The sequence below is a fragment of the Rhinolophus ferrumequinum genome, chromosome 14 (genome assembly GCF_004115265.2).
Source record: "Rhinolophus ferrumequinum isolate MPI-CBG mRhiFer1 chromosome 14, mRhiFer1_v1.p, whole genome shotgun sequence".
In the NCBI taxonomy this organism is placed as follows: Eukaryota; Metazoa; Chordata; class Mammalia; order Chiroptera; family Rhinolophidae; genus Rhinolophus; species Rhinolophus ferrumequinum.
Genome location: NC_046297.1, coordinates 44,467,363 through 44,611,541, shown reverse-complemented (window position 1 = coordinate 44,611,541; position 144,179 = coordinate 44,467,363). Strand labels below are relative to the sequence as shown.

Here is a 144,179-nt window from a genome sequence, read left to right as displayed (position 1 = left end):
TCATTTGTCACTACTTTTTATACACCATTAATGAAAGGAGGTGCCAAAATTCTGAGCTGAATGACTTTCGAGAGTGAGACTGAGAAAGCATGTGCTGCAGATAAATTTTCACAAGTCATCCATTCAGTTATACCAAAACATAATTTTTCTTTGGTATAACTGAACTCAACTTTAATTTCAAGCCCCCATTCTGCCTGGTAGCATAACGTAATCCTAAACATTTTATCAAAAACTCAGTCAAATCAGAGTTTTCTCATTCAAATCAGGATTATTTTTTTCAGTCAATTCAGTTTTTTCACACACCACCACCACCACAACCACCACCACCACCATTCCCTGGATTATGTCTAACTTCCAGGGAATTTTCACAAAGCTGCAGTGTTGGAGGAGGGGGAGGTTTGTGGAGATGTACATCATCCCCACAGGAAATTTCTAAGACATCTGGCTTTTCCATATGGTCTCTGGAAGTTGGTCTGGGAAGGTCACTCTGCATCCCTCCCATCTCAATCTCAAAGCATCTTCAGGCCTGCTGACCTCTACTTTTGACCTCTACTTTTTCCCTCAAAATGGAGTGGGAAGGGTTTGGGGACATCCAGTTTTGGATGTTCTTCCACACTGCTCTAGAGTCATAGGTCATCTCATACAGTTGTCTAAGCCTCTGCCAGCCTAGACATGTCAGGCTGCCACTTCTATTACAGCTATATCACCACACAGGTCCGGGGCAATTCCACGAGGCTTGTCACCTCCCAGGTCTTCATCAAGGAGCAAGGCACAGACCTCTGATTTTTGGATTCCTCCAGTCTATCTGAGTTTTCTCTGGAAGATCTGATGGTGAATCTTAGGGCACAGAAACTTGCTCAGGGACCCACAATATCCATTTGCGCCTCGCTTCCTTACAATTGCTCCTCTCATAACTCAGTTGAAAAGATGTTTATCTCACCTGGGGTGAGAAAACTTGCTGTTACATAATCAAGGACTATTCTCAGTTTATATTTACGGTATCAACATTACACCTTGAATTCGTCAGGGATGTGGCAGTGACTGCTATTTGGCACCCAGTATCCATTCTCCCTTTCTATTTTAGTAACCAAGTGCTGCTTTTCTTTAGGTTAGCTGTGTGCCCTACAAAGGTTATATTTTCTGGGCTCCCTTGCAGCATAGCCATGTGACTAAATTCTGGCAAATGAAATATAAACATAAGTGTTGTGTGGGACTTCTGTGATGGCTACGTAAGTGATCTGACGCAGCAGAAAGGATACTTTTTGCCCTTTCACAGTTCCTATTGCCTCAGATGTGGATACAATGGTCGGAGCTCTAACAGCCATTTGTACCAGGAGGTAATCTTGCGGCTGCAAGCTAGTACTAGGAGGGAGCTGATATGCAGATGGAGTCTGACTACCTGATGACAATACCAGCTCTATACTACCAGACTTCGTTTACACAAAGGAGAAATAAATTTCTACATGTAAGCCTATTTCATTTTCTGTTTTATGCAGCCTAACTAACAAGTATGACAAGAATGGGTTGTTGGTGTTTTTTTTTTTTTAATTTTTTATTGGGGAACACTGAGGAACAGTGTGTCTTTCCAGGGCCCATCAGCTCCAAGTCTCCAAGTCATTGTTCTTCAATCCAGCCATGGAGGCCGCAGCCCAGCTCCAAGTCCAGTCGCTGTTTACAGTCTTAGTTGCAGGGGATGCAGCCCACCATCCCATGTGGGAATTGAACTGGCAACCTTGTTGTTAAGAGCTCATGCACTAACCAACTGAGCCATCTAGCCACTTGACAAGGATGATTTTGAAAACCATTTTCTCTCAAGCTATTTTCTCTGCCATGCATTTCAAAGGTCTACATCGAAACCCAAAAGCTAAAAATCTGACTCCTTTTGTTTCTTTGCATTTATATTGTATCAGACCTTTTCTAAGAGCCACAAGGAGGACATGTTGCTGCCTGAAAAAGTAGAGAGAAAGAAGCAAATGTTAAGATTTCAAAATGTTACCTTCACACATGAAATTTATCCAAGCAGTCACTATGTTCTTGGATTAAAGCCTAGAATTTAGAGCTTTAAAGATCTAAGAGAAGCCATACAGAGACATGAAAAGTTACTGATAAATTTGACGATATCTGAAAGCAGCTCTGCAGGAGTTTGTCTGATACAGTGGCTGCAAATAACATACTCTGAACTGCCTCTCCCAGCTGCTACTCAACACGTGAGCATCCCCCCCTTCACTGCTGGGGAGTCAACATCTGTATCATATTTCTTTGTATCTCCTACTGAATTTCACAGTATGCCCTTAGTTAACATTTGCTTATTGATCTGGGGATTGTCAGGTTGCCCCTTTAGTGAATGGCACAAGTCATCAACTTCATGAATAACTTACTGCTTCTCTGTGTTGACAATTATAGCAAATTCTTCCTTCTTAAGGATTGAATGGTTATTCAATCTCAGTTAAGTAAATTAAGTTTCTGAAATAGGTATGTATCACAGGGTATGTCTGTCTTAATTTTATTTTTCCTGCAAGATTGTGATTAATTTGGTTACCTGATTTGGTGATATGGACTGATTTAGCTCAGTAATCTAGAGAAATAGAATTACTTCCAATAAAAGTTCAATTTATATTAAAATATATTCAAATAAAGATAAAGGCATGTATGGTTCACCTCCAAGAATATATCCCCCCTTTGAAGATTTAATTCCCTCCTTTTATTAAACATTCATAAGACATAATTTCAAGTTTTACAGTATCAATTTAAATAAATTAACTTGATTCTTTGATCAGATACCACAGGCATAACCATGTTGATAAGGAGGCCATGTGGCTTCTATTTTTTCAGGATAGTGTTGGTTTTTGCTGAATTAGTATGTTTATACTCCACCCATTCCACAAAGAATATAATATCACTCACAAGAACATACACAATAATACCAATAAAATTAAAATACAATATCAGGACCAGGAAAAATAAAGAGGAAAACCAAGATCAGATAAAAGAAAATATAAATACATAAAACCCAGGAACATGAGCCAGCAATTGTTGTTTCCCATTTGTCTCTGAGCTTCCAGAAAGCCAAAGCAAAAGATAAAGCACAGTAAGTCACGTAATTCTCATTATTAGAAAAAAGGAAGCAGACAACTTCCTTAGGATGTGCATATTTCGTACTGGTACCAAATTCCCAAAGAAATTTATCAGCTGGGACTTTATAGGGGGTCCTGAGTTGCACGGTAGAAAAAACCCTCAACAATATTCACAAAGTAGCAAATTGTTTGTGACTCACTTTCTTTTACTTTAAACCAAACCTGAGGAAATAACTCTTGATCAAAATTCAGTGAATGACCTCCCAAATTCTAGGGAACAATGTTTTGAAGGAAATTACTAGGAGTGTCACTTTAAAAAAAAAGTATTCCATATTTAAATAAGTTTGAGAATCACTGAGTTAATCAAAGTCAAGCAGGGTTTTTTTGTTGCAGGATTTCTTGGAAATTCTGATATAGTGTTAATGTAAATTGTGTGGGAAACGCTTTTCTTCTGAGGTTCACCTATGCATAATCTCTGCATTCTCTGACACACAATCTGGAAAAGATGAGCTGTGATAAACTGATGGCCATACAATGACGAGGGGCAGTGCAGCTGCTTTTGTGGTTAAGAGCACGTGCATTGGTGTTGAGCAGATTTGGGTACAAATCCTGTCTCTGACACTTACCAGTTGCATGACTTGGAAAAAAATGACACAAACTCATTGAGCTTTAGTTTCCTCATTCATAAAATGAGGTGCATTTATTAGAAATGTCTTTGGCTCAAGGAACAAAAAAAATCTGTCAGTTACCAAGAGACTTATTTTTCTGATACAATAACAAGTTCAGGGTTCGGCCATGCAGGACCAATGTAGTTGTTTGTGAAAGTTGTCTGGGTCCGGGCTCTCTCTGTCTTTCTACTTTGACATTTTAGCACAGAGACCTCTGTCTTCATGCTTGTTGCCTTATGGTTGCAAAATGGCTGCTGTACCCTCGTCCTCACATAAGCATTTCAGTCATGAAGAAGGAGGAAAGGAATATAAATTACTTTGAGTAGCCAATTGACAGCGTCAGCCATAGGGGGATAATAAGAGACTCTCCTTCAAAGAATTATTTGATAATTAAGTGAGCTAATAGAGTATTTACATAGTGCCTGGTACTAGTTATTGCTCAATAAACATCAGTTATAGTATTCATACGTAGTCTTGGATTCAGTGAGATACAACTCTAACATTTACAGTACTTAGAAGAGTGAAGAACACAGTCTTCAGCCAATGACCAGGAAATATCCTTTTTCTCAGTGGGGCTTAATAGAAGCAAAAGATCACACTCTTATAAGGCTCTGGAATACTGACAGGTAGAGACACTGTTTGAAAGCAGATGCTCTAGGAAGCAGATACACAGGAGGAAAACTGGCACCCTATTGCACCAGTGAGGAATCTAGCAGGACTGTCCCTAAAGAGAGACCCAATTCATCTGCAAATGGAGTCATGTTATGGGGTTCCTAGGCCAGAATTTAAGAAGTAATTTTGATGACAAAGCTTGGTAAATTCCGATAAATTTCTACAGAATGTAGACAAGATGATTTTGGAAAGTCTGAATTCTAAATGTTCTGTCCCATTGTCAGACCATGAATATAATGAGTAACTGTATATAGAGGTAACATTTTGAAATATTAAATAACAACCATATATACTGAATTTTTACCATGAATCCAGTATTGTCTCGTGGTTGTGTAGAGTTGATGAATACTTTTTTGAGTCATTTTGGGAAATATTGGAATAAATATCACATATATTAGGAGAAATTCACTGGAAATTGGAGGGAAAAGAAAAAAAGCATCACAAAAATAAAATGGGACTAAACATCATCACAAGTAACGAAATGCTACTACGTTGGTGATAAAGAGGAGGGCAATGACATTCATGATAATGGCTGAGGCTTAACCTGCACCTACTGTGTGCCGTACACTGTTCTAGGTGCTTTGCAGACCATATGTCATCAACTCTAAATAGGTAATTTTCCCCACATTTTAAACATCAATAGCTCACTTGGAGTGACTCTTTGTGTCCAGCACCAGCACTCTGTCCTCACATCAAATCTATGATATCGATTTGCACTGTTATTTTCATTCCATAGATGAGGAAACCAAGGCTTAGTGTGATAGCTACATACTGTGTTTTCCCGAAAATAAGACCAGGTCTTATATTAATTTTTGCTCCAAAAGACGCATTAGGGCTTATGTACATGGGATGTCATCCTGAAAAATCATGTTAGGGCTTGTTTTCCGGTTAGGTCTTATTTTTGGGGAACCATGGTGGATAACAACTGAGGAGCTGGCATTTGGATACACATCCATCCTCCCCAAGCCCAAGCCCTTAGAGCATACTTGATGATGTAAAATATGTACTTGTATGAAGTAGCTTTTGTAAGAAAATTTTAACCTCTTTTCTTTTAAAAAAATATGAATTGGGGATTTATTTCTTATGAGCTGAGCATTGCTCTGCTGAGAGACAAAGTCTGAACTACATGACCCAGGTTGTCTTCTAGCTACAAGGTTTTTATTTTCACTCTATTGCCTAATATCTATACCTTTTAACAAGGGGGAGGGAAAGCAAGGCAACAATGAGTCATTCCCTGTGCCAGGCGAGCTCTTCATCCTTTGGTGCTAAGGAGGAAAACATCTGACCCAGAATCATCAAACTGTTTGACTCTCTGCTCAACTAATTTTCAACAAAACAATCGGCTGGGACGTGTTCCATATTACCTGATTTATCTCACGCATCGGATCATTCAGTTTCTTTCCACTTTTCTCCCCAAACTTGCTCTTACTCACTCCTCTGCCCTTTGAATTCTTTGTTCCTACCTCCCTCAGCCTGTCCAAGGTTTTTTTTGGCATCTCGAGTTCATTGACAGAGAAGGTTACACTGAGCCCTCAAAGACATAACACAGAGCGTGAGTCATGTTCTTGCTTGCAGGGCTCCTGTCGTTTAATGATGACCAGGCTCCTGTCGTTTAATGATGACCAGGGTGGCATCATCTCCCTTCACAGCTTTCATTTCAAGATATTTAGAGAGCAATCTCAGAGCTATTTCCACTTAAGAGGACAAAACAGGAGTTTAGAAGAATACGCGGAGTATCTTGGGTAAATTACCTTTGCCAAAATAAAAGAATGAAAGTTATCTTGTTCTACTTGGTATTTCCAAATATTGTTTTGTTCCGTCAAGTTAAACACTTCCTACTGTAGGGGGTCCAGGGCAGCCTACCCCAACATAGCCCACAATGCATATTGATTATTTCAGACTGAAAATCACCTGAGAAGGTGAAGGGATTAGAAAGTACAAATTGGAAGCCACAACACAGTCACAGGGATGTGAAATACAGTACAGGGAATATAGCCAATAATGTTGTAAAAACTACGTATGGTGTCAGATGGGTACTATAGGGGGGATCAATTCATAAATTCTGTAAGTGCCTAACCACTGCGCTGTACACTTGAAACTCATATAAAATAATATTGAATGTCAACTATAATTTAAAAAAAAAAAAAATATATATATATATATATATATTCATGGGATGTAAAGTACAGCATAGGGAATATAGTTAATGGTATTGTAATAGCTGTGTACAATGTCAGAAGGGTAGTAGACTTGTTGGGGTTATCACTTTGTGAGGGGTGTAAATGTCTAATAGTTATGTTGTTTTGTACACCTGAAACTAAAAAAAAAAAAAAAAAAAAAAAAAAAAAAAAAAAATCTGAGAAGGAGCAGAAGTGAGACGAGCTCTCTGACTCTCCTCTGTCTCCCTAAAGCAGGAAATAAATCTCCATGCTAGGTCCCCTCCTCACTTTTGAAGGATTGAGAATCAACTCTCATCACAAGAGTTATAAAATCCAGAGTCAAAAAAGCCCGTGTAATAACAAACCTTGTAGCACCTTTACTGATTTACCACCTAAGGCTGAACCTTGTTTACATGCCTTTCTAATGCGCACTAACTTTTTTGTCCCCTCAATTTCTCAAAAATGTGCTGTTTCTTTGTCTGAAAAGTATAAAATGTTGCCTAGTTCAATCATTTGTTTGAGCCTCATTTTATGATCTGAGTATCATATTGGAATTCTCCCATGCTCATATATTAAACTGGTTTTTTCTCCTATTAATCTAGTCTTCTGTCAATTTTATTATTTTATTATTAGTCCAGCTGTAAGAACTAAAGTGGGCGGGGGGGGTGAGGAGGGTGTGGAACGTTCTCCCTCTCCCTGATACCACTGATAGCCACCATCGGAGAACCAGCAAATAAAAAGTACGTGGAGAGTAAAATCCAAATAATTTATGATATCTAAAAACATCTCAGAAGAAGTTTGATGTTTAATTTAAAATATAGATTCTATAGTATGGGGTTACAAAATTGAAAAAAAAAAAAAGCCCAGAATGTTCTGAGAGCTGTGATTATGGAGCTGTGATTTTCAACCCTTATATGATTATCCATCACAGAGCAAACTGAGATTTGAGGTCATCCTCCCTTCCTGCCTACCCTAATCATTTCAAATCTGCCTTCATTTCCAGTCTAAACAGAGGTCTACAGGGCGTGTCCCTTTCTCTAAAGCACTGTAACTTAAAAAATGATCAAATATAAAAGGGTGAAAGAGAGCACAAATATTTATAATACAATTATTCTGTGTCAGGCAATTTCATATTTTACGTATGTTAGTCACCTCACTTAATCTTTAATACAAGCCCATTAAAGTCTACCTCATCTTCCTTTTGACAGAAGAGGAAGTTTAGGCCTAAAATCTTTAAGCAATTCACCCCAAGTCAACTAGTAAGTAGTAGAGCCAGGATTTGAACCAAAGCCTATGTTCTGTCTTCTCCATTAGTGGTTCTCAGTCCCAGCTTCAGACCACTGTCACCTGGGCAGCTTTTAGAAAATACTGACCCTTTGGCCCCACTCCAATCCAACTACGTCAGAATCTCTGAGACTGGGCCTGGTTTCAGTATTTTTTAAAGATCCCCAGATTATTCTATTGTGTAGCGAAGTTTGAAAACCTCAGCTCTATACTAAAAATGTTAAATGTCAAGGTTGGAGAATGAACAAACTATTACAAAGCCAAAAGTATGTATGACTAATGTGTGACAACCCACGAATTCTGATAAAAAATGATTTTGACACTTATACCAAAAAGAGCTTTACTTCCAGTTTCATTTGCTGCTGCTAGACATGCAATCAGCATTGTTTTCTCCAACTTGAATCCAGAGTAGGAAACTCAGCACAAAGACTCAAACTATTTTCTCCAGCTTGCCTCTGTATTAAATGGAGAACTTGGCAGGAGAATAAGAGAATTTTCAGCCTTTTGTGTAACCCCGGGAGCCCCACTGCTTCTATCGACCCTTTTGCAGTGTGGCCCCGCAGCTTGGTTCCAAAGCACCAGGGGCAAATGCATGTTAAAACTGGGGCAAGTCAGAAATAGCTTCCCAGTGAAATGTAGAAAACATCTCCAGCCCTTTGTTTCAACACCCATGTTTCTGAAACACTTAATAAAGCTAAGGAAATTATGCTGCAGCTTATAAAAAAATTATCAAGAAATAAGGCAGAGTTAACTAGTTCTACCAAGTTTAGATGCATAGAGTTGAAGAGTGGTTGCAAAAAACCACCACCAACATCAACAATAAAAAAAAAATCATACTGTGCATGAATCGTCAGGGGCAGGCAGGCATTGAAGTTCCTCAAATGTCATCTTTCTTTCTCAGGACCTTCCAAGGTATCAGAATATAGAAGTCAAAGATCCTTGTGGTGGGACAGCTCTGCAGCACAGAGGCATTGGGCAATGATGGTTAGAAGAGGAATTATTATGGGGAAAAAGAAGAGAGACAAGGAGACTCTTCGTGAAGGACCAGAGAACACTCTGCCAACATCCGAATTCCTTTGCTTGCCCGTCAGTCTGCAGGTGCCAAGAAGAGACAAAAAGCATTTGGAAGAGCTTTCTCTCCAGGTGGAGTAAAGGCAAGCTCCTCCAACTCATGTCTTCTAAATCAAAGAAATAAGTCTGAGGAAACAAAGTTTCCCTGGAGGAAGAGGAGAGCCAGACAGCTGTAGACTGGTGAGGAAGATGTCCGGAGCAGGGAGGTTGCCCTCACACCATCTAAGTGGGATCACCTGCTTTGCTTCCTTGCAAAGCCAGGTGTATTATCAGATTAAGGTCACAAGGGAGGGGGTGGGAGGGCGGGTGGCTGCTGTCTTCCCTTCTCTCAAGAGGCATCATGCCAGAGCCCGGGGCAAGAAAGGACTGACATCCAGGTGTGCAACCCCTGTTATAGCCGTTTGCCTTGTCTTAGCATGCAAGGAAAATGTGTGTTCCCACATGATAAGTGGTCCCCCTCCCAATATCTCAACATAAAACATCCCAACAACTCAAAACTATCTTGATTTCCCAGAGAGAAATCACTTGTAGCTGTCAGAAATATGATAGATCATAAAAGTTAAATAAATTGGGCTATAAACATTTAAAATATATTTCTGTAATTAAAAAAACCAGTTTTTTGTTTGTTTGTTTTTAGAAGGGGAGTCATTTAGACTCAACCACAAAACAAAACTCTGAGACCATTTTGGGGTCGAACTTACCTCATCTTTTCCCTTAGTATTTTCCGATAGCCTATAACCTCCCCCACCCCTTCAGTCACACAGCATCTTCCTGGCTTTGGAGTTTTAAAGGTGTGGTCCTGAGGGGGGAGTCAAGAGAACCCTAAGACAGATTTGTAGGATTGGAGTGAGACGTGAGGGGACTAGAGAGGCTCTTTCTCAGTGAGCCCCAGGAGGGAGGGAAGACAGTGACGGAGAAGGGGCAGCCTGGTCTGTCCGGGCAGGAGAACCGGAAGAGCCCACCCAGGCTACTGAGCCCAGCAGAGCACAGAGCAATGGAATCACCCCACAGGCCCCCGAGCTGCACAGGAACACATAGGTCTTAGCAGCAGAGCTGCTTTCCTGTGCCCAGTGTGGCTTAGCGGCCACAAAATGTTTCCTGTGCACCCAACAGCGTGTACGAGAGCCAGCGAGTAGGAAGGGACCTTGCAGACTGGAATGAGGAATCGTGCATCCCAAACTCAACACGCTTTTTCACATACACCCCCACGTCAGCGTTTTGGCATTCCTGGTATGCAGCTACAACTCCTAGGAAAGGTGAGAACCCTGAATAGACTGAGATTACACTTCTTTCACCTGCACGCATGAAGACTAAACTGTAGTAGAAAGCAGAACTCGAAAAAAAAATTTGTTCCATTTCTTGAATGCCTAAGTTTGCAGACTGATGTTGGTACCAGCTGCAGGAACAGGCACAGTCCTCGCCTTTTCCAGGGGAACTCAGAATGAGCCTGTTCAGCCACTGTCTGCCCCTCCCTTTCATGAAAAGCTTACCTTTAGTGGAATTGAGAGATCTTTGGATAAAGACAGAAAGATACAAAGTCTGCTCTTTACCTCCTCACTTCTTTGTACACAAATGTGAAAACATTTTCACATCATAAAATTTGTTTCTGTTGGGCCGTCCCGGTGGCTCAGGTGGTTGGAACTCCGTGCTCCCCAAGCCGAAGGCTGCCGGTTCAATTCCCACATGGGCCAGTGCCAGATGGCTCAGTTGGTGGGAGCGCGGGCTCTCAACCACAAGGTTGTCGGTTCTACTCCTCAACTCCTGCAAGGGATGGTGGGCTGTGCCCCCTGCAACTAACAACGGCAACTGGATCTGGAGCTGAGCTGCGCCCTCCACAACTAAAATTGAAAGGACAACAACTTGACTTGGAAAAAGTCCTGGAAGTACACACTGTTCCCCAATAAAGTCCTGTACCCCTACCCCCACACCCCCAAAAAGTTTGTTTCTGTCAATTTTATGGTAAAAACATCTGTTTTAGGAATTTTTACATTTTATTTCCATAAAACCATCTTCATAATCTTTCCACAAAGTCTTGAGAATGTTTTGCTTCTTTTCCTCTTTCTAAATTCTTTAAAATAACAGCATGGTGTTCCTCTTACCAGGACCCAAAATGCATCATCTCAGGCTGACAGACTTCCTACATTGCCTTGTTTTAACAGTTGGATGGAAGCAGAGGTTAGTGGATAAAGACAAAGAACCGGGAATGAGCCTGCACTCCTTTTTGATAGGCTGAGAAGAGTGGGGCAGGGGAGTGGGGGTGGGGAGCTTTAAAAGAGATGGAGTTTTCAAGGCAGGACTTCAGGGAGGGCACTTTGTGGTCAGGCTTCAAAATGGCCATTCTTTCCTGAGTAGTCACCTGGAATATTTTACTGTCCTGGTTGAATGATTCCTCTAGGTCTTATCATCCCCAGGCCAAATATCCCCGCTTCCTTTGATGTCTAGGTCTTCTGGCCATGAGGTAAATTCCCACAGCTCTGTATCAATACTTTAAGTTCCTAGAATAGATAGATACCTGTGCAAAGTACAGGCTATCCACAGGCCCTCAGGTACCTGTCTGTCGCCCGGAAAATTGAGATCACGGGCCAGTTGATATCAGAATCCTAGGTTTAAAAATTGGCTAAGAACTTCTAATTATATGAACTGCTGTATGCAACAACTCTTAATGTAAATTTCCTCATCTATAAAATGGGGATAATAATAGTTCCCCATGATGTCTCTGACAATGAGATAATGTATATACATTGTCTGGACCTTAGTAGGCATTCAACAACTAATAATTCCGCGTTCCTTTTTCTAAGCTAATATGGCTGGGTTTATGTATCCAAACGTTGGGATTTTACAAAGACTAAAATGGACTCTTTTAAGGCATTTTACTACAGTCAGTGATAATAAAGTATTTATACTCATGTTAATCTATCTGTTGATTTCCTGTTATGTGTTTATCATATTATATTTTAGCTGTCTCATTATTCTATGAGATCATTCAGAGTTGGAAATCTGTCTAAAATTCTCTCTATGTCCCCAGGAATTAAAAAGCACGCAATATATGCTTGATAAATGAACAAATAAATTAATGGATTCCCAATTAAATATTTAAGTCGTGGACTTTGTTAATGCCTTGTGGCCCATGAGTGCTTTCAATCTAAGAAACATTTGCTGAGCATATAGAATGCTCAACATTGTAGGTTCCATAAAGCCAAGAATCTTGCAATAAAGTGAAGTATCCTAATCACTTTATAGACAATCGCGAGAACATCTATAACATGGATATAATTATAACATGGATAGACGGTTGCCAGCAACTAGCAAGAGAGAGAGAGCTGAGGCATGCTTGGGAGGGAGAGATTACATTTGGTTAAGGGGATTAAGAAATTTTCATTGAGGACTGAGGTAGCACTGGAACTGACCCTCAGAATAAGAGTAAGATTCCAACAGTGGTGGAGAGGGGATGCTCTCCAGTGGAGATTCGTGCCAAAGGTAGAAAGTGTGATGGGTATTCAGAGGGCTGTAATTAGTCTGGTTTGAAGCACAAAATATGTGCAAGTTGGTTAGAACTGCAAAGACAGACAGGGCTTTGAGAACCCGCCAGACTGAGACATTGATTCTTTCTTTATTCTTTTTTAAAAATATATTTTAAATTATAATTGACATACAATATTATATTACTTTCAGGTGTACAACCTAGTGATTCAAAATTTACATACCTCACAAAATGATCACCACAATAAGTCTAGTAACCATCTATCACTGTACATATTTATTATGATGTTATTGACTCTGTTCTCTATGCTGTACATTACACCCCTGTGATTTATTTTATAACTGGAAGTTTGTACGTCTTTATCCCTTTCCCCTTTTCCACCCAGAAATGGATTCTTAAGTCAGGCAATGAGAGCTACTGAAAATTTAGAACAGGGAAGGTTCAGAGTTAATTAATGTTTATGAAGTGCCCTCATTTTACAGATTATGCAAATGAGGCTCAAACAGATTAAATGAATTGTCTGGATTGAAGGCAGCAGAGATGGAATTCTACTGAGGTCTCTGATACTCCCATCATGCAGCAGCCTCTCTTTTAGAAGGTTTGCTGTGCAGCTGCACTGGAGGGAGACCAGCTGAAGCTAGGGACACCAGCGGAGAGAAGATGAGGGATGTCTCCTTAAATTCATCCAGTGAATCACTGCCACAAATAAAGCAATCTCAAACATAAGGTGACCTCCCATTTTCCCAGTGAGAAGACACAAAAAGATTTTCTGATCTGAATATAGAAACTGACTAAAGGAGCCAGATTTTGAAGCAGCAATTTAGTAAGCCAGTCTTGTTGGAGCCTAGATTTTGAGAGCAGCAAGCGCTATGATCAGATTTACCTTTTAGAAAGGCAATTTTGTCAGCCGTGTGAGTCTGGATTAGCGGCAAATCAGGAAGCAGGGAGGTAATGAGACTTCTGCAGAAATCCAGGAGGTGTCTGGCCGAAGGTGGTGGTTGTGAGACATGAGCAGAAAAGATTGATGTGACAGACAGTTGGAAAGTGTATGAGACAGTATTTGATAATAGAGGGAGAGGGAATAGTCAAAGGTAATGCCAGAGTTTCTGTTTTGAGCAGTCTGGTGAAGAATAGGCCATTGACTATGAAATGCAAGGCTCATTGACGACGACAAATTTATAGAGCTAGGAAGTGGTGTTAGGAAGAGAGAGATAAAGGCAAAGGATGGGAGAGAAAGGATGTGATACAGTAGCAATATAAGCAGAAGAGTCAAGAGGAATAGCCAGTCAGGAGGAGTCGCTGGCTGGGAAGAGTAACTGAGGTGGGGAGAGGCTGAGCTCTGTTTGTGGAACTTGACTCTCTCTTGCCCCTCTACTACTAGCTTAGATTTCAACATTTTCCTGAGGGTTAATTATGTGGTACCATCAGAATGATTCTCTTTTCTGCTCTGATTATTCCAGGAGGAAGAGGAAAACATCGTAATTACCGCTACTTAAGTTCCTCTCAGGAAAAGCTAAATCTCCTTCAAAACCAACGCAATATTTCATTGACAGAAAAAAAAATGAACAGAGTGAAAACAGTCCTCCTCTGAAGACAAGAATAAACAAAGTCACTGAGGGTAATCACTTCTGTCTCAGCTGCCATCACCAAAGGAAAAAATGGCTATAAGATCATTGGTCCAAGAAAAAGTTGATCAACTTGTCCTGGTTGCCTGGGACTTTCATGGTTTTAGCACTGAAAGTCCCACGTCTCACAATCCTTCAGTGGTCACCCTATTCAGGAATTAGACTTGGATTCTAATCCTGATTTTATCGCTGATTGGCTGTGAACATTTGGGACACAATTTCTCTGAGCGTAGTTTTTTTCATCCATAAAATGAGAGAAAGAACTCTTTGAACAGTCTCTTCTGACATGAGCTCATGCAGCCCTACGAATTCAAGTATCATGTATTGACAATGTTGTGATATTGTGAATCATAATAAGATATATTTTGGTCTTCATAAGTTTCTTGGCACAGAGCTCCTAAAACCCTTGGAATTTCCTAAGAGATGAGAGCAGAGATGAAAGGTGTTTTTTATTATGCTACTAAGGTAACTTTTAGAAAGCCCCTAGATAACCTAAAGTTGGGGGCTGGTTGCCAGGGAAACTGACCCTGTGAATAGAGGGTTAGGATTTTAGGTTCAATCTACTGACCTTCTGGGAGAGGAGAGGGGTTGGAGATTGAGTTCAATCACCAATGGCCAATGATTTAATCCATCATATCTGTGTAATGAAGCCTCTATAAAAACCCAAAAGGACAGGGTTCAGAGAGCTTCCAGGTTGGTGAGCATGTGGCGAAGTGGGGACAGTGGTGTCCCTGGAGAGGGCATGGAAGCTCCACGCCCTTTCCCACATGCCTTATGTATATCTTCTCTCTGGCTGTTCCTGAGCTATATCTTTTTACGATTAACTAGTAACCTAGTAAGTAAAATGTTTCTCTGAGTTCTGTGAGCAGCTCTAGCAAACTAATGGAACCCAAGGAGGAGGTGTTGGGAACCTCTGATCTTATCCCCACGTCGATCATGTCAGAATTGAGTTGAATTGCAGGACAGCCAATTGGTGTCGAAGAACTGTTTGGTAGTGTGGAAACAAAACCCCACATTTTGGAGCCAAAGACTTCAAAATTAGTATTTCCAGGCATAACCATCCTCTCCCACTCCACAAACTACAGACTTGAATTTCCAACTGCTTATTCAATATCTCCACTCGAGGTCTAATAAGCATCAGATACTTCAAGGCCCAAACAAAACTCTTGATTTCTGTCCCAAACCTGGTCTTCCTATCTTTTCTTTCTCAGTAAAGGACAACATTAACTAGCCAATTGCTCCAATGAAAACACTAGGAATCATTTTGGATATCCTCATTTGTTCAACTCCCACCCTTGCCAAAAAAAAAAAAAAAAAGAAGAAGGCTCTGTCCGCTCAACCTCTAAAATGTATCCAAATCCATCTACTTTTCCAAACAGTAGCCAGAGAGACCTTTTAAAAGTAAACACCCTTAATCCTGGCTACCATAGCACATGAAGCCCTCCCGATCTGGTCTCTGGCTTGTTCTCACCTCCCACACTTCGTCTCCTCTCTCCCTCTGTTCCAGGCACACGGGCCTTTCCCGATCCTTAGCCACACTCCCAGTCTTTTCACTTGTCCTTCACTTGTACAAATGTTTGTGCAGCTGGCTTCTTCCGGTAGCACAGGTCTCCTCTGCAGAGAGGCCCGCTCTGCCCACCTGCCTTGTGCCAGGACAGATGCCGCTGGGCTGAAGCTTTGGGACTCTGCTCAGGAGGACAGCGTGAGAGGGTGATGAGTTTCCATAGAGAAGTCTGTAAGGGATGGGCCTCTGGAACCAGGGGCAGAAGGGAGAACAGCAGCCACGTGGTAGGATAGAAGGGGCAGTTGGCGAAGCCCAGCGAGGGAGTTTATGAGCACACGGAAAAGTGCCCAGGCAACAACAACAACAAAAAACCCAAATAAGTCAGAATTTTAGGTTTCGGAAGACCCTGAGCACTGGAAACAAGCTACTAACTGTCAAGGAAAAACTTGATTCCCTTTCTTCTCATCCTTTGGCAAAGGCTCTAATGAGGGGCAAGGGACGGGATAAACGTGGATCAAAAAGGAAGTCTTGATAAAGTCCTAAGCCTTGCCATTCCAATTTTTATCACTTCTAATCATTGAGATGTCTGCAACTGACTGCAGGGCTTCCTGTGATATAAGAATGCCCAGGAAAGTCTTAGGAATGCTGGAGATGGCAGGACAAAACCTTCCCCTTTAGGGTACATTTTAAAGGGACAGAGACAAAAATAAAGCCACATTGAGATCATGTCCCAGGAGTCCTGCTACCCCTGTGCTGCTTAAACTGACCAGTAGCCCAGCTCGCAGCTGAGCCCAGCTCTGTCGGCATCCCAGGCCTTTGGCCTGAGGCTGTAAACTGTGACCAAGCTTTCAATAGTAAGTGTAGGGTTATCAGAGTCTCATCCACTCTGTCTATTTTGTCCAGAGGCTTTTCTGAGTCTCAAAAATTAGCCTTGATTTTGCTCAGAAATTAGTAGGTGGGCTGTCCCTATTCGTCCTCTTTCAAGGATCCCAAATAAAACTATTTTAGAGGGCGTTCCTCTTTAAAAGAATTTAATTTTCCATGCCCGCTTGAGTGATGTATTTGAACGTACATATTTACTTGGGTCTTTCCTGGTTGTGACAGCCAGACAGAACACTGAAATGGCTTCAACAGACCGAAAAACCAACAGACAGGCCTGCACTGGCTTTGCAGGGGGTGTGGCCAGTTTTGTCAAACATGCTGGGACTGAACGTTCTCCCTTCCTAGAGAACAGCTTTGTATATTTCATAGAGTTTCTGGACAATTTATCGGTGCAAAAGAAAAATCTGGAAACCCCAAATCCATTGCCGTGCAACTTCTCACATGGGACTCCTTTACTGCTCAAATTGTGGCTCATTTGCTAGTTGAGTTACCAGTATGGGGAAAACCACCCTCCAGAGAGCTTGCAAATGAAAACTCAGACAAATTTAAAGGGACAACATCAAGTCTTTAGAGCCCCAAACCAACTGAGCAAGTTTTCTTCCACTGCATTATCCTGAGTCAATGCATCTGCCCAGAGCCAAGCACAAACTCAGTAGGAAGGTTCTTGAAGACGGTTGCTCCCCTCATCCCAGGGTGCCCAAGGTACATTTTGTGTTGGGTAAGACATGCTTACCTTGAAAAAATGTACACTGTGGTGTGTGAAAAGAAACAATGTACTTAAATAAGGTGCCAGCTCTCTGGTACATTTACCTTTAAGAACTGAATTTTATATTCCAGACCTTGCCTGTATCCTGAAAATTTCAGGGCTAGAAATAGTTCAACAATAATAAACAACCTCGTGTTTATCTTCATATGCTTGACACTGTGCTAAGTGCTTTACATATATATCTTTACTGAATCCTCCCACTACCATGAGATACCATTAGCCTCATTTTATAAGTGAGCAAACAGGAGCATGAAGAGGTTAAATGACCTGCCCAAGGTCACAAAGCTAGTAAGTGGTGAATCTGGGATTCAACCCAGGGAGTCTGATTTAAGAGCCCCTCGTAGAGTTTTGGAGACACTGATTCTGTCTGTGATCTCCTAAGTCAGTGGTTCTCAACCCTGGGTGCACATTAGAATCCTCTGGGGAGTTTTGAAACATCTTGATGTCCAGGTTTCACCCTAGACCAATGAAACCAGAACCTCTGGGGCTGGGACCCGGGCATGAATAGCTTTTAAAGCTCCCCAGGTTGTTCCAATGTGCAGCCGTATTGCAAACCATTGTGTTTAGCAATGATAATTCTTTCCACCAGCTATTGTTTTTTTAAACTAGAAAACAATTCTATTCCATTTTGTTCCTTTCTACAAGCAGTGGTTGAGGGACTGTGTACAAGGCACGGTGCTGCCCTCTGCCCTGGCATATCCTTTCTCTTCGGGGACCCATCTAGCCTAAAACTTCGTTGTCTCATTCTGGAACAAAGAGGAAGGAGTGATTACTATGGGAATCAGTATTTAATCACTTAGATACAATTACTAACATAAGTAATACTTCGGTTTGCAATACCTTTTAAAAAGACTCAAAAATTGATTCGTGTTCCCTTCAAGAGAATTTTAATATTGTGGCACAACACAAAAGACAGCTACTGCTTTTGTTGCTGTAAAGAAAAAAAGTTAAAAGAAGCAAAGGTGAAATTTCTTAGATTTGTATCTAGGGTGATGTCATTGATCCTGACGTTAGACAACTTGGAAGTGCTGAGACACTGGGGCTATAAAAAGGGCTGTGAAATCACTTACCATACATTGTGACAGGAAGCAAATTAACATTTATGGAGCGCTTATTCATAGTGCAATGGACAGAGAGCATGAGTGTTTATAAACAAGCAGACATGCGTTCAAATCCCAGCTCTGCCATTTAGTAGCTGCATAGTTTTGAGCCTTTAAGTTTCCGTTTCCATCTGTAAAGTGGGCCTGACAAGGCTTAGCTGGTGGGACTCTTTATTGATTACAAATAGTGGGTGTGAAGCACCTAGTGCTGTACCTGGCCCAGGGCCATAATTATTATTAGGTGGCAGTCACCATCTTATCTACATTTGTTATCTCACTTAATCCTCACAACACACCCTCAAAAAGATGCAGTTATTACCACTAACAAGAAGTGAACCTCTGCGAGGCTCCTCTGTTTGCTCCAGGGCACATAGCTGATAGATGCCAGGTTAGGATTTCTCTCCTGCCTTGGAAGCCTGTGTTCTTGGTTTTTCCTGGCTATCTGGCTGCCACGTCTTGTTTCGTAGGCCATTCCCCAGCTGATTTATCTATTAGAACAGAAGGAGATATTCTCTGGATAATGAAATACAATTGAAAAGGCAAGCAAAAAATGTTGGCTACCTCCCTGGCACATGGCAATGTTATAAAAAAAGGCTATTTGGATCAGAAAGTGCAATTATTTATCCCTTTCCTTTTAAAGTGGAGCTCTACCTGGAGAAGGCCTAGCCAAGGAACTAAAACTGCAAAGCTCACTCTGGCGATAAGAGCCCAGAGTTAGCTCTTTGCTGGGTTAAAAAATCGGGGTGATCTACTGTCTGATCACGCCAGAATCTTCTAATAGTTCCATATTCACAAAAGAATTAAATATACATTCCTTCTGATTCCGATTTTATGCTCGTCCATGGGGAACGGTTTCCGGGAACAATACGAAGGAATTAAGGAAAATTAAATATTGACAAAATAGTTTAGGAACTCACTGCAAGGCAGACTGAGAGATATGGCCCAGCTGGGTGAACCCCCACACAAACACACAAAACACACCTTCTCTCGCTCCATCTTACCCTATCTTACCAAGAACCCACTTGATGAACCAAAAACTTAGGAATCACACTTTCTCCCTTCCCTTTCTACGCCCAATCCATCAGCAAATCTTAATGTTTCCATTTCCAAAATGTACTCAGCACCCACCCACGTCTATCCATCTTTAGAATCATTTCCCTGTTCCTTGTCACTAACGTCTCTCCCCACAGCTATAGCAGCAGCTTCCTAAATTGTCTCCTGCTTCCCTTCCTGCCTCCCTCCAGTCCAGTCTTCTGTTAACATTCTTTTTAGCATTCATCATTATCTTACATTATTGTGATAATTTATTCATGTTGTGTCTGTTTCTTCTACTAGGATGCCAGTTCCATGAGGGCAGGGGCCAAGTCTGTTTTATTCCTCACCAGACCCCAACATCTGACACACTGAAGCTTCTTGAGAAATACATATGGAGTAAATCTCAACAACAAAAAAAACAAACAATCCAATTAAAAAATGGGCAGAGAGGGGTGGCTGGATCGATCATTTGGTTAAAATGTGAGCTCTTAACAACAAGGTTGCCGGTTCGATTCCCACATGGGCCAGTGAACTGCACCCCCTACAACTAGATTGAAAATAACCACTTGAGCTTGGAGCTGAGCCGCCGGGGGTGGGGGTGGGAGGCGGGGTGGGGGGGTGGGGAAGGAGGCAGGGGTGGGGGGCGCGGCCGCTTGGCTCATAACACCCAGGTCACCAGTTCAAGTCCCACATGGGCTGCACCTTCCACAAATAGATTGAAAACAACAACTTGACATGGAGCTGATGGGTCCTGGAAAAACACACTGTTCCCTAGTATTCCCCCCGCCCCCTGAAAAAAGAAAGTGGGCAGAGGACCTGAATAGACATTTCTCCAAACAGGACATAGAGATGGCCAATAGACTTATGAAAAACATGCTCAACATCACTAATCATCAGAGAAATGCAAATAAAAACCACAATGAGATATCACCTCACCCCAGTTAGAATGGCTATCATCAATAAGACAACTAATAACAAGTGTGGGAGAGGCTGTGGAGAAAAAGGAACCCTCATACACTGTTGGTGGGAATACACTATGGAAGGCAGTGTGGAGGTTCCTCAAAACATTAAGAATAGAATTACTATATGACCCAGCAATCCCTCTCCTGGGTATCTACTCAAAAAATCTGAAAACATTTATGCATAAAGATTTATGTGCCCCAATGTTCATTGCAGTTTTATTTATGGTGGCCAAGACATGGAAACAACCAAAGTGTCCTTCGATATATAATTGGATAATGAAGATGAAGATGTGGTATATATACACGATGGAATACTATTCTACCGTAAGAAAAGATGAAATAGTGCCAGTTGAGACAACATGGATGGATCTTGAACTTATCATGCTAAGCAAAGTAAGTCAGACAGAAAAAGTCGAGAACCATATGATTTCATTGATATGTGGTAAAAACTGAAAACAACAAAGGAACAAGGCAAACAAAGAAAGAAACAAAAACTCGTAGACACAGACAATGATTTAGTGGTTACCAGAGAGTAAGGGGGGAGGGGTGTAGTAGATGAGGGTAAAGGGGTCCAATATATGGTGGAGAACTGACTCTGACAATATATAGAGTCACAATGTGATATATAGATGATGTATTACAGAATTTTATACCTGAAACCGATGTAACTTTACTGATAATTGTCATCCCAATAAACTTTAATCAAAAAAAAAAAAGAAATACATATGGAGTAAATGAAAGAAGGTGTGAATTCATAATTTTAAATACTAAGTTATATCTGTAATTTGCCTATTCAGAAAGTTCTCCTGAGATTGACTTCCTAAACTGGTGGGACAGGGTGAAAGGACTTGTCATATTTTGATGACTTTTCCTAAAGAGAACATGAAAACAATATATTGGGAACACAGTCTGGAGCAGGGCTTGCAAACACAAATGTCTCAGGGATCAAGCAGGTAACATGAATGAGGAGGCTGCCATGTGTATGCCACAGTGAGTAGTGGGGCCCTCACAATCTGGAGACCCCCAGTTTCAGCCAGCACAGCTTTATCAGCTCCAGCTGACTATATCTGAGTGGCAACAAGGGCTGAGGGGTGAAAGATCTTCCATGTTCTCAAAAGAAGATACCAAGTTTGTATATCAAGTAGAATTAGATTTGGCTGTGAGTAATGAGGCAGCTTAAATGAGGTAAAAATCTATTTCTCTCTCACAAAAAGAGGCTTGGTGTATGCAGTCCTGGGCTCATGGAGGCTCAGTGGAATCAGAGACTCAGGCTTCTTCTAACTTGTTGCTCAGCATGCGATGTTTTCCATTTCTAAGGCCACCTCATGCCCCAGTGGACTGCTGTGGCTCCAGGCATTACTTCCTCATTCCAGGAAGCAGGAAGGAAAAAGGGGAAAGAAAGAGGATGATCATTCTTTTATAAGGAAACTTCCTGGAAGCTTTTATGCCTCACTCATTTCATTGTCTAGAACTTAATCACGTAGCTACTCCTAGCTGCAAAGGAAGCTGAGAAGTGGAATCTTTACTTAGTGGGCAGGCATCCAGCTAAGGAGGAAGGGGAGAATGGATATTGGAGTTCTACACTAGGAATCTCTGCCAGAGCTGGCTTATTCTATAAAATTCTCAAGTTCTAACACAATGACAGCCAAACATAGCTTGTCTGCCAGCTGGGTTATCAGTTGAGTTTTATGAACCCTGCTTACAGGAGCAAATATGGATGGAATTCATTTCTGTGACTTGTGGGCAGTCAGTGAGTGGGGCTAGTGAGGGTCACAAGCAGGTGGAGGTTAGCAGGGCTTAGATGGGAAAGGCAAACAGTGTGTTCTGGTAGCCTGGGAGGTGGGGTTGGGAGCGCTGTGGGGATGGGCAGCAGGGAAAGGGTGAGGAGGGACAGTCCTTCACCCGCACATCCAAGGAGTGCCTGGGGTGCTGGCAGAATGGGGAGGTCCCTGGTTGCCATGGCTTCCCTCACCTTTAGGTCTTGGCAGCAATTCTGAGGGGTGCAAGTTCAATTTCCTCTGAATCATGAAGTCTTTCTTCTTTGTGACCTTTACCAAAGGTGTCCTGTCACACTAGGTCAGTGTCACCCTCTCTGGAGGGATAAGGGAGCCTGAACCGGACGCAAACTCCCCAAGAACTCACCAGCCCTCTCTAGTCACTGCCACCATCCTCTGAGACTTGAGCTCAGCCTAGTCTCAGGCTCAGTGACAACTCCCCTTCAAGTGGCTGAGTGTCCCAGCCATGCTAGACTTTCTTGCCAGGAAAGGAGTCATGTTATATGGTGGAAAAAGCACTGGGTTTGCAGACCAACTTTCCTCACTTGAATCCTTGCTCTATCACTTACTGGTTGAATGGACCATAAACACTTTTATAAATGTAAATTGGGGCTAATAGTGTTTTTCTTAACCTACTTCGCAAGGCTTTTTGGAAGACTTACAGGAATCACTTATATGAAAGGCCTTTTTGTTTAAAAGAAAAAAAAATTGAAGCAGCTCTATACACAAAGTTAAGGTTTCAGTAAAGATTCTCTGTAACTGTCCACACGTTTGAAACAGATGACTTTATTGACACAAACTTTGCAATAGAAAGCATTATGCTAAGAGGATAGTAAGAATCAATTCCTATAACATACACACATGAAAAAATTGCCAGTTGAATTTCCAGTAGCATCATTTAACCTCTGATCACTGTCTTGGTAAAATCCAGAGTGTTCTGGAGAGGGAGAGATCATATATGCCCTTCATTCCCTTCTACTCCCAGAAGTGAGAAACTGTTTCTATGTAAAACAGAGACATCCTTTCAAGTTGATAAATTTCAAACAACATGCAGCGGTCAAGTGATGAAAAACAAGATTGTAAAGAGAAACTAGGCTTAGTCCGTGGCTGACAGCAGTGACTGGTGAAAGAACACCCTACACAAAAACGCAATGCATGTGCCCTAGAAGAGTAAGCCCTTGAACTTGCAGGAGCAACACCCACCTTGGCTGACGGGGGCTCCTGCTGGGTAATGCAAGTGGGGACAAAGGGGTCACTGGTTTTGCTTTTATTTTACTTTATTTATTTATTTATTTAATTTCAAAACATGAAGTTCCTGAGAAACCCTTTCTCAAAGAATCACAAAATAATAGAGGTTTGGAAACACTGTAGTTCTGTGTATGGTGAAGTCTTAAACCGTGATTAGGAGAAGACCCAGGTCTGGAGTTTAAGACAGAAACCTGTCCTGAGTATAAAAGTGAGATTACACTGCAGGACAATTCACAACACACACGACACCTCAGTGTTTCAGCCAGTCTCCTGGTTGTTAAGTCCACTGTCAGATTCCGGACATGCAATCAGGACTGGCTCGACTGTAGATCTCTCAGCATCTGCATCGCACCTGACACAGGGTTGGCATTTAATGTTTAATGAATAAATATACTGAAGAAAGGAAGGAAGCAAAAAGGAAAGGAAGGGTGGGAGGGAGGGAGGGAGGAAAGAAGGGAGGGAGGGAGGGAGGGAGGGACACTGCCAGCTGTGTTTGAGGAGTGACAGAGTTGGCAGGTAAGGATGCCAAGTATCTGAATTGCAACCAGCTGATGTCAATTCTCTGGACTATGTTATACAAACACACACCATCAGGCTGCCTAGTTCTGCTAAACATGGAGTTTATTGGTACCCCTTGGTACAACTTTAGTCCTACCTTTCCCAGGCCCAGGCATGTTAACAGTCCTTTAAAAATCATGATACATTACTTTGGAGGGAAATACTTCCACCTTAACATGTTCAAAGAAATGCCAGAAAGTTTTATTCTTAACATTTATTATTATATTTTTATGCATCAGCTACCTGATTTCTAACACAGTAGGGTCAACCCACATCAATGTGAACGCATGTCCACCAGGTACTGGCTTTTTCAAGCGATTCCTTTGCAGATACCAAAATGACATAGTCCTGGGACTGTGTACAGAGAGGGTAAGGGAAGCTGTGTGGGCTGCCGACGTGTTCTGGATTATCTCCATCTTGTGAGCAATGTCCAGTCTGTGATTAACACTTGCAAATGACCCGACTGGAGAGAGAAAACACTGAAGAACACAAGCAAAAAGACCTGGAAAGCTATGAAACACAGGCTGCATTGACCATGACTGTGACGTGGCTGTTCAGAGGCTGACATGGACACGTGGGGAGACGTCGGAGGCAGATGAGGAACGGATGTGATGGCATCATAGAGACACAGCGTGTCTTAGAGGTATTGGTGGGGTGAGTATGTATGAAATTCGATCTGAACCTGTCTCATACTGAGCCCAGGAAATAAAAATAACAGGGAATTTCCCTGCTTCTTGATTTGTTATATGTCTGGATTTAGAGTTGGGTGAAAGCCAACTTTTAAGCGAACGTAGTAAGCTTTGTAATGGTGATATTAAAAAGAAAGAACTAAAGAATAAGCTTGCCTGAAACCGTGCACACTACTGTGGCCAGGAGAGCAGAGAGCGGACGTGGGCCTCTTTCACCCTGGGAACTCATCCCTTCTATTTTCTCTGTTTCATAAACTGGCCTGTGACTTTAGCTCACCACTTTTACCTCAGACCAAATTGCAGGAGTTGCAAAGAGGCAAACTGAACTGCACATGTGTCATTTATTACCATATGTTAGTACTGCTGCTAATACATTTATGTGAAAAATAGGAGGCTGAGAATGTCCCAACAGCTCAGGCAGCCGTTGACTGCCCGTAAGACTGTTTCTCAAGGCACTCAGCAGTGCTCACGTTCAGCCAGGGGCATCCGCTTCTTCAAGTTTCCTTGGTGGTATCCAGTATGTGACGGGCACCAAAGGAGCCCATCTGCACTTCTAGTTAAACACTCTGCTAGTTGACGCAGTTCTTTGTGATTCTTCGACTTCTGTCCACCTGTCGGATGTTGTCTGTAACATTAATGGTAACTTCTTTTGCTGACATTCGCTTAGCATCTCTTTTAGCCTGTTAAAAAATTTAACACAGTGAATTGAGTTACTAGAAAATATCCTAAAACCCTCACATTTGCATTAATTTCTTGAGATTGTTACACACACACACACACACACACACACACACACAGAGGCAGGAAGAATGACCCACAAGAACACATGCTTCTTTTCATAGGTTTCTCTGTTGAATCTCTAATAGTACCATCTTAGCATAGAGCCTGGCATAAGGCATGCTCAGTAAAACATTTTGGAATGAATGAGCTAAAGTCCATTAATAGGTAATGTGAAAGGTTTCATAGTTGGTTTTAGCAGCATGGTTAAGGGTGTAAGCTTTGGGGTCAGACAGACTTTGGTTTAAATACTGACTATATAATTTTACTATGGATAAATTTTTTCGAACCTCTCTAACCCTTAGTTTTCTCATCTGTAAAATTGTAAGGAATAAATAAAGTAATGATGTAAGGTACTTAGCACAGTGCCTGTCACTAAGTAAAAATTAAAAAAAAAAGACTAAGTAAACATAGGATAGGATAGATTACTCACTTCTAAGCAAAGATACACCAATGATAGAAGTCCGGAATTCATATTAAATATGAATTAAATATTAAACCACTGACTAAACTGTAGGTTCTTCAACCAAATATGCCCAATCCCCTCATCCCCCCTCCAAAGGAAACAACTTTAAGTAGTGGGGGGCAATTCTGTGCCCCTTCCCTCAGTGACCATATGCTGGGAGTGAGCACAGGATGCGCCTTGTGAGTCATCTCCACTGTGGATGGATAGAGACAGGTACCGTCCAATCCCCGTTCCAGAAAGGAACTGCTGCCAAGCTACAGAGAGTGTGGTCAGCAAAGACCCTCCAGTTGTCCCTACAGAGCGGCCTCAGCTGCTGAGAGCCTCCTCCCCCAGGGCCTTGACCTTCCCAAGGTGGTACAGTGAAAGGGGTAAATGGGGGTACAAAGGCCTGGCCACTTGGCCCGAAGCAGGCCAGCTCTGACAGGCCACTTAGCTCCTGAGCTCCCCACGGGTGCAGTCTGTCCGAGCTGCTGTCAGGCCTGCATTGTGGCTCAACTTCTCCCTCTGCCCACTCCTGCTTCCAGCCCTCCCCCACAGGTATTGACAGGGCACTTCCCAATGAACATCCTGTCTAATAATGACATCTCAGAGTCTTCCTAGGAAACACAGCCTCACATCTGCAGGAGCGTTTCCCAAGGTGTGAGCATCTCCCCAAGCTGGATATGAGTCTACTGTTGATAGATGCATATTCTTCATATAGTACAGCCCCGAACACAAGCCAACTACTTCATCTGTAGTACATCCAAAGAAATGGTGGACTGTTGCACCACCGGAGAAAACGAAATTGCTCTGTTGTTTGTGTTAACAGATGACATGCAGGTTTCTAACACGTCACATAAATTCTGCTGCCGGCAGTGCCCCTTTCAGATTCCCTTTACTCTTCTGATGCTTCTACCCCGCAACTGCTGTGAGTTTTGGCTGCTAACTGCTCACATCAGCACCTTTCTTTTGAGAATTGCCTCATCTGATTGGAGCCACCTTGCCCAGAAGTGTCCTGGAGGCAACCCAAAACCAATGCCTGATTGTTGGGGACACAAAAGCTGGCCCTTTTGCCTCAGGGGGTTATGAATCTATGACATCATTCATGCTTCAGGGCTCTTGGGATCAGGCCCAGGCTACCCTACAGCTGTTCTGTAAAGCTCACATGTTCGTTGAACTCAGTCCTCTGCCTCATTCTGCTTCCCCCGCTCCTTATGGGTTTCACCTGAGATTACTCTTTCAATCACTTACTTGCACAAGAATCCTCATCTCAGACTCTGCTTTTAGGGAACCTGACCTAAAATAATACTTCATGAGTGATTTGAAGGATGTTTAAGGGTATTTTAACTATGTGCAATGTTAGCCTTATCCATTGATTTAATGAGAGAGGGTTTCATTGTTTTCCTCTCCGTGTTCCCAGTGCCTGCCACAGTCTGAGACATAGTAGGCTCCCAATATAACTTTGGTTGAATGAATGGATGAATGAACGCATCAGTGAGACAGATTAGTTAGTATGATTGCTAGGCAGACCGGAAGGTCTCTGGTGGAATAAACAAAAAAGCAGCCATATATCCTGAAACTCCAGGTCCTGGAATGTCTCCTTCACTCCAGGACAGAGACATGAGAATATGCCTTGAGGTTAACAGATAATCTCAAATCCCTTCTGGCCGGATGTCATGCAGGGTGTCATGCAGGGTCTCAGCTCCTGCTCCCCACACAAGAATGCAGGATATGGTGAGGCCAAAAAGGAACACCCACGGAGCCATAGATAGGGGTTTCATACCACTATATTCTTGTTGGCGGCTGGGTTGGAGACACAGGAAGCAGGAGCCACACGATCTGCAACCTGCCATCTACTTCTCTGCCAACCAACCTCACTTGCTAAATGCAAGCCGCTCTTGCTAGCTCAGCCACCATCTTGTTAGACCCTATTTTCTGTTAGCGTAGCCACGGCAGTTACATCAGTGGCCAATGGCTCACTGGTTACAGCTGACGGCCAACTAGTCACAGCTAATAGACATCTACTACCCAAGCCAGCACCTTTCCACCTGAAGCTGAGAGTCTGGAAACAGCTCTCTGAGACTCTGTCCCCCGGACAAAGGAGCAGATCTGATAGACAGGAATGGGTTAGTTCGTTAATCCCTTCAGGATGAGCAAACAGGACAAACGTGATAGATGACTCAATTACAAGGCTCCAGCCCCCTCCCCCAAGAAGGCAGGGGAAGGTATAAAAGAGCTTTTGCCTCAGTCACTGGGCAACCCCATTCGGGATCCCCGCCCACTCGGGAGCTGCAACCTCTTCTCCTGCCTCTAATAAACTATCTTCCTTTACAACTCGTTGCCTCTCCCTGGTCTGAGTGTCCATTCTTCGGCTTCACGAGACACGATCCTGGCCCACACCCAGAAACTGTCGGCAGATCCAACATCATTTACATCATTTGGGGACTCACAGACAAATATTCCTACTTCATCAGCATACCACATTTATCAGTCTACCCTTGCTTTAACAATCAGTAGTCCATGCTGTCTAAGGATTCAGTCTTAACCCTCTGCTCTTTCAAGCCTGAACTGGCACCAGGGCTAGCAGTAACTTCTATGGGTTTATTTTTCCCTAAAAGCAGAGAACTCAAAGTCTCACAACCAATTTTGTTTTCTAAAGAAAAGTGTGGCAATTATGAGGCTAATTCCATCTGATTTTAATTTCAGGTGTTGTTGCATAAAAGCGTTGAGGACTGGGGCATGGAATGGAGACACAGAGGCCTTATTGAAACGATCCGAATTGAGGACAGCATTCTACTCAAACTGGTGGGCAGCAGGAGAGCTTTCCAGAATGGAAATGTAAATTTTCTGAACTGCCTAACTGCTTTTCCTTAGAGTCACTGGCAAGATTTCACAAAAGGTTATGAAAGATTATATACAGAAAATGTTCTGCTCTATATTTCAGTCTGTTTTTCGAAGCTTAAAAACCGCAGCAAATATTCAGTACTTGGCTGATTTTTAATTTCCCAACCTGTAGAGTCAAAGGCTACAAAACAGTCATTCCCAGAACAGCCACAGAACATGTATAGTTTGAATCCCAAGTACAATGGGGCAATTTCCTAAATCTGTATGTCACAAGCCTGCACAATGGAGGTGTTCAGATGACAAGCTTTGGGGCCAGCTAAACCTAGATTTAGTGCAAGTCTTTGTCACCTGTTAGCTGGCACAAGACCTGTGGCTTTAGCCTCTGAATCTCAGTCCCCTTGCCTGAAATTGGGAAAATAATACCACCTCTTAGGTTTTTCTGGGAAAATTAAGCATGTCACTTAGCATTAATGGGTGACCAACTTCTCCTGGCTTGCCCCAAAACAGACCTGTTTTAAAATTGAAAGTCCCACATTCTGAGAACTTCCTCAGGCCCCTGCAAACATTAATTCTACTTGCAAAATGATGTCAATCAAACATACCAAATTTTAACAGAAAACTTTCTTATTCGACTATTACTACTACTACTTCTAAATAATACCAATAAGAATAAATAACTCTACAAGATATGTATGCATTTGGATAAAGGACAAGCTGGAGTTCTGTGTTCCAATGATGGGTGCAGAAGGTTCCAAGCCATAAACAAATCCATTTTCGAATAATTACACTGTATTGCATTTAGAAAATTAAACACGTAGAACAACACTGCATTTTCTTGGAAACATTTTGTTAAAGAGAAGCTTTCCAGCCTGAAGAATCCGTGGAAAGCTACCCACGCCTTTTAGAGCAGCATGGATATTCAGCTGCAATCTAGTTACCATTTGGAAACTTCAGGTTTTAAGCTCAAAGGAGAGGGAGAAAGAAGAGATGCAAAGAGAATTATAATGCCAGATTATTTTCTCTAGAAGTTCCAAGAAGTAGGTTGCTATCCCCTCCTATGAAAAAAGAGCTATATGGATACAAAGAACAATTATACCATTTTGTTCCTCAGCGTCTATGACATTTTGTATAACATATATAGCCTCCCCTCTGATGTGGTTTTGAACTAGCCAAACCTTTTTATTTAACATCCCACCCTCCTTAGTTAGTGACAGGAAAAGAAAATGTGTCCTTATTGCAATTACTGGCTTTAAAAAAAAAAATCTTATGGTTCCCAACTTAATGATGAGAGAGGCCTATTTGGCACCTTTAGCTTTTTCGGCTGTCTGCTAATTCAATCCTTCCTCCACCGAAAATTCTTGTTTTGTGAGTGTCATCACCACTGACTCTTGTTAATGGGCCACCTCTTGTTTTCTCACCCAGCTTTACAGCTTTTCAATTCTTCCCTTGCCTCATTTTAATTTCTGCTGGTTTAGTACTCTGTGAATCATAGATTTTAGTCCGCTTAATACTGCCTATTTAATTAAAAGTAATGTATTGGCTGCCATTTCTCAAGGGTAACCAGATTGACTGTGATCACTTCCTGGCAACCTCAAACCCAGACGGACCTGTTTCTCTTGGGGTTTCAAGTCAACACCCCAGCTCGTTCCGTGTGGAAGTGGGGGCAGCCTGGCTGCTTCTGGGAGGCCTAGGCTCAAGAGTGCTGCTAAATCTGCGCAGCCTTTTCTCACTTTCCCCAAAATGGAAATAGAAATGTTCTCAGCTTTACTTTGACTCCACAAATCTATCTATACCTAGCATGGGGTTCCTTGCAGACAACGAAGAAAAGAAGGCTTTTTAACTGAGATTATGATTTATCAGGCAACACTTTTTCTGTATAACTAGTAATTTTTTTTATTATAAAAGCAATACATAATTATGGTAAAAGAAAATCAAAGAATATAGAGAAGGGCACAATGAAAAGCAGCACTTGCTCCCATGCTCTGGCCACCCTTATGGTTCTCCCAGACTAATAATCATAGAGAATGATTTCTTATGAAATGTGGCTGGGATTTCCTAAGCATATCCAAGCATAAGGCCATCTTCTTCTCTCTCCTGATACTCTGTACTTCCTTCCTGGCCTTTAACTGTGGTTTGGATTATATATTTATTTGCTTGTTATTTTCTACATCCTCATCAGATTGTAAACTTCAAGAAGGTAGGGACCCAGTCTGTGTGTTCACCACAGTATCCCCAGCATCTAACTTAGTGCCTATCACATAATAGACACCCAAAACATCATCTAATGAAGAACACATGTGTGAAGATGACTCTTCAGAGAGAAAGAGAGAGAAATAAATCCCTGGGAACAGAATTTTTTTTTTTTTATTTGCAAGGCCTAAACACCACAGACCTTTCCTACAAGGTTTCAGTTATGCTCCTAATTGACTGTTCCTTTCATCATCCCTGAGAGATGGCTGGGAATCTTAATGTGTTCCCTTTTCCAATGAGGCAGCTGAAGTCCCTCTGGCCATACAATTTGCCCTAGGCCAAGGTCAACATAGGTGGTGAGTTGAACTAAAAATGGTGGCCCCAGGTCCCACAACCAGCCTCCCACAACTGCCAAAGCTCACTCTAAATCCTCCACCATTTTGTTTCAGGTAATGGGAAGGAAGATCATCAGATTTGGAGGCAGACAGACCTGGGTTTGTATTCCAACACAGCCAAATCACTACTCCCTGTGCCATGTTGGCCGAACACCTACCCTTTCCCAGCGTGTTTTCCCAGGTGAGGAGTGATACTGCTTACCTCTTAGGGTCCTGAGGGTTAAAGATAACGCCATATGTAGCGTGTCTGGCTCATAGTAGCTACTCTGAAAATGTTAGTTTCCTCCTCTACTTCGTCCGAAATAATTAAAGACTAAGACCTGTCAGGGGCAACTCAAGACATTTTTCTCCTTTTCAGTCAAATCCCATTAGAAACAGACAGTCACAAACCTCGAGCTGTTCTTGAATTCCATGAATTTATTTGCTGCTGCTTCATAAACTTTATGGCATTCATGCAAGGTCAGTCAGGAAACATTTAATCTTAGCAAGTCCGCCAAGGGCCAGGTTGCGAGCCTCCCATGCCTCAGGCAAAACTCTCAAGAACTCCCCAAGTCTGGAGCAAATCCTGTGCAGACTGCAGCCCCATGCAAGGTACTAACTTAAGCTAACTCAGCCTGGAATTTTTATCTATCAGGTATCAATTGCCAAAAGCAAGCAGGTGTTGCTTTGCAACTTGAACCTCAGATAGATCAAACACCGGGGAAGGCAATAGAACCTGCTTTAGAAAAGCAACTGGGCTCCCACAGAACAGTCATCAATCATATGATGGTGGTGCTGGAGTGGGAATGAGTGGGAATGAAGCCTTGGGAAACCTTTCTAATCATAGTGAAGTATTAGTCTGGTCTCATTCAATCAACATGAGTTAATAAATACATACTACGGTAGGTGCATAACCTTGGAGTAGGCTCAGGGGTCAAGGGAAGAATATAAAGAAGGAGGTCTCTGTCCCAAGAGGCTTCTAATCAAATTGTTTTTTCTGCAGATCCTTAGATAAATAGTGAGTCTTGCAATTCTTTATCTACATAAGATAGGAGCAATATATAGATGCTTTGTGGAAATCACTACACACACACACACACACACACACACACACACACACACACACCCTACATCCCTATACTGCCAGACTAAAACTAGTGAGTGTTGCCTCACAGCTGCCAAACCGTTTGTTCCCCTGCGCTCTTCCCAGGATTTCACAAGGGAGTGCCTCAGCAAACTGAGGCCCGATGGAGAGATATCGGAAAAGCTCCTTTGAGGGGAAGTCTCAGCAAACTGAGACCTGATGGAATTATATCGGTCCCTCCCCTTCAATGGATTCCTTGGAGATGTGCGCGTGTGTGAAGGCAAAGTTCAAGCTGGAACACAATGGGAACTTTCGGAAAGACAGCCAGCAGGCAACCAATACACAGATCCTGAGATTAACAATCATTACCTCTTTAGAAGTTTACCAATAAAAACTACACATTGGCCCGATTCGGGGCTCAGTCCTTGAGGCTTGAGTCCCTTGGCCCCGCTTGCACTCTATTCTTGGCTACTGTCTTAGCCCTGCGCCACCCTTCTCGCTTCCCACAGCTCGTGTTGTGCTGGACGCGACAAGTGAGTATATCCAAGTACCTTTCTAAGAGGTCTCCCTCTCTTTGGTTTTCCCCAGTAGTCTCTTTCACTCTCTCTTTTAATGTCTTGGTTTTGTTTTCCTAGCAGAAGTTCATTTACTTTCCAAACTCTTCTCATATGTCTCATATTACTGCTAATCAGGAGAAATTCTGGGCGGGCCCTAGCCTACTTTATGGGTCAGGCCTTCTTCTCTGGCCACAGCCATTTCTGTGAGGCTTCACCTGTCTTTCCTGGACTGGACCAAGCCTTGCTAAGAATCAGACACTGGGGGGTGAGGGGAGGGAGAGCACAAGGAGGAAACTCCTTAGCTGAGAATCAGTGCAGACATTGGTTAATTCCTTTAGCATGGTCTGGTCACTTTGCCAAGAATAATAAAGCAACTTGACAAGACGCAACTTCTAAAGACACGAGGGCGCATTGGGAAGCCAGCCACATACTCAGAGCTTTGTGTGCTCAGCACTATATCCACAAATAATTTCTACCTTAGCTGAATACTTGAGGAGGTAGTTCTGGGAGAGAAAAACAAGAGTCCTAAGTCTGAAGAATTGGCATGTTCAGGTTGGAAAGTGAATGTTTGGAAGCTGTCCAGAGTTCTTGAATAATTAATTAGCAGAAAACAAGGAACTACAGAGCTTCCTCTTGTGTTGTTCCTTGAGCTCAGGAAAGAGCTGGGGTAAGGAGACTGAGTCAATGATTTATCAGATGCTGTAGAGTCAAAAAGGTCCCAAGTGAATAGAGGAAATCAAGGAGCCACAGAGAGAGAGAAAGAGCTCCCTGCTGAGACAGTCAGTTCCAATTTGTGAAAGATCCTTTTTGTCACATTCTTGTTGCCAGTTAGCACCTATTCACACCAGGCATAAGACAGGGCGAGACAGAACTGAAAAAGGAAGATATGGTTTGTTTGGTGGGGCATGCAGTGGAGAAAGGCTCAGAACATGACATATGTTGTTCACAGTCATTAGCAACATTAGTTGCCACTCACTGCCCTTCAGAAAGCAATCTGAACTGTAGGGTCACATCTATGTTAGAGTCGTTGCTGTCTCCTACTAGTGGCCTTTTATTTCCTTCACAGCACCATTCCGAATCTATAAATGCTTTGATCATTTATTTATATGAGCTGACTCCCCACCCTCACCCCTATTAAAATTGGCAGCTGAGTGAGAGCAGAGGACATACATACTTTTTCCACTCCTGGAATCTTGGCACTAGAACAGTGCTTGGTACCTTGATGGTGCTCAGTAAAAGAACATTAGATGAATGAATTCAAACAGCGCTGCTGGGAACTGATGGGGATAATTTCCTTTAACACCCAAACTTATTTTGTAAACCTGAATGGGGATGGTGCAGTAGGCACATGCATGAGGATGTATGGTTCAGGAATGGAAAGCTTTAAGAAAGTGCCAAAGAACCATCAGCTGGGTGATCTGGTGAGGTACAGGGAAACACTGTGAAATTCTAATAGGTCATCTTGAGGAAGCAAAGGAAAACAGGAAGAGGTGAGAGGATACTGCCTGAGTCAGACACTGAAAATGCAGGAAGCTTTAGCCCAGACTCTGAGACAAGCTAGGAAGAAATGGTATGTCAAAGGCCCTGGAGGTAATAGGAAGAAAACTAATTTCCTCAGACAGACTCTAGGCAGCTGAAAGCTGTACTGGTATGAGATAGCGCTGCTGAGAGAAGATTTAATCAGAGGTAAACTTGTCTTGTAAACTGACACCTTACATAAAAAAAAACCTTTAGACTTTCAGGGACCCAGGACATCTGGTGACTGGTGAGGTCTCAGGATAGGAAGACCACTGATACACTTCAGCAACTGTCTGAACACTTAAAATTAAAGTTATCTGCTCCCTGATCTTATTTTGGAAATAGTTCCACACAGCCATTGTTCACTGAATTGTGAAAACCAAAGCAGCCTGGATGCCTTATCGGCATGCACCATCTTTCCTGTGGGGCCAGCAATGGTCAGGTGTGTTGGTCCTCACTCCCCTGCAACATAGTTTCAACTGCTGCTGGAGTCCCAGGGGCTGGTTCCCTTGGCCCCATTTTAATTACCACAAGCTCCCAGAGTGCACGTGAGTGTGGTGTGAGAGAATGCTTTCCTTAGTTATCTGTGAGTCTCCATTCTCATCTGTAAACCGGAGACAACGATATCAACATCTTAGAGTTATCCTGAGGATTAAGTAAGATAATATAACAAAGTGCATAGCACCCTGTGCTGTGCCTAGAAAGCTGCTATCATAGGCCTAAGGAAGCAGGATGAAGTACAACTAACTTGCTCTAAATTCTCATGTTCCATAACCAGAACTTATCACCTGCTGGTTAGCGTGTAAAGTGGTGTAACCTCTTTGGAAAACTACTGTCAGTATCCATTAATGGCATATATCCCCATCCTATGAGCCAGCAAGTCCACTCCTAGGTATATACCCCAAAGAAGTGAATGTCCACAGAAGGGAATGCACAAGAATATTACACCAAAACAATCTAAATGTCCTTTGACGGATGGTTAGCTAAAGAAGGTGTGGTACATATATACCATGGAATACTACTCAGCCATAAAAATGAGGAAATATCGTCATTTGTGACAACATGGATGGATCTTGAGGGTACCATGTTAAGTGAAATAAGTCAGAGGGAAAAGGACAAGAACCATATGATTTCACTCATATGTGAAATATAAAACAGAAAGCAAGAAACGAACAAACAAAACAAATTCAAAGATACAGACGAGAATGGTGGCTACCAGAGGGGAAGACAGTGGAGGGAGGACAAAGAAGGTAAAGAGTGTCAAATGTATGGTGATGGAAGGAGACTAGACTTTGGGTGGTGAGCACACAATGGAGTAAATGGATGTTATAGAGTTGTACACCTGAAATTTATATAATGTTATTTATATAATGTTAGTAATAAAATTTATATAATGTTACTGACCAATGTTACCCCAATTAATTTAATTTAAAAAATTTTTTTAATTAAAAAAAATATACATACAGACAAAAAACCATTAATACCCTCTTTGCCCAAAAATAAGACCTAGCCGGACAATCAGCTCTAATGCATCTTTTGGAACAAAAATTAATATAAGACCTGGTATTATTATATTATATTATATTATATTATATTATATTATATTATATTATATTATATTATGTTATGTTATACCCAGTCTTATATTGTAGTAAAATAAGACCGGTCTTATATTAGTTTTTGCTTCAAAAGACGCATTAGAGCTGATTGTCCAGCTAGGTCTTATTTTTGGGGAAACACAGTAGCTCCATTGTTCTCAATAGCCCCAAACTGGAAACAATCCAAATGTCCTCCTGTGGTTAAATTGTATTCATATAATGGAATATACATAACAATAAAGATGATGAAATTTTTGCAACTCACAACAAGATGGGTGATTTGCATAATGTTGAACAAAAGAGCACATGCTCTATGATCCCATTTATAAAAATCTCAAAAATAAAACTGGTCTACAGTGCTGAATGCCGAAAAGTGGTTATGATACCAGAGAAGTGAATCCCCCAGACTGGGGACTCAAGCCCTGGCCCAAGAAGATTCTTGGCTTCACACAGAAAAGAATTCAAATGTGAGCCAATATAGAGTTTAAAGTGAAAGTAGGTCTACTTAGCAGAGAGTAAGAAAAGGCCACCCCAGACGGAGTGGCGGTCTCTAATTGCTAGTGGAAGAGAGACCACCTCCATCCCCCGGGCTAGGGTTTATATGTGTTTTCTTGCTCCTATGGGAAATTTCTTGGTATGGGAAAAGGAGGAAAGAACAAAGGTAAGTTTATCTTTAACTTCTGTAAGGTGCAAGAAGAATAAGAGCAGGTTTATCTTTAACTTTTGTAAGGCACAACCCGTGGCTTGTTTGTAGTAGGTTTAACTATGTGAATGGCCGTAATGAAATCTCTTTGCTCAATAGCCTTTGGATGGTTTGTTCTGTGTGATTGACTAATGTCTGCCTGAATTCTGTGTGTTGGAGCACATAGGCAGCAGGCTTGGAATCCAGCCTCCTAGTTTCTTCTTTTGTAAAAATAGTCCTCATGTCCTATATTAATTATGTTGTGGGGGGTGGATGGTGATTGGGGAGGGCATAAGGAGAATTTCTGGGGTAGTGATAATATTATATGTCTTCATATGGAAGATGGGTGTGTCACCTTGTAAAAATTCACTGAACTTAAGATTTGTGCATTTTCCTATATGTCTGTTACATGTAATAGATTGTGTTATTGGTCCTAATTCTTAGCTGTCTCTCCACTGGGGACACAGTATACTTCCTTGCCCTATTGATGTAGAGCTTGTCCATGGGATTTGCTTTGGCCAATAGAAGGTCGGTCGGTATGACATGAGCAAGACATGAAATATGTTTGAATAGTTTGGTTTTGCCTCTTTGGGTTTCTGTTGCCAGGAAGGAAAACACTTTCCTTCTACCCTTCGAAGTTCTTCTGGCTGGTTTAAGAATTAAATTGACATGAGGCAGATTAACAGGAGAAAATCAAGTTTAATTTCATACCTATGGAGGTCTCATAGATATGGGACCTAAAGAAATGACCAGAATATGTAGATTTTATATTTTTTTAGACAAAGAAACCATAAATTTTTGAGGAGTTGACTAGACAAAGAAACTTGGGCTTGGCTGCTTAATCGGTGAAGAATCTAAGCAGAGTTGTATTTTTTTTCCACAGCCCTCTCAGTTCTGAATTTCCTGTCTCTGGGGATAAGGAGGTCTCTCCACCTTCTGGTGCAGGGAGGGCTCCTTTCACACATGAGATTTAGTTCCTGCTTTCAGAGAGACAAAGGATGTTCAGAGTGTCCTTTTTGCATCAGCTGTTTCTTAAGTAACTTCAATTCAAAATAATCAATATGCCAAAGGGGCATATTTTGGGGAGGCCTGTCCTAAGCCCTAATACTGTCATAGTCATGAGAAGAATATACCTCAGAATACTGCTGCTCTTTTGACCTGGTTCCTAGAGCAATATACATGGAAGAGATTCAGCTAGACCTGGAGCCTGGAACCTGCATTCTGGCCTGTCCCATTCAAGTTGCAGCTGATTGTGAGGGGAAAAAAGATTGATGTTTTAAGCCACTGAATGTTGATGTGCTTTGTTATGAAGCATTATTATGGCAACAGGTAACTAACACACTATTCTTCAGTAAAAAAGTACTTTAAGATCTCAATGCTTCCCCCTTTCTAACAGTCACCTGTTTCAATTTAAAGTTAGCCAACACCTACCTCTAGCACTTAAATGGCCTATTCATGTCATACAGTCTTCAGCTTCCTTGTCTATAAAATGGGGATGATGCCTTACTTCACAATGCTCTTGGGAGGATTTAATGAGCCAGTGGACCTAAAAGCACTTTGTAAATTGCAGAACACAATTTTTAAAGTGATGGATGATGGAGGCAGGAAGTGAGATAGGAAAGCAAGTGTGTGGATCATGCCACATACCCAGCAAAGCTGCTTCCTCCGCACATGGCCCATCCTTGCTCAAAGGGTGAGGGCACAGTGTGGGGAAAATGGGACAAATGTCAGGATCCACACTAGAGCAGTCACCAAGCTTCTGAGCATAGTTCTGTAGGGCCCAGCCTGCCTTGGGAGGTGGCAATTAGTCCTCGAGAAGGCCAGCTTATACACAGGCAAAGTGGGGGATACAGGACCCTAGCAAGGCAACTGCAACCCTCAAATCTATCCTCCACCCTTTGTCTTCTATATGTGTTTCATTTAATTGGGTTATGGCACTGCATGCCTAACCATCCCTGCTAATCCTATAGCACTAAATCTTATAGCACTTTCTCAGTTTACAAAGAACAGGCCCATCTGTTCTCTCATTTTGGTATTATTTCCATTGTGTAGATAAGGAACCCGAGACTCTGAGAGATTAAGTGATTCCTGCAAGGCTACTTAGTTAATGAGTGTTAGAGCTGAATTTGCAACAGGTTTTCTGACCAAAGCTTAGAGATGTAGCTCATTGATGCGAGCAAGAATTCCATCATTAGATAACCAGTTGGATCCTCAGAAAACAGGTGGCATTGGTGTGAGGTGACAAAACCAGTAAGTTTTGACAGGGAAAAGCGGGGAAAAATGGGCTTGGAGCATCAAGTAAGCAGTGGACTTTGAATGGGGGTGGGGCGTGGGGGAGATGAAAAAGTGAGAGGGAGGAATGAAGTGAGAAGAGAAAGAGACTGCAGAGCCTGAGCTGGCCTACTAAGGGCATTTGTTCCCATGGGAGGGGCCAGGGACAGCGGGAGGAGCACTTCCCAACAATAGCTCTGGGAGGAAACAAAGGATCGGAAAGGATGGCAGCTAGGTCAGGGACACTGTAGCCCTATCTCCTTTCTAATAGCAACAGTCTGGGGGTCATGCTGCCACCACATTCTGCAGTCATCAAGAGCCCTCTTGGGGACCCTCCCAATGCCCACCTGGTTGGACGGTCTGAGATAAAATGCCAGGCTTCTCTCCTACTACACTGGTCTTCTCTCCCCACCCTGCCAACCCCTGGCTGCCACCCTGACTGCCTGGCCAAAGATTGGTTCCTGGAACCAGCACAGTCCTCATTATCAAGATGGTGAGAGCTGACACTGAAAAGGAGCTCCTTGAACAAAGCTGCATTTAAGCAAACACAGGCTTCCTTATGAATGCAAATATCAAGGACCCATTTCCACTGATTTCAACAAAACCTAGCAACGCTCAAGGCAGGGGCTGGGGTAGGGCTGGGGTCTTGCTATTTTGTTTGCAACAATTTTCACATGGGTGGGGCAGAGAATTTCCATTAGCAAGGTAAACCTTGGGTACAGTCTCTACTTGGCCCAGTCCAGAAGCAAGCTTCTCTCCCTTTCTCTGGTCCCAACTCAGGTCTGTGGCTGTGACCTACCTCCGTGGTTCGAAGGCCATTCTGCTTCTGGGTCAGAGGGCCTGAGCTGAGGCTTTGGGGATTTGAGCATTGGGTCCCACAGCTCATCTTCTTCTCTGGGTTGGATATTCCACTTGAGGCTGTAGAACGGGGCACACCATTGGAGGACAGCCCATCTTCCAGCACACCTGGGGGACGGAAGCAGAGGATGGCACTAGAGTCTTCCACAGGGCAATTGCTACAACCAATTCCCAAGAGCATGGGGAAAAAAAAATAGAAGAACGGTCACCAGAAATCCCACCATGCCAAGTTACCCTTTTCTATAAGAACATGTGGAGTATTTTATTTTTTACAAAAATGAGATTTTAAAAATTTTGTAAATTGAAATTTTTACTTACAAGTACATCAGTGGATTATTTCCATATCATTAAATATTTTTGGGCAGATGAGTGGCTCAGGTGGTTGAAGCACTGTACTCCTAACACGGTGGTCGCCGGTTCGATTCCCACATGGGCGAGTGAGCTGCGCCCTCTACAACTAGATTGAGAACAACTGCTCGACCTGGAGCTAGGCTGGCAGGAGTTGCTGTGAGCGGCCAGCCAGTGGCTGGCAACCAACTGGCTCAGCTGGGTAGAGCACAAGGCTCATAATACCACCATGCGCCAGTGAGCTGCGTCCTCCACTACTAGACTGAGAACAACGGCTTGACTCGGAGTTGGGGGTGGGGTGGAGGAGAATTTTGCGATACGATTTTTCATACAGTCTACTGTTGTGTGGAGTGTTACCATTTATTTCACTAATCCCCTTTAGCTGGATATTTGTTTTCACTTTTTCAAAATAAATGTTACTGTGATGAAACGCCTTGTGGTTAAAGCTTTACTCTTAATTATACTTCCTTGGGATGAATTCCTAGCAGTGGGATTACTGGTTTGAAGGTTCTACAGTTTTTTCATAATTCCTTCTCAAGGTGTTGGATTGTGTCCCTACTATAACAAATGCCAAGAAATGATAGAATGAAGTTTAAATAAATAGCCTTACTGAAACACAAGAGGAGGACGACAGTGAGGATGAATTCATAGATGAAGAGTATCTGATTGAAAAGACAAGCACAGAAGCATGAGGGGGAGTATCAAGTGGGAGACAAGAAGTGGGCAGAGGCTCTGGGATAGCTACAAAAAGGCCAAGAACAGCCCAGGGGGTTAGCCATCCTACTCCTCCACCAGGGGCCAGTCAGCAATGATGGAGCAGCCTATGAGGGTGGGATATTGTGATAACACAGGAAATACATATTTGTTCTTTGAACACAGTTCCTTGCACAGAGCTCCTAAAACCCTTGTTATTTCCTGAGTGATAGGGGTGGGAGGAGCATCTTTTGTTGTAAGATGACACAGAGCTCCTAAATCCCTTGGAATTTTGTGAGAGATAGGAGAGATAGGAGTGCACCCCACCCCCCACAGCTTCAGGATGGGGACTGATTGCCAGAAAGATCTATCCTTGATTAGAAGCTTGGAAATTTCAGTCCCACCTCTGGGGAGGGGAGAAGAGCTAGAGATTGAGTTAATAATTGATCATGCCTACATGAAGAAACTTCTATAAAAAACCCTAAATGACAATGTTTAGGGAGCTTTCAATTTGGTGAAAGCACCTATGTGCCAAGAAGGTGGCGTACCTCAACTCCACAGGAACAGAAACTCCTGTACACAGGACCTCGCCCTGTGTGCCTCTTCACCTGGTTATTCATTTGTACCCTTTATAAATCCTTTACAGTAAATGTAAGTAAAGTGTTCCTGAGTTCTGTGAGTCATTCTAGCAAATTATCTGGCAATGTGTCTGATGTACTAAGGGAGGGAAGGGCGGTTGACTAAGCAGAGTTCATGAGGCTCCAGTCCCAACACAGCTGAAGAAGAAGTGATCCAAAGGACACACATGTCTACGTGTCACCCACCAGCTCTGCAGACTGCTAAGAGGTTCTCAATTGTGGCTATTCGATAAAAAATCAGAATTCAAAACATTGAAAGTCACGGTAGAAAATGCCTGGTCCAGAGTTTCCTGACTGGCAGGCTATAGTACATGGGTCACTGTGGAAGGGTTGCAGACGTGCAGAGCAATGGATTCCTTTAGCTGGCTTACCCCAAGTCTTTGTCACCCCTTCCTCCACCAGCTGGCAGTCTGCACCCCTTTTCCTCTCATTCCCCCTTCATCCTGCACCAAAAGGATCTCATGTGCACGTGTATGCATACCCCAGTACACACATTCAATCTCTACCTCCACGACTCCCTGCAAACAGTTGCCCCTGGCACACTCCTTGGCCTAGGAGTGTGTGAACGTAGAGAATGGATCAGGAAAAAAGGCTCATCATGATGACTCTGAAAACAGGCTTGGTGTGATTTTGGCTGGTAATTCCAGGGTCCCAGCACCCACATAAGAGTCTAAAACAGAGATTCTCAGTGTGGTGCAGAGGGACCAAGCTGTTGTTACTGGTCTGCTGTGGGCTAAGTATAAAAACTGAACGCAGCACTTAGAAATTTCTATGACAACTTGACACTGCTGGAACATCCAAGGGTGAACTTGTCTGATTGAACTTCTCAGATTAAATAAGATATAGACCAGTTCTGGTGCTGTCAGACTCAAGTGGTGAGTCACAATGGTGTGAGCTGTGTGTTAGTTGTGCACAGCAGGACCACATATTTGTCTGTAATGGACTGGGGAAAGAAAAAGCAACTGGTCCTGAAGGAAGGCTGGGGGCTTTGGTAAGTATGTCTTCTTGGTCCCTGGATAACTTGCTCTCTGAGGAAGGGTGGGGCCGTAATGGGGGAGTGGACCTCTAAAACACAAGCCAAGATAGAGACCCAGCTTAATAAGGTCTAGGGTGGGCCTGCCTTCAGCCCTTAGAGCTGCTGAGTGGGACTCAGGCTAGCCAGTGCTACCTTGGCTGTTTACCAGTGTGCCATATGAATGCTACCCTCTTCTTTTTCTAATTTAAAAAAAATTTTCTTTTATAGATGTATTTGATATTTGAACCGAGTCTACAAATTCAGATCCACACATATAGATTGACAACTGCACGGTTGTCAGAAGCGAATGTTACTATTTTCTACGCGAGTCATGAATGGATACCTGGGTTGAGGGCAGGTAAGAGGCTCTACTGAGCCATCTACTGAATGTACCACGGTGCTTCCAGCCTGGGTGGGGATGGACACCACCTTGTCCTACCCTGAGACACTTCAATATGCTCACCTGACCCCCATCCACTCCATGGCCATGGCCAACCCCCTGTGGGGGTTAGAGGACATGGAACACAGCTCCCTTTTCCCTTCCCTCCAAAGTAACCCAGTTTCTGACCCAGGAAGAGGGCAGCAAGGTGGGAAGGGGAGGGGAGAGGCACCAGGGGGCCAAGAGCATGTAGCAGAGAACCCATGCCAGGGAGGCAGATAGACAACAGGAAGTGGGACTGAGCATCAGTCAGAGTTCTAAGCTCCTGGCACATGCTCCATTGTTCCATCAGACTTCACTTACAAAACACAGATTCAGAGATGAAATTAAGGATTTCAAGATGGCGCGTCTGCAGAGCACTCAATCCTAAACACAGGACCCCGCCTGAACCAGGCAGACCCCATGCATCTGCACCAGTTGCACACCCACGGAGCCACTAACACCGAACAGAGATCAAGGCAGAGCTGCTGTGGCTGAGGTACAGATGGCCAGTCCTTCCTTCTCAGCAGCTCCCCCATTCCCTGGGTGTCTCTGCTGAGCCTCAGGGCTCCTGGAAACACAGGTCGAAGATCACTCATTTGGTCTAGTGTTTTCAGTTTTCATTGGTGGCTGAACAAAAATGAGAACTACGATTTCTTAATCCCCAATTCAAGGACTTCCTTATCTATTAAATGAGAATAGCCATTCCTACTTCATAGGGCTGTTGTAAGGATTAAACAAGACACCGTATCTAAAGGTTCTGACAGTGTTTGGCACATACATTGTACTTATTATTATTTATGGCCCAACACCAGCTGCCTTGTCTCCTCCTCGAGGTGCCCCTATCCATTAGTTACATTCCTGGTTTATGAGTCCTACCATCAGCGTCCCTCAAGTGCTTAACAACTGAGCTTGATAAACAAGCAGAGAAGCTCTGATGACAAGCAAAGAAACAGGGTTGGGCTTGGGAACTGGCATTGCCTAACAGTGAGCAGGGGCTGTCTGCCCAGAGTGGTCAAGAGGTCACTGCAGGGAGTCAGGAATATGGGGTCATTTACTGTTACTTATGCCTGCAATAAACCAGGTGATTTTGCTGCATGGATTTAGTTGAATTTGTATTTCCTAATTCCAAAAAAATCTCAATGTTAGAAAACTTGTAAACTATAGAAAAGCACCAATGACAAATAATTTTTACCGAATTTCCCAGAGATTACCTCTGTTAACAAGGAGGTAGGTATATGCTTGTCCAGAAGGTACCACCCAGGTCCACTTACCCAAAGTCCTGCACTGACCCCCCAGCGATGGTGGATGTTGGTGGCTAATGGTTCACACTTGTCCCCTTCTCCCAAGGCTTGCCTTTGGCTGAAGGAAGTCCTCTCACCAGGAAACACTGGCCAGTTACACCAGGGGCAGCCATGGCCAATGGGTGACTAAAAGCATGTGTGTGTGTGTGACGGGGGGGGTTGTACAACAGCCCAGCCCCCTTGCCTCTAAGCAGCATAATTTCTGTCCCTTCACTCCAAAGCAACCATGGGATCAGACTGAGGCTAGAATATTTCTGAAACCACATCTTGGCCCAGCGCCTTCCTCTGGCCCATCCTGCTTCCTTCATTCTTTCCCTCACACAGTTCTCCCCCCAGGATTGTCTCCAGGAGTCATTTACATAAAATCCCCATCTCAGGCTCTGCTTCTAGAGAATTGAACCTAAGACAGCGCATATACGCTGCATGCCAGATATATTCCTTTTGACCCATCCACACCCACTCTCCCCGCCTCTCTATCCTGTTCTGTGTCTCAGGACACTAACCTGAGTGCACCGTGTCAATAGGCTCCCTTGCCCCCTGGCTTCTAGTTGGGTTTGCCAATGGCATCACTGGCTATCGAGGGAAGGGATCTGCAGGAGCGGACTGAGGTCTAGTCTTTATTCCCCTGGTTCCCTCCCTGCAGTGTTGCCGTGGGTGCCTGGTGTTCTCTATACATTCCTCCACCACAAGCGAGTACTGAACCAAAAAAAGCCCAAGAACGTGTGGAATTAGGAGGTTCCTGATGACTTCAGGGAGAGCTCACAGGAGTGCTAGGAACAGAGAAAACAGATGGCAAGTTGTTGAGTAGGGAGTTACAGATGCTGTATGAGTCAGAGTTCTTAGCTGCAAGTAACAGAAAGTGACTCCAGTGAATTAAAGTAGAAAACCAATTCTTTTAAGTGATCTGGAAGCTCGCAGACTTTCTGGGAGCGTTGGAAGCTGAGGCACAGGGGCTATCTATCAAGGAACAATGTTCCAAATGCCTCCAGGGAGCCTGTCCCACCAACCCCTTGACCCTGGAAATTGGCCTCAGCACTGCTGCTATGCTTATTCTAAAAGTTATAGTTTTGCTGAAATTCAAGTTGAATTGGGTGTCTTGAATTTTATCTGGCAACCCTACTGGGTGTCAAGTGCCCCAGTCTGGGAGAACATTTTTGTGAAAGCTGCATTGTACTAGACCCTGAGCTCCATCTGCAACTGCATGCCACTCCTCTCAAGCATGGTTGGTGGGAGAGTGACCCTTATTTGATAGAAGAAACTGAAGTTCAGCCGGGTTCTGTATCTTTCCAAAGCTTGTGGTCTTAGCAAATATTTACATTTCCTTAGAGGAAAAGCTCCCAAGTAGGCAGCTTTCAAATTTTAGTGTGCATGAGACCCAACTGAGGAGTCTGGTAAACTACAGATCTCTACATGCAGCCCCCCAAACTTCTGATTCAGTAGGGTCCCAGAAATATGCATTTTACCAAGTTTCCTCTACCCCATTTCACCCTCTGTGATTCTGAGGCAGCGAATTCTAAAGACTGTATTTGAGGCTTCAATAACACTCATGCAGGTTTTGACGGTTGTGTGTAAAATGCCCATCTGTATTTTTTTTCCACCATGAATTCTGTAGCAGTAAATCTAGGGACATTTATGTGCCCCTAGGGTATGTCTATTATTTTTACACTCTTCACAAAATTTTCATTCCACCCAGAAGACAAGCCAAATCACTGACTTTGCCAAAAAATAGGAAACAGCTGTGTCCAAAGCTTGCTGATAAATTGCAAGCAATGACTTCTTGCCAAAGTTTTTTGCTGTTTTGGAAATGGAGCTGAGAGTGGGGCAGAGCATAGAAATTAAAAATGATAGCTGGAAGCGATGTGGAGAGCAGGCCGAGGGGCAGTTCCTCCTTAACCCAAGCACCTGGCTTTCCTTGGTGAAGGTGATCAGAATCTTCCAAAGTCATTGAAACCACTTGCAAGTCATTCACCTCAACGACTGAAAACCGAAGTATTAATATAAGACATTAGCAATCTATTTGGGAAGAATCTCCTGAAGTCACAATAGAAAAAACTGTAGTTCAAAGACTGTCTGGGCTCAGATCCTGAACACATTGCTGATGATAATTTTGTCTCAAATGAGGTATGCATTAAACAAACTGCAAGTACCCAGCCATTTACTGATAATTTGTCTCCTCATTTTCCCAAATGAAGTAGAATGGGTATTTTTTTCAATCTAATGAGTAATTTTCAAGCATACACTATGTGTAAGAAGCTGCTGGTGACTTTTTGTATGGCTAATATAAGAAAATCCTTTTAAAATGGTGAGTAACCATTACTTATATGGTCAGTTAGTTTGGGGGAAAGATTCCAAGACAATTCAATAGGGAAAGAATTGTTTTTTCAACAAATGTGTGGGACAACTGGATGTTTACATGCAAAATAGTGAAATTGGACCGCTACTTGACACCATATACAAAAGTTACTCAAAATGGATCTAAATGTAAGAACCAAACCTATAAAACATTTAAGAGAAAACATAAGCATAAATCTTAATGACCTTGGATTAGGCAATAGTTTGTTTTTTTTTAATTACCCCAAAAGCATAAGCAATAATAACAAAAAATAGATAAACTGGACATCATCAAAATTTAAAATGTTTGTGCTTCCAAGGACATGATGAAAACCTGAAAATTCACAGAATGGGAGAAAATTTTTGCAAATTATATATCTGATAAAGGATTCTTACTCCTAAAGAATTCTTACAACTCAATAATAAAAAGACAAATAACCAAATTAAAACATCGGTAAAGGATCTAAACAGACATTTCTCAGAAAAAGACATGCAAATGGCCAATAAGCACATAAAAAGGTGTGAAAAGCAAATCAAAACCACAATGAGATACTTTTTCATACCCACTGGGATAACCATACTAAAAAAGACAGATAATGACAAATATTGGCAAAAATGTGGAAAATTTGGACCCCTCCTCATACACTGCTGGTGGGGATGTAAAATGGTGTAGCCACTTTAGAAATCACTCTAGCAGTTCTTCCAAAGGTTAGACATAGAGTTATCATATTATCCAGAAATTCCACTCCTAGGTATATACTCCAAAGAAATGAAAACCTATGATCATACAAAGCCTGTAAATGAATGTTCTAGCAGAATCATTCATAATAGCCAAAAAGTAGAAACAACCCAAATATCCATCAACTGATGGATGCATTTATCTACCCGTCTGTCTGTCTATCTATCTATCTATCTATCTATCTATCTATCTATCTATATCAATATATATATACACACATAATGAAATATTATTTGGCAATAAACAAAATCAAGTACTGATACATGCTACAACATTGAAAAATCTTGACAATATTATGCTAAGTGAAAGAAGTCAGTTACAGTAGGCCACATATTGTATCATTCCATTTTTTTATATGAAATGTGCAGCAATAGGCAAATCTATAGATAGAAAAGTTGATTTGATTAGTGGTTGCCTAGGGCTGGGGTTGTTGGGGGGAAATGAGAAGTGACCATTAATAGATACAGGATTTCTTTCTTTTTTTAAGATTTTATTGGGGAAGGGGAACAGGACTTTCTTGGAGAACAGTGTACTTCCGGGGCTCTTTCCAAGTCAAGTTGTTGTTGTCCTTTCGATCTTAGTTGTGGAGGGCAGCTCAGCTCCAGGTCGTTGCCATTGTTAGTTGAAGGGGGCGCAGCCCACCATCCCTTGTGGGAGTTGAGGAGTCGAACCGGCAACCTTGTGATTGAGAGCCCGCGCTCCAACCAACTGAGCCATCTGGCCATCCTGGAGCTGAGCAGCAGCTCACTGATTTCATTCTAGTTGTGGAGGGCACAGCTCGCTGGCCCATGTGGGAATCGAACCGGCAGCCCCGTTGTCCAGAGCTCGTGCTCTAACCAACTGAGCCACCAATCCGCCCTGGGATTTCTTTTTAAGGTGATGAAAATCTTCTTAAATTGATTGTGAGGATGGTTGCACAACTCTTAGAATATACTAGAAGCCATTTAATTGTACACTTTAAATAGGTCAGTTGTTTGGTTTGTGAATTATAGCTCAGTAAAGCTGTAATTTAAAGAACAGTGAGCAACACATTTTGGAATGTTTTATTGATAAAAGAAGCACATTTGAACTTGAACAGCAATGGTTGTAGAGAGAAAATGACTAATAAACCTATATAGTCTATAAGGACAACTGCAGAACTAGCCTATCAGTTCCCAAAGGCCACGGGTCCTGATTAAGAGGGCTACTGTTCCCTGAGATACACGCCAGTTTGTCCTATCTGCCCTTGGCCTCAGGTGTAGGTGACAGAAACAGCTTCCCTATGGTACCCAGCAGTGTGCAAGAAAGACGCCTGCTGAGAGCAACAGCTGGAATGGAAAGGACTGCAAGAAGAAGCAAGGAGAGTCCTGTCTGTCGTTGGTGGAATCAGGCCTGATGTCTCTCCCCAAGGAGATACCCAGGAGGCAGCAAACCAGCTAGTGACCGGGAGGCAGCCAAAAGGAAAAGTCAAAATAGTACTTTTCTTTTCCCTACTGATACCCTTAGCATCTGTCAGTCTTCTCTGAGGGCTCACTTATCTTTCCTTTTCTTCCTTTGATCCACTCAGTGGCTCATCCCTTCCTTGAAGTTTCCACCTCTACTCCAAGACCACGATCGATCGAGGAGAACAGGTACTTGCCCTATCTCTGTGTTAATTACTAAGGGACTGCCCCTACTCTGTGATAAAAATGCCGCTCTCTCCCCCATCAACCGTGCTTCCTATTTTACTGTTTCTAAGGTATGCAATGTTGCTATGACCATAACAATACCCTGTCCTTTTCCAGAGCCTTCCTCCCTAATTTCTCACAACCCTTCTGTGATGCCTTTCCCTTCCTCGTTTTCTCTCCTTGAATAATTCTCATAAACTTTTAAAATGTTTACCTTGTATACTAGTTTGTAGGGCTGCCACAGCAAAGTACCACAAACGGGGTGGTTTAAACAACAGAAATTTATTTTCTCACAGTTCCGGAGGCTGGAAATCTGAGATCAAGGTGTCAACAAGGTTGGTTTTCTCAGGTCTCTGTCCTCGCTTGTAGATGGCTGTCTTCTCCCTGTGTTTTCACATGTCTTCCTCCCGTGTATCTGTGCCCATATCATCTCTTCTTATAAGGATACGAGTCATATTAGAGTAGGGTCCACCCATATGACCTAATTTTACCTTAATTACATCTTTAAAGAGCCTATCTCCAAACACAGTGACATTTTGAGACACTGGAGATTATATAATGGCGAAACTCAGGGATCAATGACATAGTTAGACTTAGCTAGCCTGCAGTTTGATCCGCCCTGATACTCAGCTATTTTCTCTTTAATTTCTCCCTCACTAAGAACTCTGTTTTATTCCCTTTCTTAAGTCTACACATACCTCGTTAATCCATTTAATCAGCAGAATCCTAACCTGAAAAGAACAATTTCTTAATCCTCAGGCGTCCGGACACCAGAATCCATTTTGCAACTCCCTTGCAGTTTTTACTGGTGATGCATAAAGCCCCAGCTAGAGACGGCCAATTCCAGAGATAACATTATCTTAAAACAGACCAGACCACAGGAAGTGATGTCAGCCCTCGGACCTGCCTGACCAACTCAACCTTTCCTTTGTTCTTCATCTTGTGTACCTTTAAAACCTTCTGACAGATCTAGGAACCGAGGGATGGCCTTTGGACAGGAGTCGCCATCCTCCCAGAATGCCAGCATTCTGAATAAAACTACTTTTCTTTCCATCAAACTTGTCTCTCAATTTTTCACTCTTTCAAGCTGCAGGTAGCTGACCTTAGCAGGTGTCGTGCAGGGGACCCTGGTTGCTGCGCCATTTGTCGTGCAGGGGACCCTGCTCGCTGCGCCATGTGTCATGCAGGAGACCCTGCTCGTTGCGCCAATTGTCGTGCGGGGGACCCTGCTTGCTGCGCCATTTGTCATGCAGGGCGGCCTGCGGAGTCTCTGCTCCTGCTCCCCACATAAGAACGCAGGACATGGTGAGGCCAAAAGGGAACACCCACGGAGCCATAGGTAGGGAAGTCATACCACTATATTCTCGCTGGCGGCTGGGTTGGAGACACAGGAAGCAGGAGCCACACTGTTTGCAACCCTCACTGCTCCGCTTGCAGGCTCAGCCACCATCTTCTTGCTAGCCCCCATTTGCTGCTAGCCTAGCCACGGCAGTTATATTAGTGGCCAGTGGCTCACTGGTTACAGCTGACGGCCAACTAGCCACAGCTGATGGCCATTTGATCACAGTCGACGGCCATTTACTACCTGAGCCAGCACCTTTCTATGTGAGGCCGAGAGCCTGGAAACTGCTTTTTGGGGCTCTGTCCCCACAGCAGGGTAACAGTTAGGACTTCAACATCTGAATTTGGGGATGTGGGGCACACTTAAGCCCATAACACCTTGCTTTTTTTTTTAATATATAAAATTATGTTTTTTTAATTAAGAAATAGATGTTTCCTGTAGAAAACTTGACTATACTGGTAAAACAAATATAAGAAAGTGAAAATTATCCATAATCCTACAGTCATGCAAGGTGTCATGCAAGGTCTCAGCTCCCGCTCCCCACATAAGAACGCAGGACATGGTGAGGCCAAAAAGGAACACCCACGGAGGTATAGATACGGGAGTCATACCACTATGTTCTCGCTGGCGGCTGGGTTGGAGACACAGGAAGCAGGAGCCACACTATCCGCAACCTGCCGTCCACTTCTCTGCAATCTGCAACCTGCACTCCGCCGTGCTAACTGCAATCCACGCTTGCCAGCCACCATCTTCATGCTAGCCCCCATTTTCTGCTAGCGTAGCCATGGCAGTTATATTAGTGGCCAATGGCTCACTGGTTACAGCTGACAGCCAACTAGCCACAGCTGACGGCCATCCAATCACAGTTGATGGCCATTTACTACCTGAGCCAACACCTTTCCATGTGAGGCCGAGAGCCTGGAAACTGCACTCCTGGCTCTGTCCCCACACCTATCAACTAGGGATAACTGTTAATTGACATTTTGCCTATTGTGTCCCCAAACTTTTTTCAATGCACAGACACACATAGTTTTTGAGAAATGAAATAATACCATAACGCTATTCTATTGTCCCTTTTATCAAGATTTCTACTCAGCTTAATTCTTCCTTTTCTTCTTCCTTATCATATATCACTTATTCCTTCTTTTACCATTTATCTTTCAATCAGACAATCATTTGAAAAATATTTATTCAGTGCCTACTACCGGCCACGCACTACACTGGGTGGGGTGCTGGGTTTACATCTTAGGCTTATAGCCCAGGGGTGCAGTCTCTCAGCCAAATCCTCTTCTCATCCACCTTCTTTTGCTTCCTGACTGTCCCAATAGAGACAGTTTCCCCCTAGTCCCCCAGTTTCTTACCAAAGAGCATACTGGGAGATGGATGGCAAAGACTGAATTCTCACTGAAGGAAGTAGGAAGACAAGAATTTGAACGAGCATTGACATAATTCTCTTTGAGAAATGGTGAGGCAAGACAGGGAACATTAAGAAGACAATCAATTTTATCTGTCCATGTATCTAACTCCTCCTTCCTCTTCCACGTGACCCAGTTTGGATTCCACCTTTTTACTCAGGCTGAAACTACATCTTAGGGACTTATTTACCTGCACAGTCCGCAAGGCACTCTGACAAGCAGTGCCCTTATCAGGGAATACTCTCCTAGGGTAATGCCTGGGAAGAGAGCTCCGGGGGTCAGGTGAAAGGAGGAGGACCCTGTGGATCACACAGCACCTCCAGTGCCTGGCATAATCCTTGGCTAAGGCTCTGCCCATCGTGCCCCATTTCTGCTTCGGTGGGGAGGCTTACTTTGATCTTTTATTCTTATCCCACTTCCTTAGGTGCTTGTGGCCTGGCTTCCCCCCCCCCCCCCACGAAGTAGGCAGATCTAATCAGTCAGGGATTTAAAAACACCTCAGAGGTGACACCCCTCCAGTGGAAGGTGCGTGGCCTCATGCTCAGTTTCACGCCTTACCTTTAGACCTTTTTCCTAGTCAGGGAAATTATTCCTTAGGGAGTTTTCCAATGCAATTTTCCTCCCTGTTTTCTTTTATTCCTTGCTTCAATCACTTTTGGGGTGGTTAGTGCTTTCAGGAAGCACTGGTTTCCTGGTTGTTTTTTCACTCCTTGACATTTTTTGAGCTTAGTACAACCAGCCTCTTCAGCAGACTCTTTCCGAGGATTGCTGGAGCTGGTACTGGATTGTTCTCTTAGGTGGACATTAGAAATTAGTTGATACGACTTTATTAGATATAAGAAGGATATTTGGGTCAGTCAGAATTAGGAGAATTAGGTCAATTGCATTGTTTTATTTCTTAAAATTTAAAAATCATCCAAAGCAATCAATCAATCCTCAAGAATCTATATCTGTTAGAGCCTACCCTGTGCCTAGAACAGTGTGTTTTTAGGGGATATATTAATAAAACATCTACCTGAATCCTTTATGCTTTTGTAATTTAATTGGGAACTTAACAGCTTACTTAACAATTACTGAAAACAGAGCTATGCAAAATTTCAATAACAAGATACCATGTTTTACCCATAAGAATGGCAAAAGTTAAGAAGTCTGATAATATTAAATGTTTAAAGAGTGTGGGTTAATGGGTTCTCTCATATATTTCCAGTGGGAGTACAAAGAGAACTTGATCTATTTTGGAGGACAATTGCCAGAATCTATTCGAGCTTAAAATGTACACACCATGATGACTCAGCAATTCCAATCCTCAGTCTCTACTGTAGGAAACCTCTTACCATTACAAAACCTCTTACCATTACAAAAAGGCCCACTGAGGATGTTCTTTATGCCACTGTGATAGTGAAAAGTGGAACTGATGTAGCCATTCATCTGTTGAATAATTAAATAAGCTGTGGTTTACCTATGCTATGGAATTCTATTGTCAGAGCCCAGAGCAGACTACCCCAAAATACCCCACAGTGGCATATTGATAGCTTTGATTTAAAATTACTTGACAATCAGCCAGTGCAAGAAGGGCACGCTGACCCTCCATTGTCTCCTTGAATATGGGAAGTATATCTCCCCATGTGAAAGATGCCCTCCTTGCTCCAGGGAGGCTAAGAAAGACCCTTACCACTAGAGGGAAGGAATCCAGGGCTGTAAAGCTTACATAAACAAACCTCCTTACTCCTTTACTAATTTGTTGTCTAAGCCCAAATTTTGTTTAAATTCCTCACTAATCAGCACTCAAACCTAAGTGTCTTTATCAATTCTTCACAAATTTGTTGTTTCTTTGTCTAAAAAAGGATAAAGCTGGCTCATTCATCATTTCTCTGAGCATCATTTATGATCTCCTGTGCGCACGTATTAAATTGTTTTTTCTCCCGTATTTGGATTTGTGTCAATTTTATTATTAGTCCGGCCATAATAACTCAAAAAGGATAGAGGGGGAATTTCTCCCTCTCCAACACGATACAACAAACTAAAAGTATAAAGTAGATTAATATAGATAGAAGTCATATATAATAATGAGTGGAAAAACCAAGTAGAGGGTAAACATGTACAAATAACAGTTTTTATACAGGAGAAAAATTCCTATGTTACCAAAAATTCCTTTGTCACCATAAATATGGTTATTATATTTTGTATAGGGATACATACGTGTGTGTGCGCGCGTGTGTGCAACGAATTGATAACAATGTTTTTCTCTGGGGGAAAAAGACGGAACCAAGGTGAGAGGGTGTTTAATGGGGTTTTATCTGTAACATTTCTACTTTTTAAATATATTACTTGTGAAATAAAAATGATTTTAAAAATAGAACTATGTCATATTCTGCCTTTTCTCATTAGTAATGGCTTTGGGTCCACCCAGAGTATTTGCTTATTTATTTTTTAGTTATTAGATTACATTTAATCATCAAATGTACTATAAAAATAGTTATCAAATATGATGACGCACAAGAACAAGATGCACAAGAATTAATACTTTGTAGACTATTCCACACACAAAAAAGTTCAATCATTTTAAAATGAAGAGATGAGATGTCTGACTCTCTATAGGGCAGTTGATAACGTTCACTGAGACATCCTCATAGTTAATGTGTATAGAACAAATTATAGTTGTTCATAAGAACCTGGGGGCTGCTGACATGACTGAAATAAAGCATGGTTTGTCCTCACAGAGGAGGGGATTCTTGAGTAGTGTTTAAAAGGAAAGCCTTTTAAAGGCTGTTGGCACGAAGGCTAATAGGAGAAATGAAATGAAACTCACATTTGTGGGCTCCAGCTGAGAACCATCCCAAAGCTCAGAGCTAAGGATACAAAGACTCCTGAAATAACTGGTAGCTAAGAGCATGGAGTTGGAATTTGATTCGCAATTCTACTTCATTGTCACAGCAACCTTGTAGGTAATAGCTACCATTCCACCCTATCTACCTTTTTGTCAGAAGATGAAACTGAGGTTACTTAACCTGAGGTCCTACTGCTGGTGCCAGAGCCAGGCTTCCACCCTAAATTTGCCAGAGCCTAAAACCTTTCCTTTCACAGGCATTTGTATTTACTCACATCAGTTGAAACAAACAAAAAAAAATTTACAATGAATCATATTCTCCCTTTTGAGGGCTAGGCAATAAGGAGGGGATGTATGGTGTCAACAAAACAAATGAAAGGCTTTGTAAAGCTAATCCACCGCTTAAAGGTCTTACTGCTCCAGGGTGGAGCAGATCTTTGGAATTATTTAGAATTCAAGTAAGTTGCCAGCAGAATCAAGTAAATCACACTGGAGTGCAGACCGTGAGAAAATGAGTGTGTTTAATTAAACTTCCTTGGTGCATTGTCTATCCCTCAGACCCCTGAAACGGTCCTCCTGACAGGTGCTCATCCCTCTGAGTCACCCACTGAAGATTCGCTATTTCTCCCTAACACTTGGAGGCCCTGCCAGGCTCGTTTTCACAACAGCTCCGTTTAGGGGTGCAGCGAGTTGGCCTTGGTTAATCTGTTCCAGGCAGGATCATGGCTACTTGTTCTAGGGTGGGACGTAAAATCAGGCTATGGCAGAGATTTGCTGGTCCAATCCAGAGAACAGAGGAGAAGGGGTGGCAGATGTGGATTTCATTTTCCACTGGGTAGAAAACAATTTTCTAGAACTATGAATCCGATCCAGGCCAACCCCTTCATGGACTTCTCAAGGACTTCAGGATAAAATTCCAAATCCCTCTTGCCCTGCAGGACTGTCCGTGAGCTCTCCTGCCTCGTGGTCTGCGCTCAGGGGTCTGCGCTCTCCCCACTGTTCCCTATGTCCCAGCCTTACTGGATATCAGAGGCACCTCACTGCCCTTACAACACTGTCCCTTCTCAGCATGCTCTCCCCTTGGCTTGACTAATTCTCTGTCTCTACATTAACATGACTTCCTCAGGGGGCCCTTCCCAGACTCCTCCCTCACACGAGCTGGGTTCCTTGTTCTCCTCCCACAGCACCTTGTACTTCCTCTTAGGAGCGCTCATCGCTGTTGGAATTTTTTATTGCATGCCCACCTACCCCACTAGCCTGGTTGCTCCATGAAGACAAGGACTGTGCCTGTTGTGTTCATTACCATACTTAGCATATATTAGGCATTCAAGAAATGTTAGTGTTGAGCCACCGGACAGATGGCCAGAGCTAGTGTCATCACTGCAAAAAGAAGCTGCCATATAGACCTCTATATGTTGAGTGTTTTCTCCCTTGATCGTCTAAACGGTTGAAATTCCAAAGGAAGCAGTGCAAACATGAAGTATGCTTGCTGTTCTCAATCTGTGATTATTGTGGAGGTATCAGGGAGTGAAAGGAAGAGCTCACATAAGCAGTGAAGTCGGTCCCCACAGAGACCAGTCATATGCCTCCAGCCACTTGGCCCCCACAGGTTGCCAGGGCTTCCAAACAAGGCTGGCATATTTCCAGGATTGAGGGCTGAGCGCAAATGTGACCACAACACTGCTGGTCTTCTATATTTCATTTGCTCGTTGGCGGTTTGTACCACAGGAAGGAGGGGCAGTTTCTCATCATGAACATCATGGCCCCCTGGTGAAAGCAGTTCTCCAACAGCCTCAGCTCAGTAAAGGTCACCCTGAACCGAGCTACTTTCAGAAGGGCTGGGGACAGAGCTGGGCAATGCTGCCTGGGTGTTGCCAACGGTACAGAGTACAGACGAGAGGCATTCACGCTGGGCTTTCCTTCCTTTCTCTGCAGATGGCCGCATTGCACTGGGAAGGGGATCTGATAATGGAGCTCTGAAAAACTGCTGAGGGCCTGACCCCTGGGCCTTTGATTCCAGGCTGGAAGGTCTACAGGGCAAACTTTGTGCAGAAGATGAGGGGTCCCCAGCCTCCAAAATGCTCCCTCCTTTCCACTGATGCTTAAAATTTCTTACCCAGGGGACAGTATCTTTCTCACTATGATTAGCACGAAGCTTTAAAATTTAGCTAATTCCATGAGAGGGAACATAGTAAGTTAAATTTATCTCTCTCTACCTCTCCCAGTCTTTGAAAGGCAGAGAGGATTGTTGTTTGCTAGGATGACCTCATGGTTTGCTTCTGGGTTGAAGAATCCAGGTAATTAATCACTGGAAAGGAAGTCAAAGCAAAGAGAGACTAAGTTAATTTATTTAATAGGGTTTAGGTGAAGAAGGGATGGGAAGGAGAAAAAAGGTGTCAGGAAAAGAAAGAGAAAGGAGAAGACTTGGGGAAAGGGGAGTCATGGCCTGGTTTGTGAGAAAGTCTGAGAGTCACAGGATTTCAAAGAGGTTTTGTTACACATCAGAAGTAAACTCCTTCCAAAATCCTGCCATTTGGGACAACATGAATGACCCTGGAGGGCACTATGTGAAGTGAAATAAGCCAGACAGAGAAAGACAAATACCACATCACGCCACTTAAAAAAAAAAAAAAGTTTGAACTCATAGAAATACAGAATACAAAAGTGGTTGCCAGGGGCTGGGGGGACGGGGAAATAGGGAGCGATTGGTAAAAGGGCACAAACTTTCAGCTATAAGATGAGTAAGTCCTGAGGATCTAATGTAAACATGATAACTCTGCAGTAGTTGATAACACTGTATTATAGAATTGAAATTTGCTCCGAGAGTAGAACTTCAATGTTCTCACACACGAAAAACAGAGCTGTGGTGATGGATGTGTTAACCAGAGGGGAATCCTTGCACAACCTATGTGTATATCAAAGCACATTGTACAATTCAAACATCTTGCAGTTGCATTTGTCAATTATGCCTGCATAGAGTGGAAAAACAGTAAAACCCTTCCTTTGTGGTAGTTTTCTTGTGACAGAAGAGGATTTGAATTGCTTTTTCCCTTCAGTGTATATCTCTGAATCTGACTCCGAGAGCCTCTTGGGGCCCTCAGTGTCTGCAAGTTGAATGACTTAAATTCCTGCTCATTCAACAAGCATCACTGGTGGCCAGCTTGCTGTGTGCCCGGGAGGAGGGTGCTACCGTGCGGTTGGAACTGCCTCTGGAGCCAGGCAGGCCTGGGTTCAAATCCCACCTCTACTCCTTGTAAGCTATGTGACCTTTCAGAAGTGATTTAATAACATTTATTTTTTGTTTTTGTCTACCATGTGTCAAACTCTCTGCTATGATGATTCCCATTTTACACACTCGGACATGATGCTTCAGAGAGACCAAATAACTTGTTCAAAGACAAACCAGCCGGTGGTGGAACCAGGACTCAAAACCCAGATCTATATGATTCTAAACAATTTTGTTCCCATCTAGTGTCCCTGTCATTGCCCCACTACTTAGTACCACTAAATCTCAATTTCCTTGGGTAAAAAATGAGAATTATAATACCTGCATCAGAGATTGGTGGTCACTTGTCCCATTAGGGAGACGACCTCAGGGATGATGTAGATGCCTGATCACTGCACTGTACACCTGAAGCTGAAGTTGAACAATAATGAATGTCAACTAAATTATATGTGTATGTATATATATAGTTACAAGAAGTGGAGTACAGCATTAGGAATACAAACAGTGGAAATGTAATGGCTGTGTGCGATGTCAGAGGGATAGTGGATGGGGGAGGGGGGGTTCACACAGTGTGAGGGATATAAATGATAAATGTCTAACTATTACACTGTTTTGTGCACCTGAAACTAATAAAAAAATGTTTAAAAAAATAATAAATAAAACTTTCCTGAGAGAAATTAAAGTCCTAAACTAAAAAAAAAATAAAAAAAAAATTGGTGGTCAAAGAAGAAGAGTGAAGGTAAGCCTGGCTCTGAGCCTGGCACACAGTCAGGGTTAATTTCACAACTTCTCACCCCAGGCACAACAAGGTGCAAATGGCTGATTTGAGATCCTTTCTTGACAGCAGGGGGAGGGCAGTAGGTGGCTGAAAGAAAATGGAGAAAAGACAGAAATAAGAGCATACCATCAAAGATCAACTTCACTAAGTCCACAACTTTGTCCCAGATCTGGGCAGGGTGTAGCAACCCCTCAAGGGTCTAAGACCCAGATTAAGGGGCCCCAGAAGGCCAATCAAGAGGTCAGAAGGTTGAGCTGAAGCGGAAGACCCAGATTACAGAGCAGACTACTGTTACACCAGGTCTGTGCAATCAATGCATGTTATCTGAGGGCTGACACATGACACATGTGACAGGGACAGAAGATAAAGCATAGTATTCACAAACCCTCACTCTGCCTCACCTTCCTTAGAAGGACAGGTAGTTTGGAGCTTAGCCAGTTACTAGGTCTTTGTTGTGCTGAAGAGAAACTGACAGAACCAGGAAAAAACAGACCATGGCAGAAAGGTTCATGCAATCATGAGTACCCACTGCACCTCTCCAAGGTGCCAGGCTCTGTTCCAGTCTGGGGAGGCAGAGGTGAAGGAGACAGACTCCGTCTTCGCCTTTTGGCAGTAATATCTGGGACGTAGAGAAGAGAGCTGCCCAAGAGGTATTGCTGGTGGCCAAGTAAAAAACAGGCCAAAGGAGACAAAGGCCAAATCCTGGGTGGTCATGTGTGCCTAGTTAAGGAGTTTGGACAGTGTCCTGCGAGCAAGGGCAGCCTTAGAACAGTGTGGAGGATCCATTTGAAGGGCTCAAGTCTGGAGGCAGGGAGTCTGGAGAGGAGAAAGTTTTGCCTTTGAGGCTTTGCCTCCTTCTAGAGTTTCCCTTAGCCATCTGAACGCATTTTTAAAATGATTGTCTTTCCAACTTGACTCACCAAATTGGAAACCACTCTCAGAGGCTGTAACTGAAAATTACTCCACTTCAGAAAGATGGCTTTTGCCAAAATACAAACCTGAAAAGTGCAACTGAGTATTTAGAAACAAAGGGATAAAAAAAGAAAAACGATAGTGAATTAATTAGGATAATCATCTATAACCACAATCCAGATGAAAAGGTTTTCAGTAACAATTTCAAAAGGACACAGCCAGCATGCACAGGATTAAATTTGACAACCTCCTCACTATGTAGCTCACTGGTAATGTGTAAGTAGTTGATGATATCCAAAATCTCTTCAGTAGCAGCCAAATAGGACAGAGATGCTGTGGATTTTCTATTGGAAACATAAATAAAAACTCTAATTGGGCTGATTTGATTTTGTATTTCTGTAATGCAATAATTGGCTCTTAAATCCCAGTTCCTGTCTTTGCAGCTTTCCCTGGATAGCTTTAAGGCAAGTTAAAGCTTTTCTTTTTTCTGAGAAGTCAAGTTCAAACTCCCTTTTTGATGAGTTCCTGCAAGCATCTGAAAGTAGGTGCAGTTCACTTTGATTTAAATCATATTACAATTCTTGATATTTACAAAAGGAGGTGGCTTTTCCAATGGAAGAATTTGGACAACGTCACCCGTAGAGTCACTAACCTGCTTGTGTGGCCTGATCCCACCCCAAAGGCACAGATTCCACTGTGAAACAGTTCTGCTGGGTTTGGCATAACAGAACCAGGGGCTATGAAGCCTGAGAAAAACCAAAATCTCTTCTAGGGATTTTCCTCTAGGGCAGTTTTTCTTCAGTGTAAATTAATAGCAAAACTGACTTCCTTCAAGTTTCCTATTCCAAATATCTGGATCAGACCTCAGGGCTACACAAGAAGGTAGACAGCCCTGCGGAAAACTTCAAGAATCCAAGGTTATGCAGAGACTTATGCAGGCGACGCAGTACTGGGACAGGATCACTCAGGCCACACACTGCTGACCCATGGCTTTATCATTGCTATTCAGAAACATCAGTACATAGTGGCTCATACATCACTGAGGGGAAGACGGCCACTAAAAATATTGTTCCCCACTCTTTGTTCTAACATGGTCCTCTCTCAGAGACCACATCCATCTTCACTAATTTAGCTCATACCTGATACCCAAGTCTCCGCTCCCATCAGTGCATTTCAATCAGTATTTGCTGAACCCCCAACACATGCAAGATATTTCACCAGGCTCTGGCGGTGACTCCCAGAAACATAAATTACGGTCTTTACCCTGCAGCTACTCACATCTAGTGAGAATCAGAAACAGAAATCAATGCAGTCCTTGCAAATCAAGTCATCCTTGCAGTCCAATCTCAGGATGACGTTAGATCAAAGGCAACAATGTTCAAAACTCATAAGTTGTTAAAAGTAACCTAAATCCCTCACTTGCTTTTTCCTGGAGAAAACCAAAGGGAGTTCCACTCATAATCCACTGCAACACTTTGTAATATCCCTAGATAAATACTGAATTAGTAATCTGGAAAACAAAATTATGGGCATAATGAAAATATAAGGAAAGTTCAAAGACAGGGAGGAGGATGGATTAAAGAGGATGAGACTGAAGGAAGGAAAATTGGTTAGGACTGTTAAACTCTCTGAAAGCAAGGGGGAATGAGGACCTCAACTCCAACAACGGGATGGGGGAGGGCTGAACAGGATGGATTCCAGAGATAGGGGAGCAGAGGAGGAGAAACTCAGGAGGTGAGGCTGACAGTCCTGCAGACCAGCAGCAGGCTCACTTTTCCGCATGGAGGTCTCTCCAGTCACTTGAAACTCAGTATGTCCAAACTTATCTTGTTACCTTCAATCGAGTTCCCCCTGCTGACTCTCCCATTTATATCAGTTATGTCACCAATTTTCTAGCCTGTGGCCTTAAAAACTTGTGAGTTATCATTTCCCTTCCCTTCTCTTTCATTCCCTATAATCAAGTCTGACACTAAACCCTGTCATTTCTTTCACACATCTTCCCAAATAGCTCTTTGCTCTCCATTTATGTTCCCACTGGAGAGGTACAGTTCACCTCACCTCTAGATTATTGCAGTAGCCTACAGCTGACCTCCTTGATTTCTTTTCTCCTTCTTCATCAGTTTTTAATGGTCCTAAAAATACGCAGAAGGGAGTTTCTATTTATAGAGCACTACCACATGTCAGGCACTGAACTAATTGCTTTATTTAAGCTTCACTCTTGTACTGAGATAGGTACAAAGGCATTTTTTTCCCTTAAAAACTGATTTTTATTTAAAAGTTATGTTTAAAAATAGTACTTAGATATGAAGTTGAAATGCACTGTAAAGTCTAATGGAAATTAAAAGTACTTCACTTGCAACATTTCAAAGAAAATAATGAAACACTGGTTTAGAAAGTTGCTTGTTAAAATAAAGATGTGAGATTTCACAAGCAATTTTAGAAAAACTCTAAAACATTAATAAATTAAGACATGGAAAAATGTAAATATCATCACAAATACACCTTAGCATATTATCAAGCAAAAATCAAACAAAATGTTTATAAATTTCAGATATTGAAAGGTTGAGTAAGAGGAGGGTGGGACTATATGGGACCATGAAAAGTGTAACTGGAGGAACATGCAGGCAATATTTCCTTTCTATCAGAGGTTCCTTTAGAACTCCCTACATTTTCCAGCCCCCCTCCTGCCCACACTGTATTTCCTACTTGTTTAATCACAAAATTATCGATCTTTTCTTTTAAAAGTATGTTTTTCTTCTTTAGAGATCCCCTTCTTGACCTGTCTAATAATCCCACAGCCCATTCTACACAACCTAAGATTCTTAAACCATGTGCAGTGGGCTTGCCCCAATCATTGGAGTATCTTTTTCCCAGTAACCCCACCCTCCCACTTTCAGACCAGTGGTCTGGGTTGGAGCATGTGACCAAGGGCAAGCAAATCACCACTCTGCATTCTCCGAGACCATGTGACTGGCTGAGGGGCATCACATGACAGCAATCAGCAAATCTCAGGACCTCTGCAAGAGCTACTAGAAAAGAGCCTCTCTTTTTCTCATTTGATTGGAACCTAGGAGCTCTGAGGTAGGACTGTGGCAGTGGTCTGGCCACTACAAGGGAGAGCCCCTCTGAGGATGGAGCCCACACAGAAGGGGCTTGAAAGATGGAGAGAGAGACACAGGGTCCTTGACAGTATATGAGCCTTGATCCCATCCTCACCCCAAGCCAGTGCTACCCTTGGCCTTTCTGTTCCCTGAGTCAATACAGTCCCCCCTTTTTTTTGCTCACAGTTTTGTTTTGGTAGATGTTGATTTGTTTATTACTTGCAAACGAAAAGTCCTAACCGACATACAGGGTAAAGCACAAGCTTGGCCCTTTAATAGCACTCATTCTAGTTCTGTAGTACCTGGTTATCAATTCAGAGAAGATGCTGTCTCTCGTCTGAGCTTAAGCTGGGATTTGCACTGGAGCTCAGACATGTCAGGACAAACTGGTGGGTGCTGGCAGCGTATCTGCATTAGGGACTAAGCTGCCTCCCTGAAAATAACTCACCCTAAGGGAGAAGAGCCATGCCCAGCAGGCCTCACCTAGTAAGAAGAGCCAAGCCTCAAGGTCAGAGGGGAGGAGCAAATTTAAAGAGAATCAACATTTGTCTCTCAGATCTGTCTTCTGTCCACAATTTGATCCCATGGAGAAGAGAGGGCTGTAAGCAAAATCTCAGCAAACTGTTTGCCACAAAATTATCTAAGACATAGGGTATAAGCAATACTACTTGGGAGCCCCTCTAAAATTACAGCATAACACAAAAAGGAGAGAGTTCTTCTCCCCTACTTTATAATATAACCCTGCTCATTCTGGATATCTTGGCTCATGAGCATGGCTTCTCAACCTCAGCACTATTGACATGTGGGGACAGATAATTCTTTGTTGTGGGGGGGCTGTTCTGAGCATTGCAGGATATTTGGCATCATCCCTGCCCTCTACCCACTAGATACCAATAGTATGCACCTCCCAGTTGTGACAAACCAAAATGTCTCCAGACCTTGCCAAATGTCCCTTAGGGGACAAAATCGCCTGGTTAAGAATCACTACTCTAGAGTATTAGTGGTTGTGACAATTACTAAGAGGGCAATAATTTCAGTGCCTACTGGAAGTAGGCAAAATAAATGCTACAAAATAAATGTGCTTAGATAGGGCAGTGCCCGGAATGTGCGTGGGGTGGGGCTGGGGGGCAGGAAGGGAAGGGGTAGTTTCTTAAGCAGGAAATCAAAAAAAAAAAAAGCAAAAACAGGACCCCATGGTAACAAAACAGCAGCCGGCCTAACTTATTTGTGAACCACACCCTGAGAACTCCCTGAAATACTTTGGGGGACTCCAAAGGGTTCATGTTCTAGAGAACAAGTGGTGGCAAGAGATAGTAAAATACGCTCTTTGATTTTCATGTGAGCGCATTTGTACCCATAAGCCATGAGAGCAGGGAACGTGTGGATTAAATTTAGAAAACTCTATAACCTTGAACTGTATCAAATAGCTTGATTCAAGGTTACCCACTACTTTTCTCTCAGTCACAAGTTAATTTACCTACAGCCAGATGGTAATAAACTGCAGGCTCTTTTTCTGGAGCTTGGACATTGCAGTAGGTGTACTGGGTAACAGAGGAAGCAGGATGGTGTTTCCCAGACAAATTTAATCAACAGTCTCCTGGGCAGCAGGAAGACTTGGAAGAAGAGGAGGTACTGCGGCAGATAGAAAATAATCCCTGTAGGTGACAGAAGTGGAGTTTGGTGACAAGAGGCAAGGCCCTTTGGCATTTTTAAAAGGAGCCAGATTCATTTATTCACCCCTTTATTTATTTATTTATATTTATCTTTGGCTCTTTATGTCTGATGCTGAGGTGCTATAATGTAATGAGAACTGGCTTTGCAGTCAGACAGACCTGGGGCCCAATCCCCTCACCATCACCTACTTGTTATATAGTCTTGGGCAAGTTTCTTCTCTACATCTATTTCCTCCTCTCATAAAGCGGCTAGTGCAGGCCTGACACTTAGTAGATACCTTACCACATGCTAGCTGACCTTCCACACAGGGAAGCAGGACGTGACTCCTGGGCGTTGACTCAGTGGGCAGTGATCACTGGGCACTACAACTTGATGGGGGAATCACAGACAAATGAAACTTGGTCCCTGTCCTGAAGGGGCTTGACATCTCATTCTTCAATCCCATTCAACAAGCATTTAAACTGTGTGCAAGTATGGAACCGAGCAAGTGGGCTACAGTGAGGACAAACAATTCCCTGGCAACAAGTAGAGAAGAGAAAAGCGGTCTTATACAAAAAAGAAATGGAAAGTGGTCCCACTCTGCAGGCCTGGACTAAGTGGCTCAGGAGATGAAGCAGTAAATCCAAGGTACCCACAGGTGTTCACTCCCACAGTGCATTGCATCTCAAGTTCAAAGCCTTTTGCTCACTTGTGACTATTTTATTAATGATTTGGTTAATGTTTTATCCAGTGTCAGAGGACCAGCCCCATGAGGGCAGGGATTGTGTCTGACTTACTGTCCACTCGACTCTTAGCAACAGCACTTAGAGGATACTCAGAAATAGTGCCCAGTCACGTGCCACAAAATGACTGCTTCAGTCAACGGCAGACCACATATATGGTGATGGTTTTATAAGATTATAATCTCATTATAATCTTTTATACCATAATTTTACTGTACCTTTTCTATGTTTATATACACAAATACCATTGTGTTACATTTGCCTACAGTACTCAGTACAGTAACATGACGTACAGGCTTGTAGTGTAGGAGCAATAGGCCATACCATACAGCCTTGGTGTACCCTCTGGATCTGTGTAAGTGCACTCTATGATTTTTGTACAATAACGAAATTACCTAATGACACATTTCTAAGAATGTATACCCATCGTTAAGTGGTACATGACTGTACATCTTGAATTCCAAACATCATATTTTTGTTCCTAAAATTAGAGGATATTTTTAAATTGATGTGCATATTAAACCTGCTCATGTTTTTTCTCTCCTAAAAGTTGTTATTAAAATTATTTTACAATTTCTTAGAATTGCAGAAAGCTATTTTCTAGCTAACTGAACAATGAAGGCAGTGAGTGATAAATTCCCCAGTCTCCTCTTGTCCCTTTAGAGATGAGGGATGGGTTTCCATTCCAGTTCTAGTGCCCAACAAAATTTAGGGATTTAGATGCCCCATCATTCAACCATTTCTAAAAAAGACACTGTTTGCTACAGGTGTAACAGGAAGGCGAAAGAAACAAATACAAATTTAAGGCAGGTGCACCTTATAAAAGAGATCTCTAGGTAAGCACTTATGGTACCTTTGGAATTGCAATACCAAGCTATTCCCTGGACGTAAGACCTCTTCCATGGAAGTGCAGCTGACCTTTAAGAACAGGGAAAGGTACAAACCTGGCTCTTGATGGAGAGCATGGTGGTCTCTGTTCTCCCAGACTACCTGTGAGGCAGTAATGCCAGCCAGGTGAGTGGGGAGGCCTTGGCATAAACTAAAGTATAATGCTTTCTTAGGGGAAAAGAAAACCTCTTCAATAAATGGTGTTGGGAAAACTGGATATCCACAAGCAAAAGAATGAAACTGGACCTCTCTATCTTACACCACATATAAAACTTAAAATGAATTAAAAATCTCAGTGTAAGCCTGAAACCATAAAACTCCTAGAAGAAAATAGCTCTTTGACATTGGGCTTGGCAATGATTTTTTGACCTGGCACTAAAAGTACAAATAAATAAGCAACAAAAGCAAACATAAATAAGTGGGACTACATCAAACTAAAAAGCACAGAATAGAAAACCATCAACAAAATGAAAAGGCAACCTATGGAATAGGAGAAAATATTTGCAAATCATGTATCTGATAAGGGGTTAATATCCCAAGTATTAAGGAACTCATACAACTTAATAATGAACAAACAAGCAAACAAACAACAACTACAAAAAGAAACCCAAACAACCCAATTTAAAAAATGGGCAAGGCACACCTGAAACTTTTTTTAAAAAAAGGTGAGGGGGAAAGGACCTAAATAGACGTTGTCCCAAAGAAGATATACAAATGGCCAACAGGTACATGAAAATGTGCTCAACTACACTAATCATCAGGGAAATGCAAATCAAAACCACAGTGAGATATCACCTCATACCTGTTGGCTATCATCAAAAATATAAGAGATAAATGCTGGCGAGGATGTAGAGAAAAGGGAACCCTTGTGCACTGTTGGTGGGAATGTAAATTGGTGCAGCCACTATGAAAAACAGTATGGAGTTTCCTCAAAAAATTAAAAATAAAACTGCTACATGATCCAGCAATCCCACTGTTGTGCAGGGCGGCCTGCAGGGTCTCTGGTCCCTCTCCCCTCACAAGAACGCAGGATATGGCGAGGCCAAAAAGGAACACCCAAGGAGCCATAGGTAGGGGAGTCATACCACTATATTCTCACTGGCGGCTGGGTTGGAGACACAGGAAGCAGGAGCCACACGATCCGCAACCCGCCATCCACTTCTCTCTGCCAACCAACCTCACTTGCTAACTGCAATCCACTCTTGCTAGCTCAGCCACCACCTTCTTGCTAGCCCCCATTTGCTGGTAGCGTAGCCACGGCAGTTATATTAGTGGCCAATGGCTCACTGGTTACAGCTGACGGCCAACTAGCCACAGCTGATGGCCATCCAATCACCCACTTCTGGGTATATAGCCAAAGAAAATGAAATCACTATCTCAAAGAGATATCTATATCCCCATGTTCATTGTAGCATGATTTGTAATAGCCAAGACATGGAAACAACCTAAGTGTCCATCAGTGAATAAATAGATAAAGAAAACACACACACACACACACACACACACACACACACACAAAGGTAACTATGTGAGGTGATGGATGTGTTAACCAACCTTATTGCGCAATATATATGTATAGCAAATCATCACGTTGTACACCTTAAACTTTCGCAATGTTATATGTCAATTATATCTCAATAAAACTGGGGAAAAGATAAAGTACAATGTTTTATTAGTACTGTTAGGGTTAAACTCTTAAGTTCAAAAGTACCCTTAGATACACCATGATGTTTTTCCTCACAAATGCATTACAGCATATTACTTCATATAATGGGTTGAATTGTGTACCTCCAAAATTCATATGTTGAAGTCCTAATCCCCAGGAACTCAGAATGTGACCTTATTTGGAAATAGGGTTTTTACAGATGTAATTAGTTCAGATGAGGTCATTAGAGTGGGCACTAATCCAAGAAAATTGATTTACTTATAGGTGAAAAGGAGAAATTTGGACACAGACGCACACACGTAGGAAGAAGCCATATGAAGACAGAAATCGAGGTGATGTTCTACAAGCCAAGGAACGCTAACGTTTGCCAGCAAACCACCAGGAGCAAGGAGAGAGCATGGAACAGATTGGCACTCACAACCCCGCAAAAGAACCAACCCTGCCCACACCATAATCTTGCACTTCTAGCCTCCAGAACTGGGAGAGAACAAATTCCTGTTGTTTTAAGCTGGTACTTTGTTACAGCAGCCCTAAAAAACGAATACACTTAGTAATCAAAGACGAAGGACCAGCAAAAATTAGAGAGCGTTGCAGGCGGCTGAATCCCTTCTCAAATGAAAAACGGCCCTGTTTGGGGGAGGAAAGAAGTATGGTATCATACAGACTCCAGTTTGCAATCCTAGTCCCTCCAATCTCCCCATGGGTTCTTGGGAATCACTTAACTGTGAGGCCTGCGTCAGAGGCCCATGTGTTACTCACAAGCACGAGTGTCTTTTTTATAGCAAAGAATTAAGCTGACCTAGGAACAAGGAAAGGAACTGATAAAGTTTAGACTTTGATAAATTGATTATACGTGTTAAAACTTCAGGATAACCACTAGAATAGAAAAAGAATGCAAAAATTCCAAACTCGTATAGGGGGAAACATCAGAAATGAGAAAAAAATATCCATAAGAAGATGAAAACAGGAAATAAAGAGAAAAGTTGGGAGGAGAAAATTTGAAGCATTTATGTCTCCATTTCTCACCAGAAGTAGGAAGTGTGGTGCTCCCTGAGAGTGACGAGAGTTGGGGCCCTAGGGGTGGTGAAGTTTTGGAATGGTTAAACAAAGGAAATGAGAGAAGAGGCCCATCTGGATTGGGTCAAATGATCGCCTTACAGTAATCAGGGCCTGGCCGAGTTTTAAAATATTGGTTTTGCAGGACAGCCAATCAGCTATAAAAGACGAAATCAGGCACAAAGTTGCTTGGTGAGTACAGAATCAAAGCAGAAAGAATTAAGTTTTGAGGCTGTTCCACCGAGACTTTGGAGTGGTGACGCCGGGAGAGGAAGATTGCTCTATTATCTGTCCTTACACTTGTGCCCTCCCTTTACAGAGGGCTGGATAAAAACCTGAGACATTCTTATTACTCAGCTCCCACTTTGACCAGACTCCAAAGGTACCACTACATCAGGCCAGTTAGAAATCAACTGAGTCAATGACAGCTTCTCTGCCAGTCAGGCCAGGACTCACACTCTGCCAGGTTTTTGTTTGGAGGTGAGCGTCCTAATCTCAGTTCCAGAGGCCGTGTCCTCCCTAAGGCCAAGTACAGGAGTCCTGCCTGCTACCGCCAGGCTGGAAGGCGCAGGTTCAGATTCCTGTGCCGTGAGCTGCCTGAGAACGCATAACGACTAGTACAATGAGCCACTGGCATCACCGTGCTCTAAACACTGCCTCGGTTTAACCAACCCACTTGTTTTCTTCTTCCGTGGGCTTCAGCTGTCTTCCATTCTCCGTCTTGCAACTGCATTCCTCTCATTAGCTCACCCTGTCCTAGCTTTGGATTGATCTCTTGGCTATAAATCTGCTCCCTTGTTCTTCATAGTTCCCCATTTCTGCATCCCCCTGTCTTATCATTTTTTTCTAGGTCTTCCAGTAATGCCAAGACCTGGCCCAGGCCTGCCCTGGACCATTACCGTCCCCTAAGCCCTGAGGCCATCATGACCCTTTATCACCCTCCATCCGCCTCCATACCATTTCCACTACTGTTGCATATTCAACTCTAGTAATGATTTGACCACAGCCTCATCTCTCCAGTAATCAGTTCCTTGAAGATAGGAACCCAGCGTTAGTCATCTTCAGAACCTGGAGCCTAGTACAGTGTCTGGCACATGATTGGTACTCAAAAGTTTTAATGACTCCATAATGTCACTTCAAACCCATTCTGGAAGAAGACAAGGTTTAACTGCACACACTCTGCGAGGAACTAGCTGTTTGCCCACAGGGAAACCACCTTTACTCATGTCACTCAGCTGTAAAATGCCGCAGTGAGACAAGCACTGGGGACTATCTAAGGCGCCTGGGCTGCTAAGTCTGTGACTCCTGAGAGTGTATTGTGCTTTGTCCAGCACAGTGACCCTATAACTGGTAGTTTTAATTGTGAAGAACAATTGTCCAAAACTTGGAAATAATGACAAAAGATGGTTGATGGTCTACTAGGAGCACTTCCTAACAAGCTCTTCTGAAAGCTTTCTGGCTCTGTGGACTCAAAAGCCTAGAATAATGGTTCTCAACTAGGTTTGTTTTACCCCAGCAGTCATCTGGAGCCATTATGGGTGTCAACTAAGGGGCAGCTACTGGCATCTCAAGGGGAGAGGCCAGGGGTGCCACTAAACATTCCATAATGCACAGGACAGCGCCCCACAACAGTTTTCTGGGTCCGAAATGTCAATAGTGCCAAGGTTGAGAAACTCTGTTCCAGAGTATGTAACTTGGTATGCACATTTGATTAGGGCCCAAACATCTTACGATTCTGTGAACTGATGTGGGTTGACTGTCTTTTCCATCTGACAGAGAACATAACACCAAAGACTATGGAGTTTTTTTCCCTCACAGAATATAACAGGTTTCATACTTAATTCAACAATCTTACTTCAGCTTTCCTTCTTTCCACTGCCTATTTTTAAAACAACCAGCTTCTCATTCTCTTTTTAGCTGAACTATTTATGTATTTTGTTTTTTTAATTAAACTTCTTATTGTGAGATCACGTGTAGATTCACATACCATTATAAGAAATAATACCAAGAGATCTGTGTGCCCTGTATCAGTTTCCCCAGAATTATAGTAGGAGGTCACGGCCTCATCCAGGGGGTTGACACTGGGAAATCCACCCATCTTATTCATATTTCCCCAGTTCTACTTGTACTCATTTGTATTTAGTCCTATAGAATTTTCTTACAGGTTTAGGTTTATGTATCTACCACCACAGGCAAGATACAGAACAATTCCATAGCACAAGAATGCCCCGGGTTGCCATTTTAGTAACCACACCCTCATATTCTCTTTTGGCCAGGCTTTATCATCCTGTTGTGACACTCATTGTCACCTTCTTCAGCAAGGGCTTCCACCCCCACACACTTATAGCTCTCTTCCCTGCCTTATTTTTTCCTTATTGCACTCCATGCTTAGAATTTAAGCATGAGGGCAGGTATTTTTGTTTAATTTGTCACTATTATATTCTGTAGTGCCTAGGACAGTGCCTGGCACATAATAGGCATTCAATAAATACTTGTTGAATTAATTTAGAAATGTTTTTTCGTGTGTGTGTGTGTGTGTGTGTGTGTATGTGTGTGAAATATCCTTTCCAATAAAATGGTAGTAGCAGTAAATGATGGCAAAATATAAAGTTAGCAAATGTATGTTAGCATGCGCACACACCCACACACTTTAAAATTCTTGGCTTTTAAAGAAACAAATTCCTGACAGTTTTTCCCTGTTGAGGGTACACTTTTTAACCTATATGGAGTGCCTTGTCCCTGAAGTAGTCCCTCTGGGACAATGCCTTTGGTGAGATCTAATGGCATTAAAACATGGAGGTTGGAATGGAGGGAAAGCTAAATAGACAGTCAAAACCTCTGCCCTTGTATACTGCATTTAAAAGGACAAGTTGTTGACCACGTGACCCAGAAATCCTCTGCAAAGGTCCACCTGTGGGTGTAGACCGTCCCCTGAGAAAGCGGCACTGTATTGGAGCTTAGGATCACACAGCCCCTTGGAGTGGTCACCTCCAGGCAGAGAGCTGAAGCCTTGTAGGTAATACCGAAGAACAGTGTGAGCACTGCACTTAACAGGAAATAAAAGACCAGGCAAAACCCTCCTTCTGAGTAATTTTTGTCCTCAGGCATCCTGACAATCTTTGTACAGTCCAGCATTAGAAAGATTTCCCCTACAAAACGACCTTGGGAGAGATCACAAAAACACTTCAGAAGCTAAGATGACACACCTATGAGAACATTTATATCTTGTGTGGTAGAGGGAAATTCAGCAAGATCTGAGTATTACATCTCATAGATATAAAATAGTACAAATAGATACCATGGGTAAGAGGCAGCAAGAAATGTCAGGATGCCATTTCTGATGGAAGGACCAGAGGAAGGCACATGGCGTGGCCTGGAGTTGTTGGCCGTCCTGTGAACTCTAGTAGCCTAGGGATGGACCCAGACTTGTACGTTTTCTCAGTGACACCACTGTAGACCAGTCACTAAGAAACTCAACTCAAGTGTTGTTTTCCAGAGTGGATTCCTTAGAACTTTAACTTTATCGAATGAGAACTGGTGTTCTGTGAAAGAAAGTTATGATAAATGTATAAGTTTGGGCAATTCTGCACTAAACAAAGGGATATTTGTTTCCTGAGGCTACTGTAATACCACAACCATGGAGGCTTGAAACAATAGAACTTTATACTCTCACAATTCTGGAGGCCAGAAGTATGAATTCAAGGTGTCAGTAGGCAGGGCCATTTCCCTCTGGCTTTCCTTGTCTCGTTAGTGTCTGGTGGCTGCCGACATTCCGCTGTGTTCCTTGGCCTACGGCTGCATCACTCCAGTCTCTGCCTCTGTCGTCACGTGTGGCCTTCTGCTCTGGGTGCGGTATTAGAACTCCCTCTGTTTCTCTCTTTTAGGGTTATATGTGACTGTGTTTGGGGCCAATCCTGATAATCCAGGATGAGTTACTACTCTCAAGATCCTTAACTTCATCACATCTTTTGTCATCTGAGATAATATTCACTCTTTTGCCATATGCACATACACAGGTTCTGGAGATTAGGACTGTTGACCTAGTTTGGGGGCCACTGTTCAGGTAAACAGGTTTATTTACTACAGGTTTTCTCATAGCCTTTCATATGCTAAAGTACACTGTGATCCACTATGAGTTGTTCACATTGTGTGGAGTGTGGAGCATTTCCTGAGCTTATCTAACCACAGGACATGGCCCAGGTACCTCCGGGAGTAAGTCTTAAGAAGTGGCTTGCTGTATCCCTAGGTCTTTTCCAGGTCCAAACATCTCTAAATCATCCTTTGCACATCACACATTTCCAAACACATTCATCCTCTGGCCTTCTTACACATCTTCACACTTCATAAGGTGAACACAGAAAATGAGCTAGTTGGCATCCCTGTGGCAAAGTCCCAAGGTCTTCGAAGAGCAGCAGCTATGCTATGAGCCCCATGGAGGAAGCCCTTCCCAGGTCTCTGCATGAAGTTGGCTTTGCTGTCAGGCCCCTGGCTGAGCCTGACGTGGGAAGCTGTGACCTTGACTCAGTTTGTTCTCACCAAACACACAGGTGACTTTCTCCTTTATTCCAAGAACGCACAAGCACTTTTTTTTTCCTTGGGTGATAGGCGAGAGGGGTTTCCCTAACAACTAAATTGGAAATTGTGTATTTGTCCTTTCCTGCGAGAAGTCCATCATGATGGAGGAGTAGATTCAGGACCGAGTCCCTTTCAGAATCTAATTAGACATCAGCACCTGGGCTTTGAATCCTCCAAAAGTGGTGCCGTGTCCTGGCTGCCAAATTTTCATTTTCAGGATGGTTTATGGATCAAGGCCACCAGTGTTGTTTGCAAGGACAGCTCTTGCTCAATGTGAGAATGGTGTCTTTTTCATAGCCTCTTCCTTCTTTATGTGATAAGTTTTCAAAAGTGATTTCTCAAGGGCCTTTTGTTCCTGTAAAAATTACAGGGCTGTGGGGCCAGCACCATGATTAATTCTGCATTCTGCACATCACTTTACTCACTTCTGGCACCACTATTACTTGTTACTTAGATTCAACTTCAACTTTGTCAAGGTGTAAGTTGAGTAATATTTTTCCTAATCTCTTTTTAATGTTTTGAAACATGGGATCATTGAAACCCAGTTGATTTAACTTTAAGTATCCAGGTTGAAAAATATCTGGCCCTCCTGGATAGTTTTGACATAAATTTCATAAAAACATTCCTTTAACCAAGTGCCTACTACATATCAGATGTTTGCCTACAGGTGGGTCAATATGCGTTAAATGATAGAGGTCAGCAAACTCCTGGGGAGACTGAGAATATATTCTCCTGCTTCCATTTGGATGATAATTGTGAAAAAAATACACATATTTGTGCTCATCCAGATGATCTCAACTTAGCAGAATTCCAAGATTTGGTGTCCATGTTTGTATTGTGGTTAAGGCTGTGTTGGCACCAACTCCTTTAATAGCCTCGAAGGAGACCATGTTGGCATAAATGATACCTCAGCACTACGTACATGAAGGGGATATGACCCCATGGATGAAGATTTCTGAGTCATTTAAATAGAGAAAAGGGTTGGAGACGTGAATCATCACCCAGCACAAGAAACCACAGGGGGACTGAGCTGCTCTCATCGTAAGCAGATGTGGTACACAGTTCCCATCCTTAGCAGTACCGACTTGTAGTAAGTGTAGTGGACGGTGAAAGTTGGCATCACTGTTAAGATGCAAAATAACTATGATAATGATGATGACTCAAATGATGGTCCACTATGCTACAAAATCAAAAGCATCAAGTGGACAAAGGTAAACATTTTTCTACCACCTACTTTAATGTGTGTATTTTTAAGTAGATTGTAATTTAAAAAGGAAACCTGCTTAAGTTATCTCTGGGGTCATTTAATCTTTACATTTGGGAAGTTGGCATGAATAGCCTCATTTTATAGATAAACTGGAGCTTAGGAGATGTGCTCAGCAAATAAGAAGCAAGCCAGAATAGAATTCAGGCTACCTAACCCTCACAACCTTCTACTTGACTTCCTAAAGCAAAAGATGCTTCCTTTCATAGGATGTTTGGCCTATGAGTCACCTTGTCAAAAAATAATTCACCCACAACCGATTCACTGAAAGACCAATTTGCCAAAAGCTAATTAGTTAAGTATTTTTTTCACTGAAAGAAAAAAGCCACATGATCAATCGCCCAATTGATCAGACAATTATTTTCAATGCAGTCTAGAAAAATTTGCTGTCCCATGCGAAAAAAGATACAGATAAGAGCATGGGCAGGGCTTGGAGTGGGAACAGGAGCAGAGCAGAAGTCCAAAGGGAGACTGAAGACAGCAAAAGAATGATTTAAAGGGAAGACCAGTCATTCGTACTTAAGAGAAGCCTGGACTAACAATGCCGAGATAAAGTAGCTACAGCAAAGTTGAGGCAGAAACCAAGCTAGGGGTGTGCAGTGGATTCACTAATGGGCAAATTTATTTGTGGAGAATTGGCCGTTGGACTGATAGAAAGTCAATTCTTCACTCATGTGAAATCTCGATTTGGGGTGGGAAGCCCTCCTTGCTGGGTTTCCTGAGTTCAGTCAGGTCCTCCCTCTGACCTGAGAGGTAAACAGAGGTGGCGGAAAATCTGTTAGTGAATCTTTCCTCAAGATTCCTCTATCCCCACTGCCACTCTCTGTTCTCCATAGGTCCCTATTGCTGCCCAATGTGTCCTTTAGAATTAGTGTTCCCAAGGCCATTGAAAAAGCCTAGTGACAGCCACCAGCCTAGATGAGGGATTTACCCTGTTTCCCTGAAAATAAGACCTAGCCCAATAATCAGCTCTAATGCGTCTTTTGGAGCAAAAATTAATATAAAACCCGGTATTATGTATTTATATTATATTATATTATATTATATTTTATATTATATTGTAAAGACCCCGTCTTATAGTAAAATAAGACCAGGTCTTACATTAATTTTTGCTCCAAAAGATGCATTAGAGCTTATTGTCCAGCTAGGTCTTATTTTCAGGGAAACACGGTAGTTATGGTGGAAAGATTAACTAATTCAAGTGACAGGAGGTCCTTAGAAGAATCCATGGGTGGAGGGAAGAACTAGAATCTGGATTGCATGGAAAAATTTGGGGGACCCACATTGGATTCTAAAGGGTCCCAATAACCCCAGGAGGAAGAGATAGCAGGAACTAGAGGAGGAAGTCTTATTGGGGTCATTGTTGCTAGATTTTCCATTGTTTGGGTCAAAATGAATGGAAATATATCTGGACTCTTTTTTTCCCCCCTAATTGACTTTCCTAAACTTCAGCTGGCTCTGTTTGGCTTGATGATTTTCTAAAGAAATCAGATTAGCATCTTAAAAGCCAGCCAGAAAAATAAGACGCATACAGACGTGTGCTACACTATGATAATTTTATAGTGTCCAAGAAAAATTAAGACATACTCAATGCAACTGCCAGATAAATGATATCGAGAACAAATTCCCGTTTCAGAGAAAAATCACCTTCCATTTCTCAAAGCACCCTCCATTTCTAAGAATACGAAATCACATAATTTAATATCCATCTGTATTAGTTTCCTGGGGCTGCCATAACAAAGTACCACAAACTGGGTGACTTAGAACAACAGAAGTTTATTCTCTTACAGTTCTGGAGACTGGAAATCTGAAATCAAAATGTTGGCAGAGTTGGTTCCTTCTGGAAGTCCTGACAGGAAATCTGTTCCCTGCCTGTCTCCTAGCTTCTGGTGGTTGATGGCAATCCTTCGTGTTGCTTGGCTCGTAAATGCATGATTCCACTGTCTGCCTCTGACTTCACATACTGTTCTCCTCTCTGTGTCTGTATCCAAATTTCCTTCTTCTTATAAGGACATCAATCATTGGATTAGGGCTCACCTTAATCCAGTATAACCTCATCTTAACTTGATTACACCTGCAAAGACCCTATATCCAAATAAGGTCACATTCACAGGTACTAGGGATCAGGACTTGAATATATCTTTCTGGGGGGAAAATTTTTACCCACTACTTCATTCAATACAAAACCACCAGGAACCATCAAATCCACTTTCTACACTATAACCAAGGTGTTTGTTGCTTTTAAAAAATAGGCTTATTGAATTCTAACTTTTAAATGGAAAATTTTATAATTGCAATAGCAATTAGCTATATTGCACTCTCAAATCCCACCAAAACCGAAGTAAAGGATCTTTTAAAAGTATAAACCCACAACAACCTGGGGAGAGAAGGCGTACTACAAAATTTGGGAGGTTGTAAAGGAGATGGGCAAGTGGTTACTGTCTCAGCAGTCCAAGAAAAATGAATCCTAAGCAGAAGAGGGGAAAGTTGAAAAGCAATATGGTTCATATCTCTGTATCCCCAAAGAACTCAAGGACTGGAGACACTGGATCCAGTCCACTGGATCCAGTCCCCCTGGATACATGTGGAAACAGGAGAGAAGGGATTTGTGGAGAAGCTGTTTAAGAAGCAGTTAGAACCCCAGATTCTCCAACACAGCAGATTTGAATGACTGCCCTTCCTCCACCCTGAAAGAGGTTGCGGTTCTATTTTCTGGTGAAAGTTTCTGGACTAAAGATCACTTAGAGCAATTGAGCTCAGGGCTAGTAAACTAAAAATAGAGAGTGTGGAGACACCAGACATGCAAATGGGAAGAATCTGTTCAGTGGAATCTTGTCACTCCCTTCCCAACCAAAAAAAAAAAAGCCTACAAATACAGACATCAAGAGTTTCTCAAAGGAATGACCTAGCCAGATACTCTACAGTGAAGATGACAAACCTCAACCCCCAACCTTGTGCGTGGAGCTTCCACCCAACATCTTAATACTCTCCTAATACATGCGCAAACAGCCAATGGCCACCAGACATTTGAGGAAAGCTTCCAAACGAGAGATACGCAGCAAAACAAGCAGGGGACAAATAAACATGAAGAAATGAAGACTGTATGGGGGAAACAACCTAATTAAAATCACCGTCAGGGAGCTACTGCATCTGAAAAATGAGAACGGGGTGCCATACAAAAGGACATTCAGAGTAGCCAAGGAGGGTTCTTAGAAACTAAAAATAAGGTAGGAGAAATGAAAACTTCAACAGAAAAGTTGGAACATAATGTTGAGGAAACCTAAGAAGTTGAGCAAAAAACCAGAGATGGAAAATAAGAGAGAAAAAGACAAGAAAATTAGAGGACCAGTCTAGGAGAAAATGTTTCCATAATCGAAGGTTCTTAGGTTCCAGATGAAAGAAGGCTCACAGGAGGGAGGGAGGAGTATAGGGGGAGGCCTGGTGCGGGGAGGGATAAATTTCATACAAAGGAACACGGATCAGAGTGACATCAAATCAGGGCTTGAAATATACAAGTATTTGTGTGGGTGGGAGGGGGAAGGCTTGAGGGCAGATATCATTTTTTAGAATGGGGGAGGACACTGGTTTGGAGGTTCTCCTACAGCCAACATGTGGGAGACGGAGATAGTGACTTACTGTCATCCTGGAAGACTTGATTTTATTTTTTTTTAAATCTCCAGAGTGCTTAAATAAATATATCTGGGCTGTTGAATTTGTCCAAACCCAATGAATACATTAACCATTAATGAGGTTCTTGTGCCTCTTTGAAAGCATGGTAATAATCCTCTTAAAAGAAAATCATGCCTATTTAACCTCTTTCTTTGTGTGGAATGCTAAATATAGCATCTAAACTGGATTTATACTCCACAGTGCCCAAAGTGACTTAGCTTGCCACAGTCATAGGACACATTAGGATGTTTTCTAAACATCTAAATGGACTCTGAAAATATATGTCTTACAGGTTAATTCTAACGATTGGTTCGTAAGACAAATTGAGAATCTAACTCTAAGAGTGGCAACTGGTGTAAAATGTGATCCTTTTGCCTTAATGGGTCACTGAACTCCATTATTATGCCCCAAATGGTGGCATAAGTATTTATTTATTTTGTTAACTAGATTTTAATTTTCATTAATACAGAGTTTGCTGTTGGGACAATATATAAATAGACGTTATTGAAGGGCTTGAGACTGAGATAGACCAAATATTGATATCTTCCTAGTCAGGAAAGTGACCTTACTTTTTACCCTAAATGAATGAATGAATTTATTTAATCAACAATCAGTTAGAGAACACTTATGAAGTGATAGATGTAGTCCTAAGCACTCAGGATAGATCCATAACAGCCCTGTGGAGTTTATCTTGTAGAGCAGTGTTATCTGTAGAACTTCCTATGATGACGGAATGTTCTATATCTGCACTGTCCAATACAGTAGCTATGGCCATGGAGCGCTTGAAATGGGCCTCGTGCAGCTGAAGTTTTTCATATTCTTTCACAGTAATTTAAAGGTACATCGCTCAGTGTAGCTAGTGGCTGCCATATTGGACAACACAAGTAGAAGACAAGATAAATAAGAAACTGATTCATACAATTAATGAATCATAATTGTTGCAAGTGTTACAAAAGAGATGCCAGGTATGATGGGAACATAAAACTGGGAAATGTAAGTAACCTACTCTAAGGTTTGGCTGAGACTTTTCTGAGATTTTTGACAATTGTGTTAAAAACGGAGGAGTGCTTGGGATTCACTAGGTTGGGGTTGGTGTGGCAAACATTTTCAGGAAAAGGAACAGCATGCTCCAAGGCCTTGGGGCAGGAAAAGCTTGGCACTCTCCAGATGCTCAAAGATAGCCAATGGGATGGAACATCGTGACAGAAGTGAGAGAGAGGAGGTAGGTTGTGGGGCTGGTGCTGGATCACATAGGACCCTATAAGCCATGGTAAGGATCTTGGGCATTATCTTAGTAGCAATGAGAGGCCTTGGAAGGGTTTTGAGCAGGAAAGTAACTTGATCCAATTACATTTTAAGTACTTTTCAGTGATACATGCACAAAGTTTAGAGTCAAATAAAACTGAAAGCAATGAACAAACAAGACAAACAAATAAAAACTCATAGACACAGACAATAGTTAGTGGTTACCAGAGAGTAAAGGGGCAGAGGGAGGTAGAAAAAGGTAAAGGGGGTCAAATATGTGGTGATGGAAGGAGATTTGACTTTGGGTGGTGAACAAATAATGCAATATACAAATGAGGTATTATAGAATTATACACTTGAAACCTATATAATTTTATTAAAGTGTCACCCCCAATAAATTTAATAAATTAAAAAAAGTTTCCAAAAGTCTAGCTGTGAAAATCAACAGTTCTCTGTTATGCTTCCCAGGTTTTTAGTCCCCTGGAGGTAACTACTTTCAACTCTTTCAGCTGATTCTCTTGGTCTTTTAATAATATGCAAGTCTTACTCTTTCTGGATATTTCAATTTAACGCTTGGTCTATGCATGGAAGGTGAAGTTTTCACTCTTTCACCCCTACCCCTACTCCCAATACAATTGTGACATAATTTGGTTAGATCGATCGATGTACATTGTTTGTATTATTATGACTTTGTAAACACTATTCACAGAAGAACCATATGGTGATATGCTGTGATAACTTTTCCTTTCACACAATATTTTATTTTTGCTGCACTAAGAATTTTTCAAGCTCTGATTTAGGGAGGTTCCTGGCAACAAAGAAAGTATTCCCAAGCCTCAAGAAAGCAGTCTGGGAAAGCAGAGCTCTTTCCTGCTCTCTTTTTCAATGACGAATATTTAGCTTCTGCCTTCTTTTTGTCTGTCTCCCTTCTGTCTTGTTGTCCCACTCTCTGGAACAAAAACAACCAAAGGGTAGCCCTGCAGCATTTCAAGAGCAGACACTGGCAGAAACATGTGCGTCTGTGGTTAACAGAAGCAAATGGTCTCGAAGAATCAACCACGACATGGAGTGGGCAAAGTTTAAATTCTGGGTCCCTAAAGGACCTTGTGCAAAGATAGCCCCCGTTCCCCAAGACAGATCTTTGTCCTGTACCCACAATGTGTGGTCATTTCAGGGAAAAGGTAACAATGGAGGGTATACTTGAATGACAGTTAGACCTAGGTCATCTGAAAGGAGTTAAACTTGTACAATTAGGTAATGGAGTAAGTTGGGAGGACCATGGGGGAAGCTGTGGGGAGGGGACATAGTCACAACCTTAATAAGTGATGGCTAGAAGGCCAAGGGAAGATGGAGGCAGAGATTGGAATTATGCTGCTGCAAGCCAAGGACCACCTACAGCCACCAGAAGCTGGAGCATGCAAGGAAGGATTCTCCCCCAGAGCTTTCAGACAGAGATGCATTGATCTTGGACTTCTGACCTCCAGAGCTGTGAGAGAATAAATTTCTGTTGTTTTAAGCCACGCAGCTTGTGGTCATTCATTACAGCAGTCCTAGAAAACAAATACATATTGTAAGGAAATAGATAATGTTGGAAACGGAATAGATGATAATATTAAATGAAAAAAATAAACTACAGAACTCAAAATAGCAGGCATGTGCTTATAGTAAACAAATATGAATGTATTCATGGTAAGAGAAGATATAGGTGATTATATTTTCACAGGATATTTTTTTAGTAAGGTTGAATGAAAGCATTTCCTGTCTTACAAATACCAGGGTTACCAAAAAAAAATGTATACACATTTTAAGAGATGTTATCTATGTATTACTTTCCAAAGTTGAATTGAATTACGGTAGCACTGTGTAATGTGATGTTCACTCAAAAGATGGAGTTAATCAAATGAATGCTGGCGTCACCATGCAGGACAGTCAGAGAAAATGACAGAGCACGGTTGTCTTTTGAAGACCACAAGACCATTTTGAAGTGGTATATGGAATTCGAGAACGTTGTGGAAGTACAATGATAGTGGAGGCGTGAGTATGCAACAGCACTTCCAACACGCCTGACAATTGCACGCATTCATGGTAAGTTTGAGACACATGGTGCTGTGTGTGATGGGCACAAGGGAAGGTCCGGGAGGCCTCGCGCAGCCACAAGTCCTGCCGCTTCTGCTGTGGTGTTGGAACAGTTTACATGCTCACCACAGATGTCTACCGAACAATGTTCACCATAATCAGAAGGGTCTGGACGCTGATGGTAACCACTCTGAGCACGTCTTCTAATTGGGGAAGTCAAACGTGACTTGTAGTCATCTTTTGTTATCAGTATGTATTGAGCACTACAATTTTGATGGATTTTTTTTCACTTTCTTAAATTGTATATACAATTGTTTGGCACCCTCTGTATAATAAGTAACGTGGACTGTTAGACGAACTTGAAAATAATCCACATGGCAGCAGAGCCGGCTAGGACCCCAGCTACTTCTCACTGTGGTCAGTTTGATTTTTTGGCTTTTGACCCCAGCAATATTGTCTCACAAATTCATTTTTAAAATTCGAGTACCCACCAAAAAGTTACCCACCTGCCCCTGCTCCCCTGTCATGGACTCCTGTCTATCTTTCAGAGCAGATTCACCTCTCTTGGTCCACGCATCCCCAGCCTTTGTCTATAACCAAACAAAATACTCTGTCACAAACTCTATTACTCCCCGTTTATCCTCACCCTGCTCTTCCCACAAGCCCTAAGTAAAAGGTAAGGCAGACAGCATGTTATTTTTTGGCCTAGTACCTCATTATTTTAAACCGCCCAGAGAAAGTGTTAATTTTAAGTTGCCTATATGGAAAGCCACAATCTATTTAACCTTTCTATTTCATGCATCTATTTCAAATATTTTTAACCAATGTTAATAAAAAGACTTAACCATCCTATTTTATAATAATAAATATTATGTAGTGTTTTCAATACCCCATTCCATAAGTGATTTTTGCTAAGTTATAGAGCAATTTAGTAGTGGAGCCAGTCCTATTTCTAAAAGTCCACATTATAATAACATATTTCCCTTTATCTTCCTCAAAATTATGGTGGTTCTTCGAAAAATAAAAAAGCAAGGAATAAAAAAATTTAAAAAAGTGATGGCTAGTATTTATTGAGCCCTTACTGGAAGCTGAGTCCTTGACATACATTATACCATTCAATCTGCACCACAATATTCTGAGGTGTGTTTTATTAAATGAAAACTGTGGCACAAAGGGAGTTAGTGCTGTGTGATCTCACCTGCAAAGTGGGGGTAATCTGACCTCATAGGGTTGCTACAAGTATTCACTGAGTTTTGGTGTATGGTTACAACAATGTCTGGCCCAAAGTAAGTGAAATACACAAGTAAAAACAAATAAGTCCCCATTTTACAGATCACGGATAAGAAAATGCATTCTAGTTTGGGTTCTGCTGCTGACAAGCTGTGGGACTTAAGTCCCTTAAGCTCTCAGGTCTTCATCATCTCATAAAGACCAGAGTTTGTATTTGATGTTAGTTGGATCCTTTTTAGCTATAAGCTTTTTCTCATGAGCAGGATTTCTTTTTAACTTTTCCTTCACCTTATTCCCCTGTGCTCATGATCTAGAGGTCTTAACAGGTGAAGAGAGGGGGACTATGGAAAGGTACAGGGGCATTTTGGGTCATCTTGATGACAAGGGAGCCATACGGCCATTTGGTGGCAGGATCAAGGGAGGCTTGATGTTTATTAATTCATGCAGTATCCCTACCCAAAACGCCAATTATTTCCCTATAGGAAACACAACCAACCTCAGAATGTTGGTGGAAATCATGATACAACTCACAGAAAAGCATAGGGAAGATTTTCTGTCAAAGCAATGGAGCCACATGGCCATGCAGCCGCATGGTCTCATGGTCACACAGCCACCCAGCCATGCAGCCAAGCCAAGTATGGCCAGACAGCTATGCTTCCTGTGGCGGGCCAGCCGCCACAAATCGAACAGTACCTGAATGGGGGAGTGGGAATGAAAAGAGACACTCACACAAAATGATGATGCGGCCGGTCTTCAGTGAACCTGAAGCACGGAGTTTACTTTCCTTTACCAATTTATACCACCTGTGTACGTGCAGCTTAACAATCACGAATGTGCATTACCTCATTGAGAGTAAAATTTTCAACTTTTACCTATAAACTACAGACTCACTGAAACTTCCCAAAGTCATTATCTCAATGACAAAGCCCACCAATTATCCTGATAATCATCAGTGATCTGTGTCCGGAACTGGCCATTCCCACCTCATTCCTCAGCAGCTTGCAAGCACCCTCCAGTTGCAGGCAGAGACAATGCCTCAGGAACTAAAACTGAGCCAGTCTGCAAGGCTTCAGAATAACAAGAAATCATGGCTCCCCACAGCTAACATGTACTCATGTAGCTAAACAGCCACACAATTATGTAGCTATGCAGTCATGCAGTGAAGCAGTGATGTGGTCATTGGTGCATGCCGTTATGCAGCCATGCAACCACACAGCTAAATGCCTATGGAACCATGCCTGAAATCCCGGTTTTATAGCCAAGCAACAGCCCATCATGTTCTTCAAGTGCAAGATGGAATAACAAAGAAGGTGTGTGCCTATCTTAACACTCTCTGAAAACATTAATGGAGCTTCTATTTCACGTCAGGCTTCCTAGGAGACAGACAATCAGCAAGACACAATTTCGGCCCCTAAGAAGCCCTCATTCCTGTGAAAGGGCGAATCTGTGCACGTGTACACAAGGCTGACCATAGCAGTGGAAAGAAGGACAAAAAGGAAAAAATATAGAATGGGGATAGGAGAAACAGAGACTCCTATGGACAACCAAGGAAGGTTTTGCAGAGGGGGTGTTTTGGGGTTAGACTTGTACAAAGAGGAAATGTGAAGGTAAAATTTTCCATCTGAGGAGACCCCAAGGTTAAAAATAGAGATGCAAGAAGAGGGCAGGCCTAGGAAACAGTGAGAGTGTGGAACTGGTAGAGACAGAAAACCCAGGCAAGAGTGGCCAAAGGTCTGGAATGCCATGCTGAAGTTTTCATCATTTGTGCAGTAGGACATGGGGGTCATGAAACGCGTTGGGGCCTGAAAGGGACAGGATCTCATCCATGCTCCAGAAAGAGTCTTTGGCAGGAGAATTAAGAATGCCTGAAGGAAGAAAAGGTCAGAAGGAAACGAGAGGCTTCGAAGTCCCAGCAGGGGTGCCTTGCTTTTCACTGCCACTGGAACAAAGCCCAAACGCCTGCCCATCTGACCCACGAGGCCCTGCATATTCCGTCCCCTGCACAGACCTTCTCCTACCACACGCCCCTCTCTCAGCTCCCTCCAATCACTTTGGCCTCTTTTTGTGCCTCAGTGGCATCGAGCTCATTCCGGTCTCAGGGCCTTGGCACTTGCTGATGGCTCTTCCTAAAGCACTCTGGCCCCTAACGTTCACAGGCTGCCCCTGCTTTTCACTCACAGTTTAACTCACTTCCCGTAGAGGCCTTCCCTGGCCACCTAATCTGCTATCCCCCCACACTCCCATCTCCAGTTACTGTCTATTGCATTATCTTGGTTTTTCTTCACAGTGCTTGTCAATATCTAAAATGGTCTTGCTCATGTATTTCTCTGCCCACCACCCCAACCCAGAAGTAAGCTCCAAGAGCAGTCCTGTCTGTCTTGCTCACTGCTATAATATCTAAAACAGTGCCCACCCTACAGTGCATGCTGGAGAATATTTGTGGAAAGGAAGGGAGGGAAAAAAGAAGGGCAGTCTCTGAGAAATATGTAAAATTCAACTTGTGGTTTGGGGAGAGAGAAGCATGGAACAATGAGGGAGGAAGGGGACACATGCCTAGCCATCAAGATGCCCCACATCCAGGAAGGTCAATGGGAGGTGATTCAAAGGTGGGCAGTAATGAGGGTCTGAACTAGGGCCACACCAGAAGGTGGCTACAGAGAGCTGAGAGGGAATGCACCGTAGGTGTGGCAGAGGGGTGGAAGGAGAGGTTAAGTTGTTTGGAGGTAAGTTGAATTTGAGGCACCTGGCTGACAGCAGCCAAATGTCTTGGCAGCAATTGGAGATGTGGATCTGGAACCAGAAGGGAGAATCAGGGAGCCATTCACTCAGGAATAACTGAAGTCAGAGGAGTGGATGAGGTCTGCATGCCGAATGAGGAGAGAGAGCTGGGGAAAGGGATGAAGGGGAACCATCTGTGGGTGGGGGGTGAGGGGGAACCATGAAAGAGAAGCGAAGAAAGGAGGAGGAGGAAGAGAAGACAGGAGAGGTGAGAGAAACTCAGCAGTGGTAGAGAGAGTGAAACTGACAGAGAAGGTCAATTTCCAAAGTGGGAGGAGGGTGTGGGCAGGGGAGATTAGCCAGATCAATGGTGCTGAAAGCTGCAGGGAGGTCAAGGGCAATGAGCTCGGACTCTGCATTCACAAGATCACTTTTTGTGAGATTCATAGGCAGAAAAATCTTTTGTAAAACAATCTACTGCGTGTGCAGGGGGTCCATCTGGAACCATCTGTGTCACCCCTGTGAGACTTGGGGGAAAGGGGAACTGATGCAAATATGCTAATGCTCCTGAGGCTTGCTTTACTAGTCAAGTCCTTTGTTTATGACCCAGGAGTGTCCTGTCTTACCAGCTTCCAAGAAACTGTCAAATGGTACTTTGTCAGGTAGCAACTCAGACCCTTTGCAGTTCTTAAACCTGCCATGCTTTTCTAGAACCTTGCCATTCTTTCATAGAGGGGTGAAGTGTAATTCCCTCCCTTTAAATCTAAGCAGGCTTGTGACTCACTTGTAAACAGCAGAATGCAGGAGAAGTGACACTGCGTGACTTCCAAGGTTATGTTATGAGAGGCAATAGAACTTCTGCCCCTTTTAGCTGGGATATGTACTGGCTCTGAGAAATTATGCAAGCAGACTGCTCTGAGGCCACCATGCTGAGAGGAAGCCCAAACTAGCCTAAGCAGAAAGACCATATGGAGAAGCCCTGGGGCTGTACTAAGAGAGAAAGTTGCCAAGCCAGCCCCCAGCTGCCTCATTTGACAGCAAAAACCCAGCAATTTTATTCACCAAATAACTTCAGGGACTTTTTGCTCTTCAAAACATCTCAGTCATCCTCAAAGGATGAAGATTTGCAACTACTAAATCTGGTTCAAGAACAGACCTAGCTAGAGATGTGAACAGAATGTATGCAGAAGGAAAAAGGCAGTTTGCCCATAATCACATGAAAAGACAGCAACCATACTCATAGAGATGCACATTAAAACTCAGCTACAATGTAATCAGTAATGTTGTAAAGATTTTGTAGGGTATCCGATGGACACTTGTCTCATTAGGGAGACCACCTCAGGGAGGTTGTAGATGCCTGATCACTGCACTGTACACCTGAAGCTAAAGCTGAACAATAATGAATGTCAACTACAAGTGTGTGTGTGTGTGTGTGTGTGTGTGTGTGTGTGTGTGTGTGTGTACTTACAAGAAGCGGAGTACAGCATTAGGAATAGAGACAGTGGAAACGTAATGGCTCTGTGCGATGTCAGAGGGCTAGTGAATGGGGGAGGGGGGTTCACACAGTGTGAGGGATATAAATGATAAACGTCTAAGTATGACTTTGTCTTGTGCACCTGAAACTAATAAAAAATAAACAAATAAAAAAAAACACTCAGCTACACTTTCTTATCTATTAAAATGACAAAAAACAAAAACAAACAAACAAAAACAACCCAAAACCCAAGGTTGATAATATACTCTATTAGCAAATCTATGGGACAACAGGCACTCTCAGACAGTGCTGGTGAGAATGAATAATGGTACAAATCCTATGGGGGGGAATTTGGCAATATCTAGCAAAATTACATTTGCATTCAGCCTTTGGCTGTGCTGTGCACTTTTAAGAATCTACCTAAAGATACAGTGGCAAAATAAAAAAACACACAGACAAGATTGTTTGTAGAGCAAAAGTTTAGAAACAACCCCACCTGGCCATCTGTCGGAGGCTGGTTTAATAAGCTACACATATGCACACAATTGAGTACTACATAGTACTCAAAAAGAATAAAAAAGTATAAAAAAGAATGAGGGATTTATCTATATACTGATTTGAAATGATTTCTGGAGTATACTGTTAATTGAAAAACCCAAGGTACAGAATAGAGTGTATAATATGCTACCTTTTACCTTTAAAAGGGAGAGCATGTGAATATATACATATATTTATGTATATATATTTATGTATGTGTGCGTGTATATATATATATGTACATATATATATATTTAATGAAAAGACAAACCAAAAACTAATAAAATTATTATCTATAGGAGGACAAAGGGAAATAAGTAGAGGGGACAGAGATGTTTTGCTTTTTAAACAAAACTTCTTGTTTTATAGATTTGTTATTGGAACCATGTAAATTTTTGCTTAAATATAAAACAAAATTAAACTGAAATGAAAAAAAACAACAATTTTGCCTCAAAATGAAACAAATGAATCTACCTATTTAGCAAGTTGATGGCTAAACACACAAGAAATTATTTCAAGTGACTTTAAAACATAGCCATCTATACACATGAAACTAATAAAAAATTAAAAAAGAAACTCACATAGCTATCTAACTATGCATCCCTATTATAAGGATATATTCTAAGGACAAAATATCCTACAAACATCTTAAAATATTTTCAGTAGTCATATTGTTATATATATAAGACAAAGCAAATAAGTACTTATAAGGCTGTTAGGAACCAAGAATTTCAGTATCTAAAAAATTCTAAAAATTTAAGGAAAAGTCCTACAATTGAAAAATTTTAAACTAATAATATATTCTTTATAAAAAGAATTCCAGCTAAGAAATGTTGAAGAAATGTTAGAATATCACTCTTTTGCAATTCCTAATGAAAGAATGCACATAGACAATGACTGAAAGCTGACGAAGAAGTTCATAATGGATGGATTGGGTTGTCTCAGCCAATCTTAACATCACAAACAAGAGAGATTACCAGATAAATATCAACCAAATACAATGTGCAGACACTATTTATATCCCAATTCAAATAAATGAATTGTAGAAAAGACATTTCTGATACCATTGGTGAAATATGGACAATAACTGAATTTTGGTTATATTAGAGGAATTTTCATTGATTTAAAGGTGTGATAATAGTATTGTGGTTATGTTAGGTTGAAACAGAATTACTGATATGACACCATTTCAACCTACACAAATGGGAATTTCATATGGCTTCATCTTGTATTTTCCATCTTTTTTAAAAGAGTCCTGTCTTGTTCCCAGAAGCTGCCGCCTGAAGTTGGTCTCAACCCCCAACAGGAGGAAAGTGAGGGGGGCTGTTAGCCCGAGTGCCAGACTGCTGTGAGGCCCGCCCACTGGAGACGGTGCCATCCCTGTGCCTCTGCTCCAGGCGGAGGTCCCTCCACAGGCCTGGGCCCGCGGAGTCCGGAAAGGAGTGGGCTTTCGCCAATACTTATTCTTTGCCAGGACCAAGACAGACGTCAGCGCCTTGGTGCAGAAGCTGGACCTGGACACGAGGAGAGTTACGTCCATCAGGAGAGGTGCGGAGGCGAAGGCTGTTTCGCACAAGACGGAGAAACGGAAGCTGAGACGCAAGAAGGTCACAGATGTGATTCTGCGGACTTTTTTCTTCTTTTTAAGAAGGGCGCTGCTCACAGTGGCCCATGCAGAGATGGAATCCGGCACCTTAGTGTTATTAGCACCACGCACTAACCAACTGAGCTAACCAGCCACCCCTCTGCTGACTTTTTACATGCAGTTGGAATACAGTTGGCCCTCCATATCCGTGGGTTCCGCAGGAAGGATTGAATCAGCCTCAATCGAAAATATTCATAGAATCATGTTCCACTTAATGGGAGACATGTTGTGAGAAATGCCTCACACCTAGATGGTACAGACGACTACTACACACCTGTATGGGACAGCCTCTTGCTCCTGGGCTACAGGCCTGCCTAGCACATTGGTGTACAAAACTAGGCTAAATCAAGCACAAGAGAAATAATGCAATCAAGAGATGTAAACAGGAGATCAATCAGCCTGCTGCTGACGTAACAGCAAAAGTTTTTTACAGTTGAAAGAGTACACTCTAAATAATGATAAAAAGCATAGTATACACACCAAAAAAGAGTCAGTTTTTAGAGATCCGTAGTAATGTTTATGGACGAAGTTACCTGACTTCCGGAATTTGCTTCAAAATAATCCAATTGGTGAAAGGGAATGGAGGCAGAGATGAAACAAGATTTGCATGTGTTGATAATTGTTGAAGCTGGATGATGGGTATATGGGGTTCTTTAAGCTATTCTCTCAATTTATGTATGTTTGAAATATGTGTGTTTGTGTAGTTTCAAAGTTTTAAGAGTATATATGCTTGAAATGTTACATTTTTAAAATGCCTGAGGCTACAATTAAGGGGTTCCAGAATTGTTTAGAGCAATTGCAACCCCAATGTGTCTGCTGGGAAGAGACCATGCTCAGGTTGAAGATACAGTCTCTGGTGTGTGTGTGTATGTATATGTGTGAAGTTGTGTATGTGTTTAAATCACCTCCTCATATAACTTTTTGGTATATTTCCCACTGATTTGTTGTTTATGGCTATGGGATTTGGGGATTCTGAGAATACCTTAGTCAGTGTTTGCATTTTGAATTCATGTGCAAAAGAGCAAAAGTAAGCTTCTGGGCCTGGGCACACTCTGCCTGGGTCCCTTTGTTAACATTTTTTGCAGCTCTCTTTAAATGATGCCTTTTCTCTAAGTTCACTGGCTGTTTTCTGAAGCCTTCCATAATGGTGAGAAGCCCCTGTCTCTACAAAGGAACACCTGATTCAGAAAAGTAAACATCATAACAGCAACCCATTTATCAGCTGCCCAGACCCACAACTGACCAGCCATACTGCGACTTTTTAAACACCCCCAACTCCACAGCCTGTGGCGGTGACTGAGTGTTAAGGAAAGGTGAGCAAAGCTCAGAGAGACGGAAGGGAGATGAGTTTTCCGCACACCTCCTGGCAGCAGCTCCACCTCCTTAGAGGACGTACGGAGGGCTAGCTGGGAAAAGCAACTTGGGCCATTGGCAACTGCCCTGGCACCTCCTGAATCAATAGTGACCTGGGATGAAGGGACAGAAGGCTCCTGACATTCCTGGGAACCCAAGGCAGGGAGAGCTCCCGGGAGAACTAGGAACCCCCTGCCTTACCCTAGATGGTGCCATGAAACTGTTTTCTTCCCAAATCCCACTCAATTCAAGAGCATGATTTACATAATAAAATATCTAATACCTTAGTGACCTAATGTTATCAGAGATACTTTCATAACCTTTAAAAATTGCCTTCAAGGGAGGAAATGCCCTTAATCCCATTTATTTGTTCATTGCACAAACATTGCTTGAGAGCTCACTATGTGTTGAGCTATTTAGAGGTGTGTTTGGGGGCTGGGACTAGTAACTGCATGCCCTGTTCTTTACTCTCTTCCACGGTGCACTCACGGTGAAGGCCGGTGGCTCTTAAAGCTGACCGTGCCTCAGAATCACCTAGGACAGGAGTGGGCATGAGCTCCGAGCCATGCTCATTCATTGATGCTTCGTCTGTGGCTGCTTTGGTGCTGAAAACAGCAAAGCTGAGTAGCTGCAACAGAGAGCACGTGGCCCACAAAGCCTGAAATGTTTACCATGTGGCCCTTTACAGAAAAGGTTTTCCAACCTCTGATCTAGGACCTCTCTTCACTAGGAGAGGTCCCCGGGCCAGCAGCATCAGCATCATTTGGGAGCTTGTTAGAAAAGCAGAGTCTCGGGGTCCCCCCCAGACGTCCAGAATTCTACTCTGCACTGACCTAAAGAACCTGTTAAACATGCAGGTTGTCTGGCCCCGCCCCACAGTACTCTCAGAATCCCCAGGGGCGGGGCCTTTGTTATAGGTTCCCCAAGTGAATCTAACAGATGAATAAGGTGTATGTGTGGTCACTGCCTGTAGAAGTTGCTGTGGTGCCTCGTGGGATTCTCCCTGCAGGACTGACACCAGATCCTCCAGCTGCTGGGGGAGGTGACAACCACTGAAGTCTCACGCGTGTGCACCTCTCTTCGAATTGCCCTCTGTGGAAGGCAGTGGCCCGACCCAAGGCTCCTGCCCCTTGCTGGAAGTAGCCTGCATCTGATACGTGGTCGACATAGGGGGAAACCACCTCTCCTTACGATATCTGAAGGGCCACCCCAGCTCCAGAACTCCCCAGGGGATTCAACAGCAATTCAACCTCTTCCTCTGCCCAGTCCTGCCTCCCTCACCCCTCACAGTGTTCTGTAAAGCACTCCCCAATAAAGGCCCATCTCGGAGTATTCCCTGACACTGTCCTTAAGCGTATATACAGTGTGACCGCAGAGATAAGTAATGGCCATAAATAAAAATATTTCAAAACAACCTAAGTGTCCTAGAAGGTGAGTGCTAGAAGGGAACAGATGACTGAGGTGGATATGTTGGAGCTATGGGGCGCTCAGAGGTGGGGGCAGGGGTGGGGGATGGGATAAGGTGCTTTAGACAAAAGGCAGCCCGCGAGTCAGGCGGAGTGGAGAGGACAGACAGGCAGCTAGTGCAAGATGAGGCTGGAGAGAAAGCCTTGAACGCCAGGCGAAGGCATTTGCATTCAGTAGGCAAAGGGAAATCATGAAAAGCTCTGAGCAGGAGAATAACATGATAATGATTTCCAGCTATGCTTCAGGAATCTTCATCTGGCAATGGTGTGAAAGGGATTGGAGTGGCAGTGACTGGGGGTAGGGGGGCCAGTCAGAAAGCTGTTGCGAATGTCTGGATGAAAGGTAAGGAGGACCGGAGCTAGTGATCTGTTAAGGGGCTGGCATAGAGGAAAGACCACGGGGCTCGAACGATCCAGACCCGGCTTCCAAACCCCTCAGCCACAGCCTGCATATCGTCTCACCTCTCTGACTTCCCCCATCTGTGAAATGGAGATAACAGAACCAGGTACTAAACATGCAATGCCTGACACATGCCAGGCACGCAATTAACAGAAGTCACACTCACGAGGCAGTGGCTACATTCATCCGGGTTGGCACACACATCACTTATCACCCCAGCAAGCAAATCGGAGCCTGGCTGCTATGAAGACTGTCCTTGAAAAGTGATTATTCGTAGACATAATAATTTAATGAGGCCTCGGTTTCAAACATGCCTGTTGTTTATTGAGGTGCTTAAACCTGAATCGTCCCTCTTATGAAGGATGTGCAGGCGAATGCCACTTCCATTGTAACTGCTGCATGCTCTGTTGTTATGACGACCACTTTTCCAAACAGCCCCGCAATTTTCTGCAAATCCTTTTCGGTTTCCTCATGCCCTAAAGTCCACAAGCCCTAGAAACAATAGCAGGGTGACATTTTTGAGCTTCCAACTCTTTAAATTAGCCCCTTGGAGGCTGCTTCTCAAACAGAAGCCCCAGCCTGAGCTCTGCGTGACTCTGCGCAGTGAACCTCAACAAATGTTCCCACTAATTGGAAATTGGTGCCACAGAATATCAGCTGACACATCAGTTTCTGACTGGCATTAACTTTGCAGGAAAATGAAGCAGAAAACAAAGGAATGTCCACCATGCATCTTGTGTACACATCACAGAGTCTGATCTCAACAGATCATTCTAAAAGATTCATGTTTAGGGTATTGTTGCATTTTTTTCTAAAATTAGTTCGATATTAGCACTTTTTCCAGCAAATTTTCACCTTTATGAACTCACTTGACACATGGGAATGTTAAAAGCACAGTTTCTGTTGTTGTTGTTGTTGTTGTTGTTATAAAATCTTAATACCCCTAGTTATGTCCCCATGGTTTCTAGCAGACCAACCTCTTCCTCAGCCCAGTCCTGTCTCACTTACCTACTTCCCTTCCTCCCCGCTGGCTGCTGCTGATCTTCTCTCCTGTCTGACATAACCTCAGGATGAAAGCTGCAGTCACCCTGTTGGCAGCCTGTTGTCTATTCTCCTGTTTTTTCTTTGCCAAAAGGATCCAATACTTTTAGGGTGGCATGTGTCCAGCTAAAAGTCTTGATTTCCTAGACTCTTCCAGCCAGATAGCCAGTAACAGAGTCCTCCTGGCCAAGGAGATTCAAGCAAATCTTACTGGGTTTTGGGAAAGTTATTGTTTCACAGATTTAAAAAAAGAAAAGACTTTATTTTTTTATAAAAAAATAAAAGAAGGTGGATGCTCCTTCTCTTTCTTCCTATCTAAAATAAGATGCTGCAGCATATTGCAACTGTGAGGATGAAATCCACACAGCAAGGATGGCAAAGCAATAAACTCAAAGAGCCCAGGTCCTTCATGGCATCCTTGAGCGGAGCAGCTACCTACTTCCAGACTTTCTGCAACAATAAACCCTCTACTTGCTAAGGCACATTTGTCTGGTTTCTGTTCATGCTGCCAAACACAATTCCTCCCTGATACAAAAGGTGAGGAGGGTTCCCTTCATCCAACAAATATTCACTGAATGCCTGCTCTGTGCTGGGCGCCATGCTGAACAAAGAAAGGAACAAGACAGTGACAGGCTGTGGTGTCAGGAAGGAAATAGCCAGACAGTAACTCAGTAAAGTTGGTCTCTCTAAGGAGGCAACATGTGAAGTGAGAGCTGAAGGGTGAGGTGGAGTCAACTACATAAAAAGTGGAAGGAGGAGGAACACATTGTAGCAAGTGCAAAATCCTGGTGACAGGAAAGTGGTGGAGGTGTTCAAAGGACGGAGGGGAAGCCAGCATGGCTAGAACATGGAGAGGGAGAAGGAGAGGGAACAAACAGGATAAACAAGGGCAGAGAAGCAGCGGAGACTAGGTCATGCAGGCCAAGGAAAGAGGTCGGAATTTTATTCTATGTATAATAAAATGAAAAGCTACCAGAGGGTATTAAAGAAGAGAGTGACAGGACCGGATATATGTTTTTAAAAGCTTGTTCTTCCTATGATGTGGCGAATGACCTTCCAAGGGCAAGAATGGAAGCAGACTATTGCAGAGGGCGAAGTAAAAGATGGCAGTGGCCTGGGTTCAGGTAGGACCAAGGGAGAGGCAGAGTGGACTTTCACCCTGATAGCACTGCCTGTGATGTCTTCTCCTGTGTCACAAGGAACAACATCCTCAGTGCACTTAGAATCCAAACAGGCAAATTTGAGGAGAAGATGGCAAAAGATGTTTTTAAAATGCTGAGGTGGCAAGAAGGATGTACAATGATAAGGCCATTAGAGGGAAAGATGGGCAAATTCACAGCAAGTCTTTTGATTTGTTTTAGTATTCAGAGGGAAAGAACAGGACAGTGTTGGAATCTATTATACGGGAACTGTCGCCGCATATTAATAAGGAATCAACAGAATTGCCAAGAGGTGGTAAGAACACTGAAGTCCTAGAGCCTGAATTGCTCTTGGGTGCAATCACCGACGTCATGACTTTTTCCAGCAATGACAGGCAGCTCAGAAACGGGGATGGAAGGAGCAGAGAGAAGGGTGGCCCCAGGTTTGTGATTGGCATGATGAGCCCAGTGCAAGATTGAGGAGGTGAGGGGATCCTGAGAGCTTGGATGGGCAACCTTGAAACAGCCCACCCTTCGTATTCATGAGCACATTAATTCTTCAGTGATTCCCACCCTACACTGTGGAAACTGAAACCCAGAAAACTTAAGAAACTTGCTCAAGATGACACAACTGGTCAATGTCTGTTGGTAAAGTCTAATTCCTTAACCACTGAATTATACTATCTCCAAGAAAAATAACAAGGAAGATGAAGATGAAAAGAGCAGGGAAAGGTCCAGGGACTGGAATTCGTGATGCATGTGAGAACCTGGCTCCCTGGAAGGGAGGACGTGTATGAAGTTGTAAACAGAGCCCAGATCTGGCCGGGTGGTCCCAAGGGTGTGGCTATACCAAAGGGTGGTACAGTGGCTTGGAGGAGAAGGTCAAGAGGCTCTGGGCTGGACTTCCGGGCTGGAGGGCAGCCGGCCAGCAGCCACTGCCTCGGCCTTGCCCAACTGCCCACTAAAATGTCTGTGAAGGAAGAAGACCAAGACTCACAGCAGCACCCCAGATCTAATAGAAAACCTAATCTCAGAATGTGGAAGAAACTATCACCACTCATACAGCAGATGGAGCTGGATTATGAAAAATCTACCCAAGCTTCTGGTTTTGCTTCATCACACAGAAGCCACTTGGCAAGATGTAGGCAGACACGCTGTACCCCCAGCTGACACAGAGACCCAGAGCTGGAAGCACATGAGGCTGTACCAACCAGAACACAGGGCAGCCAAGTGGCACGACTTCAGGGGCATTTGAGACTCAGAGAGCTGTTACCTACACACACATACACATACCACACTCACTCGCATCACATACACACCACACATACCCACACTCATACACACTCACACTTACACACACCCTACACCTCCACACACACTCACACACCACGTACACACAGGCCATGTTTCTACATCCATAAAGTGACCGTAAATTCCGGAAAACAGCTGGGCAGAATATAAAACAGCATGATCAGCCTGAGTCAGTTGAGGTGGGGGGTGGTAAGACAGGGACACGGGGGAATTATATACAGCGGAGTCACAATTTGCATTAACCTGGTACGTCATTCACCCGAAATCAACTAACATTTGCTCAGTATTGAAACAAAGTAAGGCAGAAAAACCCCTTCACTTATCCACGGATTTTCCCCCTGTTCTTCCTCCATTCAAACTAGACTTTAGCTCCCACGACCTCCAACTATTTTCACAAACACAAAGAGAAACAAAAATGTTTTCTGTCTTCACCTGTGAGATTCCAAGCAAGTTAAGAGATTCTCCTAAACCCCTCCAACTTTAAACATAAGCCCCCAGAAGATGTGACATGCACCTTAGATACTCAGACACAGGACCTGAAGGATGGAACCTAAATGCTGACCGAAGCATCGCTTCCTTCTGTGTAATTCCCTATACTTTCTAAATCTTCTGTAAGAAACATGCATTGCATTTGAAACCAGAGAAAATAATATTCTGCCCAAAGACCGTGATGTTCTGAGCACCCCCTGCAGTCCTGCTCGGGCACCCAGCACAGGAGGGGCAGCGTTAGCCACAGGGCTGCAGGTGTCCCATCAAGGACGCCCGTCCTCAGCCTTATAAATACTAGCAGGAGGGCCCCACTCCAAGTGATTCATATTTTCAAGAAAGCCAAAAGCAGATGGGGTGGAGGAGGGTACTAAATTTGTGCTTAGCAGTTCCAGTAAAACGGACACTGCCCTGGATTTAGGAATAAGAGACCTGAATTTTGATCCAGGCTCTTCCACTTCCTAGTTGGGTGACCTTGCTCAGTCTCTTAATCTCACTGAACCTGTTTCCTCATCTGGTAAATGGTTATAACTGTGGTTTATGAGGTTATTTTAGAGAGTTGTGTAAACTAATGTCCAAAAGAAAAATTCTCACATATAGTAGACGCTTCATAAATGCTATTTCAATTTAAATGATAAGGAAATAGACCCAATCACGAAAGGAAGGGTGAAGTAGTGACAACAGAAATCCTCTCTTATTATTTTGAAATGTTCACAGTGTTTGTGCTCATAAATATGTTTATGTTCATTTTCTAGGGCTGTTGCAGCAAAGTACCACAAAGTAGGAGACTTAAACAACAGAAATTTACTGTCTCACGTATTTGGAGGCTAAAGGTCCAAGATCAAGACGTTGGCAGGATTGGTTCCTTCTGGGAGCTGTGACGGAAAATCTATTTCATGCCTCTCTCTTTGTCCCTGATGGTTTTCTGGTAACCTTTGGCTTTCCATCACTTGTAGAAGCATCACTCCAATCTCTGCCTTCATCTTCACATCTCCCCGTGTGTATTTGTGTCCAAATTGCCCCTTTTTATAAGGACACCAGTCATACTGAATGAAGGCGCACCCTAAGGACCTCATTTTAACTTGATTACCTCTGTAAAGACCCTATCTCCAAATAAAGTCATATTCTGATGTACTGGGGGTTAGGGCTTCAACATATAAATTTGGGGGTGGGGCGCAGTTCAACCCATAACCACATTCTAAAAGAGCTTTATCTCCAGAGAGATAGAGGTGGTTGGGTGGGAGCAGAGTGGAAGGAGAGCAAGCTGCTACTAGCTAAACTGGAAGGGGCTATACCCCAGTGTGGCTCAGGGCATATCCACCCAGGCTCCTCTACAGATGGAAGCAAAGGTGACATTCAGACGGGCCAGAGAACTTCTGTAGAAATCCTGGATGGTATAGGATTTGCAACAGAAGCCAAATAGTCTCCTGAGAGTGGCTAGAAGCCATGGGCCTGACACGGAAAAGCTCCTGGGATGAAAGCCCAGGCACCATCAGCCAGGAATAATGGGTTCGGACACCCAATTTCACTAAAGGATAGAACGGCCTTCTCAGGAAGAAGGTGTTGTGAGTCATAGAGACACAGATCCCTAGGCGAAGGTGGGACCTCCAGTGCCCAAGCCGGAGGGATTGCAGAGTGCAGAATAAGCCAGGAAAAGCCTCCTTGCTGACTGAGGGGACTATCTTCCTCCCACTGAGGCCAAAGCATGGAACCTTAAATTCATCTCTGGTTCGAGTCAGAAGAGCTTTATCTAGTGTCCAATGAAGACACAATTCCGATGTCTAAAACAAAATCATCTATGATAAAATTCCGAAAAGAGAGTATAAGACAGACAGACAAAACTTAATTTGCGTAGCGGGATTATTCACCCACTTCTTCATTTGTACAATCATTCAAAACAGGTGTGGTAGATGCCAGGCAATCCTGCGGAGAGCTCACAGACTCAGAAGAGAGCCAGAGGCAGGAACAAGCCCAGCTGTGCAGTGTGACCGGTGGCTATTGCTGGGCTGGACAAAGTCTCTGGAGAGCCTGTGGCAGGACGTGAGCCTCGTCTCTCCAGGAGACAAGGACCATGAAAACAGGAGACTTCCTAAACCTTTAGAAACGGCCTAGGTTTGTTACCCTCTGTTTTTCGTAGTGATTTTTGCAAAACAACCCTTTTAACAAAGAGGCTTGTGTTTGGCAAAAGGGACGGTAGAGAGGTGGGGATATTTTCTTACCATGCAACCAGTCAGGTAGACAAGAACCCAAAAAGGAGGAAGAGATGGAACTTTTGAGGAAAGAAAACGTCATCTCTGGGGACTATGGAAAGAAAGAACACACAGAATGGACACACAGAAGTTTTAGGAGACTTATGCATTCAAGAGAAATCACTTGAGGTCCTACAATAGCTGGCACAGCATTGGGCTCAGGGATACAACAGTGGGCGGAAAGACCCCTTACCTAAATAGCAGAGCTTATCCTTCTCAAGGGGCCAAAATAAGTCAGTATGGGGACAGAGCCAGGAATGCAGTTTCCAGGCTCTCGGCCTCACGTGGAAAGGTGCTGGCTCAGGTAGTAAATGGTCATCAACTATGACTGGATGGCCATCAGCTGTGGCTAGTTGGCCATCAGCTGTAACCAGTGAGCCATTGGCCACTAATATATCTGCCATGGCTACACTAGCAGCAAAATGAGGGCTAGCAAGACAATGGTGGCTGGCAAGTGCGGACTGCAGTTAGCACGGTGGAGCATGGATTGTGGATTGCAGAGAGGCGGGTGCCACCAGACAGAATATAGTGTTATGACTCCCCTATCTATGGCTCCGTGGGCGTTCCTTTTTGGCCTCACCATATCCTGCATTCTTATGTGGGGCGCGGCACCAGAGAACCCGCATGACACCCTGCATGACAGTCAGTAATTATTTCAAAATATAACCACACGTGTAACAGGTATATAGAAAGAGCTGGGGGAAGGAGGAGGCTTAGCCATCAGGAAGCCCCAGGTAGGCTCTCCACAGGTACTCTCATCTCACGGAAGGAAACAAGATAGCCTTCCGTCACCGCTCAGGGCTGTCGAGGTCTGCAGGAACAGGGCCACTTCCTTGCTGGGCTCCTGCAGAGGTCTGTACACATACTAGCCCCTCCCCAGGCGGAACGAACTGCTCCATGCCTGCACTCCTCTCTCACCTTTCCCTCATGCTGTTCCAGTGTGTCCACCTTTATGTCTGTCTCCCCTATATTATAACATTTTGAGGTCAAGGAACACAGCTCACTCATTTTTGTGCCAAATGTATATTGAATGAACAAAAGAGCAAAATGTCTTTTACCTTTAATCTCTCAACATAGGGAAATAAAGACCTAGAATTTTGTCTTCATGACACTATCAAAATGAATCGAGGTCAGCAAGTTTAAACATGAAACTGAAACAAACAAAATTAACGTTAACGAGAATAAATACAAAAACCCCAAATTTGGGTTACTGAAATCAATAGTACAAATGCAGGTTTCATGGGGGTAGTGGGGAGGAATCATTCAACAAATATTTATTGAGTGCCATTTGTATTCCAGTCACTGTTCCAAGTGCTAGGTATACGAGCCGTGAAAACACGGACAACGTCCCTGATGTCATAGAACTTAAATTTGATTAGAAAGAAAGATCTAATGGTTTTAACTAAACACAATCTTAATGTGAGTCATCAGTTAATATTGGTGACAACAGGAAAATAAACCAATCCTAACCTGATTTTATCTGCACCAGGAGATGTACATCGTGTATACCTCATGTTGCCTTATGCTGCTCAGCTGACATCAGTAGCTTGGAGCTAACCATATGTCCCCTCGTACCAAAAGGGGCTCTGACAAAGCAAACAGTGTGTTTGGAGGAATATGGTTAAGTCCACAGAGGTCAGAGAAATAATTGAAGGAATTACATGCGTTTGATCTGGAGGACCAATCGTAAAAGGAGATGCAACAGCAATCTTGAAATATTGAAAAAGTTGTCTGTGCAGACTTGATCCCAATGGCCCAGAGTTCACCAGGTAGACATTACGAGACAGCAGAAAGAGTTTATCACAAAGGTATGAGGAGGCTTCCTTCCTTAGAAAAGAGATATCCCCTCTTCAGGGATGCTTCAGAAGAAAACTGTGCTATTTGAGATCAGATTAGACTATCGAAATCTGATTAGACTCGGAGCCCATCAACTGTAAAATCAAGAATTCTATGCTTAATCACTTATTAATCAGGAAGGCAGTATTTAGGAGTGAGGGCTTGGCTTCTGGTCCTGGCCTGGGACAAGTTACTGCACAGTCTAAGCCTCATTCCCTCACTTATAAAAGAGGGATGATAGTAATAGTTCCGATCTCGTCCCGGAGGCTGTGAGCATTGAATGAAGTGGCACATAAAGTGCCACTGCTACAGTGCCTGGCCCTTGGTAAGTCATCAATACATGTCAGCTAACAGTAATATTAAGTACTCTTCATTTTATTTGTCCCGCTTCCATTTCTTTAGGTAAATCATTTTGCTGTGAGTCTCTAATGCCACAATCTTCATGTCGCATTTACTAAAGCAATTATTATAGCAATTTAAAACTATAAACTGGAAGCACTTTGGAGAAATTTGAAATCTTTTATTCTCTAGAGAAATGAGGGAAAAAAATAACAGTACAAAAGGGGATGTTTAAGGATGGAGTTGAAGGGACCTGTGATTAAATCAAAGTGAAGCTAGGAAGCTATTCACGTACGGAATGGCTAAGCTAGGCTGGGGCATGGCAACCTCAGAGTTTCCATTTCTTCTGGGGAGACTCCCATCAGAGAACAGAAGTAAAAATCAATCCAGCAAACTGATTTTATGAGGACTAACTCATGTCAGACCAATTTAATTTCCTCCTGTGACAGGGAGACAGGCTTCGGTGACACAGGGAAGCAATGAATATCAGATACTGTGGCTTCAGTCAAGTCTTTAATTCCAGCCTACATAATAGCCAAATCTAAAAACTTAACTGAATTCTGCTGGCTAGTGGAAATGATCTCCAAAATGCTCAGGATGACTTTTTGAGTAAGGAGGAGGAGGCCAGAAGCTCTTTCCTTTGTGGGACTGTCAGTAAAAACAGGCCCCTGTTCCCAATATTTACTGAACACCTGTCAGGTGACATGCCCTCCATCTGGATTGGACTAAGAGAAAACGAAGTGAGATTTACGAGCAGAGATGATTAAACAGGTCTTTTTGGTAGACATAGGTGTGGTGTTGAGGTGGGAGGGGAACTACAGAAGAAATGGAATCTTTGAGCGGGGCCTGGTGTTTCAGCGGAGTAAAGTTGAAGGGACTTTTTAAAGAGAAGGTGTGGGATTAGAATGGCACTTTGAAGAATCTAGGTTAAACAGATTCACGTGGGAAAACTTCAGTAGCAAGGACTTCAATGAAGAGAGAAAAGGGGGAGGGAATCTAGAAAGAAGTGACAGGTATGAAGGATATGTTTAGACAGAGTGCCTATTTATTCAAGAAAACCTTCACAAAACCCCAACCAGGGGTCACACAGGTGCTCCCCACAGTGCTAGCACAGAAGACATGGAGATGATGAGTCTACTCCATCCTCATAGCTCCTGAGGTTAGGGTGGCCAGAAGCAAAGTGGCTTCTATTTGACACTAACGGAGAGTGACCAGGGACCCAGAAAGAAAGGCACCTTGGAAACAGAGAGAACTGGGAGAAAGTAAGAGCTATGAAGACTGTCTGTCTAGACTGGGGCAATTTAACTGAGTCCCACCTGCCTTAAATGGGTGACCTCCAGAGACCCTCTCTAGCTCTAGAATTCTAGTAATGAGAAATTTTTGTGATTTTACAATCTGGACTCTGCTGAATCCAGCCTTTCCTTTTCTCACCGAACAAAAAAGCGCTGATGGAAATGGGGGGAAAAATGGCATTCCAGTTTCCTCTCACCACACAGTCACTCTGGGCCAGTTAGTGCCCCCCAGAAGCCTGGGACTGAGTTCATGGGTACAGAATGGGCAGGGATGGATGAGGCAGGGAGAGCAGGGAAAAAGAAAAGAATAAAGAACTCTGGCTAATTTCCCAGGGTGGCTGAAGCCCAGGAGATTTGTAGTTTTCTCAAATGGCCACTCTGACTAAAGATGTCAGTTCTCAGTCTGAAAATTGCACAGGAATCAAGCCACTTTTGTAAAGGCCCCAGAGAATGCCTTGCGCCCCCAGGGAAGCTTTGATTTCATCTTGATCTTCAGAAATGTCCCTCTCCCCTGAGTCTGATGGAAATTTCTAGGGAATTGAAATGATCCTGCCCATCTGAGAGTCTTGCCAGTTTTAGGCTGCTGTCCTATGACTGGAGCTGAGCCCTTCCTGTGAACCATGCAGGTCTTCAGGACCACCTGCCTGGCAGGGCTGTCCCACGTTTGGCAGGGCATCACAAGTGAGTATACTTGTCCCAAGCCCCACCTGTTGCAGGAACCAGATATCATGATGCATGATGGGGTAATAAATGGATAAGAATTGGAAATGAATAAATATGTATATATTTAGCCATCCCATAATAACTCTCTCATACCCATAAATAGGTACACATACACTCACCTCATATATTTATTCCCTGATACTGTACTTTGTTCTTTTTCATGCTAGATCTTTTTAACCTTATTTCTTTGGAGTGCAAATCTGGCCTTTGACTCTGCTGAGCTACACACCTCCCTGGGAAAGGCTGTTACCTCTAACATTTTACCAAGTTCCTTTTGAAGGCTTATGTTTTATCCTCATTTGGATATTGACTTCAGCCAACACATCATTTGGAAACTTGCTGAAAGCATCAGCAACACAAAATGACCGTTCTGATTGCTACTGTGATTCAGAAAAAATTAGCGACAAAGGCAGTGTTATGCCTTATACAGTTTTCACTGATATTTCTTGCTTTTAAAAAAGGTGAGAGTGGGGGAGAATCACAAAGTTCACACTCACGAGAAAAAGGAGCCAGCTTTGGTCCTCAAAGATGGAGAGACCAATTCGGAAGTTTAAAGTGACAGCTCTTATTTCCGAGGCATGGATTTGGGATTGTCGACCTTTTCAGAGCAGTTCACATTTATTTCTTCTTCTTGACATTATACTTCCAATTCACCTCATTTTCTACTCTAGATTTCATTACTCAAAATTGCCAACAACATAAAGCCGTCAGGAAACGGTTAAAACATTTTAACCTAAGTGTTGATCGGGCTTTTGACAACATGCCTTTAATAAGTAGGGAGACTTTGCCTTTTAACGTCACCAACAGGTTTATGATTACAGGTCGGTCTGTGGCAACAGTTAGTCTATTTTCATCTCCTACAATTATTAGCATCTGCTAAAAAACTAATAATAAACCTGATTTTGTGACTGGATCAAAAAGTTCTTTGCATATCCTTCTATCAGATTTCTGCTAGAGGAGTATTTAGGTAAGAGTATTTAATTTATAGTCTTAATCCACTTTTATGCCCTGTCTCATATAAAACATCGAGGCACCGGGGGGTACGGAGGGAAGTCCTTCACTATGAAACAACTGCTTGAAAAGTAAGCGTGTAAGTGCAGAATAGTATTGGGCCAGCCGGTATTTATTTTGCCCTCAACAAGGATTCTAGTTTTCAAAGCTGGCGAGGAAACACTTTCCCAGCAGGGAGAAAAGGGGAAGCGACAAGGAAGGCTACAGACAATCTGGGTCAGGTGCCCTGTCTATAAGTCCAGGGAGAGAGGGGCCAGGTGGCCAGTGGATGGAGAAGTGACCCAGCAGAGTACCGGAGGCTAGACAGCGGACTTGGACCAAAGAGGAGCGGAACAAACCCGGGGGCCAGGGCATGGGCGGGCTAAGGGATAGGTGTGAGTGCCAGGTGGGGGTCCTCCCACCGCCTGGGTCCCCAGCCAATGAGCCAGCCTGGGTGAAAGCAAAGTGCTAGGTTTTCCCAAGGCTCGGAGGCCGGGGAGAGGGGGAAAGGGGGTGTGGGGGCAGCTATCAGCTCAGCCTCTGTAAGGGTCCCTCGTCACTCCGGTCCCTGGGCCTGGGTCTGTCGGTCTGCCAGCATCAGGCAGCTCCTGTCTGTCTCCCTCCTTCCCTCCGCACCGTCCTCCAAATTCTCTAGAGGACTGCGCTGCCCCTGGCGTCCACCCCTCCCCCGCCCAATTCCTCCCGCTTCCCTCCTGTGACCCCGGTCTCCCAGCGCCAGGGGGTTCTGTCTGCAGGAGCCGGGCTCACTCACCCGCGTGCAGGCCGCCCGCCTCGGGGCTGCTGTCGGGGGCGGCGTTGCTGGGCGGCGTGTCCGAATCAGTGTAGGTGAGCCAGGTGGACTCGGTCTCCCGGGTCCAGCTCTCATAGTAGCGGGGCTCGATGGCATCCGCCCGGCTCCCGCCGCAGCCCATCCTCCCGCGCGGCCGCTGGGCTCCCGGCTCCGGCGGCTGCTCAGCCCGGGCGGCTCAGCCCTGGGCTGCGAGGCGGCAGCGGTGGCATCGGGTCTCCGAGCCGGTCCACGCAGCAGCGAGACGCCCAGCTCCCGCTGTGCCAGCCGCCCCCTCCGCCGTGCCCTCTCCCCGCTTCTCCGCCTCCAAAGCCCTCCCCTTACCCACCACTCTTCCCCACCTTCCCTCGCCCTAGCTGCCCACCCCTCCGCCCCAAGTTCCCTCTCCCTCGCACCCTTCCTTAGTGTGCCCGAGCCGGCCGGGGGCGCAGGAGCAGCGGCCCAGGAATGGGAGGGGGGGGTTCAACGAAGGGTTTGGCACAGTGGGCCCCGGTTACCGCTCCCAGGCAGCTGCGCGTCCATCCACCCACCATCACCACCCCCAGTCAACCATCCATCCATTCCTCCCTCCCTCCCTGCCTCCTTTCGTCTTTCCTTCCTTCCTTCCCTCCTTCTTTCCTTCCTTCCTTCCTTCCTTCCTTCCTTCCTTCCTTCCTTCCTTCCTTCCTTCCTTCCTTCCTTCCTTCCTTCCTTCCTTCCTTCCTTCCTTCCTTCCCCCTTTGTTCCATTCATCCTTACTGAAGAGAACTGAAGGGCTTAGGTAGGGACCCCAGTGCTTTCTGTTTCAATAGCAGTGCAGCTGGGGACAACGCTGGAAAACTGAGGATAAAGTATTGCCATTAAGAATTAAGGGGCAGTCAGAACCCATGCCTGTCTTAGCTGGTTTGGGGAGTAGGGAGTGGGACCTATGATTTCTGAGAGACTCTGACTAGACCCTGTCACTAACACCCTGTCCAGTTTTGCCACTTCGTGATCTGAACTTTGTTCTCAAGAAAGCAAAAGAGGACCAGGAAACTTGTGACGTCCGAACTCCCTCTCTGGGTGGGGCTGAGGGGCATGGCTGGCTTCCCTCCAAACCCACCTGAGGGCTTTGACATTCCAGAGTTCACCACCCAGCTGTCAGACTTTCATTTCCTGGTGCACACTCAGTTCAGACTTGGGTGGGCAAATGAGTTTACCTGTCCCAAAGAATCCAGAACACGTGATCAAAGAAGGAAACCACCCTTAAAGTGAGGACTAAGAAAGGAGAAGGGTTGGAAGAATAAATCCTCAATGACCAGGCTCTGCCAGAATAGAACATGGTGTTGAATGAGTTTTCAATCATTCAACACATATTTACTAAATACCTATTATGGCAAAACATTGATAGTACACATAATACTCATACAATATATTGCGTAAATTACCCATTGTCCATAGACCACGGTGTGTACTGTTTAATACTTCTTACAAAGTGTACAGACTATCTAGTATTCGTGATATCTTACATAATATATAGAATGTAGACTAGAGATCATTACCTATAACATTTAGTATGTAGCATCCAGTAGATAGGCCAAGTTCAGGGCATTGCCTGGCACACAGTAGGCCATCAACTGAATGAAGAATGAAGAATATTCTTTGTAGTAATTCAGTTTACTTCAATTATTACAATTCGGGCTAAAGAAGATCAAGTTTGGGGCAGAGCTGTTAGACATCCCTTTGGCAGGCCCAAATCAGAATCCACAAGGCAGAAGTGAGTCAAGTTTCACTGAGCCAAGACCAGCGGCTCAAGCTGAGCCCAGACCCTGCTCCTTACTCAGGGCTCAAGCTGGCCCTTCCCCTGCAGGCTTTACTTCTCCTTTTAAGATAACCCCGGCAGGTCTCTTCAACCTCAGTTCAGCTGTGCGAGGTGGCAGAGGTGTAGTTATCTAGAATTTCTAGTTGCCCCAGCCTGCTGGAATTCAGATGCCCTATGCCCTTTTTTCTTACCCCCGATTATTATTGTTTAAGAAGAACCAGCTTTCTGAGACAGAGCATTCTCAAGTTCTCTAACGAAACTTCTGCTTCCCTCAGTTTTAGGGTGATGTACTTCTTTCATAACCAGCTACTTTGTGATGTCACCACTGAAGAGCTGTCCAAGCAGAAAGAGTACCTGAGTTGGGAAGGTGCCAAGGAGTTCTAGGAAATGAAAGAAGGCCCCTGGAGCTGGAGCATGGTGAGCAAAGGAAATGAGGTGAGCATAAGAGGAAGTGGAGGAGCCCATACATGGAAAGGACTATAGAAAGAGATTTGGACCTTATCCTAAGAGCAGTAGGAAACCTGGGAGGGCTTTAAGCCACACACGGGGAGTATTAGATCTATATTAGCAAAGTGTGACTCTGGAAGTAAGTGGAGTAGGGGTGGGCAGAGAGGCCAGATTGGGTTCTGGGAGACCATGAGGTGGCTACTGGAGAGAGGCAATGATGGTGGATGATTCAAGGAGTTGGGTGGATAAGATTGCCAATTACTGAGGAGAGGAATACTAGAGGGAAACCAGTAGTGTATCAGGGTGGAGAGGTCTGGAAATGGCAGGTAGATGAGGAATACTGTTTTGCTTGCTCACAGATGCCTGTGAGACTTGAGTTCACATATGCAAAGCACTTAGCTTAGTTACTGGAATATAGCAAAAGTAGCTTTATTGATGCTGGTTTTCCTGATCACATGGTTCCAAGTCTGGAACTCAAGAGAGGTCTCAACTAGAAAAATAATTTTAGGAGGCATCAGCGTATGAAAGATATCTGATAAATGTCTCTTTCCCCAAATATCTTGACCTTTCTTGTTTTGGTTTTCTAGTGCTCAATCTTCCCAACTGCTGCTTTCCCCTCTTCTAGCACAATCGCTACTATACTGAGTCTTATTCTCTTTCATATAAAAATAACTTATCTGTGCCCCAGAATCTGACTCCAAGTTTGATATTCCAGCCACTGTTTAACACTTTCTTCAGGTACATCAAAGACTTGAAGGATGAGAATATTGTCTACCTTCAGTTTTGAAAGATACTCCAGGTCCCCGTGCCTCAGTTTCCTCATCTGTGAATAGGAACGATTAATTGTGTGAAGATGTGTAAAGTGCTCAGAAGAGTGCATGGCACATAGAAAGCACTCAATCAGTGTTAGCTATTGCTGCACCTTTGGGGCAAGGAACAACAGTCGTTGGTGTCTCTCTCTTTTAAAGAGGAAACCTCTGAAATCAGTGTTTTTCACAAGAAGTCATGTCTGTGGATTTGCTTAGCACACAGCAGAAGTTTGGTAAGTGGTAGTTTTTTTCTTTTCCCACCTTCCCTTTTCCTTCCCTTAGGTGTTACTACTGACAACCTTCCTACAATACATTTCTTACCACCATTCCTATATAAAATCATTATCGACAGAGCAACCATCTATTTTTTTCATAGAATTTCTTCTTGCTATTACATGACACTATAAATTCAGAGAAATTTTGAACCCAAGAAAACTTAGAGATCAGCTGATCCAGTCCTTCATTTTTACCAACTAGGAAATCATAGCTCAGAGAGGTTTGTAGAGTCACCCAAAGTCACAGAGTAAGGTGTTATCCCTGATAGAGCTGAAGTTTCAATAGGAGCTCAGAGCTTCTGACTGCTGGCTCTGTGTTCTTTTAATTATAACTCTGTAATCGGTATTGAATTTTCTTCCAGAACTTTAGGAATACATGTGATAAATTAAACGTAAATATGTAAAGTGTTATAAATTATCTTAAACCGTCTGTTCAGAATCTGTAACTCAACTGGCATGAATTGGTCATCTTTTTTCATCAAGTTTAAAAGCAAGAGGAAAAAAAAGACTTATTCTAAAAGGGGGAGAGTTGTAACAGGGAAATGGAAAGTCTTACTCCAAGCCATCCAGAGCAATGCAGTAGATTATGCCTTTAAGAGCTATTGCTGAGTGGTATTTGTTACCTGACAGGATTCTCAAAATATGCTATCTGTGGTTTTAAGACGCCTTATGGTGAGTACAACCCTGGCTCATTTCTACGGAAACAGAAACAGGAGCAGAGGTCTTCAGGGCCCAAACCATTCTACCTGTAGGTCTTATTTCTGTGGCCCAACCTCACTGGGCTCTGCGCAACTATGGTGAGCAGGAAAAAGGAGACCTCTGGTGAAACAGCGTCCAGGACAGAACAGCAGCTCTGCAGTACCCTAAACCTGCCATTAGGATCAGTCATCGGAACAAGAGCAAAGATAATAGATACACTGCCTTACAAGTCTCCGTTTTTCCAAGTGAAACAATAATACAAATGAGCAGCAATACCAGCAGTAATTCTGGCCGACAGGGTGCAGACCCAAGATAAGTCTCTTTAGTCCTGAATGCCAAACCTCAGCAGGAACCCCACCAATCCAGGTTCAGTGAACAAACAGGAACCGTAGCCTTGGGTCCTCCCTCTGGAGGATTTTTAAGCAATTTCCACTGAGCACCCTCCCAGCCCCCAGTTTTGGCTAGCTGCCACATCCTCATTGATCTACAAATTATAATTTCACAAATTTGTGGTAAAGGCAGAGAGCTCGAAGTTAGCACCCCAAAGCTCAAAATCTAATTCTACTCCCCACAGCTAGGTTAAGAAAATCAGCAAGTGTCATTTAACACAGGCCCATTTATGCATCTCTTACCTTTGAAGAATGATTCCATCCTGTGGGGGAAATGTATGGTATACCTGGAATTCAGGTGATACAGACAGGATAAACAAGAGAAACTGACATAGTAAAATGGCAAGAGGATAAAAGAGGTTTTGACTTTGGTTCAAGAAATTAGAAAAGGTGAAAAAGGAAATTTTTCACAAAATAAAGAAAGAAATTAAATATGTTACCACAAAATATGTATATAGGAAATGAAATTTAAATGTGAAACTAAATACTGTAGAGTAAATTCTCTCTCCACTAATCTTTGAACCAAATAATTCTCATGAGACGAGAGTTCACCTCCTTTGGGTTAATTCTAAAGAGATTCAACAAGTTCTTTCAGTGTCTTCAGAATCTATTTCAGTACCTGGATTAACGTCCTGTGACACATTGTCATACCCCAAATGAAAATCCAGGACTCAGCAGTTGCTGATGTTTGCAAGTTTCTGGTTTCATATACTTCCTTTCATTGATAAGATGCAATGAATAACTGAATTGTTCTCTCACAAGGGAATATGAGACACGTTCTACTGGAAATGGCCTGGAGAGGAAATCTGGTGATGATGAAGTAGACGGGTAATTTTTTTAAATGACAAAACAACTTCAAATTGTAGGTTGTAATAGTTAGAAGAAAAAGGGACTGAATTAAAGGTGACCCACAGAACTAATTCCAAAGAGAATTCTGAAAACCCAGAGTTTTTGATAAAACATGCACATAGCATTACATATTCTTAAGGACCTTTAGAGCCATCATTATCTATGTCCTCTAACATTGCACTGGATGAATTAATAATACTGTCTTCTGCACTTCCTCTATACCTGGAACAAGGAAAGGTTGAGTGATTTGCAAAGGTTCCTCTAAATGTCAGGGAAAGAATTATTAGAGCCTAGATCTCTTAGTCCACAGGCACGAAGTCTTCTTTTCAGAACCAAGGAAGGGCAGGTAGATTGTTAATTTCTTCCTGAGTTTGGAGAAAGATCATTTTCTATAGATATGAATAATGCCTCCTATAATGTTAATTTAAGACCAGCGGTCCCATTCCCATGCATCAGTTCTCTCTGCCTGTACCTTCACCTTGAACCCATGAAGATTTCAATGTGTGAATCTGAAGAGTAGTTTGAGAATCGGCAGGCACCTGTAAGAATATAATCTGATGAAAAGAGAAGAACTGAAATAGATGGAATAGATTGGGGCTCATGCTTTTGGCAGAACGTTGCCCGTTTGCAGTGCCAGGAACCCAAGAGCGCAGGGCTCGGGTTTCTAAGGCAAAGCTCAAGATGTGGGACAGAATGTTCTCCTCAGCTCTGACCATGGTCAGGAGCATCGAAGCAAACTGTTTCCTGGGGCTTTTCAAGGTTCTCAGAAAAGTTCATGTAGCCGAAAGTAGGCCAGATGATTGAGATTCTTTCTCTGAAAGAAAAGAAAGCACTTTCAGGCAATTGTTTGTTTGCTGTTTGCTTAATTATATGACAGTCAACCTGGACCTTCAATCCTTAAAGAGATGTGAAGCATCTTACTCATTTCCTTTTGCAAAGAGTTGCTTGCCTATTCAGTCAGAGCAAATAAAAATGAGTCCCAGGCAAGTGAAAAAATACAAACTTATTTTCATGGTTATTGTATTGCTCCTAAGGTGGGGCAGGCTGTTAACTATATTTATGTCTAAAGTTAGATCACACCACAGCGAAGCTCAGGGGAACAAATGGTGACTTTTATTCATCATTTCCCAGATAAGGGAAAAAGGACCCCAGTCATTTACACTGGCAGTGCCATTTTGGCTGTTGCTACTGTGATTGATTTCTTCATCAGATAAGGTATAGGTAGGACCAGAGACGGTGAGACACTGGGAAGTCAGGCCATCTCTCAATCTTGTCCCTGTAAATTATTGTGGAAATGAAGCTCAGTCTGCTTTCTGCAGTCTTCAGTCAACGGAAAAGTAATTGCCTTATCCTAAATGAAAAACATGACTTCCTGATTATAGTAAATAGGGGGAAGGAAAAAAATGAGCAGGGCAGACAACCAGGTCTTTCATCGGTAATTACCCAGTGAAAACGCTGCATCCTGGGAGAGCTGGCAGCTCAGGAGCTTATGGAAAAGAAGCCAAGGTGCCCATGTGGCATTTTGAAGGTGGGTATTTTCCATATGCATGAAGCTCCTGATGCACAGGCTTTCAGAGGGGGTTGATCTAACTCTGCCTATAATTGGGTGTAATTAAACCAAGGATTGAGAATGTTTTTTGCATTTTTCCCCCTCAAACAAACCTGTGTCCCAATTCTGGCTCTGATGCTTACTGTAAGACACTGTTCAGGGCCTCTGTCTTATCTATGACATGGAAATGGACATGTTCTTGCTTCCCAGTGCTACTGGGAAGATGCGGGAGTGCATGGAAAGTTCTGAACACATTCCTAACACATGGCAAGTATTCAGTAAATGGTAGTTATTATTCTAATCTTTAAAAATGTCTTATTCATGCCATTGTTATTCCTTGTCTGACTGGGACAACCAGGTCTTCTTTCGGTCCTGCCTTTAGCACAGTAGGGCCCCCCTTACCTGCTCTCTCACAATGTCCTTAAATCCCTGGCATCCTCAGAGCAAGATAAAGAATGGGGACAAGCTAGTTCACCCCCAGTGGGGCTACAAGTATAGAGGTCCCTTTCCCTTCCTTGGTATCCCCACCTCTGGCCACGAAAGCTCATGGGCTCATGGTCAGGATCAGGTTTCTGAACATATGTAGCTGCATTTTGTATCCAGGGCAACCATGGAAACCAACTGGAGACATCCTGCAAGGACAACGTTTCTGGTAAACAGTGGATCAGCTGGACCTTTGGTACACACAGACAGACTTCCCAGGCTGGAACGGGTAGCAGTCCTCCACCCAGCTCCTATGACTAATAATAGTTAACATTTAGGGAGTACTTATATGTCTCAGCCTCTGTATAATAAACACTTTGAACATGGATTAGCTCACTTAATCCTCACAGTAACTATAGGAGGAAGATGCTATGAAAAGCCCCATTTTCATAATGAGAACACTGAGACTTAGGGAGGTTAAGTGACTTGTCCAATGTCAACCCTAACTCCAAAGCCAGGATTTAAACCCAGGTCTATATGATACCAAAGCCCACACATTGATGATAATGCCAATCTTCCACTTGAAGCTGTTCCCATGGGGCTGGTTACTTGCAAACATTTAAGTTGCTGCACATGTCACAGACCCAAATGGAGAGCTCATGAGGTCTTCTCCAAGGGCAAACCCATCGTGGGAAAGCTCCATGTGCTCTCCTACTCTTCAGGGCAAGAAACATGAAGATTATTAAGGGCCTTGGGAGAAATTTTCCAGTTCCAAGCAGTGTCTATGCTGTGAGTAATCATATTCCGAATTGAGAAAAATAGAATAGTTATTGGAAAGAAGGTGAAAAATACTCCCTCCACAGTTTTGAACTCCCTCATAAATACATTACTAAATCCAGGGAACAAGCATGAATATAAGAATAATGATTTGATTCTGTTTATTACCTATGTTGTTTGTATAGGATGTTATCCTGGCAGTGCTGGGGAGAAATGAGCTACTAAAAATTGTGTGGGCTGGTAGAACATTTGAATTATTTGCATTGTTGATTTTAACCTCCTGATAGATTCTTTCATAACATTGAATTAGCTGATGTGCATTTCAAGTTTTCAGCTACCAGCAAGCAACTCACTTATGAATCTCAGAGAATTGATACTATCTCACATGTCAAAAATCAGGTGGTTTCACACTTACCAAAGCTTCTCAAATAAGAATAAAACTTTAGGCTCATTAAAAAAAAAAAAAAAAAAAAGCACCTTACTGAATAAGTCCCATAAAGAAAGAACAGTGTATCTCTTTTGGTCCCTCAAGAATGTATGCAGACATTCTAGGGGGATTAAAGGGAGCAATTAGAGAATTAAAGAAGGTGGTGGTACCTAACCCTATCTAGACAAAGGCTTGGGTGGGCTCTATTTGCTTGAGAGAATGAAAAGCCTCTTGGGAGGAAGATTTTGGGAAAGGTCTTAGTTGTCAGAAAGAGGTATTGATTTCAGTGCCACCCAGTGCTGTTATTCAGATTTACCTCCTGCCCCATTCATGCCCCCAGTCTCCCAAACTCCCCTCTTCTGTGAACTTGTGTCCAAATCTTATAAAAAGGAGGAAGCTGTAAGCAAAACTAGAAAACAGTTTCACTCAAAGCTGTTGTTTATTAGGGCATAAATTTTACTCCCTTGGCTCTCTATTAACCACATGAAACATACACAAAAACAGAAGAGATCTGTGCTTTGGCAGCTCTAGGGCTCCATGTCCTAGCAGGAGCTGGGGTACCCAGAAGTGTTGGAACCCAGGGAAATAACAAGGATACCCAGTAGGAAGCCATGGTGTCTGGTGTAGACCATGGTAACAAGTTTGGATTTTGTTTTAAGAGCAATGAAAACTATTTATAGCAGAAGAGAGAATAATATGGTTTTCAGTTTTTAAAAGATCACTTGTGTGGGGGATGAATTTTAGGGAGCCAAGAAAAAAAATAGGGAGACTAGTTTGGAGACTGTTGCAATAGTGAAGGCAAGAGATGATAGTGGCTTATAGACTAAGGTGGTGGCAGTGAGGATTGAGAAAATAGAATGGAGACACATTACAGAGGTAGAGTCAAGAAGGCTGGCTGATGTTTTGGATATGGGGGATAAGGAAGAGAGAGAAAACAAGAATGGCTCTCTGTTTTCTGCTTGCATATCTGGCTAGTTGAGGGAGGCTTGATGAGGAATAAATTTAGAGAAAAAAAGCAGGAGTTCTGTTTTGTTGATCAATAAAATTTTAGATGAAAAAGGAGACATTACAACTGATCCCACAGAAAAAGGAAGGATCATAGGAGGCTACTAGAAAAAACTATGCACCAACAAACTGGACAACCTAGAAGAAATGGAAAAATTCTTAGAAACATACAACCTACCAAGGCTGAATCAGGAAGAAATAGAAAATCTGAATAGACCAATCATTAGTAAGGAAATTGAATCACTAAATAAAAATTCTCCCAATGAAACAGTTCTGTTTTGGATACTTTGAAATTAATCATGCCAGGGAGATAAGTAGGCATAGAGAAGATGGGAAATCAAAGGAAAGTTGGTGTTGGTGCCATGAACAAAAGTTTGAGATTCCCTAAGGAGAAAGTGGTAAGTGTAGAGAGAGAAAAAAGGGGATGGCCTAGGATCAAGCCCTGAGGAAACCACTCTTTAGAGAATGGATAGAGGAAAATGAACTACAGAATAAAACTGAGAAGAGGAAATCAGAGAAGTAGGAAATCAGAACACCAAACAGGTGTGTTATTCCAGAAGCCAGGAGAAGAGATTCTGCCAAGAAGAGAGTGTAAGGCTGCTGAGGGGTTGTATAAGTGAAAAAATGAAACATAGCCTGTTAGATTTGAGAACACGGAGGTCACTGGTGACTTGGTGAGAGTGATATCACTGGAGTCAGAGCCAGAGTAAGTAGGTTAATGAGTGAATGAACACATGCATCTAATTTTACTCCTTGAAATCCCACAAAAACAACAATAAAGTGATTGTCTTTAGCATAAATCTATAAGGATGGTAAGAAGGAGAGAGGACAAAACAACCACAAAATTTTGAGAGCTGGAAATCATTTAGTTAAATTTTAACTGATTTAGCAGCCTGAAGACAGCTGATTCCTAAATCAGTAGTGAGGGAACTTAAAACCAACACAATTTACACCTTGAAAATCTCAGGAATTGGTGGCATCAGGAAGCTTTAGAAGTGGAGGGAAACTTTAAAAGTGGAGGTGAGGCAAGGGGGATGGGAATTAGCATTAAAACAAGAAAAAATGGTTGAATGCAGTTTAAAAAGTAATCATATCTGCAGAAACTCCACCATGTTCTGAATAGTCTTTTAACTGCTCTTCCCCATCTATCAAAAGACTGAATTTATTCTCTAGAATTATAAAACAATGAGGTCCTAGATGGGAATGCCAAATGGGAAGATTAAGAGACTGTATGCTTACCTGTGCTGAGAGGGTTCTTCCCTGCCTCACTTTTCAGAACACAGGCAGAAAGGATTCTCTAGGGAAACTAACCAGTCCAGAGGAAAAATACTTATATGAGGGTTACCGAAGGAAACATCCCAGCCAGATTGCCCTCATGCAAAGCTCACAATTGATAAGCTCCACTCATGTTAACAAAGCTTTAAGACATCTTTTTAGTCCCCACTGTCAATTGTAAGCAGACAGCAACTATTACAAGATATCTGAAGAAAGATTTTAATATGAAAGAGCTACTTGGAGATAATAGAGAGTATACAAATTATGTATATTTAATATCCTCAGAGAGATTAAAGGAGATATTGGGGGAGGGGGAAAGAAACAGCATGCAAGTAAAATAGGACCTTCAGAGAACAAACAACACCACCAAAAGCCCTTGGAAATTAAATATTTAATGGCAGAAAAAATAAAAAATAAAAAAAACTCAGTAGAAGGGCTAGAAAAATAAAACTGAGGCAAAAAAGCCAAAGAGATGGAATGTAAGAGAGAAGACATAAGGAAATTAGAGAATCAGTCTAGAAGGTCCAACACCCAAATAATAGGTGTTCCAAAAAGACATAAGAAAACACAGAAGGGAGGAAATCATCAATGAAGTAATTCAAGAAAAGTATCTAGAATTGAACTATGAAAATAGATGAAGGTAAATCTATCTTAGAATACATCATTGCAACATTTCAGAATTATGGGAACAAAGAGTAGATACTATAGGCTTCCAAAGAGAAAAATAGGTGACATACAGAGGATTAAGAATCAGAATGTCGATTTCTGGTCAATATGATGGAGTAGGTAAATTCTGTGCCCACCTCCTCTACAATGACATCAGAATTACAACTAAACTACAGAACTATCATTGAGAATCACCTAAAGTCTAGCTGAACAGAAGTCCTATAACTAAGAATATACAGAAGAAGCCCTGTCAAGACTGGTAGGAGGGGCAGAAACATTGAACGTGCTGGTCCCACGCCCAAGTGTGGTAGTTAAAAATCAGGAGGGATATCTCAGCTGCAGAGGTTCTCCCTGAGGAGTGTGAGGTCCCAGGTCCACATCAGTCTCCCCAACCCAGGGTTATAGTGCCAGGATAGAAGTCTCCACAATTTCTAGTTGTAAAATCCAGTGGAGATTGTGGCTAAATGAGACAGAGGGCAGCTGGACTCTCAGGCATTCCTCTTAAAGGGCCTGTGCATGGACTTACTCACTGACTCATTGCTCTGAGCTCCAGTGCTGGGAGAGCAGCTACAAAGGCATCGGGGACATACAGGGAGGAACTGAATTATCTGGCTGCAGGTTGAAGGCTGGAGGAGCAGCTTCCTCCCAGACAAGTGCTGGCAGAAGCCATTGTTTCTTTGTTGAGCCCTGCCCCACCAAACCCAGCGTGCAGCCACAGGCAGCCACCATGTCTGAGTCTCCACTCACCTGGCTAACATCCATTGTCCTCCCCTGGTGGTTCCTTGAGACTCCCCCGCACTCAATTTGCAGGCCCACCCATGCTACTTCCCATGGCTTTCCACACAAACGGCCTGTCTTGGCTCAGGCTGTGGACTTTCCTAAAATCTCTCAAAGGTTAAAAACCCCAAACAAGCAGCATCTGGCCTCAGCACGCCCCAGACCTCTTGCTGAGCAGCCCCAAGCCTGGCACTAGTGGCAGCTGGTCTTGGTTCTCAGCTTAGCCTCTCCCAGGCACCTCCAAGCCCAGTGCAGGAGGTGGCCATCTGCAGATCACATTGTGGCTCATGCTAGGTGGCCCCAGGCCAGGCACAGTCAGTGGCTGAACTTGGCTTGCAGTGGGATCCTTCCCAGGAGGCACTGGGGACAGCAGTCCTGGTGGCTGGCTTTGAAATGAGCTGGAGCACCACCTGGCTGCCTCCATGGATAATACACTGAAAAGGCTGAATGGGGAGGCATCAGAGCCCTGCTAAAGAGAATCCTGCTCTGTAGGATTAGCCCCTGTATAGCAGTTCCTTCACTGTAGTCAAGGCTAGTCCTCGCAACCAACCAGCCTGAGGGTCAATCCCTCCCACTGACATACAGACAGCAACCAAGGCTTAACAGAAGCGCACACACAATCTACACAAGGGACACACCTGCAGCACCCAGCTCAGGTGACCAGGGAGACTGCACCACTGGGCCTCACAGGACACCTACTACATAAGGCCACTCTACTAAGACTGGGAGACATAGCAGCTCTACATAATACATAAAAACAAACACAAGGAAGCAGCCAAAATGGGGAGATAGACAAACATGATCCAAATGAAAGAACAGAAAAAAACTGCAGAAAAAGAACTAAATAAAATGGAGACAAGCAAACTACCAGATGCAGAATTCACAACACTGGTTATAAGGATGCTCAGTGATCTCAGGGAGAACTTCAACAAAAAGACAGGACATATAAAAATGGAGGTGGAAATCATTTAAAAAGAACCAGTCAGAAATAAAGTATACAATAACAGAAATAAGAATACATTAGAGGGAATCAACAGTAGATTAGATGTAGCAGAGGATAGAATCAGTGATTTGGAAGGTAAAGTAGCAGAAAACACCCAATCAGAAAATGAGGACAGTTTAAGGGGCCTCTAGGACAACATCAAGCATAACAATATTCGCATAATAGGAGTACCAGAAGGAGAAGAGAGAGAGCAAAGAATTGAAAATCTATTTGAAGAAATAATGACAGAAAACTTCCCTAACTTGGTGAAGGTAGTAGACATACAAATTCAGGAAGCACAGAGTCCCAAATAAGATGAACACAATGCAGCCCACGTCAAGACACTTCATAATTAAAATGCTAAAGCTTAACAACAAAAAGAGAATCTTAAAAGCAGAAGAGAAAAGCAGTTGGTAGTCAGAGCAGGTAGCAGTTAGAGCTCCCATAAGACTGTCAGCTGATTTCTCAATAGAAACTTTGCACACCAGAAGGGGTTGACACAAAACATACAAAGTGGTGAAAAGCAAGGACCTATAACCAAGATTACTCTACCCAGCAAAGTTGTCATTTAGAATTAAAGAATAGATAAAGAGCTTCCCAGATAAGAAAACGCTAAAGGAGTTCATCACCACCAAACCAGTATTACAAGAGATGTTAAAGGGACTTCAAGAAGAAGGAAAAAACAAAAAGATAAAAAATATGAATAATTAAATGGCAATAACTACATATCTATCAATAATTGGATTAAATGGATTAAAGCTCCAATTGAAAGACACAGTATACCTGAAAGAATAAAAAAAGAAGATTCTTATATATGCTGCCTAAAAGAGACTCACTTCAGATTGAAAGACACACAGAGACTGGAAGTAAAGAGATGGAAAAAGATATTTCATGAAAATGAAAAAAAAGAAAAAAACTGAAGTAGCAATACTTATACCAGACAAAATGGACTTTAAAACAAAAGCTATAACAAGAGACAAAGAAGGACTCAATAATGCCCCTTCTTGGTATTTACCCAAGGAAACCCAAAACACTACTTTGAAGGGACATGTACATCCATGTGTTCACTGCAGCATTATTTACAATAATAAAGATATGGAGGAAACCTGGATATCCATCAGTGGATGAATGGATAAAGGAGGAGGTACACATATATAATGGAATATACTCAGCCATAAAAAAGAATGAAATCTTGCCATCTGCAAGACCGTGGATGGACCTAAAGAGTATTGTGCTGAGTGGAGTAAGTCAGGAAGAGAAAGACAAATGTCATATGATTTCACTTATATGTGGAATCTAAAGAACAATTGAACAAACAAAACAGAAACGAACTCATAGATGCAGAAAACATTTTGATGTTTGCTGTATGAGAGGGTGTTGGGGGGAATGGGTGAAAAAGGTGAAGGGATTAAGAAGAACAAATTTGTAGTTACAAAATAGTCATGTGGGTATAAAGTACAGCATAGGGAATATAGTCAATAACATTGTGATAGCTATGTATGGTGTCAGATGGGTACTAGATTTATCAAGGTCACTTCAGAAGTTTTGTAAATGTCTAATCACAATGTTGTACACTTGAAACTAATATAATAATGTATGTCAACTGTAATTAAAAAATTATTTTAAAAAGAGTCAGAACATCTTTGGACTTTTCTATCACAACACTGGAAGCTAGAACACAGTGGAACATTGCTTTCAAAATTCTGAAGAAGTTATTTTCAACTTAGATTTTTTTTTTTAATTCCCAGCCCAACCATTAATTAAGTAAAAAGTTAAAATAAAGGAAGTTTGACTTGCAAGGTGTCAAAAAAATTTACCTCTTGTATACTTTTCTCAAGAAATAACTAGAAGATGTTATTGTTCTTTCCAAAACAGGAAAGAAAAAGAGTTTGGAGTCAGGACCCAGAAAGAAGATGAAGAGAATCCCCAGGAAGAGGGTGAAGGGACCTCCTAAGAAAGTGCTACAGAAGTTCTGGAGGGTAGACAGGAGAAGATCTCAATTGGAAAAGGTCTGAAGACTCTGGAAGAACATTCTTCAAAAGGATAAAACTGACAGCTAAATCGAAACATTTTGAGAGGAGAGTTGATTAATGACACTTTGAAGTTGAACTGGTGATAAGAACATAGAAAACTAAGCAAATAAAAAAGTTATTCCCAAGGAAAATTAAAAATTGTGTAAGAAAGAAAAAATAATCTAGATTTACTACATGGCTCAGCTCTCAATATCACTACATAATCACAATAAAGCAAGCACTGATTTTTGAACTAAAAAATTATGAATTTGTTCAAAATCATAATTTTGAACAAAATTATGATGTAACCAATCCTTACTCTGATGTCAGGAAGGGTAAAGGGATGGGAAGAACATATGTGTGTGCTATGGGAACAGGAAAGGATGTGAGTTGAATCCTCATTCTCTCTAAGGGGAAGACAGTAAATACTGCTTAAAACTGAGGCATCAAGAAGTAGCATAATACTAGCATTTTATTTAAAAACAAGAGCTAATGTTTTAAAAAAATCAGCAAAGGGAGTCATAAGTTGTTGTCTGATGGGGAAGCAGAGCAGGGGACTACTGGTTTTCACCAGTCTTATAGAACTGCTTGACGCTTTAAAATACATGTGTGAATCATCTCACTAAAATTAGAAACCAAATAAAAACAAGGGTAAATGGAAAGTGAAGAAGCGAAGGTGGCATGCATAGACAAATATTTTGTGATATTTGTGATGGTTCTAAATGAGAATAGAAAGGCGAGTTAGGGTAGCTTGGGTCAGGATGGATTTTTTAAAGATGGGGAATAGAGTATATTTGGGGATGAGAATTGTCTACCTGGGGCAGCAGAGGGAGGATTCCGAAGGGAACAAAGTCCTTGAGAAAATTAGAGGATGGGATCCAAAACCCACAAGATAGGGTTGGACTTTGATATGGAAGAAGAACCTCCTTCACTGAAAAAAGAGGGAAGAAAAAAATAGGTGCAGACACAAATAGAAGTGTAGGCTTTGTCATGACCCTGCTTCTTGTCTTACCAGACCTCACGACACCCAGAGCAGAGCACAATGCAATACACTAGCAATTACATGAGAAGCAACACACTGACTACAACCAGACATGTTCTTTCAACCCTCCTGTGATGGCTGTGGAATGCCAAATTGCCTCTGCTTGATGGATCACTCCCCCACAATGGATGTATTCCTCTTTTGTCTCGCAGAAATAAGAACATCTACATTTGAAAACAAAAAGACTTCCACTGGTAACATGTTGGATTCAATATTCTAGTGGACCTTCTCCTGCTGCAAAGCAACTACCTCCCAGATAAAGCGTTCTTACTGATACAATCTTGGGCTTATAGGAAAATAGGGGAGATTATCAAGGGACCCCTGCCCACAAAAAGGAGCAAACTATAAATGGAAATAGAGCTGGAAGTAGTGATCAAACAGGGAGGAACAGAAGTGTCCTGGCAGCAGGGGCAAAATCCAGATACCACTGGGCCAGCAGCAAGCAGGGGCAGCCAAACCTTCGACCCTTCCGTTAAGCCAGAACTCTGGAAAATGTCTAAGTGGTTCCTTGATGGCAATGCCCCCTGGCTCTTGGCAGAAGCAGATGCATATCTTCCCTGTAGAGAGCACCCTCAATTTAAGCCTGAAAGATTCCCACAGATAAAGATCTGAGGAATATGACCACACACTCAGAGATCAGCAGGCCTAGGAGGGCGACACCACTATGAGTGAGAGTCCGCAGACACATTTTAAAGATAAGAAAAGGAGATTAAAACCTTTGTGTTGCTTTGCCACGTCTGGCCTTTGGAACACGCATACCACCGTCACCTGAATGCTTACTAAAATGCTCACTACTGGGTCCCATTCCACACCTACTGAGCCTGGGCTCTGAGGGTTGAACCTGGGAGTCTGCTTTAACACTCAGTCCCCACAGAGGGAAAACTAGACACACAGACCCAGCTTTCCTTTCCACAGTCACATTCCTGTAACTGTTACTGTCCACTCATCGCAATATGAACACAGCAGGCCCATCCATAGAAGGCTAAAGCAAAACTAAGAAAATAGCTAAAAAGATAGCACCCCCTAGTGCCAGCCAGACAATAGGGACTGAGTCGCCTTGGGTGCTGTTGGCCTCCTGTCTGAACACAACAGGGCCTTAGTCTTTCCAGCCCCTGAGCCCTGGAGTCATTGCTGTGCTGGAATCCTGGTCACACTTGAGTGACTGTAATGCACAAAATACTGTGATTGAAGATGACGGGAAGTGAGGGCCATAATACAAACTAATAGCATAATGGCTTACGTTAGACTAAACACCCAGAACTTGGAAATGTTTAGTCCGTGGATGGGCTGTCAGGAGACTCTTTGGAGGAGGGGCCAAGGTGGGGCTGGGAGAAGAGCTTACTCTACAGGGAGAGACAGACATAGGTCCTGGGTCCAAGGACAGGAGCACACTGCAAATAGAAGAGCTGCTTTTGAGTACCACAGAGGGTGATTCTAATTTTCTTGGCCCATTCCCCACAGCCTTTATCCTACAAAGAATATTGGACCCCCCAAAAGAGCAAAAACACAAAGATAGCACTGCTTTGGAGTTTTGTAGTTTAAGGAGCACGGGACAGGCTAAGAGGGAAATGGAAAATGCCTTGTGGCAAAATTGGCAATGACAGCAATAGCCAATCAAAGCTGAATGGCTACTATGTGCCAGGCAGGGTAGAGTATTACAACAGTCCTACCAGGCAGGCATTACTGTTATTATTTTACAGATGAGATGAGAAAGCTGAGTTCCAAAAAGAAAACTTTTTTCAAGAAAACTGAGTTCAGAGAGGTTGAGTAACTTGTTTGACGTTACACTGCAGTCAGTTACAGAGCGCAACTTGAACTCAAGACTGCTCAACTTTATAGGCTGCGTTCTTGAGATTTTTTTTCTGATTTGATTAAGGAGATGATTTAACTTCACGGTTTAAGATTTAGAAAAGTTATTACAGGATGTTCAGTGAAAACCCCTTGTCTCACCACTGCTGCCTGACACCTAGCTCCCTTCCTCATAGATAACCAGTGTCATTAGCTCATGCGTGAGATTCCAGAGATAGTCTATGAATTTACATTTGCTACACAAGTGATAGATTATACACTGTTCTGAACCTCACACTTTTCACAGACCAGTACATAAAGATCTTCCTTGTTCTGTTTTCCAGCTGTAGGATTGTTGGGTGGATGCTCGGATCCTGTTTATTGGTCCTGGGTCAATAGACTTAACCACATTTCCATTCTTCGAGTAGCCCCGAATGTGCTTTTCTCTGAGCAAACTCCCCTCTCTCTGGGCACTCTCTGTGATAATTAGGTTCCTCTAAGCTGCTAGACACAGCAACACTCTCAGGTTACCTCGAACTGTGGGAGTTTATTGTGCAGGCTCAAAAGAAAGGAAACTGGAAACAGCTGGAGAGTGGCAGGAGGCAGAGCAGCTCTACCCTGGCACCAGGCACCTTTGCCCCCATCTTTGTGAACTGCGCCACGAACTACCCTCCTTCTGTCACCAAGGCTTATCAGTTATTGGGCTCCCTCTGGTGCATCTGAGTCCAAACTTCCCACAGGAGAGGGGCAGGGTCTCCAGCACATGGTCCCTTGGGCAGGCTCGGGGAGCTGCTGGCCTGATAGCTGCCCTGAGAGCAGGGCCCACCCCTAGTCCCACCAGGTGTAGCCAGGTTAGTGGGGTTAAGCAGGAGAGAATGGAAGGCCCTGTGCATAAGGGCCTCTTTCCTCGGAAGGGGCTTAGAGCAAAGGGTAAAAGACAGAGACCTCCCTTATCTGTGGTTTCGCTTTCCATGGTTTCTGTTACCCACCGTCAACCAGGGTCAGAAAATATTAAATGGAAAATTCCATTGAAAAATAAATTAAAGAAAAAAAAGAAAATTCCAGAAATAATTCACAAGTTTTAAATTGCATGCTGTTCTGAGTAGCATGATGAAATCTCATGGCTTCCCACTCCGTCCTGCCCAGGACATGAATTATCCATTTGTCCAGTGTCTCCACACTGTAGACCCTCCCTGCTCGTGACTTAATAGCTGTCTTGGTTATCAGCTTGACTGTCATGGTACCCTAGTGCTTCTGTTCAAATCACCCTTATTTTACTTAATAATGGTCCCAAAGTGCACGAATAGTGACGCTGGCAATTCAGAGAGAAGCCAGAAAGTGCTTCCTTTTAGTGAAAAGGTTTGCCTGTATTGGAAAAAACATAGTATATATAGGGTTCTGTACTATCCACGGTTTCAGGCATCCACTGGGGGTCTTGGAACTTACCCCCCATGGATAAGGGGGAACTATGAACTCCTTTTCTGTCCAGGAATCCACCTGCCCAGGTATCCCAGAACTGCCCAGAAGGAATTTTAATGGCTAAGCAAGTAAAGTCGGACTCACAGAGTCCCTCTTAAAATTACCTTGTTACCAGGCCCAGGCTGATTCAGTCTGGGGGTGGAAATGATCTCATGGAACCACTTCTAAGCCTTTCTAGCTTAAGAAATAGTTTCACATGCTTTAGCTCATCAAAGTCTCCTGAAGTAGGCATTATCGGTAGAATTCCCATTTTACAGATGAGAAAACAGAGGCTTAGAGAGGTTATACTGATCACCCAGGATCATTCAGTCATTAAGTGATGAAGCTGAGACTCAAACCTAGGTCTTCTGATTCCAGTTTGCACCTGCTTCTGATTCCTCATTACTACAAGCCTTTTCATAGGTTCCTCTGCCCCTGCCCAGCTCCCAAATGGTGATACTCTCAAGGTTCTCTCTTAGGCCCGCCATTCCTCTCCCTATCTGTACTCTCTCTGGCTGTTCTCATTTACTTCCTTGCCTTGGTCTAATTCCAAAAGGCTGATGGCCCCCATTTTCTCTCTCCAGCCCAGACCTTTCTCCTGAGTTCCATATACATATACCTAATATCCTGTTGGACACCTCCATATGGCTGCCCAAGTCACCCCAAGGGCAACATTTCTAAAATGAAACTCACTGGCTTTCTAAGGAGAAAGCTGCATCTCCTTCTGTGTTCTCTACCTCAGCAACTGGAGCTCTTACCATTCTTTTTATTTTAATGTATTTAAAATTAATTATTCAATTGATTATATCGAAAATGTACAGTAACCCTTCATCAAATACTAAGGTGGAATAGATCTATTAAAGCTGTTTAGATACTCTTTGAAAAGCTCTAATGCCATTTTTTAATAAATCAGGAAATGCAGATAGTATTAGCTTTTGGTGAATTGACTGAGAGCGAGTGTGTGTGTGTGTGTGTGTGTGTGTGTTTTAAGTCTGGGTATTTCCTGCAGCTCTTCCCCTTGTTAAGCACAGACCATGTGCCAGTCACCTTGATGATAAGGGGTATTACCGTCCTATTTTATAGATGAAAAAACCAAGGCTCAGAGATGCTAACTTGTCAACTACTTCATAGTGCTAAGTAGTTGACAGAGCCAGGATTCCAACTGAGCTCCATTCTTTATTGTTCCCACTATCTGGTAAGGCCACAATAGGGCCACAGCTGTTCGCTCTGTTGAACAAGCCAGAAGTCATGGGTGATCCTTGACTCCACCCACCCCACACCTCCACTTCTCACCCCACAGCTGCTTCAGAACTAAGTCAATCAATTCTACCACCTAAATATTCCTCAGGTCCTACCTCCTCTCCATTCTACGGCCATTCCCTTAGTTCAGCCCCTAAGTTCTTTCTCCCTCATTTCTGAAATAGCTTCCTAACTAGTTTCTTTGTCTCTAGCAACAACCCCCCACTCCAAATTCCCTCTCCCGTTAATGAACTTTCTAAAATACACCTAATCATTGCACTCCCCCAGCTAAGAGCCTCCAGATGCTTCCTATTCTCTAGAGGATGAAATCCTGACTCCCTGTTCCTGCCACCACCAGTTGGTCCAGGCGCTTGCTTGCTGGGTCTCTGCAAATGCCCGTGGCATTATTAATAAAAAAGGGTTCCTCGCTTAGAGGTTTCCACTAACTGAGCCGATTTGCATACACTCTCTGGGCACATTCCTCTTACCCAGGCCATCTCCACTGGATTCCGATGCACTATAGACCATGAGTGGATGAGAGCCATTCCTATGCAAAACAGAAAGAGGCTGATTGATGCAGGAACCATGCAAGTCTACAGCAATCTGTCTTGCTATTGTTCACCCAATAGATTGTGTTCGTACTGTCTTTGGTACCATGTAATTTGATTTTATGACAGGGAAGCCAATTAGACGCAGGACGGCAGGATGTAAGTGTTTCTGAATGATTTATTACTCCACACCTCATAGAAAAGTGTTGTGCATAAACTTTCCAAAATGTCCAACAGAGAGAGCATAATCTGTGCTCTGCAGACAAAGGATCCTGTTGTTAGATACACATTAACATATAATATTACAGGCTCAGAGAAAATCAGCAATGCAGAAAATAGAGCAATTTTGTTCTCAGGAATTTTGTTCAGCTTTCTTTCTGCATGTCTATCTAGTAACATTTTCTGAAAGAGTTTTCCTTCAACAGCTGTTTGGGGGAGCACTGGAATAAAGTGTAGAGGCCCTAACGGCTTCTGGAATTTCACCCACTCTGAAGTCAGGATGCAAGCTCAGGTCTGCCACTCTGCCTGGAACATCTTTGGCTAACTCCTACCAGTCTTTCAAGGTCTGGTTCAGGGGTCACTTCCTCCTAGAAGCCATCAGACAGACAGACAGAAACACGCGTGCGCGTGCGCACGCACACGCGCACACACACACACACACACACACAACACGTAATCATATGATTCCATAACACCCCTCTCTTATAATATCTCATTATATTTTCTATTGATTGATAGAAAATTCAGCTCAGACTGGCTAGAGCCAAAGGAGAATTTGTAGGCTCAGGCACTAGAGACATGTTGCTGCAGCACTTCCTGCCTTACTCTCTCTCTAGTTCAAGTTCAGCAGGAAAGCAGGCACTTGGCTCCTTCAGCAGGCCCATCTGATTTGTCACATGCCTAATCACTGAAGCTAAGGAAATGAGTACAGGCTTGTTAATATTATACCTGTGGCGTTGACCACTGCCGTTGGGAGGACGCAGCCTCTCAGGTAGGGTACAGTTTTCAAAAAAGAACTTTGGGGTATGGATACAGGATGGCCCCAAACCATCACAATGCGTAGCCCAGAGCAAACACAGCCAACATCTTCTTTTTACTTACCTATCTCTCCAGGAAGACTGTAACTCCCTGAAGGTGGACCAGGTCTCTAATCTCCATATTCACCCCTGGCACCTTATCTGCCATACCTTATTTGGAACAAATAATAAATGAGGACACAAGATGTTCAAAGCAAGACTCTAACTTTGAGAGAGTTTATGTAATAGGTAGACATTTATCATTTATATCCCTCACAAAGTGATAGCCCCCATCCCCCAATCTACTGCTGAGACAGGTTAGTGAGTGTGATTGTTAGGTAGATAGGTAGGTCCCTGGTAAGATAAAGAAAAGACAGCCATATCCTAAAACTTCAGGTTTTGAAATCACTCCTTTGCTCCAGAACATAATGTAACAAGGCCTTGAGGTAAATCATAAAATTCATTTTGGCCTGACAAATGGAGCAGATCTGATAGATAAGAGTGGGTTGCTTTGCTAATTCCTTTAGGATGGGCAAGCAGATCCAATCTGGTTAGACGAATTTCATTAGAAGGCGCCAGTTCCCTTCTTCAAACAATTCCCTTCTCCAAACCGCTCCCCTTCCCCAAACAGACAAAGGGAAGGTATAAAGGTAGGAGTTTTTGCCTCAGTCACAGGCACCCCCCCATTCGGGACCCACTCTTGCTCGGAAGCTGCAACCTCTTCTCCTGCCTCTAATAAACTATCCTATTTTTAAAACTTTTTGCCTCTCGCTGGTCCATGCTTCCATTCTTCGGCTTCACGAGACACGATCCCAGCCCACACCCAGAAACTGCCGGCAGATCCAACATCACCTACATCACTACCCCTCTGACATCACATGCAGCTGTTACTTTTCCATTGTCTCTATTCCTAATGCTGTACTCCACTTCCTGTAAATATATATACATATATATACACATATATATACATATATATGTATATATATATGTATATATATGTATATATAAAATGATAGTTGACATTCATTATTGTTCAGCTTCAGCTTCAGGTGTACAGTGCAGTGATCAGGCATCTACATCATCCCTGAAGTGGTCTTCCTAATGAGACAAGTGTCCACCGGATATCCTACAAAATCTTTAGAACTGTTACATTGTTTTGTACACCTGAAACTAATTAAAAAATAAAGAAAGAAAAAGAAAGAGTTTATGGCCTTGTCCAAGAGTTAGTATTTATAGAGTAAACACCACTTAGCCATACAAGGTAACACAATACAAGTGCCATATGGGTATTCAAAGAAGGACCGACTGGAATTCAAAGAAGGGGCGGTTGAGGAAGGGGACGAAGGCAGCCTGCAGCCACCACCCTACTGTAAGCCCCTATGTCACAGGAAGAGCAGAAGGAGCCATGCAAGCTGCCTCCTCATGAGGACTACATCCAGTGGCTGGCTGGCTCCTGCTAAACTCCTGGGAACCAGGCCTTGCCAATCTCAGTCCTTGGCAGTTTGGCTTTAACATCTGAGACCCTACGCTTTTTCTTCACTTGCCCTATCCCTCTTTTCTTTTCCTCTCTTCCCCTGAGTAGCTGGGGCCCTCGGCTGGGACCTTACGTCCTTCTGTCCAGGCCTCCTGTGTGACTGACTCTCCGGACCCAGGACCTACACCCCCGCCATGTACAGCTCTTCCTCATCTGACTTTCACTCCTGACTTTTAATAACTTCTCTTCTTTATTTTTATTTTTCCTAACTGAGCATTTGAATGCTGTTAAAGTCAATTAAGTTCTCCCCTCAGAAGTATGCTGGTGGTGGCAGCAGTAACACCTCTGTCAGGAGAACACCCCGCCAGGCTTGTTGATCTCACAGAGTAAGAGCTGCAGACACAGTTGGGCAGTTTTCCTCACCCTGGTAGGCCACTTTCACCCACTTTGATTTTGCCACTGGAATTTGAACAAGTTTGGTTTTAAAGGGAAGGTCTGTAACGTGTGGAATTGAGACAACAATCTTGCTGGGCAGAGCGTGGCAGAAGTGAGGAGGGAAAGCTGGCAATGAGCAAGTTCTCAAAGCCCCCTGACCACCTTTCAGTGGCTCCTCATTACCCACAAGACAACATTCAGGATCCGTGATGACCACCAAAGCCCTCTCTGCAACTTCCAGGCCAGGCTCATCTCTCAACACAACTTAACTTGCACTTCACCCTCCTGTACCTCAGGGCTGCTCCTGGCCCCCACATACACCGTCCTATGCCCTTGTACATGCTGTTCCACCTCCTGTTTGCCCTGCTCAACTGTCACCTCTTGTAGGAAGCCTTCGTGATCTCTCTGCCTATTATTCCTATTACGGGAGTAAGTGCTCCCATAATACATTGTATGCTTCTCTATTCCTATGAACTAACTGAAGATAGGAGATATCCATCCCTAGTGTTTAATGCAGAGCCTGGAATGTTGTGAACATTCAATATACTTTTTGAATGACGATGAATGAATGCATTTGTGCACAAAGGAATGTTTACCTCTGGCACTGCAACTTCCTCTGAACGCTTTTCCTTCTGAATGTTTGTTCCACATTTTCACTGTTTTCTTTCCTTCCTTTTTCTTCCTCCCTCTCTCCTCCCCACTCTCTTTCTCCCTCCCACCCTCCCTTTCTCCTTTCCTTCCTTCCTTCCTTCTTTCTTTCCTTCCTTCCTTCCTTCCTTCCCTCCTTCCTTCTTCTTTTTCCTTCCCTTCCCTACTCCCAGCTGCCTTTAAAATCTTCCCACAGGAAAGCTTCCTATAAACTCATCCTCACTAAGTATAAATGACTAATATGACATAACATATCTCCATCCACCATTGCCACTACCAATGGGTATTTCTTTTTTAGTACAACCACAGTCTTAAAACTAAAGTAATACAACTATAATATTAAGGTTCAGGCATGGGCTGGAGGTGATCATCTTGGGTCCTGAGCCCCTCTGGTCCCTCCTCTGCTCACTCACTACACTTCTCCACTGCTGGGAGCAGAGCAATAGGTGTGTGAGGGTCAAAGGAGATGCTATTTCCCAGCAGAAAAGTCATGAATAAGGGGAGCACTGCACTTGGGAGGTCTTAGTGGTTGAGAGCTTGGACCCTAGATCAGACTGTCATTCATTGTTGTGTGATCAGCAGCAGCACTAGAAGCCAAATCACATGAGAAGGGGATTCCAGGCAAGAAGCCAGCCGTAGGGAAGAAAGGAAAGAAGACTGTTGGTATTACAAAGCAGAAGAAGCCTTTGGTGGGAAGAAAGGCGGCAGCTACCAAGAAACCAGCAGCCGAGAAGAAGCCTGCAGAAAAGAAACCCACCACAGAAGAAAAAATGCTTGTAGCATAAACTTACATTTTGTTTATCACATAAAGGTTAAATCACTTTGGACAGCTAATTTCGAATAAAAACCTGATCAACGAGACAGTGAGAAATGTGAAAAACAAAAAAACTTGGTGGCTTAAAACAATAACAATAATTTATTGTTACCTCGTGGATCTGGGGGTTCTCCCTTGGGCTCAGTCATGCAGTTACAGTCAGATGATGAGTGGGCCTAGGATCACCTGATTCACTTATGTGTCTGGCACGTGGGCTGGGAAGACTCAAAGAGCTGATGTGGATAGCAAGGCTCCTCAGATAACAATCTCTGTCTCTATGTCATTTTGCTATATCGACTCTCCAGCATGGAGGCTTCAGGTAGACACATTTCTTATATGGAGACTCAGGACTCCAAAGAAAGTGGAGAGAGGAAAGGGGAGAGAGAGAGAGAGAGAGAGAGAGAGAGAGAGAGAGAGAGAGAGAGAGAGAGAGAGAGAGAGACCTTTTATGACCTAGCATCAGAAGTCTAGGAGCGTCACTTCCTCCATACTCTGTTGGTCAAGGCAGTCACAAAAGCCCAACCAGTTTCAAGGGGAGGGGACATAGACTCCACCTCTTGGTGGGGGAAGTGGCAAAGTTCTGAAGGAATGTATGGGGTGGAAAAAATTGTTATAACCATTTTTGGAAAATACAACCTGACAAAGTATTATAATTACCATTTACTGAGCACCTGCCATGTATATGTCTTGTAACTTCCATGTATTATCTTGAAATATCTTAAAGCACTAGATTTGCTGATTAAATTGCAGGTTAGGAGCTGAGCATGGAAATATACATAATATGAGGGATCTGAAAGAATCACGAAACATAAAATCCTTTTCCACAGAAAGGGGGATTGGGGATAGAGTTGTTCATTGTCAAATACACAACCCATAACTTGAATTGCATTCAATTACTCTAAGCAAAGCTGAGTGAAGTTTAAAGTTTTGTTTAAATTGACTACTTGAGAAAATTAATTTATCTGTACCACCTAAAAGTAATTCACTGTATTTCTAACAAATAGCATCTTTGAGGCTCTGGCAGCCTCCCTTTGTCTTACTATGCAGCATTGGAATGCATTAATCTGCTTTTGTTCTTATTCATGAGCTCCTTTAGCCTTCCCACTGGCCCAGATGGGAAGGTGTCAAAGAAAGAAGGAACATCCAAGCACTCCCATGTTGCCTTACACGTGGACAGAGCACAGTAGGTGGCTCTGTCTGTTTGCATGGAAACTAATGGTTAGCCACTGGGCACAAGATTTCCTCCATTATTGACATTCTGTAAAGCCCTCTGGAGAAGCATGTTTATCTCAACCAAGAAAATAGGTTACCTGGGAAGGAAACTATGGGATTAGTTTATTTTACCAAGATCCATGACTACACATTGCTACCCATCAGAATGAGGTCCCTGAGGGTGTGGGTGATGGAAAGGAAAGAGGCTAAGGCTGGCAGTGAGTATCTAGGAGGCAGAGCCCTGAGAGGAGGTGTCCTGGATCCAAGAACAAACTCCATCGTTCACAATTTTTCCATAGCCTGCCTGACACGTGATGAGCAATCTCAAAGGAATGTGTATCAGTTGGGGGCCAGTCAGGAAAACAGAAACCACATGAGTTATTAAAACAAGTGTTAAAAGACTGAAAAATTCAAAATACAAACTGAAGTCACACAGAAATAGTAACTGCGGGAAGCAGCTATCACTCCTAAGGTTAGGAGAACAAAGGGAATAGTTTGGGGCTATCAAAAATTAAATACTTGGAGGAGGGGCCCCCAAAACCTGGAACAACAGGCTTCTAAGAAAGAGACACCGCCCAGTTGGTTCTGGTGCCTCTGAGGGGAAGTGTCGAAAGAAGTTGGACACTAGAAATTGCAACTGCAAGGGGCAAGGGCCAGGGAAATGCTGGAATAGTAAGCAAACAGAAATGAAGTCCCTTTTCCATTCTCTAACCTTCCAGTCTTCCCTCTCATGCTCCCTAGAGGCAGAACCTAATAAGAACCTTACTCAACCATTATCAATACCGTATTTTCCCAAAAATAAGACCAGGTCTTGTACTAATTTTTGCTCTAAAAGACGCATTAGGGCTTATTTTATATTAGGAGCATCCTGAAAAATCACGCTAGGGCTTGTTTTCCGGTTAGGTCTTATTTTTGGGGAAACATGGTAGCAGAAGTGTTTGCAGTCATCTTTAGCCTAGAGTATTTATTTTAGTTTCCTCGGTACCCTTCTTACTTGGTGTTTGCTCTTTTTTCCCTTCATCTTATTGGTTTTATTCTATTTGTTATTATAAGGTGCCTTAAATCCTCTCCAGAAGCAAATGGTGTATAAGTAACTTATAAATAAATGGATAGATGGTCTAATAAAATAAACTCTGCTGCCTTAAGAAGAAAGTTACACATACTCAAAATAGGTTCATTCTCCCAGTGGTTCTGTAACTGGGGCTCAGACAACTAGGCTGACTCTGGGTAGAGGGGAGAATAGCGACACTGTTGCGACCTGCACAACACAAACAGTGGGAAGGCGAGGGAGGCGGCGCAGGGTTAAGCTATAATAAAGAGACAGAGACTCAATACAGTTAAATCACAGAGGACCAAGGGACTCGCAGCCTCAAGAGACTGGAGTGCCGAATCGGGCCGACTGTCGGTATTTATTGATTACAAACAAAGAACATCATATGATTAGAGGCAGGGTCTGTGAAACTCTTACACCACATCAGAAAAATGATTTCAAAACCCAATTATTTGTCCCAAAGCAGCCGAAGCATGGAGTCCCATGGTGACTAAGGTGCGGTATGTACCTCCCTGGGGGAGAGAGTCTCTCCTGGTGAAACTGTTCTGTGAGCTGAGCAGAAAGAGCTTGATCTTATCGCTCTGATGGGCCTGTCTCACGATAAGATGAGAGGGAGTAGCAGAGGCAAGCAGTAGCTTCCCACAAGCACGAGAGGAAGGCGGAATAGGCACGTCTCCCTCCTATTCTGTCTCGCAACAGCTCATCGGGGTCCCAACGGGGTCCCAACGGGGTCTCGTCTGCCTCGAGTTGTCCCTCCCGCGAGGAATCTTACTCGTCGTCGTCGGCCGCAGACCCTTCTCTCGAAGACCAGACGGAGAGACTCAGGATATTATAAACTCCGTCCCAGAGAGGCACAGTCCCACACATTCTTCTTTCCTGAGGGAAAGATTGGGGGGGCGGGGGGGGGGGGACAAACGGCTAGCCTGCCGTGTGACCGCATCTCCCCCTTTTTATTTTTGTAGTGTAAGAAACACAGACCGTGCCGTCTCTTCATTTAATGCCCTTCGGAGGGAGTCCTGTGGGCATCCGAGGACTAAACAAAACAAACAAAATATAACAATTAATACAACGATAACACCAATGAACCCACCACCCCAATTTTTTATCCGTTTAACAGGGTTTAAGGTGGACAGTCCCTCTGCAGCAGCAGACAGGGTATCTTCTTCTGGGAGAAATTGGAGCTCAGCACCAGACATTTGATCGACTTCCCCTTGTAACTGAACAATATCTACATTGAGATTAGGCATATGTCCTAAAAGGTGAGCACGAACCTCATTCCAAGGGGTACGTGTTTGATTTTATGAGAATGGGGTTACACAATAAGTGGATACATTCCGATCACATTTAAGAGGAATCATAGTACGCAGAGTTCCCCGTTGATCACCAAGAGGAAAAAAAAAAACCAGTTGTTTCTAATTCAGTTAATCTAACAGTAATTTCTCGATCTATCTTAAGTCGTTGATTCCAGGTTTTACTAGCATTTTCATGCCATTTTTGTACAAATTCAGTGGTTTGAACAGTTTGATGAAGAGCAACACCAGAAACATCAGCAATAGCGGTTACAGCAATTATTCCCCATAATAGCAGCAATTAACAATCCAATAAATCTTTTAGCTCTATGTACGATCTTATGAAGAAACTGAAGAACAATATGAACAGTGGGAGAGCCCTCCCACACCCTAGGGGCTTGGACGGGAATCCACAGACCCCGTCTTTTTCTTAAAATCGTAACCTTACCTACAGAAGAATTATACATTGAAGAATCAAGACAGGTATGCAAACGACATTGAAAACATTCAACAACACTAAGAGAATTTTCCACGGTAAATTTTCCTACCGAAAAAACATAAGGAATTGTAAGACACACTTGTAAATTAAGCATCGGTGTCTTCTCAAATCTAAAGGTATATTGTTTATCATTATCTTTTATTAAATTTCCATTCCAAATTTTCATTGGACCTAGGGCTGAGGCTGCTTGACACAAGGTCTTTTGAACTGGACCCCGAATGGGAGTAATCGTTTTTAACTGAGGCGGCGCCAGAACTTTATCTATCCAACGAATGGATAAATCAAATGGGGATCTAATAATTTTAGGAAAATCTCCCAACACTAATTTATCTTTGAGACACTGAGGATCAGAACATCTTCCCTGGGAACAGGTACACATAGTAATACCAAAAGGTCCCAACTGTACCTAAAGTCGACAACTGTACCTAAAGAGGTACGAGTTAACACTCTATCTAAACTTCCCCTGCATTCTTCCCAATGAATGCGGGAAAGAGTGTCAACCCACTTGTCCTGAGGACAAGGATGGATGCAAGGAGGAAGAAGGTGGGTACTTAACCCTTCTGTCTGAATTCCTTTTCCTGAAATCGTAAACCGATCTTTATGGGAATCATTTCCTTTTTCTCTTGGGATTACCCTAACTCGATCAAAAATTGGGAACACAGGGAGGAATAGGGCCGATGCAGAGAGGGGGATATACATATCCCAGGGCTGAGGCACCAAAAGGATGAAACTCACTCTCTGCCCTCTTCATTAGGAAATCCTGGGCCCCTTTGATCCGCTGGTCCTGGAAATCAGGAACTATGATTTAGATATATAAAGTAAAGGAGGATCATCATTCCAGGTCACAGGTGTCAGCAATGGGGGATTGGGAACATAAGCCCAATATGTAAAACTATCTGCTTGAACACCCAAAGGAAAACAACTTACAGCTATGAGAACAGCCATCATGGAAACAAACATATCGGTGGCTGTTCTAGGGAGCCTTTCCTCATGTAATTTTTTCTCTGCCTCACGAGACAATTTTCTAAGTTGTCTCCGAGTTGGAAGCGCAGTGGCTCCACGAGAAACATGAGGTGATGATGGCACAGGATCGGACCGCTGGGGGGGGGGGGGGCGCCACGAGGCTCAGGCTCAGGTGACGTCGGAGGAGCCGTCACACTTGGCAGAGGCTTTGGCGCCGGACAGGGCTGACTTGGTGTGCGTATCATCTGAGGAGCTGGAGTCCAATAGCGGGGGGGGGGGGGGGGGGGGGGGGGCATGAAGCGATTCGTCCATCGGTACGGGTCGCTCGGAGGCATCCCTCGCCGAGTGGCGTACACGCGAACAACCGGTGGTGACCTGGCATGGCGAGTGATGGTCACATTGGGCGGGGGACCGGACTCCATGATACGGCTTGATGCACCGACTGGGCACCCACAAAGGACGTTCTTTTGGTCCCGGGGAAATGCAAGCAAAACCTCGTCCCCATGTTAACAGAGTCCCTAACTGCCATTGATCAGTCTGAATGTCCTTCCACCAAATCGGCACATCCTCCAAAGCGTTAGGGCTATGGAGATTATTAAAATGTCTTTCTGCAGCTGTGCACCCAAGGTGTGGCTCTGCGTTACTGCTAGAGCCAGAAAAATTCAAAAAAATTTAAGGTAAACGTAGTTTTGGCTAATTGTACCTGCGGAGGATCCTTGTCTCCCCCTTTTTCTTTTCGTAATCGTTTTTTAAGAGTACCATTAGCACGTTCTACGATGGCTTGTCCCTGGGGATTATAAGGAATCCCGGTAGTACGATTAATATTCCACTGTTCACAGAATTTTGTGAACTTATTACTAGTATAAGCAGGGCCATTATGTGTCTTAATGACCTTAGGAAGTCCCATAATGGAAAAACAAATAAGCAAATGTCTACAAGAATCTCCAGCGGTCTCACCGCTCACGTGATGAAACCCGAAGATGTATCAATTGTGACGTGAACAAATGACAATCGTCCAAATGAAGGGACTTGGGTTACATCCGTTTGCCAAATAGCATTAGGAACTAAACCTCGGGGATTAACCCCTTCTGAGCATTCTTGAGGAGCGTTAAGAATCTGACAAGTCGGGCAGGTTTGAATTATACGTTTAGCCTGTTTGTAGGTGATAGGGAAACGAGCCCGAAGGCCAGCAGCATCCGTAGGGGTTAAAGAATGAAACTCGGTTGCCTCGGGAAACTGACACATTAGCAAACAATGAATCTGCAAGAGCATTGCCACGCCTCGAGGGTCCCGGTGAGGGAGTGTGAGCGCGGATCTGAGTAATAAAAAAAATGGATGTTGTCGTTTTCTGACGACTTGTCGGAGTTGATCAAAAAGAAATTGGAGAGGCGGGTTTGGGTTATTAGGCAGAAGCGCCGTCTCAATGTCTTGTACTGTATGCACAACATAAGGTGAATCAGAAACAGTACTTAATGGTTCACTATGATCTCGTAAGGCAGTTAAAACTGCAAGTAGCTCTGCTCTTCGCGCAGAGGTGCAATCAGTCTGAATGACTTGTTGATGTACCTCACTAACAATTGCAGCGCTGCCCTTACTAAAAAGTGCCATCAGTAAAAACTATCTTCCCTCTTGAAATTGGAACTGAACTTAATCTCTTAGGAAGAATCCAGCTAGGTTTTAACGGAAAGTGGAACCATTTATTTTTTGGATAATGATTATCAATCACTCCAAAATATCCACAAATAGCAACTTGCCAAATTTCAGAATGAATATTTACATGTATGATCTGTTGTTTTTTAAACGGAACTACTATCTTACTAGCTTCCATTCCATTTAAATGAAGAACTCTGGTGCGAGCTCGTGAAACAAGCTCTGAAATTAACTCTAAATACAGTGGAAGGGACTTGACAAAACTTTGAGGCAAAAACAACCACTCCACTAGGTCATCTTGTTGGACAATGACCGCTGCGGGTGAATGAGGAGTGGGAGAAAATAAAACCTGTAAAGGCTGTAATGGATCTACGCGCTGAATCTGGGCTTCCTGAATTTTCTTTTCTACTAATCGTGACTCCTGACAGGCTTGAGGAGTCAGAGTACGGGGACTGTCTAATTGAGAAGGACCCCACAAGAGACCAAACAAATTACTGAGCGCATAGGTTGGGATTCCCAGAGTGGGGCGCAGCCAATTAATATCTCCCAACAACTTTTGTACACGATTTAAACTGGAAATCTGATCTCTTCTCATTTGTGCCTTTTGAGGTCGAATTGTCTGTCTATTTCGAATAGCCCCAAGATATTTTATAGGAATTGTGGTTTGAATTTTATCAGGAGCGATACAAAGTCCTTCCACTTCAAGTTGTTCATCTAATAATTTAAAACAATCAGCTAAAACTTCTCGGAGAGGAGGCGGCACAAAGAATATCATCCATATAATAAATGATATAACAATCTGGAAATTTTTCCCTGACGGGAGAAACAGCTCTGGCCACAAAAAACTGACAAAGTGTGGGACTATTTAACATGCTCTCAGGACGCACTTTCCATTGATATCTTTTAATTGGCTCTTTATTATTGAAAGAGGGCACTGAAAATGCAAATCTAGGGCAATCCTCAGGACGTAAAGGAATTGAATAAAAACAGTCTTGTAAGTCTATTACTACTAATGGCCAAGTTTTAGGAATCATTGATGGTTGGGGGAGTCCAGGTTGTAACGGACCCACAGGCTCAATTAAAGAATTAACTATTCGCAAATCAGTAAGCATTCTCCATTTTCCTGATCTCTTTTTTATAACAAACACAGGTGAATTCCAAGGACTAGTTGAATGTTCTATATGATCTTGTTCTAATTGAATTTGTACTAATTCTATTAAAGCCTCTAATTTTTCTTTTGAAAGGGGCCACTGTTCGAGCCAATGAGGTGTATCACTATTCCATTTAAGAGCTAAAGGAGTTTTTAGCTCAGCAACAGCAGCCCCTAATAAAAAGGCTGTTGATCTTGTGAATGAAATCCCAACCCTTCACGTCCCATCTGAGACGCTGGCTGAATAGGTTGAGTAATACCTTGATTAAATTTTCCTAATCCTTGTCCTGACTGATATCCCATTTGTTTCATCATACTTTGACTTTGTGGACTATATTGTCCGGGGGGTATCCTGATTTCCGCTCCCCACTGAGAAAGCAGATCTCGACCCCACAAACTGGTAGGAATGTCAGCGATGCAAGGCTGTAAAAATCCTTTTTGTCCTTCTGGCGCGAGGCACGGGAGAGTGCAAGAGCTTTGAAGCAGTCCCGTAGCCTCACCTACTCCAACAACATTGATAGTAGCTGGTTAGGTGGGCCAATTAGCTGGCCAATCTTGGGAACAGATTATAGAGATGTCAGCGCCAGTATCCATAAGTCCTAAGAATTTCCTATTTTGAAGTTTAACTTGACAAACAGGGCGAATATTAGAAATCTTTTCTGCTAGGAAAGTACCTGCCAAACCGGTACTCCCAAATCCTCCAGTTCTTGTTTGAGTTCCTCACATCTTAGGTGGAATACAAGGAATTAAAAGAAGCTGGGCAACTCTTTCTCCCTTTTTTGTGGACCAAGGAACTGAGGAGGACATAATAATTTGAATTTCTCCTTTAAAATCTGGATCTATTATTCCAGTGTGGACTGTAACTCCTTTTGATGTTAAGCTTGAATGACCAAGGAGAAGTCCAACTGTATTTTGAGGAATTGGTCCAACTATGCCTGTGGGCACACGAAGGGGGGCTTCTCCTGGAAGCAGCAAAATATCCTGAGCTGTACAAACATCAACTGCAGCACTGTCTTCAGTGGCAGGAGTTAATTGTTCTATTAATAACCTTGAGGAGGGGGAACTGACTGGTAATTTTGAGGCATTGCTGGGTTCACAAACATTCTGTCCTGAGGCATTGGCTGGCTCACAAATGCCCCGGTTGTCGTTTGGGCCTGGGGCTGGCTCTGCTTCCCATTTCTCTGAAGCAGGGTTCCATCTTTATGATATTTGGATCTACATGCTGATGCCCAATGATTTCCTTTTTGACAGCGTGGACACACCCCAGGCTGTCTAACGCTTTGGGGAGGAGCAGGCTGTTGTGGCTGAGAATTATTTTTATTTTTAACCCTACAATTCTTTTTAGAATGGCCAGCCTTGCCACAATTATAGCAAGTGCCAGAGAACTTATCCTTCTTTTGAAAGGCACCTGTAATAGCATTAGCTAACAGTGCTGCCTTATGATCCTCTGTCTCTACCTCTTGGCACAAGCAGAGACAGCCCGTAGCATCAGTTTTTCCTTTTTGAGCTCCAATCATACGTTTGCAATCTTTATTAGCATTTTCATAGGCCATAATTTGTGAGATAACATCTGCAGCAACAGGGTTGTTAACTTGTTTACGAATTGCCTCTTGTAACTGACCCAGAAAATCAGAATACGGCTCTTGTGGTCCTTGTAGGATTTTTTGAAAGGAGGAATGAGTTTTTCCCTTGGCCTCAATCTTTCCCCAGGCATTTAAACAAATTTGTTTGAGCTGTTCAATGCCTAATTCTTCTATGGTTAATTGTTGGCAAATTTCAGCCCACTGTCTTTGTCCTAGAAGTTCAGCAGCAGAAATATTCAACTCACGTTCACGGTTTTGTCTTTCCTGCGCTTCTGCTCCCTCAATCCACCAAGTCCTAAACTGGAGGAATTGAGAAGGAGTCAGACAGGTGTTAGCTAGAGCACGCCAATCAGCAGGAATCATCTGATTACCATCGGCAATGCTTTTAATGAGGCCAATGGTATACGGAGAAGTGGCCCCAAACTGCAAAACTGCCTGTTTTAATTCTTTAAGCAATTTAAAAGGAAAAGGCTCATAAATAGCCTCATGAGTCCCATCAGGGTTATTATCATCTGGTGGAGCAGGCTGTCTGAGAGGTACTGGAATATCAAGGGCATCTATATCTCCTTCTAGTCTGGCCTGATATATACCACGCTCTATAGCTGACAATGACGAGCATAAGCCTTTTTTGGTTGCCTTAGGGACATCCTTATTAAAAGGATTATTGTTCCCATAGGGAACTTTAGGAGGTTTCCACACCTGTTCTATACAATGCGGTGGTGGAGGAGGCCAATGAGCTGGAGGACGGGGGAAATCATCCCTGAAACATTCCTCCAGATCTGGGTACAAATTTCTAGGAATAATTGTGGAGAATGACTCAGATCCCTCATCCTCAGCTTGTCCTTCTTTGGTCTTTTTACAGGAATCTCTATCATCCCCTTCTCTATCTTCTTCTGAATCTGTTTGGAGCGGTTCTAAAACTGAATGAACCAGCTCAAACGTTTCCCAAATTGAGCCAGGAAAGGGTGTTCCGTTAACATGTAAATCATGGAGCTCCTGGCCAACTGCTTCCCATTTATCTAAGTCTAATGTTCCCAGGTTTGGAAACCAGGGACAATGAGTTTCAATTACTTTAAGGAGTTCTTCCAACTTTTTTTCTGAAGTCTTATGCTTCCCTTTTTTAAGAAGCTGCTTAAGCAGGCAAATGTAAGGTCTATACTTGCTCTCTGCATTACCCATGTTAGCTAATGAACAGGAAAGGAAAGCGAAGGACTTTCACTTGATCCTCACTCTGATGCTCGGCCAGCCGTGCCCCTCTCGGGACCTTAGCACCCGTCGTAGCTAGAGGCGTGGTCGTATAACCCCCGACCCTGGTTGGGGAGACCCCAAATCGCCGTTATACCTTATGACGTGGTGCTGGAACCTTGGTGACGAGCCCACTCAAATCCCATAGCCATGAGGACTGTGGGATTGTAAGCATTCACTCACACAATCACACTCTTTCACACGAAAATGTTAGTAGTTTGTTCTCTGTTAAATTCCCTCTGTTACCCTGGTTAAATTCTCCAAGTCCAAAGACTACCTCCTTACCCTAGGTAGCTGCCACGGCGGATGCTCGGAGCCCTTCAGCCGTATCTGCAGACCTCATGACTCTGGGTCGTCCTTCCCTTCTCCAGCCCCACGTTGGGCGCCAGATGTTGCGACCTGCACAACACAAGCAGTGGGAAGGCGAGGGAGGCGGCGCGGGGTTAAGCTATAATAAAGAGACAGAGACTCAACACAGTTAAATCACAGAGGACCAAGGGACTCGCAGCCTCAAGAGACTGGAGTGCCGAATCCGGCCGACTGTTGGTATTTATTGATTACAAACAAAGAACATCACATGATTAGGGGCAGGGTCTGTGAAACTCTTACACCACATCAGAAAAATGATTTCAAAACCCAATTATTTGTCCCAAAGCAGCTGAAGCATGGAGTCCCATGGTGACTAAGGTGCAGTATGTACCTCCCTGGGGGAGAGAGTCTCTCCTGGTGAAACTGTTCTGTGAGCTGAGCAGAAAGAGCTTGATCTTATCGCTCTAATGGACCTCTCTGACAATTAAGTGAGAGGGAGCAGCAGGTGTAAGCAGCAGCTTCTCTCAAAACAGGAGGAAGTAAGGGCAAGGCTCCTTCTTATTATTTCTTATAACAGCTTATTGGGGGTCTCAACGGGGTCCCGTCTGGCTTGAGTTGTTCCTCCCATGAGGAATCTTACTCGTCTTTGACTGCAAACCCTTCATTTTGTAGACCAGGCGGAGAGACACAAGGTATTACAACTCAGTCCCAGAGAGGCAGTCCCACAGATTCTTCTTTCCTTAGGGAAAGGTTTGGGGGGACAAACGGCTAGGCTGCTGTGTGACCACACGACACAAGGTGAAAGAACATCATTTCAACTCCAGAGCTAGAAAGTGTCAACTGAATAGTCTCTGCAAATAAAAGAAAATGGAGCTCGTAGTATGCTAAGGTAGCATGCAATTCCATCCACTTCTACTAGTTCTTCTGGGGGAATTTCTTGCCTATTCTGTGAGGTCCAAAAGAGACTGTCAAACATTGTGCCCCAGCCTCCCACTACAGAGACGGCCACATGACCCAAACTGGCCAGAGTTTCCCATCTCCTAGCCAAAGAGGTTGGTTCAGGAGTGGAATATAACCTGAATCGTCTTTGGTTCATAGCTATGTGGACACTGCTGACGCAAGTCCACTGTGGTTGCTGAGCTGGGAAGAAGAGAGCATGGGAGATGAGCCCAGGAGATACCTTGCTCACCATATGAAGAAATTTTGTTGAATGAAGTGAAGCATAACTGGCAGAGCTAAGAGATAGAGAAGCAGACCTACATCCAGCCATGTCTAAAATCAAGTCCACCCTGGACCTCCCAGGACATGAACCAATGCGTTCTCTTTCAGCTCAAGTTAGTCTGAGTTGGGTTTCTGTTACTCTCAAACAAAGAAGCCTTGACTAATGTCAAGAGCAATATACATCAGATTCAAGCACTAGAATTTGTGGTACTCAAGATACATCAGATTCTTTGTAAACTATGCAGCTGTTCTAACAACATTTTATGATTTAATGCAGTCTTATCCATTTCAAAGTGCCTAAACACCTATAGAACTTAATTGTAATTTCCTCCAGTCATCTCAATTCACAAGCATCTCGGTAAAGTACAATTTAAGGAATAGCCTCATTTCCTTCTTGGAATATAAATGCCATTTCTTAAATGGAAGCCTACGGTTTTATTGCTAACTCAGGATTCAATCTAAATAAAATTAATGAAAGAGAACAATGGTTTCTAGCATCCCATATTTGATAATTGTTTAAAACATGTCCCTTGTGTGCATTATTTATTTAGCTATAATAAGAGGATCAGACTCTGTTGATTCTTTTATTCCCCAGAAAGGAAGTTCCAAAGTTAACATTTATCTAACTACTATAACTTCTTTTTTAAGAGAGTAAGATTCAGTGTGGTACAAGCAGAAAAAAATCTTGATTCTTTCTGACCACTGCTTCTTTAAACTAACGCCTCTCAGGTTGTTTTTCTCTGTCCCTGGATGAATTCTAAGAGAAGTTCCATAGCTTTTTCAGTCACTCTATTAATGAGGAGTTGTCTTTTTCAGATGTTGGAAAGTCCAGTTCAGTCTACTATCAAAGCTATAATTCCACATCCAATTTAAAACTCAGGCCTGATTCGGTCTAAACAGCTCAAACTAAGGGAGGAGGAGCATAGTGGGCTTCTCCCCAATTCCTCTCCTTGCTCAAATACTGTTGTGCCCGCCCCCCCAGACTTGGAGCAGGGTGGGGGACAGGTAAAGGGCAGAAAGCTCAAATACAGTACTTGATCAGTACAGGAGGTTTCTGGAACCAGTGCCCTGGATGTGGCCTGCCCGAAAGCTTACTCTCTCCCATGTGGAACTTATGCAGATTCCTCAGAGAGCCCTCTGGGAGGGAATGTTAGACACAGGTGATGTCCTCAAGCTGCCCATTTATAAACTGCCCTCAGCCCTTGGCTTTTGACATCTGCCCCACCCTGAGTCATTCTGCTAGGGTCACCTTGTCTTGCTGATGGTCCTTTGGGGCAGTGTCCCTTTCAAGGTAACTCAGTGCCACCTCTTCCCTGTGGGGTCCTCATGCAGCTGTGGGAAACGCCCTCCTGAGCCCTGTGGTTGTGAGGACAGCTCACTGCCATGGACCCTTCTCCTCATCCTGCCACTATAGACCACTCCAACCAGGCTCTACCTTTATAGCTTGAAATGTGGCTTGAGTATGAGTCCCTTTGTCCCTCCAACTCCAAAGGTCACCTGTCAAGCTCCCTGTGGGTGTTCTGAAGCCTCAAAATTTCACTGGCTTATTGTGGGGAGGGGGTGGGGACAGTCAGGGGGTATAAGGAAAGAAGCCCATACCTCAACAGCTCTCACTCTTAACAACCCTCTGCCTATTTCTTGCGGTGTCCCCCAGCGTCTTCTTATGTAGTGTCCAGCTAGGTGACAAGTCATAGGTCTTAAAACTAATTTCATAACACTTAGTGAATACTGCATAGATAAGCAGCTCCTTATTTTTCTTTCCCTTTGGGGTCTCTGCTGAAACTCTGAGACATCAGGAGTAGTTGCATCTCACACCCTGGTGCCTGTGGTTCACAGCAAGCTTCCCAACAGTTTCCTCAGCTCCTCGCTAGCACCCTGAGAGAGGTAAGGGCCAAGCAGTGTCATGGTCTTCCTCCCATGTCACACATGAGGAACGTGGAAATGTGAGTTACACAGCTACAAGCAGATGGAGGTGGAGGCTGAACCCAGCTACTTTGACTCACTCTGAAAGCTCTTTCTGTAGCAAAAGGCCATGGTGGGGCTGGGAC

At 43.1% G+C, this 144,179-nt stretch overlaps 1 protein-coding gene and 1 long non-coding RNA gene across 3 annotated transcripts; one reads left to right on the top strand and one right to left on the bottom strand.

Annotated features, from left to right (window-relative positions):
* Positions 1–22,830: 22,830 nt before the first annotated feature.
* Positions 22,831–104,914, bottom strand: BAALC (BAALC binder of MAP3K1 and KLF4). Of its 2 annotated transcripts, none has more exons than XM_033126942.1 (3): positions 104,321–104,791; positions 39,693–39,859; positions 22,831–25,233 (listed from the first exon to the last, which is right to left on the bottom strand). In XM_033126942.1, the coding sequence occupies exons 1-3, from the start codon at positions 104,478–104,480 to the stop codon at positions 25,123–25,125; spliced, it is 438 nt and encodes a 145-aa protein (XP_032982833.1). In that variant the 5' UTR covers positions 104,481–104,791; the 3' UTR covers positions 22,831–25,122. The 2 variants fall into 2 exon arrangements, with proteins under 2 accessions (XP_032982833.1, XP_032982834.1); XM_033126943.1 differs by lacking the exon at positions 22,831–25,233 and adding an exon at positions 98,339–98,420 and having other exon boundaries at positions 39,727–39,859; positions 104,321–104,914.
* LOC117034182 (uncharacterized) lies at positions 48,482–49,860 on the top strand. The gene is made up of 3 exons (XR_004425027.1): positions 48,482–48,847; positions 49,180–49,218; positions 49,643–49,860. It is a non-coding gene; the product is annotated as an uncharacterized LOC117034182 (long non-coding RNA).
* Positions 104,915–144,179: the final 39,265 nt, after the last annotated feature.

Coding starts and splice junctions, on each gene's coding strand:
- BAALC (XM_033126942.1), bottom strand. CDS start 104,480: ATGGGCTGCGGCGGGAGCCGGGCGGATGCCATCGAGCCCCGCTACTAT. Junction 39,860..104,320: donor GGCGGGCGGCCTGCACGCGG/GTGAGTGAGCCC, acceptor TCCGTCCCCCAG/GTGTGCTGGAAGATGGGCTG. Junction 25,234..39,692: donor ATGGCCTTCGAACCACGGAG/GTAGGTCACAGC, acceptor ATTTTTTAACAG/GCTAAAAGAGATGCTAAGCG.